General features: G+C 40.4%; 1 protein-coding gene and 2 long non-coding RNA genes across 3 annotated transcripts; all 3 read right to left on the reverse strand.

The window, feature by feature from the left end:
* Positions 1–1,395: 1,395 nt before the first annotated feature.
* Positions 1,396–29,504, reverse strand: LOC134432009 (uncharacterized). Its single transcript, XR_010031182.1, has 3 exons — positions 28,699–29,504; positions 27,100–27,256; positions 1,396–1,503 (listed from the first exon to the last, which is right to left on the reverse strand). It is a non-coding gene; the product is annotated as an uncharacterized LOC134432009 (long non-coding RNA).
* Positions 29,505–32,220: 2,716 nt separating this feature from the next.
* Positions 32,221–34,100, reverse strand: LOC134432454 (uncharacterized). The gene is made up of 2 exons (XR_010031337.1): positions 33,364–34,100; positions 32,221–32,514 (listed from the first exon to the last, which is right to left on the reverse strand). It is a non-coding gene; the product is annotated as an uncharacterized LOC134432454 (long non-coding RNA).
* Positions 34,101–34,905: 805 nt separating this feature from the next.
* On the reverse strand, positions 34,906–92,323 carry SHB (SH2 domain containing adaptor protein B). The gene is made up of 6 exons (XM_063181222.1): positions 91,705–92,323; positions 80,292–80,409; positions 57,670–57,885; positions 51,355–51,526; positions 47,048–47,167; positions 34,906–38,085 (listed from the first exon to the last, which is right to left on the reverse strand). The coding sequence occupies exons 1-6, from the start codon at positions 92,290–92,292 to the stop codon at positions 37,902–37,904; spliced, it is 1,398 nt and encodes a 465-aa protein (XP_063037292.1). The 5' UTR covers positions 92,293–92,323; the 3' UTR covers positions 34,906–37,901.
* Between the last annotated feature and the right edge of the window lie 29,405 nt (positions 92,324–121,728).

Here is a 121,728-nt window from a genome sequence, read left to right on the forward strand (position 1 = left end):
CAAAGAGAATTTACAAGATGTCTACATTCAGAATTGACAGGCTCTGTCTCTCAGCGCCTCTGGAGGCTGCATTTGACTCTTAGGCATATTTAGCAAGAAGCAGAGAAATTATTTATTCATCCACCAAAACCAGAAAACACAACTATAGAGACACTGATTACTCTGTGATATTTATCTTCTCACTTGACAGAGCTACATATTTCATTGATGCACATGCTTTTTTTTTTTTTTTTTTTTTTGCTTTGACAGGCTGCATTCAGTGAAAAGAAAGGATTCTGCCAACAGAGCAGGAGAATATCTGTCTCCTTAAAGGAGAACCTGTACTGAGTTTCCTTCTTTTCTCCAGTGAGACCCCATCATGTCCATGCATACAGAAAAACAAATCTAGGATGAGGTGACAAAGATTGACATTGCTTATTTTGCCTACTAGTCTTTGAAGGCTTTGCTATTTACAAACTTCTGGAACTAGTGTGGGGTTCTCAAAGCCAGGTAATTTCAGTGGGTTAATTTACGTTCAGACTAAGCCTCCTGTTGGAGTCTGGTAAATATCTGTAATGGGGGGAGAGTTGTTGTGTGTGCATGAGCATATGTGAATGTCCATGTGTACAGTCTGGATAGCTATTTTCCATCCAGAATGAATGAAAAAACAAACCTCCTTGTGGATGGAGAAGGAAAAACTCCAGGCAATTCCAGAATCCATTTATCAAGAAATACAGAGGAAGGAACTAAAAGAAAACTTTGTGATAAAGTATTGGCTGACATATGAGCAAAAAAGCTGATAACCAGTTAAACCAGTTCTGCAGTTAAATCTTCATGTGAACTATGCCAGGTAATTCCTCTGTCACAAATTGCCATTGCTGAGCAATTTCCATTTGAAGTTCTCCTTCATGACAAAAACCCCTTTTGGTTTGATCAGGGGAGATCCTCCAGATGGCCACAGACTGGCTGTTTAGGGTGATGTAAGTGGTGTACAGTTGTAGCCACGAGGTATGTACATAGTTCTGTGGGGAGGTAGAATATGTTGTCTGCTTTGACTTACAGAAAGACCCCTCAGGTGCATTCAGTCAACGTGTGGGGACAGTTAAGCAGTGAAGTGTACAATAGGTTAAGTGTGTTGTATCTTACCCAACTTCTTAATGGTTCTCTCTGTGGACAGCCCTTTTTCTTCTGTGAAACCATTTCCAGAGCAAGGTGCTGCAAATACTTCCATTAAAGGAGGGAGGACAAGGCTCTAAAAGGACCCTCACTGGATGACATGCTTGAGATATAATGAATATTTTAATTCCTCTTTGACTAAGATGCCTTTCCCTCCTGATCAGTACAACCCTGTCATATCTCACAATAGTAGATTTTCTAGATGAATTTGGCCAAACAAGTGCCTTTTTTCCTGAGGCAGCTGGAATCACTGTCAGCATGTCTGTTCTTCCACTGAGCCCTTACAAAGCCACTCTGCTTACCAGATGAAAGGGACACACTGAAGGACCACAACTCCTTGATTAGTACCTAAAACAAAATGTCATTTGACACTTTATCAGCATGGCTTATGAGTAACATAATGTGATAACAGCTGGTGCTGAAACAGATTGAGCAGCTCAGCCCCTGTGATGTTTGTTAGAAGATGTTTGTTTGCTGGTGTTTGATTTGCAGCAGCCTTTAGTGACTCAGAGTGCAAGGCAAGGTACTGCAGTAACAGATAATAGATAGATCATGAGTCTGCATGCAGCAGAACTGGGAGCATGCAAGTTTCTGAGAGGGTTTTGTGACAGAACACACAATGTATCCAGACAGTGAGGAGCAAATACTCCCAAGCAAGAGCTTTCGCTTGTGTATCAATAGAATACAAATCTTCAAGGGTCTCCAAAGGTCAATTTCCTGTATCAGTGGTCAATAATATATCAAAAGAGAGTCCAGAATCCCTGCATCAGACATATTTTTCACAAAGATGAAATAACCTTGCTGAAATCAGAGACATCGAGAGCTCGCTGTGGGGATTGATGTGGGGAGGAGAGCTCAGTTGGTGTTCCACATTTGTGCCAAGAAATACATCAGACCCACTCAGTGTTTGCTATGGTGTCTGTCTCTTACATCATCATGTCCAGGAGACAGAAAAGAAAATGCAACTGTTGTGGTCCTGAATTAACTATGTTGGGAAGGTGTTGGTGCTTGAATCAATTAAAATTCCTGCAGAAAATGCTTGTCCTGTAAACATCTGCCTGGCCAAGTCATCACAATGCATTAGTGCAAATAACCTCACTTCAGGCTCCAAGTAGGTCTGACAGCAGCTGTCCACAGTGAGAAGGGCCATGGGTACATATAGAGCAATAGACAGGACAGAGAGACAAATCATCCCAGTGGGCAGTGGGGGGAGGTGAAAGGGATGAGGTCACACACAGGTATGATTCGGGCCATTTGATTTGTTTGTGACATATAGCCAAAAGATTCCTGAAGATAGACCTGTCAGTCATTTGTACTGGGCACTTTATAGAGAGCATCACAGGATCCATGAGGTGCACAAACCCTCACTGGAGTTTTCCACTGAACTAAGGCATGGGCAAGCAAAGAGGCAGAGCAAAGACTGGTGAGTGCCTGAGCCACAGTCTTGCCAGGCTCAGGATCACCACTATGATTCCCATGCTTGAAACTTGGGTGAAAACCTAGCAACAGCTTAAATGGGAGCAGGAGCATCAGCATTTCATTCTCTGTGACACACAGCTGAAAGACCTTGACTGAGTCTAGGGAAGAACAAGCTCCTAAAACTCCCTCTGACCATAAATTCTTGCTGGAAGGTCAGGATGATGGTGCCCAAGATGGCATAAGAACTCTCAAGCCCAGCTATGAGGTAGAGCTAAGTCCCCCAAATCCAGTGTAGCATGTACTTGATAATATCTTCCATTATAAAAGCCTCACTGTACCTCACTGACTGTAGAGAAGATGCAAATGGCAGGAGCTTGATACTGGAACAAGATCCAGAATCAATTCAGACAGTCCTGCAGGAAGAGAAATTTTAGGAAATCCTCTTGAATTTGATTTAATAAACCATACTCTGGAACTGCTGCTGTGTTGGCCATGTCTTCTGCAGATCAAGAAATTATGAGACTTCATGTTATGTCCCAGCTGTTTCCAGTCGGTAATCTCCACTCTCCACCCCAGTTCTTCTCTTCTACAATTCAGGAAGATTTACAACATGGAGGACTATGAAGCTCTGAGGGATTGTGGTATAACATTCTTGCACAAACCAAATCTCTCTTCTATTTGACTCCAGCAAACCAACTAGATTCCACTAGTACGTATTTTTCATCTCTGCTCTCACCTCATTTCTGATGCTATGTGAAGACCTTGTTCCCAGTGAGAAACTTCAGGACCTGTGCAGCTTTACCAAATGGAGCTCCTTGAGGCAACTTAAAAATGTACAGGGACTTCCTCTGGGTTGCAGGAAGCACTGGAGAATTATTTTATTTGCAGCAGAAAAACTGAAAAAGAGGCAGGAGATGTCAAGGCTAGATGGCACAAAGAATGAACTACTACATTTTTAACAGGTGATGTTCAGTTTTTGAACTAGCTTCCAAAAAATCTAGCAGCAATTTTTTTTTTAAGACTCCAAAATCGGATTAGATTGTTTTCCTGAGAAAATTGTAAGACAAGCATTTGCTCCTCTATATTTGCTTCTCTGGTCAAACCTGCAGAGCTTTCTAGAGTTATGCATATGACCACAGGAAGTCCTGGCCTTTTCTTGAAAGAATTTTGCAGCAATCCTACCAATACTGAAATATACTCCTGCTGTGTGTATACATAAATACAGAAATACATATATGCGTACGTGTGTACTCAAATACACCCAGAAGCATAAAAGGATGAAGCAAAGGATATGTAGAAACTTCATAATCTCTGAAAACTTCTCTGTAAGTAAGATGTCAGTTCCTTTTTTGGTTAAAAAAAACAAATCCAAAACTTCTTTTTCCAATAAGTAGTCATAATCACTGCTAACTGGGTCATAAATTCCACTCTGCTTATTGATGCTTCTTAGCTCATCACTAAAAATGGCCCAAGCAGATGAGTGCTGCTCTCTGCAAAATGCAAATTCCAAATCTACAGTGCTGGCTATAGCTTAGTGCTAGGAACTCTAATGCTGTTCATGCTTTCAGCACATAGAAGAACATCAGCCATGAAGACTGTTACAGTCTTCATTTTGAAGATGTGCGCTGATTAGTGCAGTAAAAGTTGCTTACTCTCCCCCTTCTCCTGTCCTCCATTTAGGCCAAGGAAGACCAAGTTTGGATTTACTGATGAGAAACTGGAAGTCATTGGACAACCCTCCTCACATGACAAGTTTATTAGTCTTCCAAACATCAGAAGCAGGTCTGCATATTAGTTGACTAAACATGAGAGGAGTAAAAAGGTCCAGGTAGCTGGAAAAGATTTATGAAGGAAATTTTAATTTATGCTTTGTACATTGGTGATGATTATAGGGGAAAGACGGAAAGATGGAGCTCTGTTTTCCTAGAGCCTGCTAAGGGGAAGTGGTGAATGAATACTTTGGTTTTCTTTGCTTGCCCGTGCAGACTTTGCTTTACTGATTAAACTATTTTTATCACAATACATTATTTTTCTGCCTTTAAGACTTCTGATTGTCTTTCCCATCCCACTTGATGGGAGTGGATATTTGGGCTTTAGCTGCCTGCTGGGGTTACTCCATCACGATCTGCCAACAGTAGGCTCCTGCCATGGTTTCTGAGGTGGGGAGCTTTCAAACAAAGAAAAAGAGCCATAAGACATGGATATGTGATTTTTTTTTTCTCTGATGTTGCTAATTTTAACTTTTAATGTAGGCCTGTAATTTCTAAGCAGGAACTGTGGCTGTTGTCTGCAGACACTTGTGGAGCTATGGTGACATTCTGGCAAACCACTGGTTCCAAATTCTTCAAGCACAGTCAGAGGTGTTTTCCTGAGTAAAAACACAGGTCCAGACTACAAAGTAGCATCTTTTCTTGCTTCTTGTGAACAATGGCACACACACTCACATCTTCTTCATCAGCATTATTAGTTCAATTCCTTCACATGTGCAGGGGACCCTGAAATCTAGCATTTGTGGCACAATGATCTGTTGAGCCTTGAGGCTCAGTGTGATTGTTAATGAAAATTCCACAAGTAGCTCCATGTACCTAGTGGGATTACTTACTCAGGATTCACCAAGAGGGAGCTCTATAGGCCTGCCTACCTTTTTCAAAAGTAAAAGGTTTAGATGGAAATGCTTAAATGCCTGCATGACTCAGGCATCAAAATCCTATTCAGAGATGTTGCGGTCCAGATCTTCAATGGCTTTCATGTGCCAAGCTGAGATTTGAGCAGTGATTGTGCCAAGCAGGAGTCCCTCCCACTGGCTAGATGAATGCACAGCATTAAAATTATGCCCTTCAGAAATCTAACAAGACTTTGTGAAATTGGCATTCTCAAAGTAAAAAAAAAAAATTAACCTTCTACTAGTTCTTTTCATGGTTATCTATAAATTATCAGTATTTTAAAAATCCATATAGGACCTCCATTCAGCAAAACAATGTTAAATGTTTACCACCTCCAGAAATCATGCTTTGAGGAGCTGTAACAAATGGAATTAATAATGTTAATTAAATATTTAATGCCTTTAAACAGATTGAAAATTCAAGGCATGATTAAACGATTAATGACAAAATCCTGCAAAAATGAGCAGTGCTAAAATTTGGGAATTGATCTTTGCTAGCCTCACCATTATCAGGGAATCATAGAGTGGCATGGGTTGGAAGGGACCTTAAAAGATCATTCAGTTCCAGACCTGTCTACCATGGGCAACAATGCCACCCATAGATTAAGGTGCTCAGGGCTACATCTGACCTGGCCTTGGGATGGGGCATCCACAACTTTTCTGGGCAATCTGTTCCAGTTTCACACTACCCTCTGAATAAAGAATTCCTTCCTACCGTCTAATCTGAATTTCCCCACATGCACGCTTTTTTTTAAAAAAAAGTATTTCTAAAGTTTCAAACCATTTCTCGTTGTCCTATCACTACGTGTGTAAGTTGCCATTAGAAGGGTGCTCTGCCCACCACTGACCTTTCCTTTGGCCCTGTACAGAAGTACACTGCAGCCCTGTCTGTCACTATGAGGTTTTTTCTCATAGATGAGATTTTTTCTCATAGACCATTCACCTTCCTCATCATATATAATGGACATGCTCTGGGTGTGAATAGTGGTTTCCCCACCCCCCTACCCTTTTTAAAAAAAAAAAGCTTATGACAGCATGTTTGTCAGTTTTTACCATTGTTACACAAAACCTCAATTCTCTTGTTAAAAATATTAACAACACAATGCAAAACATCTGCATTGTCTTAATCAGCAGAGATACTTTTACACTTTAATTAAACAGAGAATGTCTTGGAGGCAAAGAAGTATTGTGACATTTATATGCAGCTGCTCAGCTGGCACTGGAAGCTGTATAAAGCATTTTGCATTTCCTCTCCATCACCTTCACACTCCTTACTAAGGATGAGAGTTGATTATGCTGGTACAATTTCCCCGGGTACTAGGGACTGCCTTTTCCCTGTTTCTTTCTGTTTCTGGATTCTGATTTTTTTAACATCTAGTGTTGATTACAGAACAATGTTGTGTGGGCCTTCAGCATATAAAAAAACTCTTGTGGGTGCCTTTGGTGGAACTGTACTTTTCTTTAAGTGGGAGCCCAGAGATCAATTAATGAAATTATACTAAATGGGAGGCTGAATCAGAAATATTATTGAGCATGAACACACCTATATACTGAAGTACATAAAGCTATTATATACTTTCCTCTACAGTGGTCAGACTTGACCTAAATCCATTAAAAGTTTATTACTACATTTTCTTCAGCAATAGAGTAGAAATGCCTTAGACTGTGGTTTACACGTTACAGGAGGCTTTTGAAGCCACACTGTTATTTGGATGCTGTAGTAATATAAATGAAGATCTTCAGTGCATGGCAGTTCACAACCCCTTGCGGTTTATGATAAACACAACCAATCAGCAAATCAAAGCCTGGAATAAACCACAAACTTTTCTACAAGCTGTGCTTGGTAAGCTGAAAATTTGCTTCAAGCAACAAATAGTTGTGAGCTGCCAGTGTAAGACAAGAGTTCAGTTCTTAGAAGATATGTTTCCAAAACTGGTCTGCGTGTTGGATGTAGTACCACAGAATGCAAGAGGAAGTGGTAAAGAGAGGAGAGGATCTTACTGGTGAAACAGTATTTTACCTGAGCCTAACATTGACTACAAGATAGACTTTTCACTCTAATAGCAGCTACATTTATTCTACTAACAGCATTCAGGGGGAAAATGGGATATTTGGCTCAAATGTTAAACAGTTGGTAATTTCATTAGTCTGTTAGAGTATTTCTCTATCAGTAGCTGTACAGCAGTATTTTCTCAGAAATGTCTCAGCATAAGAGAAAACTGCAACAAATTCTTGCACAAACTAGGCATGCATCAACAGTCAGAGATCATTGAAAATGCAGATTCAGCACAATATGATTCTGTGCATCCTGAGATTCTTATTGCAAAAGAAGTGAAAATAAGTAGCTATTGATATAAACTAATTGCCACTGTTCTTGTATTCCCACTGCCAATGTGCTGTTTAACATTAGATGTGAACACAGCAGTCAGTCAGTCCAGACGTGACTGTAAGTCTGGAGCCTTTTTAAGAAGATGCAAAATCTACAGTATCCACACTGGTATTATAGACCTGGGTAAGCCATCTGCCAATGTATTAACTTGAAAGTTAGCAGTTTTCACTCCCGTGGCTGGTGCTTGCCTTGACGGAATAATGGTTTGGTATCTTTTGCTCCCAACCTGGAGGCTTAGCACCTTGCTAGACCACATTCCTCTCTTGCTGTGCAGAAGAGGAGATGAAAAACACCTTCTGGCAGCAAGGGCACTGTGCTCCATAAACGGGAGACGACTAAAGCCTGGAAACCATGGGTTTAAAACCAGGCATAGACACAATATGTGTCACAAACACCTCTGGGCAGATCCATCATCAGAGTCAGGACTGGGATCTGCTCACAGCCCTGGAGCAGACGCTGTCATATACTGGCAGTGGAGATTTTGCAGGAAATCATGCAGACTGCCCTAAGTGCTGGACTGGTAACTGACTCTGCATGGTGCAGAGGCTTCCAGCTTCTCCATCAGCTCGTGGACCCCTTGGCACGTGAATGTCGTGTTTCTCAAAAATGTGCCTGCTTTTTCAAAGTGGACCTGATTTTTTTTCGTCAGGCCCTGGAAGCTCAGAATTTCATAAAATCATAGAATGGTTTGGGTTGGAAATGCCCTAAAGATTGCCTTGTTTCAACACCCTGGCATGGGCAGGGACACCTCCCAGGTGTCTCAAAGCTCCATCCACATGGATAAAATGGGGCATCCACAAAATCTCTGGGCAACCTGTTCCAGTGCCTCACCACCCTCATGGTAAAGAATTTCTTCCCCATATCTAATCTAAACTCACTATCTAAATTTACTATGTAAATGTAAAATTACTATGCAATATGTAAACTTACTATAAATTTGAAAGCCTCTCATTGTCCTGACATTGAATGCTGTTGTAAAAAATCCCTCTCCAGCTTTCCTATAGGGCCCTTTTATGTACCAGAAAATTCTGTAAGATTTGTCGGGAGAACTCTCTCCTCCAGGCCTAAGAAATGCAACCCTCTCAGCCTATTTTCACAGCGAAGGTGCCCTATCCCTCTGATAATCTTTGTGCCTTTGCTAGTCTCATTCCAACAGGCCTGATTCTTTCTTGTTTGGGCATCTTGTGTTGCATGAGTCTAATGGTTGTCTGGCAGTTTGCTGCTAGCTAAACTGACCTGTGTTCTTCTGCCCAATAACTCAGAACCATAAATTTGAATCCACGGTCAGATCTTTTAGGAAGTCAGCTGGGAAACAACTCCAGGGCATACCTTTAAGTCAGGGATTCGTGATTCTCCACCTTCTCTCTGTAGGCAACATCACTGAAAGACTTATTCTTCCAGCAAGAAAAGTTAAGGACATCAGGTATATTTTAGACTTTTGAAATAACAAGCTCTTAGACAACACATTAATTTCAGACCAAGGATTCATATGTTAGAGAACTGAGTTTTTAGGAAACTGAGAAGGTGGCAGATTGTATACTGCATATAAAGTATTGTATACTTGGATATTTATTTGTATAAACCTGTACTTTCTAGAAGAGATGGTACTCTTTGCAAACTTTTTCATTATCTGCCTCTTAAAAACACAAATGTCATCACCTATTTGAATGCTTGTCTTTCAGAAGAAGAAAGCCTGAAAAAAAAAAAAAAAAAAAACAAAACCTAAAAAAGATAATCCTGTTTAGGACTGTAGTGCTGGTTTGAACTTTTTCTCATATATTACGGTTTTTGGAAGAACATGGTTTAGATGTTGAAGAGATGCTACATGTTAGACTGAATTTTAGGAAGCTGAAGAATTTTAGATGTTGGCATTCTTGTGGGAATTTTTGCCATGCAGGAGGAGCAGTCTGCCTTCAGAGAGTAATGATCAACAGTCATCTTGGTATTTGTTTTAAAATTTGGTCCTTCCTGAGTTATTGTCCACCATTATCTGAACTTCTATCAACTAGATAAAGTCAACTTTTATAGATGCTTCAGGCTGGTCTTACTCTGGGATATGTCTTTCATCCGACCATAATTTCCATTAGGGCACTATTTCCGTATGTCTACCAAAAAAATTGATTTGACATTTTCATTTTGTTGAGTAATTCCTTTTACCCCTACAGACTAAACCTGGGCTGTTTTAAACCTGGGCCTTTTCTCCTTGAGTACAAGTCAGTCAGAGACTCTCCTGTCATATCACGGTAGCTAAAGAAGAAACTGAAATGTGTAGTGAAACAAAGTGCTCACAAGAAGGTTTACCTGCTCGGTCTTGAAGAAACTCTTGTACTAGATCTACATATATGAAGAGCAACACAGAAATGTTCCCCAAAATTCAGAGTTTGGCCAAAACAGCTCCTTCTCATTTATGCATGAATTGCCGTGATTATCCAATTGCAGCAAAACACAGCACTGTAAGTCAAGTTTCCTACACCAGGAGATAGTGTTTTCTCTTACTCTAAATAGATCTGGTTGGTCTGCTCACCCCTTGCAGAGGAAGTGGCTTTATAGCCTGAGTGAGGGCTATCAGTACTGCATCAGTGAGTGTGGCTGTAGAGACTGTAAATTACAGGTAGCAAATGAGGCTGATTAAAAACATCTGTTTGCATACAGATACCAGTTTCTGGCAATAAGCAACAAAAGAAGTAATAAGTTGAGTGAGGTTTGGTAGCTGTTTGCCTGCTTGTGGTACTGGATCTCCTTTTGTGCTCATGTTCCAACTTTGAATAAATATTTAGATTCTCTCTCTAGTTATAAGAAAAGAAAACCTGAATAGAAAATGGCACAATATCTCTGATTTCCCATATTGATACTTAGGATTGAACTGCAAGCTGCACAGTCTTCCAGAGAAAACAGGAAATAGTATGAGTCCCTTAGGAATGAGAAATACATGTTGTCTAAACCATCCATAGTCTGGCACAAAACCTGCAGTACAGCTCCTTTTTTAATGTGAATGCAATTGAAAATTATAAGCCAAGTCAATTTTGCAATATTCCTCTGTTTTAATACAGCCATGCAAAGTTTAACCCAAAACCTTCAATCACACAACAGTACGCCAGCCTTCCTCAGATGATTGTCACTTTACACAGAACCTCTTACACATTTCTTCTAGAAAAATAGAATGTTCTCATAAGAATATTAAATTTTTTCTTCTCCTTCTAGAGCATTGGCTATTAAATGCTACATACATTCCAGGTGGGATTTCTTTATCTATATGAACAATATCTTTTTTACTAGTACTTGTGCAAAAACCTTTTGTTACAATAATATGATCAATCAGATACTGCTGCTGTAGATAACTTGGAACAGTAAGAAGTTGGAACTTTTGCATTTCCTCTTCTGAATGAAAATACCACTGCTTTCTTTTATCAAATCCCTCACTTTCACATTTGGAAAGTCCTCAGAAGGGTAACATCCTAGTCTCAGATGAGTCGTGAGTTTCCTATCTCAGTTTTTGCCTTATTTTTTCCCTAGAAAAAGGAAAATTGGAACTTCACCTTATTTTTTTCTCTTTATTATAATCTGCTGGTTCTGTCTTGAAATATTCAAACAGAATAATCAATCTTAGAACTGAGAAATTATATTGCTAAAGTCTATATGTAAGAGTGTAATTGCTGATCTAGTCAAGAGGATATTTACCAATTACTGTCATGGAAATCGGCATAGATCTGAAAGGACCACTTAAGGACTATTGCTGTTATTTGAGTCTGGAAATTTTCTAATTTTTTTTCCACCATTCCAGATGGTGGGAGAAACTCTGATTGCTTCAGGACTGCCAAAAAATTAAAGTGGAAAATATGTGACCAATTCCTTGGCGTCAGCCTTTGCCCTGCACATTCTAATTGCATTACTTCTGCTTGGGGTGGAAATATCTGGTGGTGGTGACTTTGATGTTGCAAGCTGGAGATTTTACTCCTGATTGTGAGATTAATTTAGAAACTTTTTGCATGAAGGTCTATCTTCATCTGTCCTCCTAGCCTGGTTCTCACTGAGGTTCATGCAAACCCTTTCCTGAGCATGAGGAAGGAGGTTCCCAATGTAAGCCTTCTTAGCCAGTAAGTTCCTTATTACACATTACAGGTCTGTAAGGAAAAACAACTTAGGGAGAGCTAGTTTGTAAGTAGAAAATGAACATTTCTGTCTTTTGAGATGAGAAAATAACTATGATTACTCAGCCAGGGCTGGCAGAAAGGGCACAATGCCTGAGGAAGTGAAAAGTGTTGAGGTCACAAGCAGTCAGACGGAGAGAAAGAAACTTGGAGCCTCTCCAAGCAGTTTCTAAACTGCTGTTTCTCCAAGATCAGCCTAAGGACCCAGGATCTGGTGCCTGCCTGAGGTAAGCACAGTTCCCGAGTGAGGCCATCTGGTACTCTAAGGACACAGTTTTCCTCTCAGATTCATACTGCCATCCTGAGGACGTCCAGTCCTCGGACATGACCTGTAAGAAAAAGTTTTTAGAGGCAATGTTTTTTGTGGAAATCTCTCTTTTAGAACGTGATGAGAAACATGCACCATGAAAGGGAGTGTGAGGTGAGCTGTACCCTGTTATGCCTACATTGCTGCAGAGAAGAGAGGCAGACTTTGTCTACACACTGATCAGCATCCCTTTCCTTTCTTAATACTGAAAATACGCAGTTGTGCCATGCACACAGGGGCATAACAAACACTTTTTCACTCAAATGGTGAAAGAAATGTAGTCCTTTTACCCAGGGAGGTTTCAAAGCTTACATCAGAGAAACTGTCATGCTTCTTCTCTTTGTTTTCCCTTACAGATTGATGGTATGAATCCTGTAGCTACTCTGACAGAAGATTTGCAAAATAACATTGTGTCTTCAGTGTGCTTATCCTTCGCTAAGGATAAACACATCTCTGTGACAGAAAATATGCCTGACCTTTAGTGATGTCAGCTGCAAGCATTGCCTCATGGCTGATCACAGTAGCTGGACAGACTACAGGCAGCAGAAGTGGCCAGAGGTCTGCATTTCAGGCTGCTATTAACAATACAACCTAGGACAAACCATGTGTGAAAATCTCTTGTATGTGTCATTTCCAGTTAATAATTCCTGAAAAATAAACTTGCTATTTCAAGTCCTCAAATTGAGAGCAAGGAAGCAGTGTCTCATCTCCACTTTTAAGTAATGTATTCTGAATATAGAAATTGCCATATATTGGAGTGCCAAGCAAATGATTTATAGTCAAGAGATGCCTTTGCTGATAAGCTTTGAGGTAAAGAACCCAGACTGGCACTGGTTCCTGGCTTAGGAGGCCTCATTCCTTCTGGCACCTCATCAAACTGCCCTCTGAAAAATTCAGCTCTGCTTCTCTCAAAAGCCAGACTGGCAGCCTCTCTCTATTAGTTCTGGGGGCAGGCACTGCTGGAACCTTGCTGCTCCAGTGACCTTCCCAAATGTCTGTTCTAAACTTATTGATAACAAATCTGTATCCATTTGTTCTTAGACCAACATCAGGTTTTAGCTCAAAAACTTTCTCATACAACACTGCATTTTGTAATCGGATATTTTTACAGAAAGTAATCAAGTGTCTTCAAGCCTTTTCTTTACTGGGAGAAACAACCATGCTCTTTTTGTCTTCTTTCAGAAGATCTGTGGATCTGCCCAGAACCCTGGCTATAGCACTGGGCAGTACAGGAGGTATTAGGAATTGTTTGAGACCAGGTTTGCTTCAGGCTGTAAACTGAGGTTTCTGAGCCTCATGCTGTGTCTTTCAATTTTGTAACTGCCTTTTCCTCCATTGAATTTTTCTGTCTTTTCTCATATTTCAGTATCCAGGATACTCTGAGGTGTGTGAGTGGCATGAAGAAACAGTTATATCTCCATTTTGAACAAGCTGTTTTCTTTCAATGATGTCACAAATGAGTCATTTAGGTCATTTAAGGAATCACCATTGAGGGTATTGGCAAATTCAATATAAATTTGTGAAAGCATGACTTAAAAAATTTGGTGGCAAGGTCCACTCTATGTCCTAGCATATAGATGAAGCATACATGGAAAACTTGCATTATTGGATTAATTGGATCAGAATCCAAGGCATAATTTGATTAGAATCAGTTTAGAATGATTCACACATAGTCTGAAGATGCAAAATGATAAGGATGCAAAAGGGTAAGTGAGACACCACCCCTGTTGAGCCATGAAGTTCAGTGAGGACCCCCTTGCTTTCTAAACTCCTGATGGAGCCTAGGTGCAGCTGAGCACAATCTTAGTCCCAGGCCCTTGGCCAATGGTTTATGTATAAAAGATTTGGCAGTGCATAATAATTGACAAATTTAACATTTAGAAAGAGAAGCAACAGGGTTTACTACAGTTAAAACAGTGACTTGATAATAGATTCAAGATGGCAGACTCATGCTATACTTTATAGAGGATATTTAAATGAATTCAGACGCACACAAACACAGATGTGTATATGGATGTGTAAAAGGTACCTGTTCAGATTGACACCAAATGTGTTTGCATCTCTGTGGATGAAGGGTTGAGCCTCAAGGAGCTGGGTACCCACCTGAGCCCAGTTTTCACTTACTGTTTTTAGTTCTCAAACCTGTGAATTGGGGAACTACAAGAGACCCTGCACAAGACACTGTTGCAGCCACTGCAGCCCAGGGGAGCTCAAAGGGCCTCACTTGGGACTGTTGTTCATGGGGTTGCAAGTTTCTTGGCTTCAGTCATCAGTCAGTCTCCATCCTGGCCTCAATCCAGACCAGTAATTTTCCTCAAAATTTTAGTAACAATAATATTATTCCACTTGGGCTATGATTCAGGAAGTTAAGTTCCAAGGCATTCAGGGTTATCTCTTGTCCCCTTCCTTGGTTAGGCAACAGAATTTCCTGCTATGGACCAAGATAAGATGTTTTTGATAAGTTCAAGGGAAGATTCATCACCCCAGAGCAATTTATCAAGGACAAAGCCTAACAAGAATTCCTGAGATCTCAAAGCAATCTAGGAGATAGCAGGAATGCACCACCACATGTGGTAGAAGTCTCTTTTAAAATGGTGAATTTAAATGGGCTACTGATTAGCTGATCTGAAAGTAGACTGAAAAACTAAAATACACTGCTTCACACCTGGAAATGTATTTTGTATAAATAATCTGGTATATTGGCTAATAACCTTATTCATATGAATAATCTCTGGTTTTATCCTTTGTACAGTGTGAATATGGAATAAACAGAATGAAAATAAGGAAAAACAAATAAAATCATTTATCAGTGTAGTATTAATTCCCTGGTATTACAGGTCTTCCATTCCTTACTAAGGAAGATACTGTTTCGGAAAACAGTATCTTCTCTCCTACTCAAGCAATTGCAATAAAAACAATAACCCAGAGATTCATTGACATCCAGATCTTAAAAATCCTGGCCATTATAGTATCACCTTTCCTTCTCCTGAGAATGGGGGAGGAAGGAAGAATCTCCATTGTTTTGAGTGGGAGCTGCTAGGTTCTGAGTTAAACACTGTGATGTCAGTTGAGTTCTGTAAACTAAGAACTTTTTTTTATGAGTGATTCCCTGGCCCTGCAAATACATCCACTAAATTATCCCAAAACTTTTGTGATCCAGGAAATGCTATGGGCCTGCCTCTGCTGGAAAGTTTCCCCACTGAGCTGGTCATTCATACTGCTGTAACAGAGGGGACAAGAGGCAATAAGAAAATTTCCCCACAAACGAGGTGCACCTGGCAGGAAAGCTGCTCTTTTGATACTGTCCTGGCATGAAGTTTCACTTGAACTTTTCTGTAACATAGCTCAAACTCAGGTCTTCTGATTGCATTATTCAAAGTAGAGTTCATGCGCGTAGCAAGGGCAAAGGCTGACGGGGAGCACCAGCAGCAGCAGCAGCAGCAGCAGCAGCAGCACAGGCAGTGCCTCAGCCTGTCCAGCTGGCTCTCATGCTTCTCCACGCACCAAGACAGCAAATAGCTCACACAAGTGTTGACTGGCTCCAGGGCTTTTGTTAATTTTGTGCCAGGCTTTTTGCCTTCCTAGGGAAGCTGGAACATAAAGTACCATTAAATGAGTGGAAACTTGAGAATAGGAATACAGGAGCTGAACCAAGAGTTTTCACATGGAATTTGCTCTGGGGAAATTCACTCTCTTTGGCTAATTTCCTGGTTTTTATATTATTTCAGGATAAACAACAGTGCTTGGGCTTTGTCAGCTATTGACAGGGTTTTGTTGCTATACTAACTTCTACCTTCTGTATTTTCTTGTTCCATACATAGGTTTTCCACTATGTTATTCAGTCCTATTGATCACCAGATCCTACAGATCTAATGATCATTAAAGCAAGAATTATAATTTTTTTTTTTTTAGTTTTATAAAGCACAACAATATTCTGGTTTGACCAGCCATCCAAGAAACAAGTGATAACAGCAGGTAAAAATTTAGATTGGAAATGGAAATGGTAAATACCAATAATATTTAATTAATTATGTTCACATTCTTGATTCTATCCTACAGCTCAGATCCTTTTCTACAGCTATGTGCTTAGGTAAATTCAAGATGTGTTCAGTAATATGGAATGAGCCACTGTAGTGATCCTGAACAGAAGATTATTGTTCAGAGCTAATGATCCACAAAACAACTATCTTGAGTAGATCCTGGACAGCGCTATGTTTCACTGTGCAGAATGGATGCCTTGGCCTTCAGTCCTTAAACAGTTTCACTTTGGCACTTTGACTTTTTCTGCCCAGAGCTCTGCAACTATTACATCCTTGCTGATTCTGGCAGCCTTTAGTGAAGGTACAGCCCAAGTCATAAGATACTCCTGCAAAGCTGAATTACAAATCATGTCCCCTTGAACTTTTCCATAAGTTAGCCACTGCAAATTGACTCTCCCCTTCATCCTTTTCTTCCTCAGAATGATGAAAGACAGAGTCCATGTCCAGGTCTACAGTGCTAAATGATTAAAAAAAAAAAACAGTTAGGCATGGAAAACAAAATTTGAGTTCTCTTGAAAGCCAGATTCTAATCACAAGCACTGAGTAGTTAAAGAACTCGATCATGTGATATGGTTAGTGAGTAGAAAATCCCATTTTCACTGTTTGCCCTTTCCCCTTTGAAGCTGTCCTGGTTCCATGCTGGCCATAGTGCTTCTTGTTAGGCTGAGAGTTTTGAACTTAGAAGACAGCAAAGATTCTTGTGTCCCAATGCTTAAATCATCTTAGGTCAAGAAAAAGCCTGAAGAAAGAAAACACAAACTTTAAGCATATGTGCAAAACAAGTTATACAAATGGAAATTAACCTGAGAGCATAAATTCATGTCTGGGGATCCCAGCTGATAAAATATACCTTCACTGGGCTCTAAATGTCACTGAAGTCTTTGTTTCAATTAATTATTAATTATTCTGATTTCCATGAAATTTGGTAATTATGTATTGCTATTGGTCACATGACTTATGAGATAATTTTCAGTTTCATGACTGCTCACTTTGCAAATGTCTTGTTCTCAAGATCAGTCAGCCTCCAACATGCAGTGTGTCACGCAGAAATGGCCCATTGAAGATGATTGCATGAAACCTTTTTGGAATTTCAAGCAATTACAGGTTTTTCTTGCAAGGAACAGCTCTATTATCATTAATTCTAGAGCCAAAACTGTAAAGAAGTTCACTTGAAAGCATCTTTCTACACTTCTAAAGGCAGGAGTTGCAATTGCTGCTTCCAAGTGGGATAAGCAGCAGTTCCAGTTGGATGGAACTGTCTGAGTTTATGCTGCGGCCCAGGGATTTCCACATCTGTGGGGCTGTGCCATACATACAGACTCAAAAGGGATAATGTAACAGTTTGGGTTGTCCCTGCCTTTGGCACAGGCAAACCCATCTGTGGGAGGCTTTTCTGAAGACCCTAGGTGCGCATGGTGGACAATGCAGGAGCATGAGGAAGTCCAGTGTGTACCTCAAGGGGCTTTCAATTTGGGTGAGGATAGCCAATGAATTAAATGGTATGATGTCGCAGACATCTTTTTATGAAAATCCTTTCTTAGGATTTTTTCTTCCTGAGAAGCTGAGAGGCTCCAGGAACAAACTGTTAACAATGGTTATCTGCTGCTGTGGAATGCAACAGGTGAATCTGTGATTGGCCCATCTTGGATGTTTACAACTAATGGCCAACCACAGCCCAGTTAGCTTGGACTCTGTCCAAGACACAAACCTTTGTTATTCTTTCCTTTCTATTCTTAGCTTAGCTTAGCTAGCCTTCTGAGATGAAACCTTTCCTTCTATTCTTTTTACTATAGTTATAAGTAATATATATATAATAAAATAATAAATCAAGCCTTCTGAAATATGGAGTCAGATCTACATCTCTTCTCTCATCCTGAAAACCCCTGTGAACACTGTCACAGTATGATGTTATTTGCTATATGCATATATACAGATAAATATTATATATATATTTATATATATATATATACACATATATATATATATACATGCTGTATATTATAATTTCTATGGCTGCTGTCCACCCTTCATCACATCGGGTGCCTCACAGTTTCCATCTCCACAACTCCAGACTTTCAATCGCCATGTTAGCGAGGAATGGACTTTGGTGGAACTCAATGAGCACAGTGGTGATGGAATCAGAGCTGTCTACAACATGCACCAGCTGGACACTACACACCATCTTTCCGGCCTGATTGTTGTGATGGTCCAGGGTCACAGACTACATGAATTCAACAGACTCTTACAGGGAAGCTCCATAGACTTAAGGAATGACAGCAGTGGGTACATCAATCAAAAGATAGGAAAGGTGATGGGCAGCATAGGACCTGGCATGACAAAAATAGGATAAGACATGGATCCTCACCTGTTTTTTGCTGGGATGGAGTTATTTTTTGTCTTAATAGATGGTACAGTGTGATTTGGATTCAGTAGGAGAATAATGTTGGTAACACATTGATATTTCAGCTTTTGCTAAGTAGTTCTTGCTCTAAATCAAAGACTTTTCAGTTTCCCATGCTCGGCCACATGAGCAGGTGCACAAGAAACTGGGAGGGGACACAGCCAGAACAGCTGATGCTAACAGGACAAAGGGATTTTCCATCACACAGAGTGTCCTGTTCAGTGTATAAACTGAGGGGAGCCGAGCAGGTGTCACCAGACACTGCTGAGGGACATGCTGGGCATCAACCAGCAGGTGGTGTGCAGTTGCATTGGGCATCACTTGTTTTTCTTCAGTTGCATTCTTTCTTCTCTCTCCTATTTATTACTGTTGTTGCTTTTGTTGTTTTCATTGTTGTTGTTGTTGTTGCGACTATTATTTTTGTTGTTATCTTTACTTCGTTTCAATTATCAAACTGTTCTTATCTCAAGTCTTGCCTCTTTTTTCCAATTCTTATTATCATCCCACCATAGGGAGGGGTGTGAGTAAACAGTTTCTTGGTACTGAGTTGCCCGCTGGGGTTAACCCACTACAACTGTTTGACACAGGTTGTACCTGCTCAGCTGAAGTTATCACAGGAAGATCCCGTGCATGCTGCAGATGTGGTGCTGGTTCATCAGTGAACCAGTGACCTACCGTGGGCAGACAGAGCCAGAAGCTTGCAGAAAACACACTTGGAAAATGGGTACCTTTGATTGTAACAAAGGCAAAATGAAACAGAACATTCAGAGTATTCTGAAATATTGTAAGCAGATAAATTATATGCATATTCATCCCTCCAGAATTAGTAAGAAAATTTGTGGTGTAAACTCTGACTTCTAGAAATATTCATAGAAAAAAACCTGGGAAATAAGAATATCTGGGGGGGAAAAAGGCAAATAATCCAGGAATCTAACAATTAGTACTAGTAATCCATAAAAATGCATATAGAAGCATTTTTATAGAAGCACTCAGTCATTACTGAAGTATAAACATCTATCTCTAGAACATGCCATAGTATTTAAAAAAATAAAACCATCAATCAAAACCATCCAGAGAACTTCAAATGCTAAATGAGGTTCCTTTCAGGTGGTGTGGAGGATAAATTCCTCACCACTGCTATGTGGGTGACAGGATATATGGCATGAGCAGTTGCATGGAATTCCTTAACAATTTTTTTCAACAGTAACACAAAAAAAGTCAATCTAATAACTTCTTTGGATCTCATCTCCATGCCCCAGTTCTGCAAAATGCATAATCATTGTATAAATCCAACCCATATACTAAGACTCAACTTTAATCTGTGCAAAAGCCACCCTAGGAAAGACAGACCAAAAGCTGTGCTGAAGCTGTTCTGAGCAGAAGGAGGTGCTCAGTCAGTGGTGGCAATTCTATTTTCACCCTTTGTTTCTCCTGCCTCTTACTGCCCTAACGATGCTGTGCGTGGTTCATAGCCTCTGAGGTTCAGAGGACACCTCTTTTTGAAAACATTCTGTGCCCAAGGCTTTCAGATGCTATTGCTAGAGGATGTGTGAAAATGCTATTCATGCAAATAGCTAGCTTTGTGCTCCCTGAAGCTTTCTCTCACAGCTGGCCTCTGGGGGGAGCAGAGGGGCCCGAATATGATAATAGTTGATAGAAGTATTGTGACAACTATAAAAGCAGGACTAATTTTACCTGGAAGATTAGTTCTTTCACAGCTTTAAAGCATTTCAGAGAACACTGCCATTTGTCCTCCAGTGGCTTTGGGAATATTTTATTCTCCATTTCCTAATATTATCCTGGATCTCATCCAGATGAAGAGATATCTTTCCTTAGTAAAGACATGGGCACATGCATTTGCACCTATACTGCTTGGTTTACAACCAGTTAGACTGGCTGCATACATAGGAAAAATGACGAAAATTACATAATCTAAGTAAGATAACATGCAGAAATCCAGCATCAACATTGTTTTTCATTGAAGAGATATAGCACACCGGACTCCAGTTATTGTCAAGAAAAGAAAAAAACCTGTGAGCTTTCTCCGGTGTATCCAATGTGTTGCATTGCATTTTGTGCCACTAAAACAACAATAACAACAAACAAGCATGCTTGTCAAGCACTTGTTAATGCTTGTTGAAATAACTGCTGTATGCCTCATTCCATGTTAGAAAAGTATGGATAACTCACTAAAAAGTTTTCCAACAGTAGCATTGAAATGGGAGAAAGAATGTGGTAAATTACAAATCTGAGATTTTGGATTATGACTGAGTGCAATCATAGAAGTGGCAAACCCCTGGATCTGTTCACCATTACCTGGCAAAGTAATTTCTATGATGCTAGATTTCTAATTGCATGGTATCTGAATGCTGTACAGAGGCAACAAATTTAATCATTCTTTGCAGAGCTCTGAGGGGTGGCAGTTGTGTATCACTTTTTAGAGCAGTTACCTAAAGATCCATTGCATCTGATGACACACTCATCAGATTCCTCATTCTTTGCTCTTCTTGAGTTAAAAACCCCAAAGAGATACAGATTTCTGGTTAAATTTAGTGCTGAGATACTTCCCCATTTGTTTTCATTAAAAGTTCCCTGATCCTCTTCTCACATACTCTGAGAAAGCAAACTCAGTGGAAATGTTGGTGAACCCACACTGATCACTAATGAGCTGGAGCTGACCTCTCCATTTCAGGGAGATGAATTTTATCTTGTATTTATTCAATTATGACCCAGATCCTTAGAAAAAAAAAAATAGGGTCTTCTACATAAATAAATGAAGGCAGTAAAACTTTTAAGTATATTTCATAAGTCCTTGGATGAAGTTTTTTTTTTTTACACCCCTTGTATCAGGATTCCCACTGAAATCTGAAACTCAAGCCTTAGAAATACAAGGTCAGTATTCTAACAAAAAAAAAAAAAAAAAAAAAAAAAAAGAGATAATTATTATGTACAATTGAAGGAAAACAATCTTGAATGGGTAAAGGTGATGACTGGCCTTATAACAGATCCAGTTTTCACTGCTTATGTAGACCTGCCAGTGTGATCCAAAACACTCCTGTAAGATCATCAGATGGAAGACTTCTACCTAGTTTGGATTAATTTTATCTGACTGAAGAAAACCAAAGTTTATGAGAACTTCTGTCAAAGCTCTGCTTCTTACTGGTATCAGCGTCCTGGTTCCCGTGTGACTGAAGCAGCCCTAATTACAAACCATACTAGTTAGGTAACCCTGAACTGCCACCAACCCCATCACCCCCATTACCTGGGATGCTTACACGGTCTAGCTCAGTCCAGAATATGGTATCAGGTATGTGTCCTGAACGGCTTTGAGAAAACTGACAGCTCAGCAAACAGGCGAGAAGGCCGTGTGACAAGGACTTGGCACGAAAACCCACCCTGGAGAGGCAGACAGAGCCTGGAGAGGCAGACACAGCCTGCGCTGTGAGGAGCAGCGATGCAGTTAACAGAGGCTGCCCCCTCTTGATGGCAGCACGAAAGCACTTTGCTATCAAGGGTGCTATCACTGCAAAATGACAACAAATTGGGAGCGGTGTCCCCTGCACTGACAGCGTGATTTCCCTCTGGAAGGGACAATTTTGCATGGGTTGTTTACTCCTGGTAAAACAGTTTAGTGATATCCATGTCACTTGCAGACAGGCCTAGATGAAGTGGTCTTTCCCTACACAAGCCTGTAGTAGCTAGGCAGATCCATATACCCTTTCTCCCTCACAACAGGGCCTGAAAGCATTAGTTGGCTAGAAGCCCTCTTTCCCTTTTTCTGCTGCTATCTCTTCAGTTCCAGCAGTGCAATGGGATTTGATGAAATTACAGTAATGTAAATTTGACAAGGTGTTCCTATGTTTATTGGGATGCAGAAGATTTTATGAGTTTTCCAGAGTTGTAAGGCATTTAACAGGGCAGGCATCACTCCCAGGAGAAGGTATTTTTAGTTCTGCAGAATAATGCAGTACCTCCACTAGTCTGATTTATACCATTCTTAAGCCATCTGAGCTGTCATGTTTTTCTCTTGCACTATTGCTAACTGCATGAAAGGTGCTGCTGTACCTTGGACATTGCATTTGTCCAAGGTACAGCAGCACATGCACTTCTCCTTGGCATCTATCTCTGGCTTATTTTTTTATATCTGTTTGTTGTCATTCAGAGCCCTTTCACATTTAAATGCATGTAGCCATCAGGAGCTAATCACCAAAACTTGCCTGGAGAGCCATTCTAAGGATGGAAATTGTTGGATGGGATACCCTTCCAAACAGGTTATTGGCCACATTGCCATTAGGAAAATCTCACAAGGAAAAACTCTTCTTTGACTATTCTGCATGACTTTCCCTTTAATGTAAATTTTAGCTGTCATTTTCAAACTTTTTTGCACCTTTTCCTGGAACATTCCATCTTCACATCTTCCTTCAAGCACCAAATCTTGTGAAGCTCTCACAACATCTGAACTTCTCTGTTACATCATTGAAGTACCTGCTTTTAAAAATCTGTTCTTAATGAAACCTTAATTTTCCACATCTTCTGTATATATGACTGTAAGTATTCTTTTACATACTGTAGTTATCTAGGTGGATTCTAGAGTCTGGGTTTTTAAGCTAATATTATGCTAGAACCTTCCTGGATTCACAAAAGTCTCTGCCAAACAGGGAGACCTTGTAACAATCCTCCCTTAAACCCCTTCTCTTACCTAGCGCTTTCATATGTGTATTTTTTTATTCAGACAACCTTCCCAATTTTAAAACTCATTATCAGAGTTTTTTGTTAATGATTCATCTATTTTGATAGAAAATCTTAATCTGGATACATTTTTATTATTGCAAATAACATTTTCACTGATTTTTCCCCCCCATGATGCTTACAATAATTTAAACTGGAAAAAAATATTCTAGCAGAAAATGAACTGCAAGTAACAGATTTTTGATGAAAGAGGAAAGGATCTATGGCTTCATGAAAATTTCTTTGTGAAAACAGAGTGTAAAAATAAAGACAGTTGTTTTCCCATAAAGAAAGGCAACTTTCACCATCTCAGCTAAATCACAGTCTTCAGTTTGGAACATATTCTCCATTCTATGTTTTTAAAATCGATTCACAGCATCATAAAACTTCCCTAATGAAATGACAAGCCCTCCAATATTTCAGACAGTCACATGACCAAATTCCACTTAAATTAATCACAGCTCAAAGCCAATCAAATACAGCATTTTTATTTTCTTTCCACATTGATTACACTGTGGGACTCAGGAGCTATGCCTGCATATTCGACAATTTACTCAAAACCACAAAATTTCAAAAAGATTTTTCCAACTTCAGGTACTGTTGAAATTGAAACAACTGTTCTAAGTATTTCTGGTATGCTTGAAGTTATCTGGAATGCTACTGTAGAGTTTCCAGAAGATTTTCTGTCTGAAATTGACTTACTTTATGTAATAATAAAGATCTAATTGTAATTACAATATTGTGACCCATTCTAATTCTGCAAAGGATCTTTAGAAGAACCTGCCCCCATTGCAATGGGTAGCATTAGGTTACAAGGACCACAGGGTAAAATGCCCAACAAAGCAGCTCCAGGACTGGGAAGTATTTCTTCCTGGCACAGCAGGTGCTGTCACTATTTCCTTCTCGGCAAAACTGGAACTGTGAGGTGGGTGATGGAGTCAGCATTTACATTGGAACTTCAGGGGTTCCTTTTGGGATCCAGGCCCTGATCCTTCAGCACATCTAGGGCTGGAATCACAGCTTTGGAAGACCCAGCTAGCTCTGTAGTATCCCAAAGCAGCTGGGCAGTGGCCCAGGCCAAAGAGGGATGCTGCTTGTTGGGTTCTCAGTGTGCTCCTGTGAAAATGCTGCCTTCACGGGCCTGGTGGCAGTCCCCAGATGAGGATGGAGAGCAGAGAGAGAACCCACAGAGGCAGGGCTAAGGCCTGAGCTTCAGGGCACTGCCTGGCTGAGCTCCCTCCCCTCACCTGTGCCCGCCTGAGCCTCCTTCCTCAGGGGTGCCCAGGGCTGCGGAGCATTCCCTGGCACGGGAGGAGGCACGTGCAGGCTGCCTGAGTGGAAACGCCTCCATCGATGAAGAGATGTCAGGGCCTGACCGAGGCAGGTGAGCCAGCTCACAGAAGGGTCACAAACAGCTGCTGGCTGTACCTCAGCAACGAGCAACAGAGCCCAGGGAGAGAAAATCTGCCACTTTGTCTGCAAGCTGGCAGTCGCTCCAAGGCACACATCTGCTGAAAGCCTGGCCAGCTGCACAGTGAGTTTCCACAGAGCAGATACAAAACCTGTAACCCACTTCTCACTGCTACAGCTGCTGGCAATCATGAGGATTATTGACCTGCTGTGGCCTGTTAGAGAGCCAGATCCCATCCCTGCTGTAGTCTTTGCATCTTTCAAAAAATGGCTTGGGACAGAAGGCTCTTGGGCAAGCAGACCTCTGATGAAGACAAGCCTAGGCCCTTTAGGAAGCAGAGGAATAAATCTTTATGGCTGGGACAGCAACCTAGTGCGTTGCTGTCCTATTCCCTGGGCTTGGGGAGCAAAGCACAGTGGAGAGTGGCCAGCAGTGCCAATTGTCAGCTGTGTGGAGCCATGGAAGGAGGTTTCAATGCCTCCTCCTTGGCTATGGGGAAAGGGAAAGTTTAGTGCGAGGGTCAGCCTGGAATGGCAGAGGACAGGGCTTTCCCTAACATTGCAGGGGTGAAATGGGGGGAGATGGGATTCTGATTGCAGCTGGGTGACACTGGACTCACAGACGAGCATGGTGAGTGGGTCTGGTTGGGATGGAGTCAACTGTCCTGGTAGCAACCATTATAGAGCTGTTCTCTGTACTTACAGCTACAATGGTGTTGATAGCACACCAATGTTTTGGTCATGCTGAACAGGGCTCACACAGCATCAAGACTGTTCATTCATACTCCATCCAATGGCCAGTAGGCTGGAGGTTGGCAAGAGTTTGGGAGCACACAAAGTCAGGACAAAACAAAGAGGGTATTTCATAATCAAAGGGGATATTTTATACCATGTGGTGTTGTACTTGGCAAAAAAAAAGAAGTTAAGGATCATGGGAGGGATTTGTTATTAAGGCGTTTGTCTTCCAAAGTAATCACTACACATACTGAGGCCCTGCTTCCCAGGACACCACCTGAAGATGAAAATGAGAGAATAAATATTTTTGTTTTCTTTGCTTCCACACACAGCCTTTGGTTTTCTTCACTGAACTGCCTTTATCTCGAGCCATGAATTTTTTCATCTTATTTTCTCCCCTGTTCTGTTGAGTAATAGAGTTGCTCATGGCACTTGGCATCCAGCCAAGGTCAACCCCCCACATCCTTTTTGGCAGCCAGCATGTGAATTGAGCCAATGGGAGCTCAGAATTGAGCATGCCATAGCTATAGCAGTCATTAATCGGCAGGTTTCTGTTTCTTTGAAGCTGGCTGGCTGCACTGAATACCTCTTCATTCTGTTGAGCTCTGGAGCATGTTAATGCAAACGTGCACTTAACTATGCTGGGGAAGTTGTCTTGCAGACAGAATGAGAGAATACAGCTCCTCTTTGTTGAGACTTATGTTGGTGGTTTTACTGCATAGACTTCCATAGTTTTTGTTCACCCTTATGTGAGTTGTTTAATACTACTAATTGATATTTTTGGGTTTGTGGCAAAAACACCCTATTCTGGACAGTCCTGGAGGCCTCATGTATCCTTGGCATAGACTGCCTGAGGGCAGTGAACTTCAAGGGCCCAAAAGGGCACCAATGAGCTTTCAGTGTAGCCATCGTGAATACAAAGAAGGTTAAACAGCTGACTAGCTTGTCTGGCCTCTCAGAACATTTCTCTGTTGTGGCCTTACTGTGGGTGGATGAATGGCAGGCTGATTGCTACCATGACAGTGCACCAGCAGTGATACTGCAGTAACTGAGATTCCCTGGCTCCCACCTGCAGGCTGATTCACTCACTGGAGACCCAAAGAATGATCAGTTTATTTTAAATATCTCATATGGCCCATGCAGAAGTCTGGTGGAAATTAAGACGGACTATTGTGTTCTGAATGAAGATGTTATGTTGCTGCTGAGTGCTGCTATACTTGATACGCCGCAGTCCTATGCCAGCTGGAGTCCAGGACAGAGAAGTGGTATGCTACAACAGATATTATCAATGTTTTTTTCTCAATACCTTTGGCAGCAGAAGCATGTGACAGGGTGTCAGTACACCTAGAATGAACTACACCAGGCTGGAAGCACAGTCCTACCATTTGTCATGGACTGGTCAGAGCTGACAGTCACCAGAATGATCCCCCTGAACACTTACCATACATCAATGACATCAACAGGTGGGATAAAAAAGCCTGCTGGGTGGGCAGCAGGGTTTATAGGAGTGGGAATCTATAATTTGATTTCTAAGGAATTAAGTAGTAGAGTCTTTAGAGTATGGCAAAGAGGTGAAGTCTGGGTTCTTTTGGTGTTGAGAGAACAACTGGGACTAGCAGTTAGAGCAAAGCAGGGCTAGTGAGCAGCAGGGCACCCGGGCTCCCTGGAAAATAGCAGGATCTAACCCTCCATTTCCCAGCCTCACCTCTTACAAGACACATCTTCTGCCAGTTGCGCCTGCGCTGAGATTTGATGGGTATGTCTGCTTCCTTGGTACTGCAGGTGGTTCTGCAGCAATATCCCATTCCTTAGATGAACCTGGAGCCTCAAACGGCCCTGCTGAAGTCTGCCTCACGAGGGAGCTGTGCTCCCAAGAAAAGAGAGCGTGAGTTGATTTCCCTCTGTACATCAGTCCTAGAGACCCAGAATGGGATCGAAGGAAATCTCTCTTCCCTTTTCCCGCACTGCCTATCGAAGGAGTGCATCTCTACACAGCCCCAGTTGTATCCCATAGAGACACAGCAGCAGGGAACAGGAGGATTTAAGGCTGTGAGGGATGGGATAGGGGCATGTGAGACTACAGAAATTAGGATCACTGCCCGCCTGTGGGAGGGATCCACTTCTGGAAGAGTTTCTTTATGCTCTGTCTCTATATTGAAGAGGGCCCCACCTCAGGCCAAGCTGGGTATGTTCAGTCCTCACAAGGCTGGAGGACCTTCCCTGTAATCCAGTAGTGCCTTGGCCACCAAGACTTGGAGAGTGTTGGCAGTTCGGGGCAGAGAGAAAACATAGCCCTATCCCCTTCTGCCCTTTCAGAGTCCTGGGGATTGCACTGTCTGACTGGCTGCATCAAGACCAAATATGCTGGGAGTGGCCACAAAATTTCATTTTGCCTCATAATTTTTATAATTTTCCAAGACTCAAACCAAAATGTTTGACAGAATTCAGAAAATAAAAGGTTTTCAGACAGAAAAGATTTCAGCTTTTCAAGTAGGTAGGCAAAAGGAGGAGGAATGAGAGATTAAGATGAAGAAAGGAAAGAAGAAATGCATACAGAGAGACAAGCATAAAAAGCAAAATGGGCACAAGCAGGCCAAACACATTTTCCATTTTCATTGTTACTGTTGTTCAAATAACCAAAATTCTAGGATTCAGTAAAAAGAAAATTTAATATGTAGAAAAATCATGATATGATGAACTTTAAATTAGGATTTAGCATAGATTTAAAAAATTAAGAAATCTCGATAGTCCCCACTATAATTCATCTGGATTTGGTTAGCATGTCATTTCTTTGAAAGCAGGAAAATTTTGTTTTGCTCATGAACCAGCCTGCTTCTGCAGACACTGGGTGGCCACAAATGGAAGATGTAAAAACTGAAGGAAGGGTGTACATGCAAGCACTCAGCAGCTCAATGTGTAAAAAACAAAGCAATTCAGCAGCTTTGGCCATCCCAGAATATTATCTCTTGCTGTCAAGCTCCATTTTCACGTGACCTCTATAGAAACAAAACCTACAGGTGGAGCAAGATGCAGTGTTATTTTTTGTTTGTCTCTCTGTTTGTTTTTCTGGCATGATTCTGAACAGCCAAGTCAGTCTCAGTCCAGCAGTAACACAGCAGGTGCATAGGAATGTAGAAAGCCTGAAGCTAAGCCTGAAAACCATGGTGATATGTCAGGCTTAGGGTCAGAATCAACGAGATACAAGGCAATGTATTACAGAAGCAAAGATAATACAGAGGTAGGGGTCAGTAGCAAAATCTGAGCTTAAATGAAGCTTCCAAGTGAAAGAGGAGCATGGTCTCACCTTTAGTTTTCTTCACAAGGGCTCCTATTAGACAGAGCAGACACTGGACTCTGCAACTCAAACTCTTTCATTCAGATAATTCTCAGTACCCTGAAATCAGAATTATTCAGGCAGTCACATGGTGACAGTACAAAAGACAAGTAAGGGAAGGGACAGTTTAATTTGTTTAACAGAGGTGAAGAACAGCCTTAACAGCAGTAAAACTGGTGCAGCTAATGGCTGGAGGATGTCTGGGCCGTGGTAATCATGAAACGATAGAATTAAGGAATGTGGTTAGAACTACCAGCTTGGACTTCTGTCAGGAAGCCTTTGGCCTAGTTGACAGAGTCCCTTGGAAGGCACTTCAGAGAAGGTATTGAAGTGCTGGGGTGAGTCCAGAGAAGGACAGTGAAGCTGGATAAAAATCTAGTGGATAAGTCCTAGTAGGAGAGGCTGAGGGACCTAGGGTTGTTTAGTCTGGAGAAAAGGAGGCTCAGGGGTGACCTTACTGCTCTAAAAATATCCTGGGGTGACGTTATGATGCTTGTATCCCCATTCATCTGTTCTGTGCCTTTTAAGACTGTCTTTAAGACTGAAGAGTGAAAGTTTTGTTTGGGTTTCTCTTATCAGGGACACAGAGACGGGCAGTACACAGAGCTGTTTTCACTTTTTCTTTGGGCTTTTCTGCTTTGCTTGCTTTTGCTTCTGCTTATTAGCTAGTTCTAGCTAAACAGTCCACATCCCTTCCTGGACCATTTCTCCTCTCCTGTTTCTGTGACCATCTCGAACCTGCTCCGGACTGGGACCCGGCAACACCGTTCGGCTGCAGCAGCTGCCCCAGCGCCGCAGGGACTGAGAACAGAGCAACCACCCCCGAAAGAGACTTTCTGATTTTGTCATCTTTCTCAGAGCGGTGTCATCGGGTATTGTTCATTTTGTGTGCTGGGGGGTGCTGTGCCAGTCAAATAAACAGGTTCTTTCCACTTCTCTCTGAGGAATTTTTCCCGAACCGGTTGGGGGGAGGGGCCGTGTGGGTTTTGCTTTCTGGAGGGGCCCTCCTTTGCAGATTCTTTAACAAATTTGCCCTAAACCAGGACAAAATCCCAGAGAAAGTTGTAGCTAGTTGGGGCTTGGCCCCTTCTCCTAGGAAATTAGTTACAGGATGAGAGGAGAGCCTCAAGCTGTGCCAGGGGAGGTTCAGACTGGATATTAGGAGGAATTTCTTGATGGAAAGGGTTGTTAAAGGGCAGCCTTTCTTGATGGAAAGGGAGGCAGTGAAGTCACCACCCTTGCAGGTGTTCATGTAAGGACTGGACACAGGACATGGTGCAATGGTCTAATTGACAAGGTGGTGATCAAAGATTGGTCTCAATGGTCCAGAGGTCTTTCCCAGCCTAAAGGACTCTGTGATTCTTGAAGGACAAAGGAATCTAGGCAGGCTAGCAATTTTTGAAGAAAAAACTCTTAGAGGTGCAGAAGTACTGTCCCTGAATGCCAAAAGACATGTGGTAGAGGTGGGGGTGGGGCAGGGTGAGGGGGAAGAAAACCAGTCTGGACAAGAGTTTTGGCTATAATTAGTAAAGAAAAGAGTTTATGACCTTTGGGAAAAGTGGGTCTCCACTCAGAAAGACTACCAAGTCCCAAATTTGCATGGAGAGAAAGTTTAAAGGGCAAAAGCTCAACTAGGACTTAATTTGGCTACCACAGTAAAAGACAAAATGTTTCTATCAATACATCTGGTGATCTGGAAGGCATAGATGGGAAACAGAATGATGGCTTAATAATCCAAGAGGAAAAAATTAACAATCAAACATGGCTTAGACACACACAAGTCTATAAGGCCAAATGGGCTCCTCCCAAGGGTACTGAGGGAGCTGGTAGAAGAGCTCATTGAGTAATTTTTAATCATTTAGTAGCAGTCCTGGCTAACCAGGAAGGTCCCAGGAGACTGGAAGGTGGGCAATGTGATGTCCTTCTACAAGGGCTGGAAGGAGGATCTGTATGGAGCTGAGGCACTATAGATCTGTCAGCCTGGGGAAGGTCAGGGAACAGATCACACTGAGGGCCATCACACAGCACATACCAGACAACCAGGGATCAGGCCCAGCCAGCAAGGATCTAGGGAAGGCCGGTGCTACTTGACCAACCTGACCTGTGAGAGGGTGACCCACTTAATAGATGAGGGAAAGGATTTGGATGTAGTCTATCTTGACTCGACCAAAGCCTTTGCCATTTTCTCCCACAGCATTCTCCCAGAGAAACTGGCTGTTCATGACTTGGATGGGTGCACTGTTTATTGGGTAACAAGTGTCTGGATGGCCACGTCCAGAGAGTGGTGGTGAATGGAGCTACATTCATCCAGTCACAAGTGCTTTCTCCAGGGGTCAGTACTGGAGCCAGTTTGGGTTTGGATGAGGGAACTGAGCGTACCATCAGTCATTTTTCCAGGCTGTGTGGGAGTGTCAACCAGCTGGAGGGCAGGAAGGCTCTGCAGAGGGATCTGGACAGGCTGGATTGATGGGCTGAGGCCAATGGTGTCAGATTCAATAAGGCCAAGTTTCAGGTCCTGCCCTGGGGTCACAACAACTTCACTCAGCACTGCAGATGGGGAGCAGTGTCTGGAAAGTTGCCCAGCAAAGGACCTGGTGGTGATATGGCCAACACATCTGGCTGAACACAAAGAAGCAGTGTGCCCGGGTGGCTAAGAAGGCCAATGGCATCATAATAGTGTGGCCAGCAGGACCAGGGCAGTGACTGTCCCCTTGTACTTGGCACTGGAGAGGCCACACCTTCAGTGCTCTGTACAGCTCTGGAGCCCTCACTTCAAAAAGAATATTGAGATGCTGGGGTGTGTCCAGAGAAAGGCAATGGAACTGCTGGTGAAGGATGTGGAGCACAAGTCCTGTGAAGAGCAGCTGATGGGACTGGATGTGTTAAGCCTATAGAAAAGGAGACTCAGGGAAATTTCAACTCTGCAACTACTGGGAAGAAGGCTTTAGTGACGTGGGGGTGAGCCTTTTCTCCCAACAAATGAGGGGATGAGAAGAAACAGCCTCAAGTTGCACCAGTGGTGGTTTAGACTGCATTAATATGGAAATAATTCACTACTGAAAGGGCTATGAGTCACAGACCAGTCTGCTTAGGGAAGTGGTTCATTCCACTGTCTGGAAATATTTAAAAGATATGGCATTTAAGGACATAATTTAGGGGTGGATTTGGAAGCGTCAGGTTAAATGTTGGACTCGATGACCTAAATTATTCTACATAGATATGTTTATATGGAGATAAAAAATAGTCTTAATGTGTAGAAAAAACAGACAGATGACAAGATTTTATAGGCTGCCCTCTCTATGAATTGATCTAATTACTGGAGGTAAATAAAAGGATGATTTCAGAGGAAAGTTTACTACATTAACACTGAAAGGAGATTATCAACAAACAATAAAAATCAAAGACATTGCTTACATGACCCTTATTTTCACTGAAATAGAACTGGCAATATTCAGGTTGAAACCATGATCCATCCTGGTCATACAAAGTTAATAACTGGAATCCTTTTATTATAATAATTCATCACAATTATATGACATAACTTTATATTTGAAAATAATTAGCAATAGTTAATTAATAAGAAATAGAGAGTTCAGGGCTGGTTTTTGCAATACAAGTTAAAATGAAAGTGCAAAGTCTAAATGAAGTCAGATTCAAAAACATTTTATACATGGATATCTGTGATGACAACCATGAGAAACATGACCTTCCTGTTCCACAGGGCAGTCCAGAAGAGAGGTGAGTTTGATCAGTGTAGTCCTTGTCCTATGTGGTAGACCACACAATCTGGGAGAGAAATCAGGAGGGTCAGTGTAGCAGTTCCAGCCTTACCGTGTGCAGTCTCTAAGGATGTAGGGTCCCTAGTATTTCTCCCAAGGTATTCCTGAATTCTCCCCTTTTCCTCCCCAGTGTTTTGTTCGAGATCTCTTCTGAATCTCTCTAGATTCTCATCAAGTTTTAGTCTCTCCTCATAATCTCTTTGTCTGGGTTACCTCCTGTAGGTACCTTCTGTATCTCTCTTGAGACAGCGGACAATATCCATTACAGACTGCTAGTAAATGCCTGGTTCCAGTATTCAAATTCTCTCAGTATCTCACTCTTGGCTCCTGCCACACTGCAATTCAGTCTGCCCTTGCTGAAAGTATCTCCACACTTTCTCCATGACACTTTTACAACTTTCACAGCAGTTAACAAGCTGTTTACTTGTAAAGGGTTACCTTATCCTTCTCTACTCTTTCATAGCTAAATTTCAGCCAGGCCCCACCCATACTGCCTGACACAATCTAGCCATTACTCTGTAAACAATCCTGTAACTCTTCCCATGTATTAATTTCATACAATCATCATGTTTCAGTCATCCCCATGACTTATGCAAATCAGCAGATTTCCAGCCATCCTCTTGATATTTCTCCCGTGGTTAGAACCATTGTTTCTTGGAGGCAGACTTGGGGAATGGGTTAATACAATCAATTTGCCAACAAGCTTCACCAAGCTTGTGTTTTGGAATTGTTAGCAGCAACAAATGCAATTCAGGGACCCTGAAAGCAAAGGCAATGTTTGGTCTAATCTTATCACTGAACTAAACACAAGGCTCAGAGCACTGAAGTCACCACATTATCTCTAGATTGTGCATACCTAGTTTGCAGAAGAAGCTCAAGGCTCACGATGGGAAATCACATGCTGCAGAAAATTGGATTGTACATGGTCATCCCTTGCAACATATGAACATTTTTTTTTCAGCAAGACTTCTATTTGCTTCATTTCAGATCAACAACTTGGTTCAGCTGCTACAATTTCCTTCCTTCCTTTCTTCTTGCCTTCTTATTTGGGCCTCCAAAAATAAGTAATACAAGAAAGCAATATGCAGCATTTTATGTGGGATCATTGCTAATCATTAAAAAAGAAAAAAATGTATGAAAATCAGTTGAATCTCCTTTCTATTTCCTTTACCCCTTGCTCATATCAGGACTATAAACAGCTCTGCTCCAAATCTGTTTTGTTTTACCCTCTCTGCAGGGAGAGAGTATAGTGTGTGGGGTGAGGTCTTTAATCTGTTATTTAAAATTCTGTTAAGACCTTGTTTGTTTTGCTCAGGCACCACTTGAGGTACCACCCAAGGACAGCACGAACAACTTGCAGCAGCAGAGGGCCAAGTCCACCAGAGTACAGCTTAGTAGCGTAGCAGTGTCGAAATGGAATCAGAGCCTGGATAAAACATACTATTTGTGGACTCCACCAACATTGCCACATGATGTTTGTGTTGCCAGCTTGAGCCATGGCATCAAGATAAAGTGCAAAACCCAACGGGATGCTGAAGAGAAGCACACAAATGTGTCATCCTCCAAGCAGTAAGCATTTTCCTCAGAATATAGAGGAATTCAGGTCAGGTTCTTTGAGAAGCCAAAAATGTCTTTTTTGTACCTTTGAACTTAATTCAGCCCTGTGCTTTGCATCTTGTCTCTGAAGACTTAATTTCCAAATAAGACAATAATCTGTAATCAAGTGCAGTCATGGTGATGACTGTACTTCCACAAACCTAAATGATTTTCCAATTATGGAAGGAGCTGTGAAATGCAACTTGGCCACTAAAGCTCTCCTACACATCATACAGATGTTCACAACCTTCACCATGCTGTGAAATACTCATCAAAATAGAAGCCAAATTAACACCTCTTACAAAGACTGCAAAAAGTGACTCACCAGTGTTATGCTGTTAGCAGCAATAACTGGATTCCTTGGATCATCAGCAATATCATTCACACATGCACGCTTGTCAGGCCCTTGCAAAGGTGCACATTATCAAGAGAATTAGTCAGGGTAGAACTGAGATATATGATTTTCCAGACTCCAAACTACAACCTAGTGATTACTTTCACAACACAGTTGAGACAAATAAACACAAGTTGTTCTAAAAGGCTGCTTCAATTATTAGCTATTAATGACAATCTGAGTACACAAGGCAATCAGAGGAAAAAAAGGGAGAGGTTTATATATATTTTTTTAAATAAACTTTTAATGTGCAATATAGGCATGATCACTACAAGATAGATCTTCCACCTATACGCAATACTACACACTGTTAACACACCGCATTTTCACTGTACATTAAAAAATCTGGGAAGAATATTCCTTCACTGGAAAAATATCATACAATCACTTAAATAAACAGAGACAACATTACAGTGCAAACAAAATCCTGGTTTTATTTATTCTGCAATTATTGAGTACTTTCTAAAAGTCTTTTAGAAAAATAATAAAAAAACCTTCCCATGGAGAAACAATACGTTCTGAGATGATTTCCTCTTCCTGAACCAAGAACCTTGATCTGATCCTTGAAGCTGTAATAAGCAGTATACTCATTTGTATGATGCACATTCACATAATTTGTATGAAACAATGGATCCCAACCCAAAATTCGCAGACAGCAATAAAATGGCACTTGCTGGCTTCATCTGACTTTTGATCAGACCCATGACAAGAAAGGTCTGGTACAATAGTTATCCCCATGAATTAAAGACAAAGTGCTTAAGGAAGCCAGACAAGGCCTTGGTTAATGATGCTATTGGTTTCTACTGGTAATTGCTGTTAGAGTAGGGGCATACTTTTTTTTTCCCCTTTAAAGAAGAAAAACAGACTATGGAACAGCAATCATGCCAGATTCAGCTCACAAAAGAAATAACATATTTCTGTCCCAAAGGGAATGATAGTTTTGCTTGAGCTCACAAAGGCCAAGATTCAGAGCAGATGTCACCTGATTCCTAATTTGTGTGAACTCTGTCACCTTCATAAACTCCTACTCCGGTGAGAGAATATACTAACTTAAAAGTGCCTGTACGCTCTTGTCAGTTGAGTGATGTTAAGACAGTAAAGACTTTAGGGAAATAAAAAAAGCAAGCAGGTAATATGATGCCTAAAGTTTCAGCTTTCATATTTTTCAGATTCTGTGCTGTTTTAGTGTGTAGCTCTGAGCTTCATATTAAGTGTTGTCAAGTTCTCTTCACAGGGTAGATAGACAAAACAATTCCTTTTCCAGCTTGACCAAGGACAACTGTTACAAGCTCCAGGCCCAAAAAGTATAAACAACGGTGAATTGAAGAGAGAAAACAAGGAGAATGGAAGTTCATAACCTCAATCTATAACTGGACAATTAACTCCAATATGCTAATGACCAAAATGTATAAAAGTGTGACACCTTGTGACTGGTCATCCATTTTGTGACCATTTTGGGTTCATCTTGGGTGTAGCCCTGGCCAGGCTCTTACACTGCCCACGGTGTATCCTTTAAGGCCTTTTAAGAAATACCTACTTTATTCTTTAACTCTGTCTAGCCTCTGTTCTAGGTTAGCCTTCTAAAGGCATCAAGTACACAAAAAGGGGATATTTGTTTTCACTTGGAAAGGAATGTTGTCTCTTTGTCCTCCACTGAGCCACCCTCCTCGGAACACTGGAAAACCTATTTCAGTGCAACTTCCGATTCTGGGTAAGACGGATAGTTTGACCCACTACCACTGCTGCACAAAATGACACTGGGCTCTTCACACACATATGATCAACTTCTGTTCAATCTGCATTGGAAGCCATTTAAAGAATAAGGCAGGCTTAAAAGCAAATAATATTTAGCACCAGTGAGAGTATATGAGTCATCCTTGAGGTTCTTAACAGATTAAACAATACCATGAAGAACTACTTTTACAGGCAATAAGTGGTTATTCCATCACAATTTTCAGATCTGCACTTCTTTCTAAGCATACATAAAAAATAGTAGTAGCTAAGAAAGCTGAATTAAATAGCACACAATTTCACAGTCCTATTGCTGTCTGTAAAATACATAACCTGCATATAACCAGTTTGCTACTATACCAGCTGATGGGTTAATGCACAACATTCTAGACGTATGTGGGAGATGGCACAACATGAGGACTATAAGGCTATAGATTCCCCAGTTCCAGCTTGTGTACAATTATAATTTTTCACTTATCTCACTGAATGAGCACACAGAGCATGTAAAAAATATGTCCCAAGTACATGGGCACCGAGTTGGCAGGACTAAGATACAGAGCAGCTTCCACAGTGCTTCTGGCTGACAGTGACTGAAATACAGCAGGAGGCAGGCTTCTGCTCATGGTGAAAAAGAACACTGGCCAGAAGGTATTTGCCAACGGGGCTATGGCTTAAGAATGACTTGGTAGACCAGAAAAACAAAATTCTGCTCTACTACATACTGCAATTCTCACAGCTGCAAAAGCCATCTTGTGGAAAGCCAGTGTGATACACGTTAGCCTGCTACATCAGTAGGACAGCTGTTTGATCCAGATGAATGAGCAAGTGAAGATTTTGCCTACTAATGCTTTATAAAAGCCTTTGACCACCCTCATGCATAAATACTAACCCACATATCAAAATTACTTATCCTAACTACTTAAAACATTATGGTGTAACTGTCCCAAACAGAATTAGCTGCCTGTACCTACAAATGAAACTTGCAAATGAAGACAGTAAACATTAAGAGATTATTGTACCAAAAAGGATAAAAATATATAACAAACTACTGTTTAATTACATCCCCTATTCATAAGTAATTGACCATGATTTGCTCTCACAAAACTATTTTAAGATTGTGTGTCTAATAGAAGTTCAATATTTGACTACCGCAAGAAACTGCATTAAAAAAATCCCAAACCCCTCAGACTATGTGACCAGAGCCAGAGACTTGCTTGCTAAGCAGCTGCTTCTCAGGTCCATCAAGAATATCCTAGGGTCCCTCAGAGTAAGGTTACTCTTTCTCATGGAGAAGTTTCTCAGGGTAGCAAGAGAATACAAGTTGTTGGTTTTTACTGCTGAGAAGAACTTGTTGATTCTTCTCAAAGCATGAAGGAAGAACTTTTGTTGGGAAGCACTTTCATTCACACATAAGGTCTGGGAAGGCTATTTGCTCTCCTAGCATTAAAATAAGTGTTCTTTCTCTTATGCAGCAATACAATTCTAGAGACATGCTGCAGCACAAGTGTATCACACACACAGTCCCACAGACAACTCTGCAGAGAGCCCACATTCACAAAACTAAATGCTGCTTCTCTCTGTTATACACTCAGGCTCCTAATTCTGGCAATGAATTCTGTGCAACCCAGCTTATCTCTCACCTCCCATCCACAGGAAGGGGTGAGACTAGGTTATTAGAGAGTCCGTACAGCCACAGGGTAGAGCAAGGACAGGTGTTCTGCTCCTTTGATAGGCAGCTTTTTGGTAGTGTAGTAGTGGATGACTTCAGGAACACTGTCGAATGGAGGGCTGTTCTGGCCCAGGATGTACTTCTCTTTGGTTTTCGTCAGCTTCATATGCATAAAACCTTGACTGCTCCTGGAAGGAAAGCAAAGTGTAAGTTCATGCTTGTGAATAGGGAAGACGGGTGCAGCACCATAACAGGCTCTCCTCATGGAGGGGAAAGTAGGAGAACAAAATGCCAGTACCTATCCTCTGGGTGGCAGGCCAAGACAGTGGACTGACTGTTTCCAACTGCTAGTTGCAACCCCCATGGACAGTTCACCACAAAGGCAACCTAAGGCAATATTTAGTTTTCAGCACTTGCGCTGCCTTGATCCACATGCATGGCTGTCTCACACAGAAAGTGATCCAGAGGTGTACCAGTAAACAATCCATTTCCTTCCCACGGCCCTTCTCTCCAGCCCCTTCAATATTTTCTGTGAACACTTATTTTTACTATAGCCAGACATTATATCTGGACCCAAATATCTGTGGTGTTGGCCTGTCAGAGGCCTGACAGTCCCTTCACAGGCAGAAGCAGGCCATGAACCTTGCTCAGCTAGGCAAGACAAGACCTGTCCTGTTCTACCCTGCGGCTGCCTCAGGGCAGACCTCACCCATTCCACCCGGGCAGTAACTGCCCAGAACAGATCTCTGTGCATAATCTAGTGGCTTCAGGTGGGAAAGCTACTCCAGGTGAGCACATTCCCAAGGTTCATGGCATAGTAATGCTTCAGACTGCACGCTATACTGAGCAAGGGCTGCTGTCCTGTGGTCTTTCTGCAGGCACTCTCTGAGGAAGGCTCATTATTACACAGGCAGGAGAAGAGTGTCATGGAACTCATGGAATTGCACTGCCTGCTCTTGGCAAAGCAACCCATCCAACAGAATTCCACTCTGATAGAAAGCACCCACACTGCCATGCAGCACCAGAGGTAAAGCTGGCCTCAGCTCTTCCCAGAAGTGACCTTTCAGTGTCTGCAGACTTAACATAACATATAGGCTCCTTTAAAAGTGTAGAGTTCAGCTAGGGCAACACAAGTGCAAAGAACAGCTCCTACACATCAAGACGTTAAATGAGGCCTAGAAGGTTTTTACAGCTTGTTTGATGTCCCAATTCCGAACTTTCTGGCTCCAAGCCATTGTTTCTTCTAGGTGTGTCCAGGGGCAGAGACAGTAGTGTTAAAACTGGAGTTGGCCTGTGTCAGCAAAAAAACCCAATTCAAGATGACACAGAAAGCTGCAGCAGAAAAACAAAATTATGTTAAAACCAGCTTCTCTAAAATCTGCCATATTCTAGTTAGCAGGTGCAAAGCTCCTTCTCTAAGTGCCTGTACCATAACCAAGCTCATATCTTTCAGATGTATTCAACAATTGCCTGATGAAGAGAAACCTGGTGCGCAGAAACTATGGCAGGCACTGTAATTATGGCTCTAAATGCTTAAAGTTGTGCTTTAAATATCAATTTCCTAGTGGGAAAATATATCTTTCAAGTCATAATTAATCTCTAAATTATTTTCCTTAAATAAGAGTGACATCTTTAAATACTTATTATGAGGACAGATGTATTGCTCTCTTTCTTCAGTTGACTACGAATCTGCTTTGCCACAAAAGGACTTGAAAGTGTGCAGATACATTAATGGAATCAGGTGCATGCTAATTTCAGAAGTATGACAAGGACTGAAGAACAATCTTTTAAGTGCACTTTAGTGCAGAGAAGGGAAAAGCACAAGCCTTTTTTGAACAGGAGGACAATGCACAGAGTATGAACAAATTGCTACAAGCCATGTATTCATGACAGCTGTTGCTTCCCCAGGAAGGACCTATGTATATATTCATGCTTGTGTAGCACATAATCATTGAGCTCACACAAAAAGAATCCTGGAAATATATCCCGAGAGGTGAGCCTTCTGGAAGGCCACACTGTTTGTAAGGGTGAGGGAAAAAGAATGTGAACTAAAAGTTATGAATAGCAGGCTAATGGAATGTAGACAAGGCATATACATAGCTTCTGCACTTGGGATGGAACAAACCCAAGCAGCTGTGCAAGCTGGGGCACAACAGGCCAGAAGAGGAACTATGGTAGGGAGGACACATGGTGGGAAGGAGAATGATTCAATGGTCTGCCCACGAAGACCTCCTGCAGCCCTGAGTTCCACAGCAAAGTGCAGCCAGCTGCTGGAAGACAGTGACTACTACTTCTACAGAGCACTCGTGAGGCTGCACCCATATCTGGTGAGAGAGTGTCTCATGATAAAAGAGATGTCAATACTGAAGCATATCCAGAGCAGGACTACTAACCATAGTCTGGGGATGGGAATATCTGACGTACAAGGATAGGCTTGAGGGAATTGTGTCTGTTTAGTCTTCAGGAGAAGGAAAGGTGAGATGGAGGGTGTCAGGTTGCAATTATCCGCTGCCTAAAAGAGAGAGTTACAGAGAAAACAGAAGTTTCTCTGTCAACAAGCACAAGCTGCAAGGGAGTTCCCACTGGACGCAGGGACTTCTTCCTAGAAGTCCTAGGAGTCCTAGAGCCCAGAAACCAGGATAAGGCAGGTCTGAAGGGTTTCATCCTCACAAGTTTTCCAAAGCACTCAGCAACCTGATAAGCATGTATCGGAGTTAGATCCCAATATTGCCGGATGGAATGCACCTGGGCTCATCTGGCCCTTGCTGCTGGACCAAAGGCAGCACCTGTTGTGTTTCACCTCAGAGACACCTTTGGCGGGCTGGATGCTGCAGCTAGGCACTTGGAACAGGTCCAGGCATGCAGGAACTCAGTTTTACTTCTGGTGGAAAGGCCTTAGGTGATGGTGAAGGGAAAAGGAGACGGGTCCTGCTGGAGGGTTTGATCCAGAGCTTTACTCCAGGCACACAGACCTCTGCATGTTGCAGCAGCTCCAACAGAACCACGAACCACGTGGTCAGCGTGTCTTTTAACTCCAGGGAGAGGGGAGGGAAGGGGTAGGTATGCCACCAACCAGGTGAGGGGAGAAGGCTCAGGGGACAAGTGACACTTGGATAACCCAATGCCCCCAGGGTTGAGAGGCATCTTTTGAACTTCGACAGTCACACGATGCCCTTGCTGGAATACTGAGATTGATGAACAGGTCTCAGCAGGAGGCAAGGGGAGGGGAAGGGAGGGGGTATTGGCACACCTGGGAAAGGAACTGGGATAGCTGAAACACGGTATTACATCACACTGCAACAAACTTGGAGCAGGGGATTGGACTAGGCATCTCCAGAGATCCATTTGCAACTAGATCTCTCTAGGCAACTGGAAGGCATGTTAAACTGACTTCAAAGCTTTGCAGTGTCTCACACACAAATTTTCTGTTCATAAAAGAGGAGAACTGAGAGGCAAAAAGAACATTCAGTCAATGAACTGGTTTCGCTTACTGCTAGTGTTTGCAGCCAATACCACATCATTGGTGATAGACCTGATTTCTATCCTGGCTACTTTTCTGGATGTTCAGAACTCTTTAAACTGAGCATTGTTGCAGGCTTACTGGAGGATGAAAGCAAAGATTATGTTTTCAAATATTTTCCTTCTTCACTCCCTTTCCACCCTCTTTTAGTTGTCCAAAAATTACACTGTTGAATGTGTTATCTGCCCTTCCCCATTTCAAATGAACTATCACAGGTTGCAATTAGACATAGCAAAACAGACAATTCCCATCTTCTATAATGTAGAACAAATTAAGCTGGAAGAAAGTCAACTCAGCACCTTGTAATCATGTCCTTGAATTAAACCCTTTCAACTGTAAACTATTCTGTGAAACTATTCACATCTACACTAAGAATCTTTCTGTGCTGTCTCACCTTCTCTATTTGTCCTTAAAATCTGTCTCACAGTGTTCTCTCTTCTGGTATGCCTGGATTCAGAGAATCAGTGCCTTTAGTGACAGGTAAGGGCAAGATGCATCTGCACTTGATAAACACCACCAATGCTGCTGGATCAGTGACTAGAATTACAGGGACCACGTGAAAAAAGAACCTGGAAGTCTTATTCTCTCTTCCTCTCCTCCAAATGCTGATTTTAGTATGCAAAGAGATTACTGAAATTTCAGGTAATGACAGGGAAAAAAGCTCCATGGTTGAAGTAATTGTAAATAAGTTTCTGCTTAGTTTTTGAAGCACTTTTGGAGTCTACCTGAACAAGTGCCTGACTGACTAGTCCTAGTTTTGAAATGCCTATTTTCAGCTCAGCAACAACTATTAGAACCTGCCAGGCCCAAGGTTTTCAAAGAAAAGAACCTAAATAGTGATCCCAAATTCACATATGTGAACACTGGTAAGAGCCAGTGCCTTGAAGAGACAAGACATACACGTTTTGTAAGAGAAGGTGCTGGGACCTGAACTACAGCATGTGATATTGTTATATAGTGTGAATTCTAAATGTCATTGTGGTTTTTTCTAATGTTGCAACAACTCTTCACCACTTTTTCATTCAATTGACAGCGACAAAACAGTGGTACTAGAGACAATATTCTATCCTTTCTTTCGTTTTTGCAACCATTCCCCTGAGTTTCAAACACAGAAAAAACTGCTAATTGCTGATCCCTGCACCAAATTTCTTTGGAACTCTCAAGCACAGATGTTTACACAGACACAAACTGGATACATGACTAACAGTCAGTCACACCTTGCTTAAAATGTTTGGCAACACAACCATAATATCAAGAGACTTGGGATTGCAACCTCCCCACATATTTTCTTTCAGTTTTCAAAACCCAGCGAGGATGAGAAAGGAATTGGGCAGACAGTTAATTAGAATGTGCTTTTTTGATCTTATGCAGGAAGTGTGATAAAAGCAGCTGTAATAAATATTAATTACATATTAAACCTACTATTTTTTCCAGGAAATATCAATGGCTTTGAAACATGATTCAGTGCTCACAATCAGAAAGCTTGGCCTAGTCTTCTGAACCCTATTTTTGCTGAAGAAAGCACTGTTTTGTCAGAACAGATTTTTCTGCATTAATTTTGATGAAACGTCACTTGCATAAAGAAAAAAGCAACAACTTTGCAATATCATCAGAAAAAAATTCTAGCAATGTAGGAAATATATATTGTATTATTTTTCCACTCTAAAATAATAGTGGAAAAAAATATTTTTCCACTCTAAAAATATTTTTCCATTTCATAATTTTAACTTGTGTTACATGCTGTAACTTTGAACAAAGTCTATGTACAGCAAAAAGAAAATAAAATAAAACCTCACAGCTTAATGCCTGACCAAGAAAAAAAAATAAAACAAACCAACCCCCCCCCCCCCCCAAAAAACCACCAACCAAAAAAAACCAAAAAAACCAACCCCAAAACCACTGAAAAATCATTTACCGGAGACATTAAGAGGCTGGCCTATGAGCTGTTTTCCCTGCTTCAGCTTTGCTTTTTCAAGCATATTATACACAACACTGTCATTCTACACTTGACAGGCAATCTCTCCATGATAAAATAAACATCTCTTCCGCTACAAACAAACCAGGTGTACAAGTGTTCATTTGCACCCAATATGTGAAAATCACTACTAAGACTGAGCCCAGGCTCCATCCTCTATAACCAGTTCCCATCGGCTGCTTTGAAGGTAACAAGAATCCTCAGCTTGTTGGGCTGTCCATAGAAGTGACAGAATCCATACTTCTTGCCAACAGCCAGGACCTTATCTTTATGGTTTAGGCTAACAATACACTAATATTACACTTTTAAATAATTTTATTCAATTGCTACTTTAGAGACCCATCAAAAATCCCACGACCTCTTTGTAAATTATACTGACAGGAAAAAACTTGTTATTTTTACAATATTATGAGATTTACTTCCAAGAACAAAAATCAACAGAAAGGTGCAAGTCCAGCATTTATCCAGAACCCAGAACTACTCAAAAGTTTATGTACTCAACTTTAGAAATCAGGACCACTTCTACAGACTGTAATGACAAAAAAACCCATAGCTTGCAGTTTCCTTTGCTATTCAGGGAAACCACATGCCTGTTTACGAATCCACAGAATCAGGATGTCAAAAGGCACCACCCTCTCTGAATTCAGCTCTGTACTTCCAGTGGCTGTGATTGTGCAGTAACTATCTGACAGATCAGAAAGCAATGCCTGTTACTGTTTTGCTCATGGACTGCACATTTAGTTAATTTGTGAGATAGTCCTTATCTAAAATTAAGAACAGCCACATTTCTCAAAACTGAAATGTGAGTCAGGAAATGAAGTGGTGTGGGCACGGTGCACACTGCTGCAAGAGTCCTGGGAGGGGGAAATCCTGACTGAAAGGACTAGCTAGTAGAGCCCAGCTGGTGCCTGGTCCTTACTGACCAAGACTGAAATATGATAACCCCATCCTGAGATCCTGTTCTATTGCTATATCAGAAAGGCATCTCTGTGAGCTTAATGTTATGAAGTAATTGCTGAACACCTAAAACATTTATAAGTAAGAAATGGCTCTCCCTCTTCATTTCCACACATACTTCTACCTTTTTCACCACTGTGCTTGTTAGTAAAGAACAGGTCTCAGACAAGGAATTTAAAACTAGGCATTTCAACAGCAGCCAGGAATTTCTTGTCACAGCACAGTTACCAGGAGTATGGGTCTCCAATTTTTACCCAGCCTTCTGCAATTATAGTTGTATTTAAAGAAAGAGTGGGTGGGTGTGAGCAAGCCAAATATGTACAGCCCCGAAGGAATGCAGAGAAGAGGAAACATGGAACAATCCAGGGCTGACGAGGAGATTCAAGAGAATGTACAGCTGCTCCTCATGCCTTTGGGATAATTTTGTTCTGGGAAGGTAGATCATATTTTTTTCCTCTTCTGCTGTGCAGAATTTAAACAATGCTGACAAGAAGGCTTAGGTCTTTGGAACCCAATCCATAGAAAGATGCTTTTAGCTTCAAACACTTGTCACTAACAATACCAATTCCTTGTTTCTAACTGAGGTGGGCAACATAAATGTGTACTTCAATAAAACCTTCTCTGATGCCTGCAGAGATAGCTAATCCACATGCAATTAAATTTGACTGGGTAAACGACATCATCTAAAAGTGACAAACATTGACATGAGCAACTTAAACTACCTCAATTACTGTTTTATACACAGATGCATTTCAATTTAGCAATAAAGCTATTTTCACACTCATTTCATTATATTTGGAATGGTAAGTTTTGGATTTTGAACCAGAAAGATATCTCACACAAATTATCCATGAAAGTCAAGCCTGTCTGATTCTCTCAATGTCCACAGAACATAAAAAGACTTCCTGCTATTGGAAAAAAATGGTCTTCAGAGATGTCTCCATTATGAAATATTCAACTATATTAAAAGAAAATGAGCAAGTTCTACCATCTTTTCACTTTCAAATACAGGTAATATTTGGGTAGATTCTCATTGCTGTGTTTTGGGAAACAATCTTTTGATATTAGAGAAAAGAAAACTAAAAAAATAGAGTGAAGTGGTTTGAGTTTGGTTTTTGCTTTCTGTTTTGTTTTTAGAAAAAGCTTGTCACATGAAACAGAAGAATAGATTTTAAATCACTGTTACTTAATCTCAGTACAAAATCAGGGTGTGAGTCTTACTTTTTCCCTAAAGCAGAAATGAAACATTTAACAAAAAAAAAAAAAAAAAAAAGCAAGCTGACTCACACAGCATGATACTAAAGGTCCCTAAGAAGCGCAAACACACCTTATAGGCAATGGAAACATCATAGTTCTGTCCAAAGAGACTACAAAAGGATACTAAAGGCATGAATGCAGCTGTCCAAAACAGCAAAATATAATTTTACCTGCCACCTTTCCTCTGGATGTGTGCTCTGGCAGAATAACAAGAATCACTGGGCTGATGCAAGAATTAAGTGAAATACTTTTAAAAATAGGCCATATTCCAAGACTTTGAATTTAAGGGACAGTTCAGGCCTGAGGGAAAATTTATTCCAAAGCTTGTGCCATTAATGCTTCAGTGTTTGAAAATATCTAGAAGACACCTATATCAGAGTATACAGAAATCAAATTACAAAGGAGATAACAGGAACTCAACCACAATTCTAAAGCAGATGTGTTCCAGCTCAAGGCAAACTTCTGCATTACAGAGAGATCCCAAAAATAGTAGCAGAGGAATAGTGATTTAAAATACACTTCTACAAAATATTTTTCTTCTCAAGTCCTATAAAAGTGTTTGTTACAACCAGGTATCACCATCATCCCAGCAGTAAAATGTATTTTAGAACACACCTGCAAAGAAATGGCATAAAAGCCAATCTGGCAGGAGTAATGCTGGTGAAAAGGGTAAGCTGGCCTGTACCCCAGCCCTACTTGGAAGGTTGGGTTCCACATCAGACCCTATCCTGAATGAAGGAAAGAAAGAAAACATTTCTCTTTGCACCTGTACAGCCTATACCAAGGTAAACTGGCTTCTTTTTCTCCTGCACAGAAAACCTTAACAATCTTCCTCAGCTAGAAAATGAAATGAACTCATTATCCTGTTATGGGTGGGAGAATTGGGCTAGATGATCTTTGATCCTCCCTTCCAACCCCAACAGTTCATCAATTTGCATTATGATGGGTTGAAGACATCTGTAATGTATCCTACTCAGCCTAAGCTAGGTAAGACAGATTCAGAGCAGTGCTAAGACTAGAATACTGCTGATTTCCTAATTCTGTAGATCTTTCATCCTCAATCCTGGGCTTTTTACTTCCAAGAACTGTAACAATGCTGTACAGCTTTACTCCAGTAAAGCAAACAAAACAAAAGGAATAAAACTCCCTAACAATACAGTTCCTTATTCAGCCAAAAGCAGAAGCAGCAGGAGCACTTCAAATTCGAACCAGGAAAAAAGAAATAATCCAAGTTTATTTAGTTAAGTGGACACCAAATGAAGACTAGAAATCTATTAACATCCCCAGACAGGAAGATACTAATTCAGTGACTGTCACTATACATCACGCAGTCCTTCAGAGCTAAAACAGTGCAGCAACAAACTGGATAATTTTCTCGTATGGCACCAGAGAAGTTAGGCCTTATAAAGACATTTACTATGTTTTACTGAAAAGTACTTACTTCAGTGAAAGTGAATAGTCATGCTTGCTTGTTTGACTATTTCTTACAAGGTAGCTACACTCCTTACATAAACGCAACAGGTTTTCTGCATCTGTCCGACTTATTGCTCCATGATACCATCTACAAAAAAGCAAAGAGGTTAATTAACATACATAAACATTCCCACGCATGCTGCTTTAACTACATAACTTTTTAATGTGTGAATTGCTACCAATTGCACATGGATACCTTTAAAATCTAATATATTATGGATAAAAAGCTCCGGATGAAGTTATTACAAATTGTGGAGGCTTCTCGTTCCTGTCAGCTGAGGGGAAAACTCAGATCAGGAAACCACACAATGAGATTGGTGTACATGTTTATGTAAGAAATTCCCATTTAGAGAAACACATTATAATCTGTCTTGCAAACAGATCCATGATATACAATTTGCTTTATTTCATCCCTGGGATATATCAGTTTTAAAACTAATACACAAAATAAACAACAAAAGCAAAGAAACTGAAGATCACACATGGAGAATATGGACAGTTAACAGTGGAAAAGATTTGCTAAAATAGATCTTTGTAAAAGGAGAAGAGTGTGAAAATCTACTGAAAAGGCTCATTCTAAACAAAGCTGTGGCAATTCTGAGAGCTTTAGATAAATCTCTGGCGGATCTCTAGAGTGGATGTGAGCAACTCAGGTTAAAAAGGGAATTGGGTGAGAGAGGTGGGTCCTTCATTGAACTTAGCCACTGCAAACAAAGAAGCTTCTCAGTGCATGCTGCTCTGTATCAGCTTTCAAAATCTGAGACTCCAGGAGTAAGCACTTTGACCCTTCCCTAAGTTTCCAGAGCAATGTAACGTGTCTGGCCCTGTGTCAAACGTGATTCTGAGGAAGATGTCTCCCTCCCTGCAATTGCCAGGTGCACTTTGAAACATTATGTGACACTACCACGTCTGCCTAAGCAAGAATGAACACATCAGAAGTCCTGTCCTTATCAGGAACTGTTGCTTGCTTTGTGTAGAAGAGTTTCATTCCATTTGTTCTTACTCTAAGAAAGATGCTCCAACTAAAAGATAGGTGACTAAAGACCAGATAAGCCTTTTTGACAGAAATCATTCCCTTAACTGCCTCTTGCTGGTGACTCCATAGTCAAATCTGATGAATATGCTAAAAAAATAAAGTTGGTGCCCAAATTAAAATTCATTGAGTGCTTGATTAAAACCAAAGTCTGCATTAGAGGGAACTAAAGAGAGGTTATATTTGTATAGTTAAGACAGACTAGAAAGGGAGGTCCTGACAGCTTCTTCCCTTCTCAAATAAGGTGGAGACACAGATACAAATTATTTCAGGCAGGCTCCTCCTCATCTCCCATTAGATATTTACTGGTGAAAGATATTTCTTAACAAGGAATTTGAAGACTAGACTGTGTTCTGAGTGTGACAGAATAATATTAATACAAGTGTAAATCAAGAAATGTATTTGGGAGAATTTAAAAACTTTTCCTGTTAGCTACAATTATCTTTATTTTCTTTTCTCCCCAAAGGGCCAATAAAACAAAAGTGAAATATTACCTTACCAAAAGAAGGGAGATACTGAACTCTGATATTCAGAGAGAAATAGAAAAAGAACACAGGGCTGGTTTAAGGAAGAAAAACCTGCTTTTAAGAGTTGAAAGTTAACAGTGGATGAGACTCTGATTCAGATGTGACGCCTGGAAGCTGTTTTGGCTACACCTGACAGTAAGCAGCAGTATCCAGAAGTGTAATTGTTTGTGAGTCATATGCCCATGTAATTGGGACACTCTGATTGCTCCTGTTCCAGCTACCTAGTGTGATAAGCAAAGTGCGATAATCAGCTTTAAGTTCCTGAGAGATTTGCTGTTCAACTGCATTGGGTCTGTTTGTCCTGGGTGTGCTCATTTTTTTTTAAATGTCAGCATACAAGCATTTATGAAGAAAGGTCAAAAATTCAAACATCAGTGATGTGGTTTTAAAAAAGTGCAATGACAGCTTGTGAAAGACATCAGTGCAAAAGTATGGAATAACCTGAATGTCTTCTAAGATATCCTGGAAAACACATGCACACAATGCAAACCTGAAAGCAAAATTCTAACATAATCACACACTTTGACCCTTAAGAGGATCTCCTCCCAGGTTTGTAAGTACCCTGATTGTGGTTTACAGAATGCTCTTCCTGACGTCCCTTACTTTGTCAATGGTCATGTTTTGGCCACTAAGAGGCCACAACTCCACTGAAGACAGGAGAGCAGCATCAATTATACAGTAAGTATACTAAGTTATTACAGCTTATATAATGCACAATACTACTCTATTTCTGCGTTAGAGCAAAACAGGAAACCACAAGATCTTGATTATAAGACTGGGAGGGATTCACTTTCAATAAGACAATGGAAATAGCAGAACACACTTTTTCTTTACACTGTTATTAAGGAAATAGAACAAATTACTTTGATTCCCCTGGGTGCGTGAGCTAGTAAGTTCAGAGTTACAGATTCCTCAGTCACAAGTAACTAAAAATATTTTCTTAATATACTAACTCACCTTGGTATTTCTGCGTGTTTGGGGAATATCCTAACCTACCCATCCACTTGTCAATTTGTGTGCATCCTTTTCTTTAGCTCTTGTATTCCTTTCTGCAAAAACAGACTCCACTTTTGAAGAAAAATAAGGAAGGGGTTGGCAATGTGCTGTGGAGAGGTCTCACACTACTAAAATGAGTAACATGAATTATTATGAATATTCTATGTTAAAATGAATGGGGACTCTTTAATTTTGTGATGCATCATTCTTAACTGCATTCGAGGTTTGATCCATCATGCTGAAGAAACAAAAAAAACCCCTCATGTCACTGACATTTGAATAGTTAAGAAGGAAAAACTAGATCTGCAGTTTTCAATTGTAACATTTAACTGCAGTTAAACTAAAAGACAGAATGACACCACAGCATATTTGTGAGTCAAACAGTAGGTAACAGACACTCTCCTTCCTGCAATTATTTTTAATATATTTGGGACTGGGCGAGCGACTTTGGCAAGCTGGAACTACCCAACTTGGAGGACCAAACCTACAGTTAAATTTACAACCTTTTAGTTATTTACCTAACAGTATCAGTGACTGATTTCACAATAATGGTTGGTACTTCCTCTACTGGAGATAAGCATACAATCAGTGAATGGGCAGATGGTTCAAAGGCTGAGGTTGATTAGATGCAACATGACAACATGTGGATGATATTATCTGTTTCAAACTTATGCTTCCAAATGCAGCCTGAAAAATAAAATGTCAAAGGGAAAGCAATTTCTGGAACTACTTCCTCTCAAACCCTCCTACTGAGGGTTCTAAGCAAAAGGATTCTTAATCTTTTCAATACCACTAGCATTAAGGAACAAAGCATTCTCACAAAGCACATACTCACATCCATGCTAAGTTATGCCCTCCCTCTCCAGTGCAAATAAATTCTGCCTCTAACCCAGAACAACAGTTTCTGGAGTGGACTGCCTTCAGGGATTCAAGACACAGCTTCTTCACTTAACTGCATGAATCCACTGGCTTCTCAGTGACCAGGAATATCACTCTAATTTTTGTAAATTGCTCTACTTTTTCACTTTTCAGGATTTTTCTCTGTGTAGCAGGAATTCTGGCCCCTTCTCTGAGGCTTCACCTTTGATATGATACAGGACAGTGGGTCATTTCACCACATAAGCCAGTCTGTCCAAATTGTTCAAGGAAGGCAACAATAAGGCAGGACAGAGGCCACTCTTGTGGATACCAGACAATTTACTACAGGTGATTCACCTAGAACCTGAATTAGATAGAAGTGCATCTAAATTTCACTCTCAAGTTTGATAGCACAAGGGTAGAAATAACAATCTCTTATCTGAAAGCTGTTTAAGTGGTTTTATCATTCTCTCCCTGGAGGAGAATCACTGCCAGATGCAAGATGTATTAGAAACATGCTCCTCTGCAGCCACAAATATATTTGTTTCATGTAGCTTTAAACTGAATTTGGTTACATGTGAAATACAACTTTTTTTCCCCTAAGGCAGTATAAACAACAAGGTTGAAAATGGAATAACTGAATACTTGACAGATAAAATTCACTGTTTCTGAGATGAGTTTCCTGTTTAACACTATTTTGCTCCCCCACAAAAATTACTTACAATTTGCAGGACTAGTAAGAGTAAATCTTTGGAGCTTTGGGGATACTGAGGAGGGAAGCTGGACAGTAGGATCTGGGTACTTACTGCTCCTGTAAGTGGGGAGGCAAAGAGCTAGAGAGCAATTACTGTGCTTACTTACATCTGCTTTTCCAGTTGAATAGTTGGATCTATTCTCTCTCCCAGGATCCCACAAAATTCTGGACTGCCATGTTTGATAGGTTTAAAGCCTCCTCCAGGTGCTCTTAATTGCCTGTGCTGGTCATTTGAGGGAGAAGGAGATGCTTGCCGTTTCCCACTTCCATTAAACTGGGCTGCAAGATACACAATAATTACCTCTCCAGGCAAGGTTAGCAAGGACCAAAAGAGTTGTAGCACTTACAGAGGTTGTCACACCCCACAGAGAATAAACATACACCCATAGATGCTTTATCTACAAATTTATAAGTATCAGGTAAAGTGTTTCTTACTATGCAGAGTACAGTCCTAAAATTCTCTTGTTTTCCCAGTAATAAAATTCACGCTCTTCTAAACCTTTTTATAGTAACTACTGCTTATCTTGACATGTGATACTTTGATCCTCCAGAGCTGATGCTATTAAACAAGTAACAGTAATGAGCCTTAAGTCACCTGCCATAATTCCAAAGGAAATAAGTGAGAACATCAGTTTGCCTCAGGTTATGTGGTATCATCCTGACAGTGATCTGGGGGCAAATCAGGCAGCTAACATCCATATCAGAAATACTGTCAAGCAGCAAAGAATTAACAGTGCATCCACTCACATGCTGCTGGCACAAAGCTTTTGCTTTTAAAATCTAGGAAACATGACAAAAGAAAGATATTCTTTCATCATTTCTCTCACTAGCTACATTATTCCAAGAAAAGAAATACAACTTATTTTGCAAAGCTGTAATTTATTAGAGCAGTGCAACACCCGTAGCTAAGCACATACTAATGATGTCAGCATTCTCATTCTACACTTAAAGATTCCACATAGCTACAATTAAAAAAAAAAATACTAAAGGACAGAATGTTGACAGAAACAGTGAAAGAATCTACCCACACCATATTCTTGACTCTTATTGCCTTCTACAATTTGCTGCTTCATCAAAAATTAACATTCCCAGCTGCAAATGATTGTGTATTAAGGCCATCCTAGTGAGGACCAGGCAGAGAACCTTGACTCTGTCAGGAGGTAAAAAGCACAGTGCTCACGAGCACAAACAGCTCCATCAGCCCCTGTGTGAGTTTCAACTGCAATACTGGAGAAAAATGTTACAAGGAAAACTGAAGGAACTTCCTGCAACACTTATAGGCCTCATGCACTTAAAAGTGAACTTACTATAACAGCCAAGTAGGCATGTGGCTGACAGTATTAGGTGTTTTAAAGCAGACAGCTGCCATGTTTAAGTTCAAAATGATAATGCACAGAGACATGTTGGATGAGGAAAATGTTTTGGAGCTGATTTTTTAAAATTTGTTTATGCTTTTGTCATGAAGCTTAGGACACTTCCAAATCGCCCCTCTACTCAGAGAAAGTAGGCACAATTTTTTTATTGTAAAATTTAGGCAAACGTATTCGATCACATTTCTAAGTATACATAGTGGAAATATGCTGATTCTTTCTTAATATAAACTCAGATTTAACCTCATTACTGGATAATGAAAGCTGATTAGCATAACAAGGAGAAACACTGCATGTGGATACCTGCCTGTGACATATACAAGCAGTATTATTACTTTAAGAAAGACACCCGGATGTAACTTGGGTACTCTCTGAAACCCAGTGAGCTTATTGTCACCTTCCAAACAAGGAACACCTTTCAGATGCCAAAAAACTCTGTTCACATAACAAACTCAGTTCTGACTGTTAACAGCTTGTGATTTTAACACAGAATCACAGAATGGCTTGAGCTGAAAGTGATATTAATGATTATCTAGTCGCAAAACCCTAAGAGCAAAGAGATGCCACCACAGGCAGTGATTTTGCCCACTAAACCACATTATTCAAAGCCCCATCCAACCTGGCTTTGAACAGTTCCAGGGAAGGACCATCCACAATTCACACACAGCAACCTGCTCCATTGCTTCATCATCTTTGACTAAACAGTTTCTTCCTAACATCTAATCTAAATGTCTCCTCTTTTAGTTTAAAAATGTTTCCACTTTTTTTATCTTTACCAGCTTGTGTGGAAAGTCACTAACATGATGATAAGACATAGGAACTATTCTCCAAAATAGGACAAAGTCAAATTTCAGATGCTTTTGAATGTTGGGGCTTTTATCTCTGTTTGAAAAGTTCAGACATGTGTCTGGACTTCTGGCTTTTTTTTTTTTTTTTTTCCGCCAGGAAGAAGCAGTCTTGAAGGGCTATCCAAGCAGGTTAAAGTGACAAGTGTGATACTCAGTCAGGTACCTCCCCACCCAATGCTGTAATCTGAGTTTTGGCTGCTATGAATCCTCTCTTAAACAGAGCTAAAGTATATCCAGCCACTGCAGTTATGGAATAGACTGCAATACTTTACTTCCACACTCCTCATGTGGCCTCTCTTCCACTGCCCTGTAATTCCCACCCTACCCCTGTGACAGTGGCATGCCAGAATTCCCTTGCTTTAGATCAGAATTCCCTTGCTCAGGGTCCTAGGCAGCATCTTCCATTCAACAGCAGAAGAAGTCAGAAAAAGTTTGGCATTTATAAGTCCTTCTTCCATAAGCCCATGATCAGTGCTGGAAATTGCTACCAAATGGCCCTCTTGACCATTGAGACCCTCTTTGTAAGTGAGGGTCACACATTTTGTAACGCAATACTAAGACTGGCTTTACAGACTTCACAAGCATTTCCTTTATCCAATGTTTTCTGTGCCCACACGACAGTTTGAAGAGCACAGATTTCTCACAAACTCAGTGGAAGCCAGTCTCAGTGTGACATTCTTCAATAGGTGCTCTGATGCCATGCTATCTTCTGTCTATCCAGTGGGCTCTCCCTGGTGTTATCTCTTTTTCCAGCCAGACTTGTGTACCTGGAAGCTACTTTGTTCCTGTTGCTTTGCCAGCCTCAACTCTTCTGGGCAAACCAGTCTGCCCAGCTCAGTGGGAGTTCTAACAAGACCTGCTCGCTTCCCATAAAAGCCATCAAAAACACATTTTAGCTTCAGCTGAACAGCCTCCAATAAAACAACCCCAAAATTGTTTGTAAAAGAACTCCAGCTGCAGACAGTCAAAATGCGGCATTCCAGCTCTGCTAGACAGAGACGTATCTTTTAACACAGCCAAATCCATAGGCTATGTACATCTTGCTCCATCCACAATGCCAGCATGACACCAGCCTCAGCCTCATCCTTAGGAGTCAGAGCACAGACACACTGCCCTCAGCCTCAGCACACTTCATAGCTTGTGCACACTTTCATTCTGACAAATCTCAAAGTCCAGGCTGGAGACAAAAAGGTTTTAGCTATGCTTCAGCAACAAATCTTGAAATCATGGCAGAAGAACAATTTTTTTTTCCTTCGAAGACCTGCATGAGTAATTAGGTTCATGGTAATTCTAGTGTTGCTGGTGATTTTGTTTTGTTTCTACAGTCTATCACCTGACAAATCAAAAACATTTGCTTCATAAGACTCTGTGTCTGCAACTCTCATCACAAATGTATGTTGTTTCCTCCAGATGAATTCCACAAAATAGGAAAGTTTCAGCAGAGGATCCCTCCAGGATCTCCACAGTTCCACAGAATTGGAAGATGGTAATTGTGGGCCTGTAAATGGGACTTACCCATTGCTAGAATTTTTAATAGTTAGACCAACACTGCACTTTTCAGAAAAATCCACCTCAGCTAAGAATTGAAAAACCCCTTTCCAGATTCTATACTATGGAACCACCGACTAAGTCAGAAGAGCACTTCATACATCTCAGCAGGGGATCAACACTTCTCCATTGCAAACTTTCCACCATTTCAAACTTCAGAGCTGGACCTCTTCATTCCTTATTTTAAACATTTACTACTCCTAGGACAAAGATGATTTCTGGAGACACTAGATGAAACAGCAGCTTGCAATCAGGCTTGCGGCCAATCCTTAGACATTTCTTTGTGACAAAAGAAATTCTTGTACCTAAAATAACCTTGTACCTAAAACAAATTAATCTATAATGAATGGCAGCCGTAATGAGAGAAATCCAATTAATCTCAAAAAGCGTTTACTCTTCTTATTTTAAATAACAATTCTCTATGCTGAGCCTGTAAGTAAACCAATCATATCATAATACCATTTAATTAAACCTGTCTTTAGTCTATTAATTTGGTAAAGCAATATTTTGCTCCATGTGCTTTCGTAACTGCATAGTACTTGCAAGAATATTTACACATAAGCCAATCATAAAATCTTGTATTGGACTGACCTTGTTAATTTACAGTTACATATAAAAACTGAAAAGTAGATAAAAAGAAAAAAAAACAAAACACTAAGATTCTTTATTTCAAAACAACGCAGAAAAACCCTATTTCAGAATTTATCTCATAAAGACCAAAAAAGTGGACACAAAGATGAATACAGAGGTTAAGACAAGATCCAAATTAATTAAAACTCATAGATTTCATATAATATGACCAATGCATGAAGGACAATAATTTACATATGTCTATATATGACTCTTTAGACTTAACTTTTAAAATCCAGTCTCTGTAGTTGCTCTATTACAATTTGAAAAATTTGGGAAATGTGATCTCACTGGAGACACATGCATACTGGTCCACAACTTGCATCTCAGCATCATTAAGCAGTGAAGTTGCTGGTTTTTGAAAGAAGAATTACTTCTGGGTAGCACACAATCACTGACCTTGTGTGGGAAGTTATGTGATCAGATCAGGTTGTTTATCCAGTCATTTCTTCCCACAGGACAAAAAAAAAAACGGAATATGGAGATTGCAAGAGCTCCTTGAATAATTGTTTCCAATACTTGACTGTTCTTGCAGAGAAAAAACCAACTTGAGTCAGAACCTCTACTGATTCATCTTATATCTCATCTTCCCATCACACACCTGCTCATTTGTGAAGAAAATGGCTCCATCTTATAGAGGATCTCCTCACAGGCATTAGAAAGTTCCCACTATGTCCCACTCAAAGTTTTCTCTTCTCCAGGCTAAGCAAGCCCAGGTCTCTCAGCATCTCTTCACATGTGCTGTCATGTGCTCAGTTTCTTGTTATTTTGTTGGCTCTATGCTAACAAAAATGTTTATCAACATCCCTCTTATATCAGAATTCTACCACAGCATTATGCATAGCTCAAGAAATATGAAGTAAAGAGGAACACTCACTTTGCTTCATCCACTAGCTTGCTCCTATTTGCACAGGCTAGCATGCTACTAGCCTTCATCATGGTGAGGAGTATTGCTAGCCACATTTAGTCCACTTCCCCTAGGACTGTTTAAGCCCCTTCTAGCCAAGCTGTAGCCCAGCAAGTCAACCACATCTAGGTCCATATCATTGCAGGGGCTTAGTTTGCTCCAGATGCAAGTCTTTAGGTCTGCTCTCATTAGGTTTTGTAAGCTTGTTGTCAGTTCATTTCTCCAGCCTGTTCAAGTCCCTCAGAATGGCAGCTTTGTACGTACCCTCCCCTCCCTTGGCTGTTATTCCAAGCTTGATAAGGGGCATTTCCTCTCCTTCTGCTCTTGGTTACTAATAACTATGCTAAACAGGAAGGGTTTCAGAACATATCCTTGGAGGAATCACACTTGTAACCAGATTCCAGGAAGAGTATGAATCACTAACACTACCCTTTGAGGTCAATGACTCTGAAAGGGTTTTGCAGATCTACTAGTCCATCCTACATGGACTACAACATTCCAGACACAGCTGATGCCACAGCACAACATCCTAAAAGCTAAAGTCTACACAGATGAGACCTACTTCTCTCTTTCCATTAAGAGATCTAGTAGTTTTAACACAGAAAGCAAACAGGTTTGTCAAGCAGGATTTACTTAGGATAAATGCACACTGACTACCCAGTAATCATTGCTCTCAGGCTTCTTCCATGTTCGGTCCTGGAGTCACTCCTCTTTTCTTCCTGCCTCACCCCCAACACTTCATCACACTGTCCCTTTGAGAATAGCTCCACAATTTCAGGACCCTGCAAAGCAACTTCCTCACCACAGAGATACTCAACAATTAACTCTATCTACATCCCATCCATTAAAATGAAAGAAGGGAGAAGGAGCAGGGGAATCAGAACTTTTACGAAATAAGTTGCTAAGATGATTGACAACAGGTTGGCTGAAATACCAAACAAAAAGTGCAGTTTCGTATTTCTGCAGTAGGTAAAGATTTAGATGACCCACATTCACTTTACAGACATTTCTTCACACACACATACACAAAAGAGCATAACTATTTGATTTACCCCAAAGGCAAGTGTATATAGTACAATTGTGAGAGGGAATTTTGAGGCTGGGATCTAGGAATCCTACCTGCCAAAGCTGGGATGCTGACTTTGTTCCACTCCCACGGCTGATCGTACTCATCTGCAGGCCTGTCATCATCCTGTGGCAATTTGCTTTCTCGTAAACGGCGACTCACCACACTTTCAGAATCAGATTCCACACCACTGCCTTCTGGTTCATAGGGTGTGTCATAGAGCTGCATGTTTTTCTGATGGGACTTCATGCCTTCCTGCTGTTGAAACTCTGTTGGCAAGGAGGAAAATTGCATCAGAATCACTACTAACCACGTCTTATCATTACAGTCTATAATTTTAGAGCATTCAACTTCCACCCATTTCTTAATAGCCACGTAATTATAGAGATGACAAGCTTGTACAAGATTTCTAAATTCTACCTCTACACTGGTAACTGGCTGGAAGCAAAAGTTTGCTCCAGTTAACCACCACAGCTTCAAGCCTCCACCAACATTTCCCAGCTTGTGTAGAGCCAGATTGCAGGAAGCACACAATCCCTGTCAGCTGCTAAAAAGCACACTCACAAGCAACTGTACATAAATTCCCAAGAACACTGAAATTTGTGTATAGTTAGCTCTTCAGGAAGAGATGGTTCCGAAGTGAAATTTGAAGACACAAAGAACAGAAAAAAAATAAATCCCACAGTACTATTGTATATGCTGATAAAAAACAAGTTGTCTGCCTTTACACCTACAGAATATCAGCAAAAAATGAACTAGAACTAGAGTAAGAACTAAAAGAACTTAAAGAAAACTAGAACTAGAGTAAGAACTAAAAGAAAAGCATTAGTGTGTATCTCACATCAAAGCAGTCGTAACAGCAGCTCTCGGCTGCCTGAACAGCCGTCAGAACCAAACCGTTTTGGGCAAAATCAGAAGAAGCAGTAAGGAGGAACAGGCACAAGAGGTAGCTCAGGAGATCCAAGTGATACATTGTGGGTACCTTCTTCCCCTCATGCGAGGTGCAGCCCCAGGGCAGAATACCAGGTAGGTCATGGGAAGTGTCTTCATTCTTTTGAGTTTACAGAGCCTTGGTTAGGCAAAGCCACAGTCCCCGCATCTACTCATACAAAACTGGGTGGAGTGAATGATAGACCAGGTGCCTGTGCTACCATTCAAACAGACCTAGGAAGGCTGGAAAATTGCACACTAACTGGCTAGAAAGTTGCTCACCAGAAAAGGACTTTGGGGTCCTGAAAGGCAGTAAGTTAACACAAGCCAGCAATCCACCCTTACAGGAATGAGGGACAAGCCAACTTGGGGTGCACCAGGAGTGCTGAATGCAGATCAAGAGATGGGATTTTTCCCTTCTACTCAGCACTGAAGAGGCCACATCTGGACTGCTGGGTCCAGTTCTCATCTGCCCAGCACAAAAAAACCACAGAATACTGCAGGAAGTTTCAGCAAAGGCCATGAAGCTCAGTAATGGGACTGAACCACTTTTCATATGAGGAGACTGAAAGAGTTGAGACAGACTAGCTGGAAGAAAGCAAGTTTTAGTGGGGACATTATCAATGCATATAAACACCTGATGGAAGACAGAGAAGATGGAGAAAGACTTTTATTGACAGTGCCCAGTGACAGGCCAAGATATAACAGGCACAAGTCAAAAAATAGGCAATTCCATCTGAACACAAGAAAACACATTTTGACTGTGATAATGGTCAAACAAAGAAATAGGTTGCCTGGAGAGCCTGTGAAGTATCCATCTTTGGAGATATTCAAGATCTGACTGGACATAGTTATGGGCAATCTATTCTAGCTGAATCTGCTTGAAGAGGACTATTTTTTATTATGTAATATGAAGAGGTCCCTTCCAACTTCAGATGTTGTGTGATTATACCGATCACTGCAACAACAAAATAAGAACACCAATAATATAGAAAATTGCAAAGTTATGAAAAGACTCAGAGAACTTTTTAAGCTACAAATGAAGGAAAGATCTAGAGCAGTTCTCTGTTAAAACAACAAAAGTCATAAATCAAGTAATATATCAACAAGAATATTATAATCAAGTAACTTCTCCAAACCCCTTCAAAGCACAGTGAAAAGTCTGCAAAATGACAGTGCCCTTATTCCTTGAAAAAAATTTATTTCATTTATGCATTAAAAATACGGTAATTTTGAAGAAATATACACCAAAATTGATGCTACAAGCAAGACACATCCTCTTCACTTCTATTTATGAACAACCACATCAAGAAAAAATGCTGCATTGAGAAAAAAAACTATAATAGAAAGAATACACTGCTCTCTTCAATACTTTGGTTCAGAAAGAGAAACATTTTGGTTTTTTCAGAAGTCAGAAAACTGGTATGTATCTTTTTGTCTTTCGCACTGTGGACCCAGTCAATGCTGCACCAAGAAATGTGCATTTCTGAGGAACAGAAGCTGAATCAGTTGAAAGTGCCAAACACAAATTTGCGTGCCAAATACAGCTATGCAATTGGCTCTTTGTGTGTGAGCATATTTCAATACAAGAACTCTTGCCTGACATTTTTCTTTTATCCAGAAAACCAAATCATCAGGCAATACACAAAAGTTTACCAGTAAATAGAAGGTGGTTCATGTTCAGGAAGCATAATTAGAAAAATTATGAATATTTGATTCTAAAACAGAAGTCTTTCTAGGAAAAGCTACAACCTAGATGGAGGAAAGTGCAGGGCCAGGAACTGGACTTAATAATGATCCTTGTGGATCCCTTCCAGCTCACCATAGTCTCCAATTCTGTGATATATAAAAACATATGCATGCATGCACACACACTTCTACACACATTTCCAATTTCTTTTGTAAAGCTTCGTATAAATATGCTTGAAAATTCACCTTTGAGAGTATTTGTAAATAAAAGTAATTTTACTGTAAGCTAAATCAGAAAAAGTTCCTTTCAATAAACGACAGAACAGCTGAATCTGTACCATAAGCAGTGTTAGCAAAATACAGACAGATAGCTCAGTGCAAACTTGATACTCAAGAATCGAATAATAGAAGACAACAGCACATTTGTGATGAAGCCTTTCTCATGGTAATTTTACAGCCTCTAACAGTGACAGCTCTAAGGGCTAAAGTCTTTGGAAAGATTAGGAAATAAAAAACTTTGTTAATTTAACTTTTTGTTTAGAAATTCACTTTTATGAACTATATAATTAGAATTCTTATTGCTGATTAAAAGTACATTTGTATACAATTCAGCATTAAGTTACTAGCTATCAGAAGAAGTAACAATTTAAGTTTTGAAAGCACTAATTTTGCTAGCAGTCTGGAAGACTCCCACAGACAATTCTTGTTCTCACAGATCAGCAGTTATTACAGAATCAGGCTCCAGAAGTTTGGGCTCCTGAGTAAAACCAAGAACTTGACTAGGAGAGGTACCAAAACAGAAACAACACTATGAGATACAAGACTCAACTTGACATTGTTCTTCCCACTTGGTGAACAATTCTGAATACTCACATACAGAACAGAGCTCCACAAGACATGAAGCCACATCAGCCACACCAAACACTTTAATAGCCCTAAAAAACTGAACAGGATTACACATAGATGCACTATATTTCTGAAAATAGTTTGAAGAGAATTAGGGGATATATCATTAAGGGCAGAGAACAGCTATGAAGCCAACGAAGTAGTGTTTTCAACATTTCTTTACTTCTTTACCAAACCAAACAGGTAAACTTCTACAGCTTGCCTTCCAAAAGGTTGCGACAGACTAAAAAACATATAATGGCCAGATGCCAATGCCTATTTCCTTCATCTCAAACTCAAGCATGCAGTAACAAGAGGTCAAACAATGTAGTTGCACTGTTAAAAAAAGTTCTGATAATATAAAAGCCCATTTTCCCAAGTAAAGCACATCTGTAAATGTCACCAGGCAGTAATAAACTCAATGCCATTTACAGCCCATTTTTAACATATCTTTTGATGAAACACTAGACAAGCAAAATGCAGGAGTCTTACTGCCACAATCATGTAAGGAATGTTAGTTACAGAGATGTTCCCTGAAGTTAAGGGCTTGCAAGAGTTTTTGTTCTCCTGTGTGGTGAAAGACAATGACTCTGTGCAGGTTGGGGTTCCTGCATCACAGTAACAGCACATCTTGCTCGTCTACATCTAATATGCAGGAAGAGTCTAAACCTGCAGGAGACAAAATCCCTGCCTTATATCAATTGCCTGATTTTTTTCAATCCCTGCTATTCATTGGGAAAACTTTTAAACAAATTGCATGCAACCAATCACAGCATCAGTGGTAAGACAGACAGAGGTGGTTCTTTATCAGTCTGACAGCCATCTGTAATTTACTGAAAACCGGGGAAAGCTATAGTGGATTGGATATAGTTACATTAACTTACAGATTGATCAACAGAAGCACAATAAAGCTGTTTTTACTTGCCAGTATGTCAGATTTCAAAGTGCATGGGCTCACACATATCAGGTGCAAAAGTGATAAGCCAGACCCATGTCCATCTCAGCTACTGCTTTCAAGACTAATGCCAAATTCAAATGACAGTCCTTCCAGTTCCTTAGCTGCTTTCTCTAGCCAAAAGCCCTGTCCTAGTGAGACAAATCCGACTATGAAGGTCTCATGCTGGAAACAGTACAAAGATGCAAGCTCAACTTTTGAAAAGCTACCACTGAAACTGACTTTCAAGAAAAGTACAAGGGTTATCAAAGCCCTTTGTATCTGACAAGCCTAAGAGCAATACTTAGGACAGAGAACAGAATTCTATTAAAGGGATTTTATAGAGGACATTTAGCTGCACTCAACTCCATTCAGCAGTACAGAACTCACAGAGTTTATCTGGCCAAATTGTTGAATAAATCTTCATCCTACTTCAGAAAGCATGAAACAAAATACTTGGAAATACTCCTAACTCCAACAAGCAGCTGTTGCTAGAAGCCCTTTAATGTAAGTATAATGATTTTCAAGGTCATTTGGCATGCAGTCCTGCAAATACATAGTTATTTTCAGGAAGCCCAGTAGATTCATCTATTTAATCTATTCATCTATTTAATGCACATTAACATGTAAACACTATGCTAGAATAAGGTTGTACAGAGGACAGCTGTCAAGCTGTCAGGTTGAAGAATTTCTATCCTTCTACCTTTGGATTCAGATTACAGATGGTTGCTTTTTTTTCTGCTCTCTTTCCAGAAGTCAGCATTTAAACAACTTCAATCCCACTGACCTAGATACAGTTTCCCACTAACCAAATAAAAACACAACCTGCTATTAATTACAAGCAAAACTGTAACCAGCCTGCAGTGAACACCATATACTGTGCTGCTATTCAAGGCACACAGACAGACCAAAGATTTATCATCAGAAAGATACAGGTATTTAATTAAAGCAAGCAAGCAACTATAGCCTTAACAGAGTCAACTTCTTGCATCTTTTCCCCCTAGGTATACAAAATTCCCTATAGGGAGAGGGAGTGTTTTTGCAATGGCAGAACAGGCTAACCTGTCTTTAACTAGGATAGTCAAAGCAGAATTATGAACAGCAGAATTTGTGGAATGTGGATTCAAACACTTTATATTCAAAAGCCCTAAAAGGGCAGTCCACAAAGTGTTTGGAGAACTTGCTATAAGCATACTGGCTTTTTGTGGATAAGTCTGGGAAAAAAAAAAAAAAAAAACAAAGTATGTGAGAACATAACTCAGGAACAAGACCTGTTTGAGGACAACAGCCAATTGCATTTCTTGTATTCTCACCTACCACTGAAAACCAGAAATTATCAGTGGAAGCAGAAAGAAACTTGAAAATGCTCAGGTTCACATTGAGAGGCATTGCTGAGCATCTGATGCATTTCTCCCCTGACATTATCCTGACAGCCTGGCAATCTCTAGCAGGTAAAAGTCACATCAGGGCCAGATCTGATCACAGACAACAAAGACCCATCTGCAGGAGTGCTTGCTATCAAGGCATAAGTTCTTCTGAAATGCTCAAACCTCTGCTTTACACATGTTCTGCTCTAATGGAAAATCACTGAACTGGCAAGTAATCACATTGAAGGGCAGTGAGCTGTTTGCTCCAGGTGTATGGGCAGGCAACAATCAACCACTAACTTACCAGTTTGCCGCAGGCATAAGACAGATTAATGCAAAGATCACCCTGATATGAACATTTGCTTCCATTGAATTAATTCCCAGATAAACAGGTCAAAATACTCAGCCAATTGCTTACTTATCCAAGCCTTGCCATTACTGCTTCTTGTCAAATCCATTTTGGAAAGACAGTATGAAAATATTTTAGGACTTGTGATGCAGAATTCTCATTTTATTACTACAAAGCGTATTCATCAGAGAAGCTAAGTTTTACCTCTGTTCAAATTTTACCCTCAGGCCACCAGAAATCAAACTGCTTTTCCCTCTGCTTCCAGATCCAGCTGGATGCCTCCAACTGCTGCGATACAAGGGAGACCAATTATATTCCAGTGGCAGGGAGAGCTGTTTTGCTTTGAGACTGCAGCAACTACCATCCAATGGTAATTATTCCAGATTTTGCTACAGGAAAAGCTGGATATGAGAAGATCTTCCTTCCCTCATCTTTTCTTCCAAAGAGAAGCCAAATGACTCAGAAGTGAGCCACTTTCCAGGAATGAACAGACATTTGTTCCCCTGTTCCTTGTGAGGGCTTGGCATAACCACATGATGTGAAAACCAACATCTTCACAATGCCTGCATCATGCCGGAAATACTACTAAAGTCCAAGTATGACTCATTACCCCAGGAAAAAGCATTCAAAGCAACATTACATTCCAGCAATCCTGATAAAGAAAAGTTGTTAGGCTAGTCAGAGCAGGGGCAGGCAGGGAGAAGACCGTTTATGATAAGTATCAATAAACCAGCAAAAAACTCCCATTAAAATTTTCCACAGAAGGTATGTACTGAATTAAAACAAGCAACCACTACCCTGCCCAAGAGGACAGGAAGTACACATTTGTCTTTGCGTGTGGGAAGGGTGAGGAAGAGGAGGGGTGGGTGTTGGTGGAGTCAAAGGATGCTGATTAAAAAAACAAAACACATGGGAAGAACACCTAAATCCTGGTGGCCTGGAAGGACAGCCATACTGTTTCTAAAGGACATGAAAATTATCTTTGGAGATGTATTTCTCTTTTGGCAGAGGCAAAGAAATAAAAAGATTAACTTTCTCCAGTTCCCTGAAGGCAGAAATTTATTCTATAAAGCCTTCCTTCTCAACACCATATTTTCTGATAAATAAGCAGTGTTTAACTGTCAGTTTTAAACTCTTGATTTCTGCAGACTTTGCTTCTTTGGAGGTGCTTTGATGCTGCTGACCGACTTACTCCTTGCACATTTTTCAGTAAGATAGAAGAGGAGTAGGGATGCCCTTTTTATTTAAATAAGAGAACAAAGAATCCAAAAAACTCTGCAATTCTGGACATTTGCTGCTGCTTGACCAAGAGCCAACTACAGATGCTGCTACAGACAGTTACATCACAGTGCTATGTTCCTGGTTCGTTTGTAGGTTTTCTTGACCTCCCTGGAATACTGATCTTTGGGATTCAAGAATCATTGTTTCATGGTCTAAACAGAGCAATCCAAGTGGCAACAGTGCAAACCAAAAAATTCAAGATCCCCATTCCATACTCTAAAACTTCTAAGCTGTGTAAAAGATGATTCATTTCTTGAGGTAAGAGGGAACAGAAGCCCTCTGGGAAACAGAACGCTGTGCTGGAATTTCCATGTACGCCAGTTAGTACAAGAGTTCTCATCAGCCCAGGACACAAACTACAGTGTCCCAAAATATTTGTTTTAAGATTAGCACAAACAGAATAAATTCTCCTTGAAAGCCGTCTTAACACCAACATCTAAATGAGTATTTTAAACAAGCTAAAGCTGTCCCATGTCGGGACAGAGAAGTTTATAGTGACAATGACTGTTTCCTGCAGTTAGATCAGTCCTGCTGCTCATGACTGCTACCGATGCCCCCCTATGCCCTTGCCAGTGCTCTTCAGAAAGAAAAAAATCTCACCTTCACAGGAATTACCTTGAGAGAGGGCGGGAGTGGAAGAAGAAACCATTCATAATTTAAATGCTCTTCAAGACTCACACAGAAGGAAGATATTTTCTTGCATCATGTCTGCCTGTGAGAGTATCTGTTTGCTGAAAGCTTAGTCAAAAGAATGAAATTATCAAATGAGATCAAAATTATTTTTAATGAGTATAAATATATATATTTATATATTCAGAACGATATTACAAGGAGTGACCAGAAGGGAGCAAAAGGGATCAAGACAATATAGAGAACTGTTTCCTGAGAGCTGGAGGTTTAATTCTATGAGAATTATACAGAAAGGAGTTATCTTTTCTGCACGTTACTGGCTTTGAGCACAGCCTACTAGGGATGTGGGAGAGGGCACAGAAGGATAAGTAGATAGAGGCCTCCCTCCAGACTTCCTCCCTTTGATACAAATAGTGGGAAGAAGTTCCCTACAGGTACAACTTACATGGTACAGTAAGGCAGTAGATTTTTGTAGCCAGAAGAAATGCCATATCTGATTTAACAAACTCAGATGAGGTGTATTCTCAGCCAGATGAGACATGCTATCTTCTTTTAGGCACCTGCTAGCATTTGCCATAGAAGCAAGGAGAAGAACTGCTACTTAATAATTCCTACAACAGATTTATTCCATAGACATGGTGGCCACATCATCAAGGAGAACACAGAAATGTGAATTGTGCAATGTTTTCATCCAGCCTGTGAATGACTGTATCACCATGATTAAAAAAGAATCAACCAACCAACCAAAAAAACCTCAAAACCCCCCAGCTGCCAGCTGAAAACATAGCCTGAAACTTTCCTGGTAACTAATGTCCATTATTTTATCTTTATTAGTAATTTTTAAAAAGAAAAATGCTAAGAAAACAAAGAAAAGTCAAAGCACTGGAAGCAGTATCTGATGCATTTGTAAGAGCTCTTTCCCCAACCAGCATTCCAGGAAGAGCAGGCACTATCAGTACTGTTTCCTCCTTTGGCAGGACTTAAAAGCCACACAGCATCTGCACGCTAAGCCATCTGGTTTTTCTCCTGTTCACTGCAAGGAACAGCCACAGTGATTATTTGCCACAGTGATCATTTGCAATTTTCCAACTGGCAAACTGCAAGCAGCAGAGATCAGCCACTGTGGTCATTTGCAATTTTCCCCACTTTTACATACTTTCCCCAAGGGAAGTATTGTCCTAGTTGGAATCTTTCTGTTCTGTCATTCAAACTGAGTTATGGGGATAATCTAGCAACTGTATTCAGCACCTAATGAAGATGAATCACCACCTCTTGGACATACAAGCTTCCAAATATAACTCCAACTGTGTAACTCCAATGTAAATTTAAAATCTAGCACAGTTCTGCACATGCATGCCATAAGGATCATTAATGTAGAAATAAAAAATGGTTTGCATTTGCTGTTCAGCCCTGGAGAAAAAATGGTTTTGTTTAGACTTCTACCTTCGCATGATTAGATGAAGAAAGCTGCTCAGTTGTCATTACATGCAACCATTGATTTTACTTATCACAATCCAAGGCCTTGCATGCATTAAATGACAGCTGACAGCACAGAAAAAGTGACAGGGATATGAACACTGAAATTACTGGGAAAATTCATCCTCTTTGGCCTATGATCTCTTCACTCATTATGTCAAGTAGGTCAGCAAGAGATTGATGGAAGGAGAAACAAATGCATCTAGCATTTGGAGGTTTCAAATACTCTGTGCTGAGCTGTGCAGCTGCTAATATTCAGTACCTTGCCTGTATTTCCAGATTTATCTGTAATTATTATACTAGTCAGGTAAACCCAGATTGGATGTCCATTCCTAGTTAGAAGCCCACCTGCAGAGTAATCTGTCATTTACACAGTGTTGGGTTTTCCTCTTGGACAAGACTTATACAACAGTACAGAACATGCAGCAGTGTTTGCATGTATACAGTCTATCACATCATCACTCAAGAGTATTTATGCTTACACTGATACATAACAGCAAATAAATCTGGTTAGCATTCAGCACAATCGTTAAGAACAGGTGCTTTAAGGAAGGAAATAACAGTCATGTGCAAACATCATAAATCAGTACTTTTTTCACTTCTTGCAAAGGAAGTATCACAAATCTGGAAGAGCAATATTTAATACTTTCCAATTAGATCAAGGGAGAAAAAGTAAGGTTATAAAAATTCATTGCAATCCTGATGCAACTGAGTCAACACTTTCTGGTAAATTTTCCAGTTACACTCTTACTTTTCAATATGCATCTCTAAACCATCAAACGGTGAACATGGAAACATTTACCATGCACAAAACAACACCCATGGAAACAATTGTGGAAGGCTTTATTTTTTGCTGGTTTTTTTATCTCTTTTAAGAGATGGATACAAAAATATCCTTTAAGAATAGATAAGAGAGGCTGTTTTTAGTTATGCTCTATTATTCTACCATGATGCCAGGATCTCAGTGATGGTGCATGTCACAGTCAAAGGAAAGAGCTATAGTATGTCCTACTCTACAAAAATATAATGCAAAATCAAAAGTATATATGAAAGACATCACCTTTTTTTAAACTTCTTCTCACTCTTCCCCTTCTATTTCAACTGAGGCAGCAGCACAGACACCTTCACGGCAATCTCAGGTTGCATTAGAGCCATAACTGCTGCTGCAGGACTTGCCTAGAAAAAGCTCGTGCTTTTCTGTCTTGCAGCCCATCCCAGACAAGCACAACTGTTGTTCAACTGAAGAAGCAGAACTGCAGAAACCCCACTGTTTCATCAGTGAATTTTCAAAATATCCACAGAAAATGAATGCAGAAAGCAAGCCGAGTTCCTTCAGGCAAACCTAATTTCCCCCAGGTTTACCTGTGTTGCTCTTAATTGTTAGTGTAACCTGCTATAGCATCAGTTTTGCATGCTTACATCCTGCTTCATAAAACCAAGATGTATGTGGACTCTCCCAAGACACCTACACATGAAACTGAACAATGAATAGCCTTGTTCAAGCCCAGATGAAGACTGAATATTTCCATCTTCTATTTGTACATTGGTATTATTCAACAAATTCAATCACAGTAGCACAACACAGTCCATCACAAGCAGAAACACACTGAAGGTGTCCTAGGTCTTTACCTGAGTAAGGATAACAAAGATTAATGGACATATCAGCACACCAACACACACCAAAACCAGATGAAGCTTACCTGACCTCAGCCAGAAGGAACAGGCTGCTCCTGCAGACAACTGCCTCTAATAATTTTAGCAGCCAGAATGATCATGAACAGGTGGGTTTGCGTAGATTTTTGAGCTCCTGCAAAGGAGCATTTTCAACCAGAGTTCTTCATAGCCAGAAATCAGAGAAAGAGAGAAGCTGTATGTTTTTGCCACCCAACATAAAATGCAAAGAGCACAAAAACTGTTTCTCACCACTTCTCACTGAAGTTTTAAGTTTGTTTTATGACACTGCTGTGAAGCCACATTAAACTGTTGGTAAACTGATGTGGCAAGATGTACAGTCTCTGTGGCAAAAGTAGACACAGAACTGGCTGAATCTTCAAGTGTCATTTACTTCCAAGGATATGAAAGCACTCATCTGGTTTGGGTTTCCTAACTGAAAAAGGCATACTAGCTACTACATTACAGCTGATGTCAGAAACAGACCGGATTTACTAAAGGTTTCACTCAAATTTTTGCCACTTGGAATTTCCAGAGTCTGGATGCAAAAACAGCAGGCAAAAAATTTTATTCGCTTACTTGCAAGCTAAGCACAATAAAGATGACAACATATCAGGGCTGAAAGGGTATCTTGTTCCTTCAAAGAACTATTCTGTTTACCTCATGCTTAACTAATACTTCCTGTACCAGCTTTTTTGAGCCTACTTAACTCTTCTGTACAGGGCAGATAAAAAACCCAAAGTGATTTGAGTAAGTGAGAGTATAATATGAAAGAGTATGATTAAGAAAGTTCTTCTGAGAAAAAACTCTCACTAGTTTGTGGGGGGAGGGGTGGAAGGACCCCCAAGCAGGACCTTTGAGTTGAGCACAGCTAGCTGGGGAAATGGTAGAAATTCCTTCTGGCTTGATGGCATGCATAAAGTCCAGTAGGTGCCTTTAAAATACAACAAATCAGGGTTAGGCTAGAAATATCTATTCCCAGGGTTGTCATCCTGACACTAGCTTGTTTATTAATGTGCTGCTCTTAAACATTTTCACATTTCCTTTGGCTAAAAGCCTCTTTGCAAAAGAATAAAAGAGAAACGGAAAACAAAGCATAATTGAGGATACATACAAGAGTGACAAGGCATTTTTGTATCACTTTTTGTCCCTAGTGCATGTCTCATTTTTTAATATCGCTATTACATCTCCATATAACAAATCCCTGTAAAACTCATCAGCAACAGTCTACATCTACCATACAATGCTGATTATTCATGTAACAAATTCTCCACATTCTGCTTTTGAGCCATGTTGCAAGAAGCAATAGAGCTGGCATCAGCTTGAGAAGATTGAGAGCTGATATGCTGGCAAGATGTACCTCTGATGTCCCCCTATCTAATAAAATAACACTCCTCCCAGTCAGACCAAAAATGAGTTTAGTGTTCCTTTGCTGTGGGCACAATGGCATCAGTCACCTATGCTTCCATCATAACCTCCACCTGGAAAGTACCCACAGTTCCTGCCAACAGAGTCCAGAAGTGCACATACAGGCTGAGTGCAGTCTGGAAACCCATCTGTTCAGCCTCTGCTCCTTCCCGCCCCACAAACTGATAGTGAACAGCTGTCAAGAGTCAGACTTCCTTGCTTCAATAGCATGCTTTCAGCATGGAGTCTGCCCATCTAGGGTTACCTCCACAAAACCAGAGTATTTGCGCATAAGCCCCTGCTCAAGCTACATCTCAGCAGACTGTTTCCTTGTGCCTCACAGTCACCTGTCTGGTCTTCCCAGAGATAAAGTTTAAAAGGATCAGTATTGGGAACATACTGTCATGGTATGAAGCTGGAAATCAACTGAGACTAAACAAACATGGGTTCCAGCAATCTAGTCTGGGATATGCTAACTCTCACAGCCACTTCTCACTTTCACAAATCAGTTGCAGGATCATAAAATAAGCTCGGTTAAACAAAATCTCAGGAAGTGGAAGCAATCTTGTTCAATGTCCAATTCAAGGCAGGTTTTAGCTACGGAGTCAGACAAGGTTACTCACATTCTGGTTTTTCAGTCCAGTCCTGAAAAATTCTGAAGATAGAGACTACAAAATCTCACTAGGCAACCTTCTCCACAATCTGACTGTCCTCATAGTGAGATTTTTTTTCCCCTCTGTATTCAATGAACCTGTTACTTCAGTTTCTGTTCACTGCCTCTAAGTCTTTCCAGGCATGGAAAGAACAGATGGAACACTGATTAAATCAGAAGGAATCACAGTCTACAGAGGTCTGATTACAAGGGAAAATGCAGAACAGTGTCATTTTTTATTTACTTTATCCAATTTAAGAGTTTATACAACTCACACCAATCTCTACAGGGCAGGCAGAGGATCCCCTCATGGCAATATACCTTCACATTCAGGCATGTTCTGCCTAAGAGAATCCTTTGTACCAAGATCAAGTCGATGACCAGAGAAGTGAGACACCTCCAAATTCAACATACGTGGTACTAGAGGGTAAGAGCTGGGGAGAGGAGGGTAGAGGGGAGATGGGAGGGAGATGTAAAGGATTTGAACAGATCAGCAGGACACAAAATGAAAAAACAGTAGCTCTTTCACCTTTGTAACCAAAAGAATACCAATGTTCCAATTGACTGAATTCTTTTCACTCTAGGGTCACAGTTCTCTTTTTCATATTTCCAAGACACAACTGCTGGAGTGCTACAATTAAAGATCCTCTAGGACCACAGAGACCTCAGTGCTACTCAAACTGCTGCCAGAAGCATTGCTGTCTTGAAAGGACAGGCAATTCACATTCTATATTAAAAGTATCATTGTTCTTAAGAAGAACAGTCCAAAATCGTGAAACTTATCTGGGGATGAGAAGGATGGAGTAGAAGGAAGCCCTGTGGTAACTGGCAGGTGAAAACAGATATAGAATCAAAGCAGCATATTAAGAAACACAAACCTAACTCCCTATGCCACAGGCAATGCTGTATGCAAAGCACAGGTAGGCACCAAGGAAAAAACACTTGCATACATTACACACGTTGCTTATATTAGGAAAGCAGATAGATTTTGTCAAACTAACCATCTTCATCAAAAGTGTCTTGAAATGACTCCTTCTTTGCCAACACCAGTCCTCCAGATTGCAGGCAAAGGTTAAATAGCACCTTGACCTCATTGGTCTCTTTTTCCCAAACATCCATTCCTTCATTTTGCTTTTTATGCAAGTACATGTTCATCAGACAGTGAGCAAGGAAACTGAATAAATGAAGTTACAGTCCATCAGCATGCATCCTCAGATAGTCTACTATAATTCTGATGTATGTTTCCAAAGTTCTGGACATCTTGTTTCCATTATTTTGGGCATAAACTTTTGTCTTAATGAGAACAAGAGTCAAGAAACTGAAAAACTCAATTTTTATTCAGTCTTGTGATTCAAGTTTCACATTTAGTCCATTTCCAAACTATATCAAATCAAAAGCGCAAGGTGAAGGTGTAGAAACACAAACAAAACCAACATTAAATTAAACTTGTAGCATTAAACATTAGAGAGAACACCTTAAATCTTTCTAGGGGAGGAAGCATCTTTAAACATAAAGAAATTGTATTAATTTTATGCACAGCTGGTTTCCAGCCCAGTGATGCACCCAGCTGCAGCAACGACTGCACATCACAGTCTCTCACTACATGAGAAACTAGGCTCTCCCCTTTCTGGCTTTATCTTCTCACAGTCACTGATGGGGTACAAGTGCTCATGAAGACAGGAAGAGAAGTACTGATGATCTTGGCAACTGGACATGCTTCTAAACTGGTAGGGTTTCACGGCACGTGTGAGATCTGCTGCTTTGCTCAGAGAACACAAGGACTTGTGTTGAAGCATGCCCAGCACTATTTCACACATCACTAAATTCATGCACTTTAGACCTAATGCCAAGGAAGATGTTCTCTTCTGTAATTGTTCTTAGACAATTTCTTTCCTTTAAATGATTGCCCAATAGAATGTCTGGCAAATTCCAAATTAAGTAAGAAACAATTTGAAATAGATGCTGAAGCCCAGGAGGTTTCTAATTAAAATTGCATCTAGCATATTTAAAGAAGAAGCACAGCTGTTCAGAGCATATGTCCTCACTTCTCATGAGCCGCAGGGAGTTCTGCACTACAGGATGGCAGCAGGTGACAGTAACACTAGCACTATGCTCCAAATGATGGGGAATGCTCAGAACATATCAGACATCCTTCCTTTGTCACTTCTAGGAAGAGCTCTCCAAGATTTCGAGTGCTGCTCTAAAGGAAACTCCCAACACCAAATAAAACCATCTTCTTATCAATCACAAACTTATTTTTGTGTGCTACTGATCTTTGATCTTCAAATCCTACCCAGTGGCTCTCCACATTGCAAATGTTGAGATGAGAGCACATGCACATTAAATTTCAAGAGTAAATTATTACCTTGCACTTTCCCACACTTTTAAAGGAAAAAATAAAAATCTTAATTTTTTTACTAGAATGACCAGCATGTGGTCTATTCACATCATCTGGAAACCGGATGATAATAGTGCTAATGAGGAATTCACAATAGATCGATTCTCATTTGGGGCTCATTTCCAGTTATGGCTAGCCTATTGTTAGACCCTCAAAGAGAATTAGACTTGAAACACATAAATGTAGAAACAAAAGAAGGGGCTTAAAGCTTTTTGAAAATGATGCCAGCTGTTGAGCTTAGTGGACAAATACACTGCTTCTCCTGTGTTCACTACAGCTGTCTGCCATGCTCAAGTACAGACAGACAGCAAATTTTACACAGAGCCACTACAGTGCTTAGAGATCTGGTTAGCTTGCTAGGCTTCATGATTTTCAATAAGCCAAAAATATTCTTCCTAAACTTCCCATCTGTATGTGCTAATCCAGGCATTCTAATCAAAGCCTTTATCAAAGTAGTTATCATTGCTTTTCTTATATTATTTGCAGTTGCAAACCCGGTGCCAACAAGCAACACGCCAGAGGCCACCTGGTAAAGAATTTTACAAGATCTGACTCACCACCAATGTGCTCTAGTGACTATTCAGATGAAGTTACATGTCTGAACAAAAAACAGCCTTTCTAGTTACAAGGGAAACTGACACCCAAGACCTTTTGAAGTAGGTCCAGGTTCATGGGAATCCTGTTTTCTCCATATTCCCAGCATTTCTGTGATAGCTTGCATGAAGACTGAGCTACTTCTCCCAGCATGTCTATGGGAAGCTCCCAGTTAAGGCAGGTGCACTGTTTTTGCTAGGCCACCTGTCATGCATTAGAGATTGCATTGTGATGCAGCTATGGGCTCTTACCTCAGTCCATAGAAAGAAGTAGTGAAGCGCAAGAAGGCATTTACTCTTCTAGCATTGTCTGCACCTATAGAGGAGTCTCAGCTTTCTGCATCCTCAGAGAAGTAAGCCCAAGCACAAAATTTCTAAGTATGAGCTAGTTAGACTTGATCACTGCTGTTCTATGGTACAGGCAGGATGATGCATATGGAGACAGGATGATAAATACAAAGAAAAAGAAGAAAATAAGAGGAGGCTAATATTGTGAGCCTATGAACAAAGCTGTGATTTTTCTTTTGGAATTCTCTCTAATAACCCCTCATTTAATTTTAAAAGAGCTCCTGTTGACAAAATGCTCACATTCATTAAAGCCCCTCTGGATGAAAATCCTGCCCTGCCTCATCACACACTTCCCTTAGTTTGTGCTCACTTTTGCTATTATGTAATTGCTCAAGTTGATGAAAGCATTGAACAACACAGGCAACTCTGTACCATGATTCTAATGCTCTAGAGAATCCCTAGGAAAAGCTCTAGGGATTCCCTAGGTCTTCAGTCCAGTACACAGATCCTTCTGCTACATCACTCACCTATCCCTGGAGCATGCATACAAGCTTATCTTTTCAGTTTGAAACTTGAATTCAGATTTCCATTTATGGCTAGAAGCCTTTTCATGACTTAGATTTTCCAGTGTTCAAGGAGTAGAGGCAGCATGCTTTTGTGTCAATTTCAGACTCACCAAATGCACATTGAGCACTTTCCCTGATCTCATGGGTTGGCACATCCCACCTACAAGATCTAACATGTCCAGTGTGGGATCTCAGCACAGCAGTCCTGATGTGCAGAGTCACCGAGACAACCCTTGGGAGGCTCGGAGGTCCTGGAATGTTGCCAGAAGTGTCTGGTGGCTGGACTTTGATCCTGCACAGGAGACGACACCTCTATGAGGATGGGAGGATCACACTGGGATAAATGGTGAAGGGATAGGTTAATTACAGTGTGAAACACAGGTTTTAGAATTTCAGTACAGGGGGGGTCTAGAGAAACAAGATGGAGGAATTAGGGCGTGTCCTGTCCTTCTTCTTCTTGGCCTCCATCTTCTGTGGTGATGGTGGCACTTTGGGATTGGTTCTTACTAAAAGTGCACTTGTCAATAAGGGTGAAAGGTATTGGGAAAAATAGGTAAATATCTTATACGTAGTTTTGGGTATAAAGATAAGTGACCGCCCCGGGGGTGCTCAGTGTGCTCATGGCTGGCGTGCTGTGCAGACCTCTGTCGGGCCGAGAGAAAATCTTGTAGATAAAAACTAATAAACACTGAAGACCGAGAAAAAACCTGAAGACTCTTTTCGTCCTTTGGAGCGCGGGCTGTCCAAGGCCATCCCCGAGCCTTTCCAGGTCATTAAAAACAGCCGAGAACGGGACAGTCCAGTCCCCGGACAATTGTGCGACTAGACTCTTGTGAGAAATACATCAATAACAAATTGAATTCCTTCCTCCTTCAACACCTACTTCGGCTGTCCAAAAGGAGATCTTTTATGCCCTGAGGAACCTCTCAATTTACCCAGATCAGAACAGAGGCACAGCGTATGTTTTATCAATAGTGCTATGGCAGCCTTCTTAAGTCTGCACATAACATAGCATTTGCTCCACGAGGAATACCACATGGTATCTCAGGGAAAGCAACTGTTTTCAGTAATGCTACCCATTTAAATCTTCAGAGTTCTGAGACACAAGAAGAGTGTCTCAATGATGTGGCTACCACATCATTGAGGCAGATGCATGAACTAGAGGCCAGAACCTCGTAAAGAGGCTGATGTCTCTGGCACAGCCCTAGGTCATATTTATAAAAGCAAAGGAAAAACGTGATGTACATCAAGACTACCAGGGCACAGACCTGAGGCATTCCTAGATCTCTAAGTAATCAGGGCACTGATGCACCACATGCTTATCTCACCTTTCAAATCACTGTTCTAATTTAAGGGCTTAATTTCTCCTTCCCTGACCATTCTACAGAACAGAAGATACAATTCTTGATCCAGAAAAAAGAGAAGTGATTTTGCCAACACACTTTTCTGAGGGTAGGCCTCATATCCTGATAATGCTTTCTACTTCCTCTCTCACCAAACACCCCCACCCCTCACCCAGCCATTTCTCATTATGTTTCAAATTATTTTGAGACTTAGAAAGACCTTAATTTTATGGTGGTTTGAGTAAGCTGAATTATATATTATAGTATGTATCATGCTAGGTGCTTCATACTCAAGAGATCATAACTTGTTCTGATGAGGGTAACTTTAGAGGTTACACAGGGCATAAAATATCTCCTTTTGGAAGCAAGATGCTCTCTTCAAATCCAAGCACCAAGAAGGACAACAGATGCAGTTTATTACCTCAATCTCTAAAGGCAGTGCTCCTTATCATACCTTAAAATAACTCAATTGTTTGTGCAACAATTTGCCTACCAGCATATCTCCATTTGAATGATGATCCAAAATTGGATCTTTCTCCAAAGACAAGTTTTAGATGCACTCTATGATGCGGCACACAGAAGGCTGTGGTATAGGCAGCCTTGATCTGGCATTTGATAGCAAATGTTTCATGCAATCTGAGGACTGGTGTTAAATCTTTCTGAAAGGCAGAGATGCCTGGAAGAGTTATGTCAACATGCACAGCTGTCAGGAGAAAGAGGAAAGGCTTGGCTGTAAGGCTATAGCTAGAACAGGGCCTTCTGACTTTTAGGGGATTTTAAGGGGAAAAAAAGAACACATTTTCCCCAACCATTGCCATAGTCATATATCCATCAACTAAGGAAACCTCTCTCCTCTCAGGTAAGGGATTACCACAGAAAACAAACAGACCTTTCTCCGGGATTTGACATTCAGTGCAGGCTGATGAGAGTAAATATTCAAGTGGAAATAACTTCTCTTCCCCTAGCATTCCCTGAAAGAAATGGATGACAAAGAGGCCTGGATATTATGATCACCAGCACGCTAACCTGACAGTGTCTCAGCCATTCACTTCTGTTCAAATGCAGCATCTCCAGCCACTGCTCGTCTGCAGAGCCCTCTCTCAAGCATAAAGAACATACTACACCTGATCCAAGCAGCGATGCTTGGCTACAGCCTAGGTAAAGCAGCACAGGCTTGTTTCTGTGACAGACCTCATGCCACTGCAGCAGCCACAAACTGATGCCAGGGGAGAAGTAGGGTCAACCTACTACTCAGGATCCTTAGAAATCAGCTATCTCTGTTTGCTGTCACTGGTAGCAGCCAGTCCAGAATCTTCAACCAATTCCATGCACAGTCCAGGATACTTTACATCATATATCACAGAGAACTTCCTTTATACTCATGTAGTTACTCTGGGACATCAAATCTCCAAAGAGGTTGTGGTCAAGGCAAAGATGCAACAACTGTTGCTGTGGCTTTGGATGCACACCCAGCCAAGCTGAGATTCCCACCACACAGCACTTCAGGAACTGGATTGCCAGGGATTCTCTTTGAACCTCTGGCATGGATTTCCTGAAGACAAGGACAGACACTTAGGAATGGCAATACCACAGCAGATGTGTTCAGCTGACAAAAGATGATAGCTTCTTATCAACATGCATTTATCATGTTGTCAACACACTCTAACTTGGCCTCAGGTCAAGTCTTTCCTTGAGAAGTCCTTCCAAACCTTGTCATAAAGGTTGTTCTTTTTTCCAGTCATCACAACCACAAATCTGCAGATTTTTGGGGAGCATTATCAGCAGAAGAAACTTCAAGTCTGACCGAACCCAATTCTAACCACAGACAGCATGGGAACACATAAAATTATTTATTTCAATAATTAATTGAAATAAATCAACTCAGGGACTGCCTATTCTTTTAAATTAAACATCAGCTCAGAACAAACTGCCTGACAACTGCAAGACCACAGAACTTTTAGGAAGAAAGGACAAGCTCTGAAAAAAAATATTACTTACTTCAGACATCATACATTTCTATTCAGATATAAGCTTACTTTCTCATATTGAAATCACAAGGTCTTATTTCATATGGACACCTGCTTTTGCATAATCCTCTACTAACTCAAGGAACACATAGCATGCACAAAAGTTTTAGGGTCATATTTCAACAACCCTTACACTGGGTCCCCAGAGTTCAAGAGTTAAGGTGCACCAGTAAACATGGAATAACTGATAAAAAGCTGTTTTATTTTCTGTCTCTCCTACAGTGCATTCCGCTGGATTATGCAAATTCATGCTCTCTAGGATTAAGCCACTTTAAATGCAATCAGAAGGATTTAATCAGATTAGTCAGGCTAAATGGATAGCCATCTGATGTTCTTCTATTCATCAGACAACAAAACTAACAAATGTAATAAAGCAGTAAATATTTTGAGGCAAGTCAAACTTCAGTCAAAAGGTCTTCTTCAGTAGCAGCACATACATAATAGAACTCACTCAGTAAACAGAACTTTTAAAAATTCTCCAACAAGATGCCTTTGGATTTTCATTTATCAAGTAAAGTGCAAAGGCAATACCTGAGCAATTACAAAATCCCCACACATAAAACTATGTGCTTGAATACAGTCAACATAGCCTGATGCCATGGAGGTTTATGGGGAGATCTTCTCTATCCACATTAGGACAAGATGACTGGAAACTAAATACCCAGATCTCAAAACACAAAACATCTTCACAGGTATATCAATCATCTTCTACTTGCTCAGTCACATGAATATTCAAAACACTTGCTCTATCATTATAATCAATTAAACCCTATTTTCAAAAGTGCCTTTAGAATCTTGAAGAGCTCCTCATGTTTCCTTTATAATGCCATGGAGCAGATATAACAGCTTATCAGTTGCACCAAGTACCAATTAGGCAAAAGGATGTCTCGTAATTGCAATGGCTCACGAACCTACTGTCCCTTTCTGCAGATAAATCATCCAGTACCTACTAAATATCTCATTTGTTATGACTAATCTGAAAAAGAAGAGAGAAAAAACTCCAGTCCTAAATGCAGGAAGAAACAAGCCAATGCACTATAAGCTTAATAATTTAAATTACAAGTGCTCACCACTGCTGTATAAAGAGCAAGAAATTATTTGGACTAATATGATTTTCTGAGAAATTCCTTGACTTAAAATTAATAGATTTACACTAATGAGAAGTAACAGCTCCTAGCCCTTCTATAAGGTACTGAAAACTTCCAAAGAACTGTTTCCATGTTATTTCCTGGGTCTCTCTTCAGAAATGCTTTAAGAAAAGAAAAATAGGAACACTTGCATGAAAAAAGGATCTTTGCATCCAACAGCCTCATCTTCCCCCACTGATTAATCTTTCCTGAGGGCCCAAAACAGGAGCTGCCAATAGAAAAGGAAAGCACACAATCAACTTAACTGGGCACAAGACTGACTTATACTGCAAAATGAGAAAAAAAAGGACCTGCTGTACAAATCCAAGAAATGTACATTTGATCTGCACAAAGATATGTATTGACTGGTCAAATCATCACAAATTAAAAACATATGGCCCAATACCACAGAACATTTTGCAGACTGCACAGCCAACGAGTAGGATATTGATTCTGATAAAGAAAATACAGAGAAAATAGAGTTGCACAATGCTGGTACCAGAGATTTAAATAGTTCAAAGGCATACAACATCACCACCACTGGCATCCTATAGTGTCTCATTTTAACTGCTGATAAAAAAACATCAGAGAAGCAAGGAAGGAAGAAAGAAGTTACAGAACGATGTAGATCTGCAGCCTTCCTCCAACACCAAGTCCAAATCTGATTGAGGAGAAAAAGTCCATTAGCAAGCTGTTCAACTGTTTTTAAGTGGAATAACACAATGTCATGCTTTGGCCATCTCACCCACATACACAGATGACAGCCTTCACATTGCCAAGAAGAGGAATACAAACTCCAACTCCCATTGCTCTTAGTTTTTCATCTTATCACCTGACAATACAAAACTTCTACATTTAAAAGCGAGGTACAGAGTGGTATTTTTAGGTATAAAGGCATATGCAGGAAAATGCAGTGCTTCTATGGAATTTGCTGCTGCCTACCTAAGCATCTTCAGAAACATGGTTTTCCATGCCAAAGGACATTTCTATTTCACAGCAGCTATAATATGCATGTGAACTGCCATGCAACTGGAGCTCACACATGCAACTGTGTTTCCTTACCAGCCATTATTCTCTGGGCTTCGTATGGCTCCATATAGCCGGTGTTCTCCCCTTTTCCCATTCTGTTCAATTCACTTTTGGCATCAAACGGATCTGAGTAGTCATCAGCTATCAATACCTGAAAGACAGGAAGGAGACTGTTACTTAAGTCTCCAGTGTGCAAAGCAGAAGGCAATGACATCCCATCAGCAAATAAAAACACCTTCACTCAGCAGCATCCTATGCCATCTTCAAAGTACAGTCTTGGTTCAGAGGATAAATACACAATTGCCACAGATTAGTTACTAAATGGTACTGAAATACAAGTGTGCACCTATTTATACCAGAAACTTCATGAAGACAGACTCCATGTCAAAAGGATTTCTGACTAGCACAAGCAATGGAATGATTCAGATGGACAAATCAGAAAGAGCCAACCAGTCAGCAAATTCAATCCAGTGCGAATCTTATTAGAGAAGTCTGCTAATATTCAGGAAAAAAACCCACTCCTTCCCTTGCACATACTTCATCTCCTCTGCTTTTAAGTTTTATGAGCTACAACTGAAAATATTGCTAAGAACTTTAAAAAAAAAACATTCTAAAGCTACTCTTTTCACTGCATTAATAAGAAGCCTTTTAATTTTAGATCTTGAAAAAAGCAAGACACAAAAACTTCTTGGCTAAACTTAAACCCTCAAAACCATCTGTGCCATCCTTTTGCTCAAAGGAACATTATTTTTATTTATATTTTGTGGACCAAGACAAAAGATAGCAAAAATAAATTATCTGTCCGAAAACATTTTCTTCTCCACTAGGAGACTAAAAAAATCTGAAGATTTGAAAATCTCACATTCGACCTTACATTACTCTGCTTTCCTGACAACTGCAAAATCATTGTATGCTGTGTAGGACCTACCTATAGGTTTTTTATCAGTCAATTAAAGTCACAGGAATCATTCCTCCCCATAATTGAAGTGGTAGAGCTAATCTTTGTTTCTAGGATGTGACAAGCAGACTGGGGCAAAGGCAGAAATCCTCCTATGAGAAATACTGCAGAGCACAGAGATAGAATCTACAGCAGGCAAAAGAGTCTGAAGCAAACAAAAGCAGGCAGAGGCAGGCTTCAACATCAGAATCCCTATGAAACCCTAAGATTATTCAGGTGGGAGAGAACCACAAGAGATCACCCTATCCAACTCATCACTCAAAGCAAGGCAAGCCTAAAGGGTTTTGCCCTGACTGCTTACTTTATTTACAAGGGATTTTTCAACTGAGTTACTTCACATTTTTAAGACAAGCACTAGTAAGACTTACAGCACAGTGCTATTCTAACAGTTTCAATATTTTCAACAAAGAACCAGGAGTACACTGCCAGCTGAGAGACTGAGGCGGCATCTGCTTCTGTCTCCTGCTGCCAGCATATCCCACCAGTCAGAGAAGAAAAACAGGACACACAAGTATTCACAGATCAAACACCTGCACAAGTGCCATGGAATAAATGAACACTCTATTAGGAAAGACAGATCTCCTTTAAGATTAGGAAACAAAACATCTAACACACTTCAGAGTCATTACTCAGGCCCCATAACACTGGCACATAGCAATTTTATACTACTTATTTCGCTTATTTTACTACCAAGACTGACGTTTTAATTATGGGTTTTTCGTGTTTTCTTCCACTCAGAGCTTAAAGTGACTGGAAGCTCTTTTTTTGACCAGAAATCACCAGACTGACGTGGATCATCGAGAGAGGAAAACATAATTCTTTCTTTCACTTGGTGTCCAAAATTACTCCCTCATTATTTCACAAACAGTTAACACAAAGGGAAAAAGTCCCCTCCCCCCTGTCTGGCAACATATGCCCAGGAGCAAATCAAGTGACAGCAGCTGCACACCCTTGAGACAAAGAGGACACGTGTATAACGCAGCAGTAATTTCTCATAGTCACAAGGGCAGTTTTATTTCCAAAAGTGATGCAGCTGAAATGCCATCCATGTTGCCTTCTGCTCTGAGCCTGTCAAGAGCTGCTAGGTGGCTGCATGTGCTCTGTGCTGCTCTCCTTTGCAAATGTTGACACATAGTACTTGCCAATCCTTTGCACAATTGTACTAGAACACAAAACAGAAAGCAGACTTAGCACAGCTATTTGACATTTCTTCTTTATTTGCCCAAAGTATACTAGGAGGAAAATTATACATAAAAGATGCTGTCAAACAAGACCACCCTCCCCCCCCAAAAAAAAGCCACCCAAAAAACTCCAACCTAAACAACATCCTCTCACAGCAAACACCAAACCCACCTTTCAGTACTCAGGCAGAAAGAGCAACCTGCTTTACCATTCCTGGAACTGTCTATCTTATTACAAGTGGATTTACAATGCTGAGCTGTCAGAGGACTCCCCAGCTGACTGTTACTGTTTCCATATATACTAAAATTCAGTAATTCTCAGCCTAGATGTAGCAGCTGGTCAGTGCCAGAATTTGATTTCTTCTATACTTGCTAACAGCTATAAATTCTCCACTTCCAGGAAGTCTCAAGTATTTCCATTTCTTTCAAAAAAAACCTCAAATGAGTATGCCTGCTGGTTTTGTTATAACATACTTACTGTAAATGTCTGAACTACTTTTGACAACCCTATTTCAGAGGATTATTTTTCCTGTTTTCAGAGATCTCAAGCAGAAAAAGAGTTCCTACTCTGCAAGTCTTTTTGCCATCTCCACATAAGCTACTTTTAGCTTAAAGAGCTCACCTTCCAAGCCTCCATGCTTGAGAGACAAAGTACAGACAAAAACTTTTGATGAAATAGAAGGTTCCGAGTACATGAATTTTCTAGTCAAACAAAACACTTGCTTCATGACAGATGGTATCAATACACTGTTCTCATACTCCTTTCATGCTATCCTGAGAAAGAAAAAGCATTCCAATGTTAAACAAATATCACAGGTACATGCCTTGCATATGCAGTGGGGGCTCTGCAGATCATTATCTTGATCACCTCCATGCCACATGGGGAAGATCCACTGTGAGAACACCATGCTGCCACCTCTTCCCCACAGGCATGTAGGAGCAGGTCTTGTGACAACCAATGTGCTCCTGCGCTCACCAGAGCTCATTAGCTTTCCAGAAAGAGGCATTGTGTTTGCTTATATTTCTCCCAACAACCTTTCAGCCACTGCCCAGCAAACTGGTCTCAGTCAGGCATTTCTTTCCTACAGTCCAGAGGCCAAGGAGAGCACAGGAGATCTCAGGTTAGGGCCTGCATGCAGCGCCCCTTCCACAGCTTTGATTTAGTGCGCTTCCAGGGCAAATGGCTAAACTCGTTTGACTGGTCTCCAAACTGATCCTTCATGTTACTGACTGACAAACACGGGACAGGAGGTAAAAGACAATGGACAGTATCCACTGTCTACAAATGCATCCCTCCAAGAAGTCTCAGCTAGTTAGACTATCCAGGATCTAATGCTGTACTTGCCACATCTACCCAGGACATAATCAGAGGAATGGCAACATGTTGAAATTTTCTATGCACAGCTAAAGACAGCATTCATACGCAGAGGATGACCTTTGGAGCAGGACATATTTAATTTGGCTCCCTGCTCTGCCAAATCCAGCCACCTTCCTCACAGGTCCAATCTGTCAAAATGAAAACACAGCTATCAGGAATCCCCAGAAGGCAGTCATCCAGATTCCAAATTAATGTCAAAGTCAGTTGCATTTGTCAGGGTTATTGTCAAAGACCTATGGCTTATCTCTTGAGAGAATGCGAGATCTACATTCTGAGTGTGGGCTAGGAGCTCCTACAACTACCGATCCCTGCTCTATTCAAGCCTGTTCTATGACATCCCATACATATATGATACTATTTTCTATTTTTGTATATATGTAGATGTAGTACTTCGAGGCATCAGTTAACATCAAGCAAAAGAAACTAACACATAAATAGAAGTACAGTTATTAAAAGAAGTCAATAACCATTTAGAGAACACTTGCAGGGGCTCTTCCTTGCAGGTTGCTAGTTAAAAGTCAGAAGATAGAGAAAAAGAGTACAGCTCAGTTACCAGACAAGTTGACAAATTAAAAACCATAACTCTCACTAAAAAGTTCATCAGCAGATACAAGATCAAAAGCCCAATAATCACTCTACCTCCCAGAAAATTACATATGAGCTGAGACTGAGGTTGGTTTATCCTTCTATTATATATTAATTAAGTTGCAAGCTTCACTGTTGATGCATAGTCTTTGTTCTTCTACAGGCTTAAAAAAAGTCTGACAAATATTATCATATTAAACACAAGTTTAAATGAGTATTTGGATATACAAAAGCATAATGTGCATATGCAGCCACAGGAAGAAACCAAAGAACACACCTAAGTACATAATTTCACAGGTATCTCTATCTGACTAAACCAAACATTTTAAAGGGAATGAAAAAGAAGGAAACAAATAAGAACTCACCACACTGAAAAAATAGAGGTAATCTCTTTTTTTAATTGAACAGAAACACAGAAGATGCAATAAAATGCAAGCTATCTTTAAAACACTAACATCAGCACAGAACTGTTAGCTATTTCACTAATTTAGTGGCTATTGTGATTAAGGACACACTGTTCTAGAAGAATCCAAGAGAAATTATAATACACAACATGTAGCAAAAAATCTAAAATACTTTTCCTGTCCACCAGACCTTTGGGGAATTTATTAGGGGATATTTACTTTAAAGATTTCTTTTTATTCGTAGCAGTGACTTCCAAAGAATAATACATCTCATCTAAACGGTAATTGAAACACAAATTAGGAAATGTGGTGCCTAAATTTCTCAGAGAGTTGTGAACTGATAGTGAGATGCTGGGGGAAAAATCCACAGTATTTAATAACAGGATTTCAAGAGCTATTCTTCCATATACAAGGTTTGGTGCTCAGTGAAGGCGAATTGTTCTTGAGTTTTTCTAAGTCCACACACTCACAGGGACAAAACTGAGCTGCTAACAAGTTGATACAAATAACAGTTCCTGCCTTCTTGCCCTCCATTTCTCTCCTGTATTCCCAGGCAGTAACTGAAGTCCCCTGCCATCCCATATGTGACACTGCTTCACAAAGGGCAATCAATGCACACCACTCTTCGCATGGCAGGCAATGCAGCACTTCCTGCTCAAAGTTTAAAAATGTGTTTGTACCTTTCCCCTCAGAAAGAAACAAGTGCTTCCTTGACCCATCCATTAAAGTATTTTAAATCTGAAAATACAGCTTTGAGGATTTTTCAGTAGATCTAAGAGTTGTTGAAGGATAGACTAACAGAAAAATTAAGATATATTCTCTTTAGAAAACAAAGTTTTTAAAAAAAAAGCTTAAAAAATTTGTACCCCTTTTATGTCATTATCAGAATATATTTTGTAAAACAATTAAACAATTTTCCACACTTCCTGACAATGCACAACTACTTCAAAACCACACCTTATGCCTGTTTCCTTGCAAATAGACTGTCTAACAGTAACATTTACAAAAACAACAGCCTATCCAGGAAGATCTGCACCACAGTCCTTTCCTATCTCTTGCTAGAATCCATCATTATGCTGTTTCAACTGCTTATTCTCATATCACTTCCTCCACTTCCAAACCATGCCTACCATACTGTTAGTTAAGGACACAACCACAATGACACAGAACAGCAAAGGAGTAAAAAGTCAAACCATATTGTTTGCCACCAGGCAGTGGTTAGCACAAGCAAGGACATACACAAAGGTGTTTAGAGACACAAACATCTCTCTTACACCAGTCAGTGAGCCTGGGGAGCAAAGAATCTTATAAAACTAGACATTTCTTCAGTGATCCAAGAAATAAAATGGTAAACTGGCCACAAGATCAGATAGCAAACTACAAGATTACATGCAAACTTAATGTTTATAAAGAGAAATACAGCTTCATCTTTTTCCTTTCTAGATCCTTTCTCCTCATTAATCAGGCTAAAATACTTACTTGAATTCCCATACAATTTTTGCTGTTCCTAATTTCTCATTTAGAGTTAGAATACCCTTTGAATCATAGTAAATTGCATAACCTTATTTAGCCTATAGAAGGTTTTACTGACACATATACATTACAACAGTCTAATGCTAACAGTTGGTGTGCAAGTTTACCTAAAGTTGGATATGTAAAATAACATAGTACAGATGTCTTTCCTTATCTGGACAGTTTTCCAGGAAGGTCTGCAGTTAACATGTGTGCTATCATGCAGTAGTAAGAAAGCTGCATTTATGGTGACCCCAGTGTTGCAGCAGAACAACAAGTCCATCCCCTTGTTCAAAGGCAGTATCTGAGGAACTTTCTTACAGTGGAGTTAAGATGCTCACGGCAAAGGTATACACACAATACACTCTTCCAGAAGTCTACCACTCCCTTCTTAAATCTCCACATCATCCAACTCCTTCATACTCTTTCCTGATAGTCCCTCTCTGCTTGTATCTCTTTGTGTCCAGAAGTTTGACAATTTGGATAGCTTCCAAAGCCATGAGTGTTCCAAGCAGTGCATACAGTGCAGATGCCAGGCATACTCGTAACTGAACAGCCTACTACATCATTCCAAAAAAGTTCTGAAGCCAAGACTCCAAAGTCTCAGGCTGTATCTAAATATCCTCCTCTTCACAAGACTGTTGTAGTCCCTTAATCATAAGACTGACATATGAGAAAAAATTGCATTCCTAGCTGCATTACAGCTGCCCTGTAACAACATCGATACGCAGAAAAACTATAACTTCCTGCCTTTATGTATGGCCTTGCCTAAGCAACTAATGCACAACCAGCAGCCATGACTATTTCTTTTCTTTTACTCAAAGACAGAGCCATATAACAATGGGAACCACATGTAGAGAGGAGGACTATTTCAGAACCAACCATATGGAGGCAGCTTGAAACTCTGCTGCAATGGATGAAACACGGGAATAAGACACTGAGTTACATTTGTAGTTTAGGATCTCTAGAAATAATATTCTCTGATACAAATAACCTCAACACTGTTTAGACATTTCAAGTGTTTTCTCAGTATTTCACCTTGAAATACCAGCTGCAAGATTCTTGTAAATGCACGTGATTTATTCTCAGTTTAAAGATCAAATAAAATATAGACCTTCCATATACAAAAATAAGCATCTGCTCAAACCTAAAACAGTGTTTTAATAATATAAAGATCTTAATAATGCTGTACAGAGTCTAATCACTTCTATGCAAGATGTCAGAAGTTAAAAAAGGTATACTACTTTGCTAGTCTACTGTAAAGGCACATGTTTCTTACGCATAGATAGTATTTTCAGAACTTTGTACATACATCAAGTCAGCAGCTCTGCTGTCCTGAACAGTTGCCTGGTTGATTGCTGCTGCTGCACAACATTCACGTGATTTTGCACTAGATCGACTCTGTGCAGAATCAAGTTATTCTCTACTGCTTCAGATACATCCTGTCTTGCCATTCAAGACTATTTGTACTATTTGAAAGTACTGAGTGCTTGCTTGACAAAAATATCTAGAATAGCTAGAATTGTTAGGCTGTAGGTTGAACCTTATTGGAACTATAAGGTTATGTTGGCTAAGTTGAACAGCGATTACAGTACAGCCTGAAGCTAACAATATGTACATTAATAATAATTAAACTGGACAAAACTAGCATTTTAAATATTATTTAAAAAATAATAGATCACAGCTCATGGACTGCAACAACCATATTACAACAAGGATGGCAGAACCAACAAAACATACAGCAAGCAATTGGTAACAAAACAGAAAACCAGAAGTAAGAAGACCCCAGACCCCAATGCTGCTGTTTGTCCAGACTGTCATGTGAGGGATAGGGAGTTTGGACTGTAAGTGTATAATTGCCTAGGGATTTATTTGTTCAGAGTCCCTGTGTTGAGGCACTACCAGATACCACAACTGACCTGTGCCAACAAACCTATCTAATGAAGAAGGGAGATTAATGTCAGAAATTTCTTTAACACCTCTGGAAATGGATTTTGCAACTTGCAGTGTCTTCTGCATTCAATATAAAGAACTGTTACATTGTTCTGCCTCTACTGAACAGAGATAGTGCAAAATGCTGCTCATTATGAAATAAATGTCTTTTAAAGGACAATGCGCTATGAACCCAGATTTAAATCTTAAGAACCTCCTGTGATGAAGTATGATACAGCTGTTTTTGGGAAATATCTCAGGTTCTTTAGCTGCTAAACCTGGCAGAGAAATGGTTAGGTTCAAATACATAATAGGTGAAAACATATCTGAAGTATTCTTCCACACAGACACTTCCCCCTCAGTTATTACTTCATGGATTTACACACACCAAGTGTGTGTAAATCCAGATAGAAGACAATCACTCAGAAAGATTTCAGCTTATTTCTTTTGATCTCCATTCACAAGTGGTTTGCCTAGTGAGCTGGTCTTAAACAAAGTCTTGTGTTTATGCTTACACAAATACAGGAGATGCCAGATTCATCTAGAATACAACCACATGTTGTTTCAACTTGCCCACACTGCCTAGCTTCTTTGTAGCAAGCAAATAAATTAAGCTCTCACAAACCAGCACTAAAGATGGAAGCCAATAATTTCCTTATCCACCATACCAAAGGACCTGAACTCCTTCAGCCATTAATTGTAACACACCCTGCTCTCCCTGGTCTGAAGGTAAACGCCACAGTTAAAGTCCCCAAACCCACCTAATTGTATTACCTACATAATTAAAAAAAAAAAAAAAAATCCACCCAACAATATGAATTCAAACACATCTGGAAATGATGACTCTCCCTGCATCTGTTGTAGAGGTTAGTCACCTCACTACTAAAAGGTGCATGGCAATTTGGATTTGTCTGTTTCAGCTTTAATTGGTATTTCCACTGCTACATATCAAAACTTCCTGAATCCCAGATAGATTATATCTCTCTGGCTACTTTACTAGCCTTTGTCTAAAATCTTGCATAATATAATCATGTCTGCCACCACTTTAAATCTCCATCCCCTTTACTCCCTGAATCAGCTAGTTTACAATTTTTCTTTTCCTTTGGGAATTTCAGCTAACCAATCTGCCACTCTCTGTACTTTGCCATTTGCCCTTTATAAGTAACCACACCAAACAAGCACTTCCATGAATCTCCTTTCCATTCCAGTAACTCTTTCAAGTATGACACACAACTGAGATTTTCATCCAGTTCTTTACTGATGACAAACCACAGAAGATATAAAATTGCTCACTGAATATGCTAAAACCCCTACTTCTCACTTCTCCATCAACACATAAAGGAAAACAGCATTCTATCCTTGTAAACGAATTCAGAAAAAAACCCACCACCAAAATACCGAAACAGTGATGCTGGAATGAAACACAAACATTTAACAGGCATTACTGGATCATTAAACACTAACATACTTCTGTGAAGACAGAACTATATGGCCCTTAGTTATTTTTTTATTCCTAAACTGTTTACTAGCTTATGCTATCTTACACACAGCATAAAAAACCCAGTTTTTAAAATGTTTTTATCATGTCTGTGAATTCTTATGAAGCAGACCTCTAGCTTTGGGGGGTTTTATTCCGTCTTTACTGTCTTCCTATTATATCTTAGAGAAGTTTATTTTCAATTGCTTTGTTCGCTAATGAACTCTCAGTTAACTCTCAGTTAACTAAATTTCCAATTTTTCTTCCTCAGTGAATCACAGGTGTAGAAGAGAAGCAGTTCCTTGCTGGCCCACTATGACCCCTACTTACCAAGTTCATCTGTCAAACTCTACATTTTGGGGCTGCGAAATAAATGAGATTTCACGTCCATTGCTGGGATGAACTAACACAATTGAACAAAAGGCAAGCTATGTTGCATAAAAATGCTATTGCAGGCAGCCACAGTTGGCTTTTCTCAGACGCATTTAGATTTCCTGCTTGTCACATATAGTTTTCTCTTTTAATAATTGGGAAAAAAAAACCCTAAATATGAGAATTTTTGCCTACAAGCTTCAGAACCTGCAACAAGGCCTTGGGACAAGCATACCGATTTATGACCGTTACAAAGCAGCACGTTACCTAGCAACAAATACGTATTTTCTGATAAAAATTGCTTCAGTATGGTCTAAAATTGAACAGAGATTTTTTAAAAAGAAAAACAAATACATTCTGCCCCAAGCACTTGTTTTTGCTGAAAGGCGTTCCCTAAAAGAGGATACCTAATATCAGTGCAGGAAATTTAAAGAAGACTGAATAGATTGTAACATATAGTGGAAAACATAGTGAGATGCTAGCCTTTAATCAATCACTTCCACAAAGAAAGTTGCTTCCAGTCAGGAACACCTACTAAGACAACAGAATAAATCCTAGATTTTTCACCCTATATCATCACCATCATAAGCAGATTTCTTTGGAATTCCACCTGGACAGATATAATTTATCAAGTTGTCATGGAAGTGTGGCAATGCAATCATGTTACATATTTAAACATGTACACAGAGATCATTTAGACAGATAACATTCAGAACATACCTGAAATTCCTGTGATGCGACTATTATCCTGGAGTTGAAAATGCCAATTAACAAAATAGAGAAACATTTATTTCCAATACATGAGAGAAACTGAACTACACTCACAAGACCAACACAGGCAAGAGGATGTGCTGTTCTTAAAAAAAAATTAATGCTATTCCCTCTCTAACTTCAGTTCCTAAGGCCAGTACTCTCCAGGGTTGTGTCTAGAATGTTTTGTTAAAATTTGAAGAGAAGGACCAGTAAAAGACAGGATAACGTTTGCAACTGGGCAAGTAGCTATGGAATTTGCTTCAGCTACAAACCAGTTGGAAACACAGCTATCATGGAAGTTGCCCTGCTATTGTAACACAGGACTTTGAACCACCTTAAACAATGAACTACGAGGTAAGAAGTTTATAAATAAACAAATGACAAACTCTCTCCATAAAATCAGTTCATTTTTTATATATGACCAGTTCATTTTTTATATATGTCCAATACCACACGCAGTGTCGCTGAGGCCTCTCTCTGGGGTCACAAGTGCAAGGCTTTTCAAGGGCCTCTAGCACTCCCCAAGCATCCCCCTAACGATTCATATCCTGTTCTGCAGGGTCACAAAAAGAGCTTTGGTACCCATCATGAGGCTGGCAGTGAACTGTGCCTCAAAGGAGGGCCAGACACACCTGGGAACATGTCCCCATCAGAAGGAAAGTGAGCTTGAAGCCATAAGGACAGGGCACCATCACTTCACGTGCTCCCTGCACATGCCCCGCATGACCTAAAGCATTAAAGAGGGCCAGGCCACCCAATGAAGGATGGCTGAGAACAGAGGCAATTCCAGATGTGCAGCAGCTGGTCCCCTGGCCAAAAGTCCTTCCAGGGCCTGACGTAGCCCCAGCCCTACCACCTCGCCTACAGGGGCAGGAACAGGAACACAACACTTACTTTATCTTTCATGGCAGAGGGGGCAGCAACCGTCGGCTGCTTGGAGCCCTTGCCGAGCTTCTTGCCGGCGCCGTCGCCGCCTCCACCGCCGCTCTCCACCTTGATCAGCCGGTGCTTGGGGGAGATGTACTTCACTTCGGGTGGCGTCGCCGGGCGGCGCTCGCTGTGGCTGCGGAAGAGGTGCGGGGACCCGGTGGTGGGAGGCGTGGCGCAGCACGACGAAGAGGAGGAGGAGGAGGAAGCCTTGAACGCTCCCTCGCCCAGGTCCTCGGGCGCCGAGTAGTCCGGGCGGCACATGGCGCGCAGCTTGCGCAGGGACGAGCCGGGCCCGCTGTAGGGGTCCTCGAAGTCGCGGTCCTTCTGGGCGCGGTAGGCGCGGAGCAGGTCGCTGGTGTCGTCGCGCGGACGGCGGCGCGAAAAGCCGGGCGAGGTGTGGTGGTGGTGGAGGTGGAGGTGCGGCGGCCCCTCGGGGCGGGGCGCGCTGCCGGCACCGTTGCGCTTCTCCCGGTAGTCGGGCCGCGGGGGCTGCGGAGGGCTCTTGGTCTTGCTGTTGCCCAGGCTGAAGTACTTATTCAGCCATTTGGCCATCGTCTCTCCCGGTCGTGGCCTCAGCACCGCTGCGCGCTGCCCCCGGCGCCCCGCGCCCCAGCCCCGCTCGCCGCCCGCATGGAGGAGCGGGTCGGCGGGGCGGGCCGGGCGCCCCGCTCCGCGCACTCCCCGCTCTCCCGCTGCCAGCGGCTGGAAGGGCCCCGCCGAGCCCCTCGGCTTCCCAGCGGGAGGGAGCCGCTCCCGGCCCGAACCAGGCGCTCGCCGGAGCTCCGCGCCCGCCTCCGCGGCTCCGGGTCTGCCGCGACCTCAACCCCGCTGCTCCGCGCTGGCAGCGCAGCCCAGCCTGACCTCAGCACGCACCGGAGAGGCGGGGGACGCATCTGCATGCGGGGCCCGCCCACCGCCGCGGCCGGGCGGGGCCGCGCCAGGTGCCGGCGGGGCGGTGCGGATGGGCCGGCCCTGCGCGGGGCGGTGTCGGGGCCGGTGTTGGTGCTGGTGCCGCCGCCGGTGCCGCCGCCGGTGTCGCCTCAGCCCCGCTTCGCACTCCGGCGCGACGGGATCCGCCGGGGCTTCTCCGCTGCGCCCTCTAACGGGCGGGGGGGGAGCTGCCGCCGTCAGGAAGGCGTTGGTGCCTTCCCGTTCCTTTCCTTTCCAGGTGCCTCCGCCTGCCGTCTGGAGGGGCCGTGGGACCTGCAGCCACCACCACAGTTTGAACTCTGAATTCTCTACTACTGCTACCTGTGTGTCCCCCTTCCCCTCCCCCTGTGGTGGGGTAGGAGGGTTCCAGCTTGCGCCTAAAAGGGAACCAAGCCCTGGTTTTGGCCAGGGCTGAGCCTAAACAAACAGGATGTTGCATATTTTTTGGTAGGTACTTTTGCCATGTGTGTTCCTAGGTAAGGGATACAGTAAATCAAATGCAGAGATGATACTTGTGCGGTTCATGCTGCTCAGCTTGTGTGTTGCCAGAAGGATTTGTCAGCTGGGCCACCACAGTCGCAGCCACTTAGTATTGCTCTTTTAATCTTTCTCCATCTGCCCAAAGGTAAACATATACTACAGCAGGTTTTCCTAAGTTCTGTCTGCCCAGCTGTGATAGTCTCACTATATCTTTAGTCCTCATCCTAATGCTGATTTGGTCTGGTTTTAGGGAATGCTGGAGGCATTGAATGGATGTTCAAGTGGGGATAGGAATACCTGCAGGCTGATCTCTCCAGGCCTAACTCTGGCCTCTGCCACAATGAAAAAGTTAAGCAAACAGAAGAACTACTCAGATGATAGCTTGGCCTGTGGTGCTTCAATTGTGCATTATGATCAGTGACAGGAGAGTTTGTTGCAGTTTTGTTCTGTCTACACTGCATAGTGGAACACAGTTTCAAATGAAGAGATAGAGAATGCCTCACAATTGCGTTTTAAAAAATCTTCTGCTAATCAGATATCAGATCTATCAATAAAAGAAATAAAAAATTTTTAATTCTCCCAATGCAAATCTGTGACAGAATTTTCCAGAGCTATATCTTCATGCGAAGCATCATTTCCCCATTGCTTTATAAAGTCCATCAATGCAGAGAGATGAGCAAGAAGGGGAACCCTATTCATATAGTTCAAAAATTTGCGCAACAACATTGCTGTTTCACTAGGAGCTGTGGACATATTCCTAATATGATGTGCTGGTTTTGGCTCAGGTACAGTTAATTTTCTTCACAATAGCTATTACAGGGCTATTTGTGCTGAAAACAGCATTATTTATCCAGGGCAGTTTTGTTTACTGATGAGCAGTGCTTACACAGAGCCAAGGCCTTGTTTTCTCACACCACCCCAGCAGTGAGCAAACTGGGGGCGCACAAAAGCTTGGGATGGCACAACCCAGGACAGCTGACTTCAACCAACCATATGATTCCATATCATATGGCGTCGCACTCAGCATATAAAACTGGGGGGAGAAGAAGGAAGGGAGGGATGTTCAGAGTGTTAACATCTGTCTTCCCTAACATGCTTTCTGCACAGAAGGGTGGCTGAAAATTAGACTTGAGATGCAAACCTGTTTTGAAGATAAGAAAGGCAATGTCATACACAGTTTGGAGAGGGGTGTGAAGATGTCAGGCACAGTATGTTTGCACTGTTGTTTTTAATCATTTGGGACTTGCAGCTCTTTTAACCTTTTTATAATCAGAATAGTGGAGGAAGAGGAAACCTTTATCTACTCATTACTACAAGTCGTCTTTGTATTGCCCTGTTGCATTTTGGCAAACACCTGTCTAGCTCCCTGTTGGGATTATTGAAGCCCAGTATCAGACACATACCTGCAATGTATTTACACATCCACAGCCAGTCATGAATTATGAGGGCAAAATGGACTCAGCTATATTAATGAGCTACTTCTCTTATGAAATAAAGATAGACTAGATTTATATATGAAGTTTTTATCTGGCTTTATGTACCCTTTTAACCTTGCTCTTGGCTACACATTTCTCTATAAGAAGCCTCATTCTCTCTGAGTTTGGGCACTATTCTTGCAGTTTGCTCAACAAAGGCACATCTGTATGTTTTAGTGAGTACCTGAGAACAAACCTCCTTCCCTGTAAGCACAGGCTTCAATTGTAATTCCTTCCTCCAGTATTTTCATCAGGTTGTGTGGAAAGGAGGGTTGCATGCTCCCTTTACTGCCATTAGCAAATTTTTCTTTTTACATCCTTCATGTTGGTCTCCTGTCTCTGCTCAGCATAGTCATCCTGTCTGACTACAGAGATTTTTTTCTCAGAGCAAGTTCTCAGCCTGAGCCTGAGCAGTGAGTGTCCTGTTTCTTGACTGGCTAGTACCTGGGTCTCGCAGGGGGTTGCAAGGCTCCCAGTAGCTGCTGATTCAGGAACGCTATATTTTAGGCCCTTTGTATGAGAGCGATTCTTTTCCCCTGAGGCAAGACGAGTCTCAATTTCTTTAAAACTCAAAGGATCTCATTACCCAGAAGTCTGGCAGATCCCTAATTCCTGTTCTGCCAGTCAGGGGAGGGGCAAGAAAGCCCCGGCAGTGTTCCAAACCCAGCCTGATAGTGTCCCTTGTGGCTCAGTGAGGAACCACGTTCTCTTCCCTGCATTTACAGGCGCCTTGTGAAGTGACAAGCGAACAAACGCACATCGATGCAGGGAAGCTTCTCTAACACTTCAGAATTTGTCTAAAGTTGCCACTCAGAAGTGTGAGAGGATAGGAACTATGGGTGTACAGGATAACCCTAGGAACACCCAAACCTACAAATGAATAATAGGAATACCTACAGAATAATCTGTAAAACCGGCACAGCAGAGAAGTAAAATCAAGAATTCCATTGTCTCTCTAATCTCAGAGATTGTTCCAATACAAATCTGCAAGGCCCACAATATTTTTGCATGTGCACAAGATGCTTTCCAAACTCAGTCTGCTCCTGCAGGGTACATCTACACCTGCAGGACTCCTGTCCCTGCTCTGAGTCATTTTCACACTTATTTTTGAAGGAAACAGGCTTTGTCTTTTTTTTGTCTAGAACTTTGACCACATTTTTAAGTTCTGCTTGGCAGATTTCCAGCTTTTTTTTTTTTTCCAAACATTAGGAGGAAGGGGTGATTAAGAAAGTGAACTTTTTCTGTGAAATAAAAATCCTAAAATGTTATTATCTGAATAGAAAATCTACTTCTTCACAGAACTGCATTTCTTGAAGCATAGATAATTCACAGTTTCTTTCAGGTTAGGGAATTAGTAAAAAAGAGTCTCTTACCTTTTGATACAGGCATATCCTTGCACACAAGTCACTAATTTGTGCTAATGTTCATACTCCTAATCATATTAATTTAATGAAATAATGAAGTTAAGTAGCATCTAATCTGGAATTTATAAGGTCCTGTTTCCTCTCACACTCCTGATTTCCATGTATAATAGGAATTGCAGTACATGCAGTGCATTTTAAATTAGGATAAAGAAGAAAAAGTAGCAAGTAACGTGCAGAGCAAAATACTTTCTGTATTAATAAACACTCAAGCAGTGCTGCAAAGTCTAACTTTACAGTTATCTTTGAAGAAAATAAGTCCAAAATTTTTAGTATTGATCAATCTTTTACACTGAGATATCCACAAGAAACATAAAAAGCAGATAATTCATGTGGTTAATATGGCTTTAGGCTATGCAAAAAAAAAAAAAAAAAAATCAAATGCACCATGTTAAGCCATTACAAAACAGAGAAATGTTCTCTTTTTTGAAGCACTTCTTTCCTGGTGACTAGTGTCAGATAGTTTAGAAAGCATCCATAACACATTTGGATTCCTCCTATTTGTGTATGTTGCATCACAAAAATCATACCCATGTAATGATTAGAGATCAATTTGTTGTCCACAGTCTATAAGAATGCTGAACGTTTTCCTTCTTCTTCATATGTATGACTAAAAATAGAATTATTAGGAAGTTCTGATTTTTCTACTTTCCAGGGTGACATCTTCCTGCAATTAGTTTATTCCCAAGTAAGGAGAAATTCTTATACTGTGAGCATGTGTTAGTTATTTAAGTCCAACCAATTTGTCCCATATTCTTATGCTGCGGGGAAAAAACCTAACCAGACACTCCTCTTGAATTCTGACTACAGTTTTTTTTCTCAGAGCAAGTTCTCAGCCTGAGCCTGAGCAGTGAGTGTCCTGTTTCTTGACTGGCTAGTACCTGGGTCTCTTGGGGGTTGCAAGACTCCCAGTTTGTCCCATATTCTCATACTGCAGGGAAAAAAACCTAACCAGACACTCCTCTTGAATTCTACTTTTGTGATGATTGCTTTGCCTCCAAGAACAAATTCACATCAATCATCTTTAGTTTTCTTAAACCACATGGGCTGTACAAAATCAGATTTTGAAGGGTTTTGTCACCTACAGATATCCTGCAGAATTTGCAAAAGCAGCTTCATAAAGCCAGCTGGATTTAGAGTACAGCATTCCATTTGTCATTTTCTTGCATTTTTCGGTGCCTCTCTGGAAAGTTCTGGCTCAAGTGACCACTATGATCTGCATCATAGATGTGCTTTGAGCACCGGTGGTGTGTATCCATTGGAGTTATGTACTTCAATCCCAGCTACTCTTCAGTAGCGGGGCAAATGACAATGGCAAATTCTGGCAAAGATGCAGCTGTAACAGCACGGTGTTCTCCACTGATTGCAGATTTTGTCTAGGACCTTGAATTAGCTTGAACTCAACGAGATAAATGGTGCAAGGAGTCATTTCGGTGCAACCAATTTTCCTTGCTGTTTTTTGGTTTTGGGGGGTTTTTTTTGGTTTTTTTTTTTTTTTTTTTTCCTGCAGTTACACATTGCAATGTGAATTATCTCAGTATTCTGACCTTCCTGCTCTGAGTTTCAGTGCAACACAGAACCTCTGGGTAGCAACAGGGCCTCCTGCACAGTGAAGAGAAGCTGAGGACTGGTACAGAGGGGTAATGTGATCTCCATTGTCAGAAATTGAGACCTCAAATAGAGAGGGCCCTGAATACCCAGATTTAGACTGGCCCAGCTTTCAGCAAGACAGTGGTCCAGAGACATCTGGAAGTTCCATTCAAACTAAAATGAAGCTGTTCTCCTATCCGTATTCTTTCCAGTTCTTGTGTTCCTGTGCTGCATAAGGCAAGATACAGACCAAAAGCCCTCACTGGCACAACAGGACAATTTTCCATATGAATATGCCTGATTTCTACCCCACTGAGATGCCACTATTCAACCTTAAATTGAAAATGGTTGTCCTATAATTCCCCTTACCAACTGTAAGGACAAACAGATTCCTTTGGAGAACCTCAGGGAATGATGGCACTAGATCGTAATTACAGTTAAATATCTGTTTTTTAAAAATGTCATTTTATGATCAGCACAGTATAGAATTTTATGATCACAGTAGCACAGGATTTTTTTGTAAATGGTATCAGTGTAGCACGATTTTATAAGTATTATAGCACAAAATTTAAAATCACATCTTAATTGATGTTTCTTAATTGCCTGGGCTCTCTGCAGATTGGGTGGCTGGCTTGCAGTGTAAATAAAACAACCTAATCTGTAGTCAATCTTCAGAGGAAGCAGACAACAGTGGAGGAGTCCCTGGCCACTGGGGGATCATGGGTTTTGCTGTCAAAAAGCAGCTGTGGGCCAAGTCCCACTTGGGGCTTGTAACTTCTCAATTTTATAATTCTCTCTCTGTGTGGTATTACATTTCATTTTTCTATGATTGAGTCATTACAATTTCTTTGTCCAGGTGCCTGAGACCTTCAAGGCTGTAAGGAGGTGAGAAGGTGGCTTGTGCCCAGGCACACTGAGGATGACATGGAGGTGGATAAGTCTGCCTGGTGTGTGGTATCTTCAAGAGTTGATAAGGGGGAGGAAGGGAGCTGACACGTGACCAATCAGTCACAGGAACAGCTCTTTGCCATATTAAATGGCGTGAGTCATGCTAGCCATATTGCCATGTGTCAGGAGCACAGGAGTGGGGCACCAGAAATTGTGCAGGGAAAAGACAGACCCCTAGATTCAATAATGAGGGAAAATTTTGATACAGCACAGGAATAGATGTAAAATCCTGCTGACAGTGGTATTGTTGCATTGCTTTAGGTACATTGTTCAGGAACCATAATTTTAAAATCATTACAGTTAAATTCCAGAACCTTCTGGTAACAAAAAATTAAATTAATTTATTAAAAAATTCCCCTTTGTTCTGAATTTATTTCTAGTTTCTGAGGACTAAATAGGTTTTCTAATTAGGAAACACATCTGGTTTAAAGGGTTTCACATCATATTGTTGGAATCTGTGGAAGCAGCAATTTGGAGACTCACAAAGAGCTTCCAGATTTGCTGAAAAAATTCTCCATTCCTTTTAACTCTTGTTCATGTCAGGCTTGGAATACCTAATTACTTTTTCAATATGATAATGAAGAAGAAATAGTACTTCAGAGGCATCAACCTGTGTACTTCTCAAGAAAATTATCAGAATAATATCAGACCATCAGGATAATTCCTCGTCAGGATAATCCTCATCATTTATTAATGACCAACTTTCACTGGTCAAAGATTGGAAAAATTTCTCCATAATAAGTTTCTCAGCAGAGGATTAGAACAGAAGCAGAGACAGTTCTGCATGCTAAAAAAATATTTAACTGCCTTGATCAATTGCAGGGAACTGAGGTATAGCTCAAATACAGACTCCAGGAAAATAACACATGCACCCATAAATAATCCTCTGAAAGGTTGAACCAGACACTGCAGCACAGTGAGTACTCACCAACTGGGCTGTAATCATGCCTCTGAAATACATTAGTGGCAACTACTGTGACAAGAGATGTGAGAAATTTCATAATTTTCTTTTCAAATTGGTCTTTATGAAGCAGGAAAGTAATATTGAACACAGGCTTCCAACAAGCAATCCATACAGCTGGTGCAGTAATTGAGTCTGGATTCTATGAAAACACAAAGCATAATTCTGAAATTAAAGGCTAAATCATTGCAACTGCAAATAAGATATTGAATTAAGTTTATAACATTTCCAAATCTACAGTGCAGACAGAGTATTTCTTATGTTATTGGTTATGTTGTAACATTTCCCTATTTCAAGCAGAACAATGAATTAATGAGTCTCAGAAATCTTGTCCTACCTCATTTTTATGAGGATTTCATTATCATAGAAAGAGGAACATTTCTGCAGTTCAATTTTTCAGATTGGCCATACATGTACCATAATACTGATATTGGAAGATGGGCCTGCAGATTTTGCTATTAATTTCTTGCTGTTTGCGGATCTAATGAAAAAGAATTCTATTCCAGATAATCTGTGTCAAGTGTTGCTTCTGCCTCTGAGGGCCAGCAACAGTAATTTACAACACGTTTGTCTGTCTTTGTGCTCTTCTGAGCAGTAAAAAGTTCCTATTGTCTTTCTCTGGTTCACAAGTTCCCTGATGCACAGGTTTCCTGTCAGGTTCTGAATATCCATCAGGAACACAAACCGTGTTTGTAGCTCCTGATTGCACTGTGTTGACAAAAAGGACTTTGCCTCCCAACACCTGCACTTTCCTATAAGTACATTTTGTAGGTCATTTTTCTTCTGCAGTTTGTACAAAAGAGAAAAATTATCTGTAACCAAACCAAATACTGAGGAGTTTCATAATAATCAAGCTCCTACAGTGGAAGCATACACACAGTAGTTGCTGAAGCCTGAAATTCTGACTCTATGGAGGGAGATAGTTTGGTGACTTGTATACTGGCACATGCTGCAAGGCAACCAAGACAGCTCTGATTTTTTAATAAATTACTCCTATGCCTTGAGTCACTGTCCTCTTCTCTGACATTGCATTCCATTGGACTCAATATAAGGTTAATTGCTCCCATTTAATGTCTGCTGGCTTATGGATGTCCAAATGTGGCCATTTTACACAATGAGAGATTTTGCAATTGCCTTGTGAGTAATCCAGATGCATATTTGCATTTTAGCATGCTTGGAAACCATAAAAGGAGCTTTAAACAGAGTCAGATTGTTCAAATGCAGTCAAATGTCTGACTTGTCAATTAGGATAATGTAACTCACACAAATAATAAAGCTCACCCAAATGCCATGGACTTCTGCACACACCTATTACAGCCTTTACACTTGCGTTTGGTCTGGCTGAGGTGGAGTTCATTTTCCCACAGCAGCCCCCCCAGCTCTGTGCTTGCATTAGTGCTGGAAAGGTGTTGCCAACACAGCAGTGCCTTGGCTGCTGCCGAGCAGCGCTGGCACAGCCCCAGCCTCTCTCTGCAGCGTTCCATCCACACAGGCCAGCAGGCTGGGAGGGCACGGAGCTGGGACAGCCAGCCCAAACTGACCAAAGGGGAATTCCTCATCATAGGATGTCTGTGCAGGTACAACACCTGAGGGAAAGGAGGAGGAAGGTGTGGCCTTCATTGCTTATGGTGTTTGCCTTCTGGACCATCTGCTGTGTGTGCTGAAGCCTTGCTTCCTGGGAAGTGGCTGAATATCATTCACTGATGGGAAAGAAAGAATAAAATCTTTCTGGTTTTTTCTCCCCTTTGCTTTCACACATGCAACATTCTCTTTTGTTTTATTAAACTGACTTTATCTCAACCCATGCGAGTTTGTTTACCATCTTATTTTTCTTTCTGCTCCCACTGTGCAGAGGAGAATCATAGAGAGGCTTGGTGGACTCCTGCTCCCAGACAAGGTCAATCTACCATATCACTGTTACCTTGAAGCCCCCAGAGTTCACCAAGTTTCCAAATATTCATAGTTTGAACCACAAAGACACAAGAGGCTGCTGATTATCTACTGAGGACTTCTTAACAGTCCATATTTGGCAAAGAAATATTTATTTTTGAGAAAAAGTGTTGATGACCCTTGCTATCTCCCTTTAAAACTTTCATTGCAAATTTGAGGGAAGAATGTCTGTCAGCTGGTGTCTGTGATCACTTTTAATAAAGAATGGTGAAATGCAGTGGTCTTTTAAATATAAAAAACAGTTCTAGGGTGTTTTATACTTTCACCTCAAAACATAAATGATACCTTGAAAGAATATAGATTAGATGTTCTTCTTCAACAACACAACGTGAGGTATTGAATCATTTGAATAGTTAAGGTTCGAAGGGGCATTTAAAGGTTATCCAGTCCAGCTCAGCCCTGCAACACATCTGAGCAGCGACATTCTTCAACTAGATGAAGCTGCTCAGAGCTATGTCCAAACTGATCACTTCTGAAATGGACCAAAGCAAAAAAAAAAAACAAACCAGTGTTTGCAAAAATTTTCCTGAGGACTGCATCTCTTTAACTATCTCAATCCCCTATAAAATATTATGTGTGGAACAGTAAGCAAGAAGTATTACATCAGCTATTATAACTTGGCAAAATTCCATCTTGTCAGTGCCAACAGTCACTCACTTTGAAGGAACAGGCCTACCAAAACTGGACTTCTATTTACCTATTGCTAGCCATGAAACATAATGCTGTGTGGACAGAAACTATGAGATAAGAGTGTACATGTACTCTGCATTGCTCTGAAGCAGCAAATATTTACTCATTCTTAGCTTCTCAAACAATCATTCATCTTCTGGAAGCCGAGAGAAGGTGCAACAGAAGTTTTCAAAGTGAACTGAAAGAGAAATTTTCTCTGCAGGCTGTGAATCTCATGGAGCCTTATCTATGACACTGGTTCTGACATTATTTGACATCTGCTGGCAAAAAGAATTAAAGAATAGACTTTGCTACTATTTCCACATGAACAGACAGAAGAAATGTGCCATTTGTTGCCCAGAAGAGACACTGTCACAACTGTGGTCACAATGCAGCTGCCTGGAAGAGGGTGTCTCAAGTGTATACAGATGGTTCCTCAGTTTTCAGTAGCCAGTGTGGTGGGTTGAGCCTGGCTTCATTCAGGGTGTCCATCAAAGCCATTATATCACTTCCCAACTTCTCAGCTGAAAAGAAGAGAGAAAACTAACCAAAGGCTCATGTGTCAAGATAAGGACGGGGAGAGATCACTCACTAATTACCATTAGAAATAAAATCGAATTGGGGAAATTTGTTTAATTTATTTCCAAACAGAGTAAGATAAATACAAATAAACATAAATTTTAAAACACCTTCCCCCATTCTTCCTTCCTTGCTGAGTTTAATTTCACTCCCTATTTTCTCCACCTCCTCTGTTTCCTAGCAGCACAAAAGGACAAGGAATGTGGGCTGAGGTCAGTTCTTCACACATCTCTTACACTTCTTCTTCCTCACAGGAAGGACTCCTCACAGTCCTACACTGCTCCAGTGCAGGTTCCCTTGCAGAGGAAACAGTTCTTCATAATGTCTCACACACTACAGCTCATCATGAGCTGTTCCAGCATGGGTCCTTTCACTGGATGCAGTCCTTCAGGAAGAGACTGCCCCAGCATGATTCCACCATGAGGTCACAAGTCCTGCCAGCAAACCTGCTCCAGCATGGGCTCTTCTCTCCACAGGGCCACAGGTCCTGCCTGGAGCCTGCTCCACTGCACATTTTCTGCAGGGTCACAGCCTTCTTTAGACATATCCACCTGCTCCAGCATGGATCTGCTGTACTCCAGCACCAGAGTGAACCAGCACTGCTAAAGAGAGGCATGCTCTGCATCCACACTGCACTTTTCCTCTCCTCAACAACACTTCTACTTACAGGCCACTGGAAAGCTGCCTGACCACGTGCTCAGCAGCACAACAGTGGTGGCTGGGATTATGAATCTGCTTTCTGTCTGTCACAAAGGTTTTGGTAGGATTTTAGATTATGTATGGATTGTGGACCACTACTGAGGTTCCTGGCACAGACTTTCCTACTGCTGAAAAAGGCATCATATGTGCAAGTCTCTGATGACTGAATCCAGCTTTGAGGAATAACTCCTGTCATAAAAATTAACTAGAAAGTATAGATATATTTATTTTTCAAGACTGCAACTTGTAACTTTAACGCATTAACCAATTTGTTTATCACTCTTTCACTCATGAAATTACATTCCCTCATGAACTTGCCTTTTACACCGACTCAGTAAAACATTATTATTTCAGGTACCAGAGCTTAATATCCTTTTAATTCCTGGCCCTGAGTCCAGATGGTTGTTTTCCAGGAGTTACTCAGTTATGACCATAAACTTACTTAAGGCATGTAATAGCCTTTATGTCTTTAATTTGCATTATTTCCCAGTCATTCTAATAGAGTCTGAATATTTGTTTTAATTTAATAAAAAACCAAAGAAAATCCTGTCTCATTGTAATCTCATATGCTGCTTTCCCAAATTGTGATGTGGTAATATGAGAGGAAGAAGTATCCTCATATAATTGCACAGCGGCAACAGTATATGTGTTGTTGCACTCAAAGTAATTGCTTCCTTTCTAGTAATAGAACAGTAAAGAAAAGAGAAGATTTTTTCATAAGAAACAATGACGTTTCCTAATTATATAATTGGTGAATCATCATTAAAAGTCAAAGCATTCCTGAAATATCAAAGGTGAAAGATGGGTTATTTACTTTGCCATGCAAGGTCCTACACCTGGGTCATGGCAATACCAGCCGCAACTACAGGCTGGATGGAAAAGTGATTGAGAGCAGCTCTGAGGAAAAAGACTTTGGGGGGTGGTAGTTGATGAAAAACACAACATGACCCAGCCATGAGCACTCCCAGCCCAGAAAGGTAATGGGATCCTGGGCTGAATCCAAAGCAGCATGGCCAGCAGGGAAGGGAGGGGATTCTGCCCTCTGCTTTGCTGTGTTCTGAGGAGACCCAGAACACTGCGTCCAGCTCTGGGCTCCTCAGCACACGTCCGGAGGAGGGCCATAAAGTAGGAAAGAGGACTGGAGCACCTCCCCCAGAAAGACAGGCTGGGAAACATGCACCTGTTCATCCTGGAGAAGGCTGTGTAGACACCTTATGGCGACCTTCCATTATCTCAAGGGTCCTATGTGGAAGTTGGAGAGGGATTCTTCATAAGGTAGTAGAGTGATAAGACAAGAAGTAATAGGTACAAACTGAAAGAGGGGAAATTTAGGTTAGATAATATAAAGAAATTCTTTACTGCGAGGAGATGAAACACTGGAACAGGTTACTCAGGGAGGTTGTGGGTGTTCTTTGCACTATTCAAGCTGAGGTTGGATAAGGCCTGGAGCAAACTGGTATATGGGAAGTGTCCCTCCCCATGGCAGCAGGACTTGGGACTGGATGATCTTTAAGGTTGTTTTCAACCTTAACATAATTAGCAAATTAAATAAGTAAATATATTTCATATGGCATAACTGGTGTAAAACTATTTTCAAAGAGTAATAATATTAATTGAAAAAAATTACAGGGAAAAGAAACAGACTTAATCCAAATTTTCCTGCAGAAGTTTTTTCTTCATAGAAATTGAAGAAATTATGCAACATGATTATCTTTTTTAGCTAAGAACTGGACTTTGGTGACCTCAGGAACTTGCCACAGTTCACATTTTTATATATATCTGTCTGAATACCACACCTGGCTGGACAACATTTTTGCCTGGGAGACTGGTAAGAATGAAAAGGTCTAAATGTTAGTAGTATTAATTTGAAGTTTTTTTGTAATGGATTGACTCTAGCTGGATGCCAGTCACCCACCAATGCTGCTCACTCACTCACTTCTGCAGCTGGACAGGGGAGAGAAAATATAACAGAGTTTATTAGTTGAGATAAGGTCTGGGAGAGATCATTCATCAAATACCATCACAAGAAAAACAGAATTGAATTATAGATATTAATTGAATTTATTACTAACAAAATCAGAGCACAATAATGAGAAATAAAAAAAGACCTTAGAAACACCTTCCCTCACTTCCCTCCTTCCCAGCCCTAACTCCTCCCACTCAGAGGTACAAGGAGACAGGGAATGGGCGTTGTGGTCAGTTCACCACACGTTCCTGCTGCTGCTCAGGGACAGGCATCGTTTCCTTTCCCTGCTCTAGTCTGGTGTCCCTCCCACAGAAGACAGCTCTCCATGAGCTTCTCCAATGTGAGCCCATCCCACAGGCAACAGTTCTCCACAAACCACTGCAATGTGGGTCACTCTTCCACAGGATGCAGTCCTTCAGGCACACCCTGCTACAACATGGGTCCCCCATGGGATCACAAATATTGCCTGGAAACCAGCTCCAGCATGGATTTTTGCTCCACAGGTCTGCAGGTCCTTGCCAGGACCCTGCTCCAGCATGGGCATCCCACAGAGTCACATCCTCCTCTCAAGCATCCACCTGCTCCAGCGTGGGGCTCCTCCATGGCGTGCAAACGAATCTCTACATTCCATGGATCTCCATGGGCTGCATGAGAACAGCTCCTTCACCATGGTCTGCACCATGGGTTGCAGGAGAATGTCAGCTCCAGTGTCTGAAGCATCTTCTACCCTTCCATCTCCACTGACTTTGGTGCTTTCAAAATGGTTCCTCTCACATATTCTCACTTCTCTCACATATTCTCACCCCTCCCTTCTCTATCCACAATTATATCTGCATAATAACTTTCTTTTCCTTCTTAAATATGTTATCACAGAGGCATTACCACCATTTCTTATTGGCACAGCCTTGTCCAGGAGTGGATCTGTCTTGGAGACATATGGCTTTGGATCTGTCCGACACAGGGTAAACTTCCAACAGCTTCTCACAGAAGTGACTGCACCTCTCCCACTACCAAAGTTTGGCCACACAATCCCAGTACACGAGCACTGACTGAATCAAAACCAATGCACGTCTTCTCACACCAAACCTCTGCATTAGAGGTTTGGTAACAAACTGTCTCCTGAAGGTTTGTTCTGACATTTCTCAAGCTATTCAGCTCTGCCAATCTGATTATGAGTTCTTGTCTTTCTTAATGACAGGCTTTCTGGGTTACAATATCCTCTAGCATATAATAAATTTCTGGGTGTGCTGCACCTCCACCCCATCCCTCACTCTCTTCTTTTTCCCCTGCCTCCCACTCTTCCCATCCCCTCACTCTTCTCTTCCCATCCCCTCACTCTCCTCTCCTCTCCTCTCCTCTCCTCTCCTCTCCTCTCCTCTCCTCTCCTCTCCTCTCCTCTCCTCTCCTCTCCTCTCCTCTCCTCTCCTCTCCTCTCCTCTCCTCTCCTCTCCTCTCCTCTCCTCTCCTCTCCTCTCCTCTCCTCTCCTCTCCTCTCCTCTCCTCTCCTCTCCTCTCCTCTCCTCTCCTCTCCTCTCCTCCTCTTCCTCATTCTTTTTTTAATTAAAAAGTTATTTTTTCAGTAAGTGGATTGGAAATTGTGGGAAATAAGGCCTTCTACTAGTTGGTTTACTTTTCAAGCAGTCATAAAGATGTGTTATTAGGAAACAAATGAGAAATACCTTTGTGTATGTGTCTTAATTACAATTAGATCAAAACTTCATATATTATTATAAAATACTTTTTAGCAATTTCCCTCTTTCCATTCATAATTTTTTCCTGCTTTCCAGTGTTCTGGAAAGCTTTTCCAGATTATTTGGAGTACTTGACTGGAAAGAGACTACACAGACATCACACGTGACTCTTTGGAGTTTAACCAAGATCTGCTACCTCAGTCCTGTATCTGCAAACTGCAGCTGCATCTTAGAAGTCATGCATTCTTGTATTCCTCCTCTTAGGTATTTTTCCAATGGTTTGGGGATTTTTCCGTTAAGGTAAAGTACATGGATTTTAACCATATTGCTACTCTTCTCATTACTACACTATGGATTATGTAACAGATGCCTGGCAAAATAATCACAAAAGGCAAAGCAAGTAGAAAATTACTTGTTAATAAGAATTTTAAAAGAGAAAAGAGAAAAATTAACATCTGGTCAGCTAGGCAAGGAAATAATTTGCCTTCTGTTAGAAGGTAAACTGAACTTTCCCAGAGTGGTTAGAGTAAAGGAACTGACATTTTGGTTAATATTTAATAACAGTTTATCCTTAGGTATAGTCTTATTTTGTCCCATCTGCTGCTTGTCAGCTGCAATAATGTCAAACAAGGCCACTTCCAAAGTAACATGTCTCTCTGATTTGCAGCTCTTATGCTTGCCATGTAGTATAGGAATGCTAATGCCTTCATTGACCTTTCTTATTCCTTGATTCTGCCGGCTGGTACATTTATGCCACTCTGTACTCTGTACTCTTATAGTACAGTGTAGCAGTTCTGCTTCTTGGTGAGTGATGAAATCTTATCAGGTATTTTCTTCTGTCCACCACTCTGTTTATGGACCAGAACACTGTTTCCTGTTCCTGTGATCTCATGTACTGAGAGGCTTTAGCTCACGTGTTAATATGTGCTACCCCAGCTCAGCAGTGAGTGCCGTTGCTGGCTAACAATTAGCCTGCTCAGGAAGGACAAATTGCCAGAAAGGCAGAGCAATAAATGTCCGGTGAAATCATCTCTGTCTTGTATATTGGGCAGAATTCCATCTGCTTGAACAAATGCAGTATGTGTGTTCATTCAGGTATTGACTTGAACTGGAATCATTAGCTCCTAACATGAAAACTTGGCTGCCTTTTGTATTAGTCAAGTGTAAATGCAATGGAAGATTATTAATGAGTGAAAATATGACCTTGTTATATACATGTGAAATATTTACTTTGCAGATTTAAAATTCTGAGTATTTTCTTTAGTTTTTATAAAATCCATATTATTTTCATGAAAAATCCTACAAAATCATAGACAGTCATCTTGCTGCAAGCTATTTTCTGAATGCAAAGACGGACTATGAAGTCAATAGGAGAGAAAAATATCAAGTACATTAAAGTGCATTAAACAAAATCATAGCAAATATTATGTAAATGGTTGTCACAGACATGGTTGTCACAGACACACTTGACCCTCAACCATGCGTTTGTTCAGACTGACTAAGGAGTGAAGCAAAGTGAAAATTTTCCAGGATAGAAATCCATTTTAATGTAGGTGAAATGTACATTTTTTGAGTCTGTGGTTAGAAATCGTAGTTATTTAGCCAGACTGCAAGGCCTAAGCTCAGTGAAGTTACTTCAGTGAAGGACAGAGATAAAGGGGAGGAGACAGAAGATGATAGAGAGAGACAGGGACTGCTGTAAGGGCAAGTCAACCTGACCTCAGAATTCTTTCTGATAAAAAGGAACTAGTGGTAAAAGTCACAAGAAACCCATAAAAATGAATATGTATGAACCTATTGTGAAACTGTATGCATATGTATTTGAGAGGGGGATAAAAGGAGATCTGAAGTTCTCAGAGTAACGCCTGCCTTTTTGAGGAGAGTTTTCTCCACATGTGTCCGGCGCTGTAAATAAACATACTGAGCTTAACAACTTTTATAAAGTTGTGAGGTTTCTTCTTTTCTCCACAAAACAGGAGCAAGAGGCCTCATGCCCTGCGGTGAACTTGAATGCTGTTAAGATCCTGGCCCGTGTATAAAGGACTGAAAATGCCTCGTGATAATATTTCCAGAGATGGTTTCAAACCCCAAAATTACATGACAGCTAAAGCACAGAACAAGATAGTACAGCCAAAATGAAGACATCTGTCTTGTCTTTATTACTGACTAGGAGCCAACTACTTCGTTCTGCAAATATCACTGTCAGGATGGGCCCCGTTTGAGCTCTTCCTGAACTGTAGCTGAACTGAATGGCAGGTGACTCCCCTCTTCAGCATGGATGCCTCATGAGGTTTGAAATTCCTTACCTTGGACTAGGATAGCCTTTCCTACCCAAGGTGGAGAGATCCCTTATATTTGACAGATCCTTGGTAAGCAGTTGAAATAATGCTGATTTAATAGCAATGAAATGTTGCTAATCCATGTAGCTGACTATTATTATTATTATTATTATTATTATTATTATTATTATTATTATTATTATTATTATTATTATTATTATTACTACTACTACTACTACTACTACTGGTACTACTACTACTACTACTGGTACTACTACTACTATTACTACTACTAATGTTGCATAGGTTAATTTCATTGCACATAAACCCAACAATAAGATTGGACTTAGCCCTCCCTAGGATTCATAAGGAGTTTAGAAAGGAAGATGACCGGTTCTGAAACTTGTGACTTAACAAGGGGAATCTCCCTTTTTCTTTGTGTCTCTGGTCTCTGTGTGACTTGGTTACAACTCAATTCATTTATATTTTAGTAATTTTTTTTTTTTTTTTTACTTCCTGACAGATTTTCTACTGTAATACTGTACCCTTCTTGCTCCTTCAGCTCAAAAGAGTTAAAAATGCTGGAGATGACTAGTACCAACAAGCAGCCTGTACTTTGAACTGCTCAGTAAGTAGTCCTCAATGGCATATGCTCTCACCCAATTTAAGTGATTTGCAGCTCTTTGAACCTTCAAAAGAAAAATACACTTGCAAATACAGGTTTCTAAAATGATGTCAAATCTCTAAAATCCTCTCAACATGATAATGCTCTGATTATCACAGATGGTGTTCATCTCTCCAACGAAACTCTGAGGAAGCTGTAGGTGCTTCTCTTCTCCTTAGATTACCTCTGACAAGCAATGTAGTGTAATCCAAGTTGCATCAGCCTTCTGGGACAGACAGATAGCTGCTGAGCTAGCTACTAGCCAGATTTACTACTGAGAAGTGCTTCTCAATGTGATTCTAGCTTTTTTTTTTGAGGTAAGTCAGTTTAATAAACTGTATTTTCATCTTTTTTTCTTTTGCACTTTTAAAAATATCAGTTCATAATGCAAACAGATGTCAGGACCAAGGATCTCTCTCTATTATAGAGGCAGAGAGAAATAAAATAGAAAGTATGGGTGATTATCTACTGCAACTGCAGAAGAAACATAAGCATTCAGTCCATATATTCTTCTGGGAAATGAACAAAGAATTAGATAAAGGCAACAGTTTCAACTTAATTTACAGGGAGATTAAACTAATATAGAGTAATTATTCTAATAAAAAATATTAATTCATTTTACAAAAACTTTGACAAGTCACTCTTACTGGCTGTCATGATAAAGAAGTGCTTTTAATTAGAATTATGTTGCTGTATATGCAGGGAAATTAAAAAGAAACTCAATTATGAGAAACACTGCAAGGACACAGTTACAATATTATAATTATTGCTGAAAAATATTTATGTTCATCTTCACACATTTGAATCAGCTTTTTTCTCTTTTTCTGTTAGAACTAATTATACTGGGAGTGCATTTTACTTTTTCTGGGGGTGAGTTCAAAGATGTTTACACACACCAAAAAACCAAAAGCCCAGAATACCACAATAATCCCATTAAATTTGTGTCTAAGAGTATCGGAGCATGACTGGATGATTAGAGGAAAGATGTTTGGATATTTAGCTAATCAAGGGTAACAGTTCTCAAGCACAAATTCTCTATTGGTTCAGTCTTCATATGTGCAGTATGATATGAGCTAGTGTCTTCCAAATGTATTGCCATAGCCAATATTTCCTACTACTGCAGTATGTGTAGCCCTTTTTAAATTATACAGAAAGAAATTTAGTCTTCTGATAATTGTGTTTGTGCTCAGGCTTTACTTTAGAAAACATACATAGCTCACAAAACAGACATGCATATGATCAATAATCACTGTCTTGCACAAGTTTTCTGGAAGCTGAAAAAGTCATGCTTGTATTTATTCCTTTGTTTTCTATACTTATTTATTAAACACTGGAAATGGGCTACCTTTAAGGACCATATACTGTGCCAAAGGATTTAAAACCAAATGCAATTTTTACACTAGTGAGCTTTTATTAAAATCAAAGTGAATTTCTTATTGAGAAAACTGCCCCAGAATGAGTTATTTTAATCACTATTAAAAAGTTATACAAAACTCAGTAGGTGCTCTGTTGCATGACAGGATAACATCCTCTGTTCTTTGATATAAAACCTATCTCAAGAACGAGGTAGTCAAAAGACATGAGCAGAACTTATAAATTAGAGCCATAATGGGCTGGAGCATTGCTTTGCAGAAAAACAAGCTTACCTTACTCCTGTGATCTTACAAATTTTCACAAGTCACTGGTTAGGAAGATGCATCCTCTCCTCATGCATAGCCTTAGAAGTTAGGATAAAGAAAACTCACAAGTGTGGTTACATATTTTAAAGTCATGGTTTACCTTGTCTACTGTATTTGATAGAAAATGTTCTTCTGGTAGAGGTGCTTGACTAAAGCTGACCCAGATCAGGCACAGATTGACATGTCTTTATTTAGTTGTCTGTAAGCCTCTGGAGAACCATGGATTATGACTGTAAATCAATGGGATTATCATTAGATATCATCATTAGCAGCATTAGATAGCAGGGCAAAAAATCTCATCAGCCTCAGACCCGCTGCTGAATCCAAGTTAAAAACTATTGATACGATGCATATATATTATTTAAGCACCATATCTCAGTAACATCTTGATGGATCAGATGACTCTTTAGATTTATAATGAGTATTTTGTGAGTATTTTACAGGCATGTCCTAAACCAGAGAACATGGCTGATCCAAGTTCTACAATTCTCTGTCTCCAGTTATCCTGCTCCCCAGTTTCTGCCCATAGTGATACAACAGAGAGAACAGAGTGGACAACCTAACACGGACAGAACAAATCATTGGTACCTCTTATTCAGCAAAGACAAAGACTGCCTTCTTCAGGCTGAGTTAAATAGCCAATGCAGAAATATCCTAAGACACTTGGATTTTAGACGACTATTGTAACTGCAAAGTAATTAACTAGATTAATTTATCTTTAAATCCATCTAGGAATTCCACATTGGATGTCAAAACACTTTCCAACTAACATTTTATTGCTAACAGCACATTCTGGGGGAAAATTGCAGTTTGGCAAGCAATACTTTTCCAAATTATATACTGTACTCTAAAAGCTCTCAACTGGTTCTAGGAAGTGCCTGAGGTTTCCTCTCATATTTGGCTATTTATCACTCCCAGTATTTCCAAGCATAAAGGTACAAGACATATGTCAGTGTACCCCAATTTTTTAACAGCTGAAGCCTACAATTTTTTCTGTAGCTTAAATAAATTGTCCATAGGATGAAATATACCAAATAATTGGATCTCAAAAGTAGTTAGGCAAGTAGAAATATTTCAATATTATCAGGCACATGACACATTAATTTGTTCTAAGAATATTGTACTTCTGGCCTGCAATTCATCAGTCAGCATTTGAAAGGGAGATATTAAAAATCCTGATGTGACATCGTGATGTCACCTCATCTTGCTAGCATAACCTCAGGGGTTTTTTTTAAAGTTTCTTTAATCCAACTTCTTGATGGTATCTTATCACAACTGAATGAAGAAAAAGTTCTGTGCCTTTCCTTGGCATCTGTTTTTTGGTAGGATGGTATTTTCTGGATGGCATTTTTTGCAATCGAAGTAAAATTTAATAAAACTAAGTATATTGAAATCTCAAACAAATACACACTGTAAAACCAACTAACATCACATATAAAGAGTGTAAAACCACCTCATCATACATGGAGAGTTCAGAGCCTAAGAACTTTTTGTCTTTCTACTTGACTTCCTTTTCACTTGGATTTGTAAGAAGCTAAACACCTGTGTTTGCAAGACTCTTTCGAAGGGGAATCTGGATGAAAGAAAATTCCTTTGTAGTAGACTCCGGTGCCTTCTGAGGAATTTTGTCCAAGGGTTTGATTCAGCTCAGGTGCCACATTAGTGCCATAAAGCTGACTGTCTTGGGGAGGCAGTATGCTCCCACTGATTCCCAGCCCCAGCCTCGCTTGTTTATGATCAGCTCAGATTTCTCCTCATGTGGGTGTGCCCAGAAACCTTTGCCATAGAAAGAGATCGTGTGAGGCAATGCTATTATTAGACACCAGCGTCCTTCAGGCACACACTCGTCTCACAGTATTTTTTGTTAAATATGGAAGTGACATCTTGTCTGCTGCCTATGGAGACTTTTTTCTCCTTAGTAGCCTTCTCATATTAATGTGACTCTTTTTGTTTGCAGTTTGTCTTCACATTTGGCAGTTGTAAAGCATTATCTATGTTTGAAACATACTGCTGTGAATCAGAACTTAATGATTCGAGGCAGTTGTTGGATGTTCAGTTCACTACCCTTGACATTGTTATGTGCTGATTATATTGCATATTCCTTGTGTTATATCTCTTCTGTTATATCTCTTCTCTATCTGTTTCAAAATGCATGCTCTGCATTCCAGACAGACTTCCTATCAAGCATCATCCTGTTCTAATACTGCATGCATCTCCTGGTATTCATAAGGGTTTTGTAAAATTCCCTCCAGACATGCAAAGTACTTTGAAAGTTTCATATACAGCATAGTCTTACAAGCCTTCTTATAGCCTTTACACAGTTCTCCTTCTTCAAGAAACTGATATTTTTCCAAGGCAGCACTGGTGACTGCTAAACTTATCAGAACAGTGAGCACAAACAGGCTACTGCACTTAAAATCCAAGACATGTGAGTTCTTCAGGAACAGGACTGCAAGATTCTTGGATGTTACTCACAACCATCTATCTTATTTTCAATAGATATGCTCTTCATAAGACTGTTGAAGTACTATAACCACTATTTGGTCACCGTTATTGCTGCATCACTGTGGATGACCCGGGGTTAAGTGTGAAAAGCTCAAAGTTGTAGGCTTCAAGTGAGATGTTCTCTATACACAATACTTAGGAGCTTGATCCAAGGTTTCTGAACAATAGCTTAGGTTTTCTGTCTAGTTTTCCTATACTCTTGAGGTTAATGAAATGGGTGAAGAGAGTACGATAGAAAGAATGGCATTTTAATTATGATAGGGACTGATAAGTGTAGACATGCCGTGGGTATTTTGGAAAACAAGCTAGGATGTTGCAACATCAGCTTAGTAATTGCATAAGTATACTAGCAGTTAGTTGTTCTAGAGAATGATTGCCTTGCTTTGCCTTGCCTTGCCTTCTCCTGAGTTGGAAATGTACTGGTGCAATGGACTATCCTAGTTCACCAAATCATGACAATTAAAAATACTGTGAAATGTAGAGCTCTGTTTCTCCTCTCCCTGGCTGGCAGCTATCCTGGAGACATGTTATTGCTAGATCATAGTGGTGATGATTCTACTATGATTCTAATTTTCTTGCATAGAAATTATCTGAGTGAGAGCTGAGCATATCTTTCAAGAAGTGTGCAGGTCGTATGTTTTATTCCCACGGCTTCATTTTCACGAATAGCAATTTTCAGGATAGTAATTTTTTTACTCTCCCATACCAGTCAATGCGAAAGCTAGTCATCAGTCTGGAAATTATGGAGTTAAATCATTAGCTTTCATAATTAATTGTAAAACTACTGGGGGCCAATTGAGCTACATCAGTATACCAAATCATATCATCAGTGTGGCCTGTTAACACTATAGTATACACACACAGTCTTTCTTGAGAACTGTGGTCTATCCAATAAGTTTTCAAAAATTGATATATTTAAAGTATTGTATAAAAGAATAAAAGTAGACAGGACTAGTTAACTCTGAGTGCTTAGGCTGACATTTATTATTATTTGATTCTTAAACAAGTTATGCTCTATTTCTTTCTTGTGGCTTTTTTTTTTCCCCTCTGCAACAATATCTTTTTTTATCATATGACTCAGTCTTAAAGGAACTACCAGAGTGAAAGATGTCAAGAAAATAAAAGAAGCACCAACCTCTTTATAGTGCATGAGAACTTCAGATAAATCCCCTCAGGAAAGCTGAACTACAAAATTACTTGGTTTTTTAGTTCAAGGGCTTGTCAATACTTGAAAAGTATTCCAGAAAAAATGTCATTATTCAGTACTATGTCTTATGCCCAGAAACAGTTTTGTACATTAATGGTGCTTTCATTATTGGTAATTATTCCCTGCATTTGGAGCCAGAAGTGGGAGGATTACGAGTTTCTAATCCATATCAAGTTTTTCTAAGTGATAGTGGTAGCTGTCTCGTAAATTATGTTACTTTTCAGTATTTGGATTGTCTATCAGGGCACATCTATATCACCTACTGGGTCAAAGTTAGCCTGACCAAATGGCCAGATGATTTTAAATTATGTTTTTGTACTCTGCCTAGAACTATCATTCCCATCTGCCATCAGCTGTAAATTTCACATACCTGTGTGTGTGAGATCATATTTCTTACCCATGAGGATTCATGCCATTATTTTGTTTGTCAGACTGCATTTACTTTCTCTGCAGAAATCTTGTAAACATACTGCTATGAAGAATCACATGAAATCAGTATTTCTTAATGTGGTTGTGGATAAAATGCGTGAACAGAGACTTTTCAAAGGACAGATGCAGACTATAATTTTAATATCAGCAACTATTCTATGACTAGTTTCTCACAATAGCACATAACGTCCATCAAGCAGCAGCACAAAAGCCCCATTAAGTTCAATCTACTGCTTAGAATGGATAACAGGAATAAAAAGGGGCTAAAAGCATTAAGATTTAAGCATTGGCATTAGCATTTAGCATGAAAGCATTACCATTTAAGCATTATTCCTTAAAAGAAAGAAAATAAAAGGATTGTATTAATACTTGAAATTGTTTTCAATTTTTATTTAAAAACTTAGTAGAGTAATTACAATGTTTGATCAGAAGCAAGGATATGTCTCTTCAACACAGTGTTATCAAGTAATTTCCTACCTGCCTTTCTTGAAGATTTGCTCTTAAAGGAACACTGCCAACATGGGGATATACTTACAGTGAAATAAATACACCACTGAAAAATTCACCACAAGCAAATGGAAAGAACTCTAGTTTCTGAATATATACTTGAATTAGAGGTCAAACACATTGGCCAGAATTTTGTTCCTTCTTATCTTGAGATGCTGTAAGTTAGAGTACCGCGGCTTAATAGATGCCCCTGGCATGTGCACTGCGTTTAGCATATGGTATGTTCTCTATCTTTTAACATATGCTATGACTGAAGGCTACATTTCTGTTTCAAGTAAAAGCTCTGCAGTTTACTAAATAATTTAAGACTATGAGAGAGTATTTTACTACAGAAGTATTAGTCACGCTGTTTTTGCACAATTTCCTTTTATAATCTTTTTAATGGGTGCAAGGGGTTTTGCCCTCATTGGCCTGAAAGCAAATAGAATCAAATTAGGGGTGTCAACACCGAACACTTCAGAGAGGTATGTGTAATAATATGGATGTTTTGAACTGACCATTCCACTACACCTTGTGCTTACTTCTGCTTTATGGAAGATCGAGAACGCATCAACTAGCTTAGTACCTTATGGTAGGCGTGTTCACCAAACCCAGTGTATCAGGAGCAAAGTTACTTTGGATGGTTCATCAGTCTCATATTTCTCATATTCAATACTTGCCTGGTTCACTAACTTTGTAGTACCAGACAAAGATTAAGAAATACATTAATAGATATAAATAGATAAAATACATGAAATAGATAGTGCTAGTTTTTCACTGCATCTGATAAGTGCCTGATAATTTCAGATCATAGCTCTTCAGCAGCTCTCCAGTTTGAAAAGGAGAAAGTAATACTATTCAGTTGCTAAATGGAGTACTTCGGATATGAGTCATGAGCACAGATGACTTCTCAAATTTCAGTGTTATCCTGGTTATAAAAAATGGGATGCTTATGCTTGTATCTTATTTATTAATTATCCTGTTTATATCTTATTCATTAAGAACAGTAATTGAAGCTCTCAAAACTTGATAACCATTGTTGCTTTACTACTGTTTATGTCATTTAGTGTTCATTTCAAGAAGAAATAAGTCTTGTCAATACTAAGTGGTTTTAAAATGCTCAGTGTGGATTTATTCTGGGCAGACTTCCTACTTTATAAAACTTCTGTCTTAGTGAATCAATTTGCTACCATTTTTTCTCAGTATTGAAGAATGGTTATTTTCAATACTGTATAGCTTCAATTTATGGTGGATAAGAGGAAATGACTGCTTCCTGAGCTGAGCTGAGAATGGAATCACTGGAAAGAGAGACAAATCTAGGGATGATCCATGGATCAGCTGACGAACAGAGCCTCAAGAGGCAGACTGGCATAGACAGTTTATTAATGGAAGCAAAGGAGAATTCTGAGCTGAGGTTGCTTAGCTGCAGATTTATGAGCCCTCCTGCTGCTATTGTTATCCAGATACTTTGCAGATTCCAATACAACTCTGTGACCCAAAATTAAATTATCTACTATTTTGGTGAACTAGTTTTCTGCCAGATTAGGCAGCTGAAAAGTTGAAATCAGCCTGTAGAGGAAGATAACAAGCATTAGAGTTGGTGTAAGGTAAGCAGTGAAACATGAGGCAAGAACTGAGCAGGGGAAAAGGACTCTGCCATTTTGGGAAGCGGCAAGCTGTTAGATCTGCCTAAATCATCACACATAACTGTATCCTAAATTCTCCTGTGGAAAAAGCAACTTTTGAATCATGCCGCATAGCATTCCAGCCACAAAAACTGGCAAATTACTTCTGAGCTACCTGGTGGATATGTTTACACTACATGATAGTTTCTAGCTAGTACATGCTTTTTTAAAGAAATGAAACACTAGATGTAGGTCTTTAGAACTGAGATATAAACATGCTAACAATATTCCAAGAGAAAGATAAAAATACATTGGCTTAATTTTAGGACCTCAAAGTTCTTACAGTAGGTTATTTATTTTTATGACTTAAACAAAATCAGCAAAGCAAGAAAAGCATTTATGGCGAAGTGACTATACTACAATAAAATGCTCCAGCGTTCTAGCCCTGCTATGACTCTTCCTTACAATAGCTTGCGGATTTTTATCTGTAATGTAGCATTACAGATGCAGAGGCAAGGTAACAGTGTGAACTTAAACACATTCTATTAAGAAGAGGAGCGTATATCTAGGAAGTATTGCTGAAAGGTAGGTTGTAAGACAACACAAAGCAGATAGCAACGACACTTCTGTGGAAGCAGCTACTTCTCCCAGCAAGAATCTGCAGTGAGTTGAGATATGTGAAAACAACCATGCCTCATTTAGTTCTGCCATTTACAAAATTATTTACTTTAATTATTTAACTGGTTACACCTGTAGAAATAGATAGGCACATAGATAAGGATATTTATTTAGCAAACACAGTGCTATGGATTGCTTGGGACAGTACTCTGTGCAAAAAGTGGTTACAAGTGGCTGTAGTTCCTGCTGACAGGGGATGATGGTGTCAGGTTTGTTCTTTGGTGTGCACACCAAAGAAACAATTTTGGCTGTAAATACAAAACCTCACATTCAGAAAGAAGTTAACAAATTAATCAGTAGGATTAACCATTTCAGTCAGTGAACAGAAAGAACTTCCCTGTTCTTTATCTCTCAGCTCAAGCTTTAGGTACAAGTATTTGTTGGGACAATTTTTTCATCGCATTTTAAGGTTGTCAGACAAATGATTCACCAGTTCTATGCCTAAGTCTGTGCTACTTCTGACATGTTTTAGCAAGACTGATGAACCCTCCTCTCCTTACAGCCCCCGGAGGCCACGCAACTTCTCAGCCACAAAGCTTTACTGTGTGTAGTTGCTTCTGATGTGCAGATCTGGTTGAAAACAATTGAAGACTTTCCACTGGGTCAAAAGAACCTACATGCCTACTGACACTTGTACTGTTCATGAAATCTCTGTGCCTTTCACAAGAAAAATAAACTGCAAAAAGACAGCCTGAGTCATATTTCCAGGTGTCTAAAAGCCGGAAGATCTAAAGCATTCTTTAGAGATGGCTTGTCTTCAAAGTTAAAAAAGGTGCAGGTTTGCTGGCAAACATATTTTAACCCATGGAAAGGTCTCACTTAAGATATTGTTGAATGGAAGCTACCAAACTAATGCACAATACAGGTTATTGCAGATACTCTAAGGATATATTTAGGGCTTTAAGCAATAACAGAAACGTTTTATTCTGCATATTAAAAAAAAAAAAAGAGAGAGAAATTGTGGTAATATTTGACTTAAAATCTGAAGAAGAAACAATTTAAAGTTATTCACTTCTACAAATCACTCACAAGCTATAACTAAAAACGGTATATATTTTATAGTGGAAAGGACCTGTAACTTTTAGGCACTTTTAAGAAAATATTTTTGTAGAAATTCTAGTTTTTTACCAACACAAGTAAAGATGGACCTTCAAATCCATTAATTTTTTTTCTAAATGATGTTATACAAAACTATAATGAAACCCTTATTCTTCTACTATAGTACAAACAGTGCTACTGTGAAATGAGCTCTATACCTGACTTATTCTGTATGACTAATTCCCATTGTATTATCTTAAAACTTGATGTTAATAGGAAAATCTCGGTATGGAAATCTCTACACATGTAATAGAGCCTGATCTTATTTTAGCTTTTTAGCTTCCCAAAGATGTATTATACTAATTAAGGATTTTTGATTGGCAGAAATGAAGAATGGTGAAAGCATGTGATGAGGTGCTCAAAAAAACACCATTCAGGCCTCTCTGCAGCCTCTGCATGACACTGCGTAGAAACCCAGCAAAGTTAGCTACATAGGTAATGTTTCTCCAATATATTTAAATATACGCCAGACAGGGTTAGTGCTTTGAAAAAAAAGATCTAGAGACTGTCATCCTATTGAAAGAAATAATTTGGTGATTTAATAATTTAAAGAAGTTTTTCTTTAAATTATTTTTTCTTTTTATGATGGGCTGTTGTGATATGTTAAGAGAATATGTAAATGGTTATTAAAACTCACCTAGCTCTGTGCTTACATTAAAGCCGGTGTTAAACTCCAAGGATTTAGTGTGAAACATGACTTTGACCTAGATTGTGCTACAAGGTTGTCACCATAACTAAGTCTGTGAAACATGATCATGTGTGAAAAAGGGCACTTCTCGGTTTATGAAACGCCTGGGCTCTTGTGGATCCCTGGACAACTAACCTCAATTTCTTTTCATTTTTAAAATAAATATGGGACATTAAATTTGTGTTCTTTGGGAGTAATCAGTTTCCATTTTCTCCTTTCCCAAAAATCATCCTGTGTTAAAAAAAAAAACGTGACCAGTCAATTGATAACAGGAGTGTAGCTGTAAGGGAGCAGGGCACAAGCAAGTCAAAAAGGAGGCTAGATATTGAGCATATAATAATTTATGTAAGTTCCTTTTCCAAGTTAAGTATAGATGGCCTGGCCACTTTGATCAACATCAGGAAAATTTTCTCCCAAATTGATGGTATGTGATATATCACACCATAATTCCTCTGTCATCTCTACATACAATCTCTCCCTAATGCCAAGAGGATCACAGTGTCTTTAGGTTCATGGTGTTCGCCTTCAATCTCATGGCTCTTTGTTGCTGTTCAGCCATAATAACAAGCTTTTGTCTCTCATGACCCTACTCTTCTGAGGGTACAGGGCTTGGCAGCAGGTATTACTGTCACCTATCAATACTTCATTATAGGCATTAATACATACTACAATAAACTCAGTAGTACAAGATGTTATGTATGATATTAACTATTGCATAGATTAAGATGATATAATGCTATATGCTTTACCAGCAAACATGTACACAATGCCCACAGAAGTAAAAAGTGCCCTGAAAACCAAAGCATGGGCAGTCCTCTGTCCTCAAGCTAGAGAGACCCAGGGCCTTCGAAAGTTCAGCGTTCCCACATGAGCCAAACAGAAAACCCATAAATACAATATTTGTAGCATTTTTTAGTTATAGAATTTGTTCTTGAAGATGTTTATACTTCTTTACTTTTCCCACAGCAGCCACTTCTAATAATGTTTCAATACTTCCATATTTCATGGTGATATCCACGGTGTATGGCTGGTTCTCTTTCACAAATACCAGGTCCACTTTGTATAATTAATTGTTTTGATCTTTTGTGTTTGGTTCCTGGAACACTATCCAGTCTTTCTTTGTAGCATCGTTTGATCACATTCCACACAATCGCTTGTGCCTTTTGATTCTTGTGTCTTGCACAGCAGAACACTACCGGATGATAAGGGAATTATTTGTTTAAATAAAAAGTAAGGTTAAATTGCGACGGAAGGCGCACGGCGGGGACACGCAGGCAAAGCCGGCTCCGCA

Source organism: Melospiza melodia, chromosome Z (genome assembly GCF_035770615.1).
Source record: "Melospiza melodia melodia isolate bMelMel2 chromosome Z, bMelMel2.pri, whole genome shotgun sequence".
NCBI classification, from domain to species: domain Eukaryota; kingdom Metazoa; phylum Chordata; class Aves; order Passeriformes; family Passerellidae; genus Melospiza; species Melospiza melodia.

Coding starts and splice junctions, on each gene's coding strand:
- SHB (XM_063181222.1), bottom strand. CDS start 92,292: ATGGCCAAATGGCTGAATAAGTACTTCAGCCTGGGCAACAGCAAGACC. Junction 47,168..51,354: donor ATTCAACTGGAAAAGCAGAT/GTAAGTAAGCAC, acceptor GCTTTTTTGTAG/ATGGTATCATGGAGCAATAA. Junction 38,086..47,047: donor GACTATTCACTTTCACTGAA/GTAAGTACTTTT, acceptor CTTTCCTTCCAG/GAGCAGTCAAGGTTTTATGC.